The 144,179-nt window shown below is 39.8% G+C and overlaps 3 protein-coding genes across 4 annotated transcripts; 2 read left to right on the top strand and 1 right to left on the bottom strand.

Annotated features, from left to right (window-relative positions):
* Nucleotides 1-23,045: 23,045 nt before the first annotated feature.
* On the top strand, nt 23,046-52,182 carry rgs17 (regulator of G protein signaling 17). Its single transcript, XM_055018734.1, has 6 exons — nt 23,046-23,244; nt 30,272-30,656; nt 34,475-34,605; nt 41,179-41,253; nt 41,338-41,569; nt 44,491-52,182. The coding sequence occupies exons 2-6, from the start codon at nt 30,654-30,656 to the stop codon at nt 44,677-44,679; spliced, it is 630 nt and encodes a 209-aa protein (XP_054874709.1). The 5' UTR covers nt 23,046-23,244; nt 30,272-30,653; the 3' UTR covers nt 44,680-52,182.
* A 3,062-nt stretch (nt 52,183-55,244) lies between these two features.
* pcnx2 (pecanex 2) lies at nt 55,245-97,253 on the bottom strand. The gene is made up of 40 exons (XM_023276594.3): nt 96,760-97,253; nt 94,413-94,615; nt 93,046-93,163; nt 92,888-92,945; nt 91,490-91,998; nt 91,214-91,408; nt 89,501-89,986; nt 89,223-89,406; nt 87,799-87,949; nt 87,537-87,679; nt 87,061-87,139; nt 86,687-86,822; nt 84,825-84,967; nt 83,697-83,850; nt 83,374-83,406; nt 82,852-83,023; nt 82,604-82,714; nt 81,536-81,627; nt 81,072-81,181; nt 79,741-79,849; nt 79,162-79,254; nt 78,931-79,081; nt 77,110-77,251; nt 76,828-77,005; nt 75,325-75,433; nt 75,104-75,233; nt 73,625-73,683; nt 72,094-72,309; nt 71,768-72,021; nt 69,947-70,180; nt 68,823-68,926; nt 67,537-67,681; nt 66,620-66,850; nt 65,525-65,682; nt 65,332-65,448; nt 60,935-61,113; nt 60,390-60,556; nt 60,226-60,300; nt 59,068-59,244; nt 55,245-55,650 (listed from the first exon to the last, which is right to left on the bottom strand). Exons 1-40 carry the CDS (start codon nt 96,910-96,912, stop codon nt 55,477-55,479), a joined length of 6,432 nt encoding a protein of 2,143 aa, XP_023132362.2. The 5' UTR covers nt 96,913-97,253; the 3' UTR covers nt 55,245-55,476.
* A 1,336-nt stretch (nt 97,254-98,589) lies between these two features.
* map3k21 (mitogen-activated protein kinase kinase kinase 21) lies at nt 98,590-134,528 on the top strand. 2 transcript variants are annotated; one of them, XM_055018723.1, is made up of 11 exons: nt 98,590-100,328; nt 112,662-112,842; nt 112,982-113,130; nt 114,336-114,511; nt 118,102-118,342; nt 119,603-119,725; nt 120,559-120,654; nt 121,352-121,502; nt 128,643-128,737; nt 128,821-129,648; nt 130,635-134,528. In XM_055018723.1, exons 1-11 carry the CDS (start codon nt 99,536-99,538, stop codon nt 131,003-131,005), a joined length of 3,204 nt encoding a protein of 1,067 aa, XP_054874698.1. In that variant the 5' UTR covers nt 98,590-99,535; the 3' UTR covers nt 131,006-134,528. The 2 variants fall into 2 exon arrangements, with proteins under 2 accessions (XP_054874698.1, XP_054874699.1); XM_055018724.1 differs by lacking the exon at nt 120,559-120,654 and having other exon boundaries at nt 98,591-100,328.
* Nucleotides 134,529-144,179: the final 9,651 nt, after the last annotated feature.

Here is a 144,179-nt window from a genome sequence, read left to right as displayed (position 1 = left end):
CTGAAATGCATGTTTTTGTTTCTATTTATTTGACTTGCTTTCATGCAAATCATACAGCTGCAAAAGACATAAAAGCGGTGTTGGTTTTCTTATATAAATCTACAAAATACTCGTCTATATTATTCCTCCAATGACTTGTTATGGTTGGTGATTTAACCCTCTGAACCCCAAGTACTTTCTAGGCACTTCTTATGAATGTTTTGAATCCTGCATCTTTACAGAAACATCACACCCACAGCTGGAAGTCAACTCAAAAATGTCCTTTTTTGCAGTTTAATCCAATTTGAATGCCCAAGATGATTTAAAAAATTGTTAGTTTTTTAAATTATTATTATTATTATTATTATTATTATTATTATTATTATTATTATTATTATTATTATTATTATTATTATTATTATTATTATTATTATTATTATTATTAATAATAATAATAATAATAATAATAATAATAATAATAATAATAATAAAATTATAAATAGTAATAAATATATATTATAATGAGTTAATAATAAGTATTATTAAAAATAGTTATTACATTATTTTTTAAATTAATTATTAAAACATCATAAAAACTAGACTTACGATAATTATAATAAAATCTGTTATTTTCTAAAATTAAAAAAAAGGCAAAATCCACATGAAAAAGTTCAAGTTTTCAAGTGTACACAGATGGCATCAATACTTGAAAAAATTGATTCTACATGGAACATATTAACCTTTTTAATTTGTTTTCCATAGTGATCGCCTGTCTGCTTTGTGTACACAGCCTGCAGTTCAGTTGAGATCAGCCAAAACGTCTAAGAATTTTTAAGGAGTGCAGAATTACGTCTGCAGGATGGGCAACTGTTTATTTCTGTTGAATTTCCACATGAGACATGTAGAATTAAACTCATTTTTATGAAATATCATGATCTTAAGCTGAACAAATGTGTAGTTAAAGGATTGCCGAAAAGCTGACAATTCTTTCTGTTCTTTCTGGGATTTATTCAAAGCTAGCATGCCTTTCCAGCCTGCTGGTGAATTCTGACGTTCAAAGGGTTAACCTCTCTGCTGTCCTCTTCCAGAAGTTGAGTCTGTCCCCTGTGAGTATTTCTCAGAAGTGTCACTGTGCAGGAAGATGAAACACCGCCAAAGTCATTTTTTCACCATTTGAACATCCAGACATGTTTTCAGTGATCTACAAAGCATTAGAACATTACTTACGTGTAACCTCTAAACAGTTTAGGAATTATATTTTTAAAGACAGCAGGATGGACTCTTATTGACATAATATGTGATGGTATCTGTTGTTAGCCGATGAGCAACAGTAAAAACACAATCGATCCTCCTCTGTCTCTGTTTGGACTGTCTTTCTCTTTCAGCCAAGCAAAAAAACAAAAACACCTGCTGCTCTTTGTCATCTTCATGTTGATGCATTAAGGCCAGGAGTTCTTCAGAGCAGCAGACTGTGAGGTGAGACGAAGACAGACATGGCTGCTCGGTTAGATGATCGGCGGTTTGGACTGATTGGGCCTGTGGGGGTTGAAATGCTGAGGGGCCGCAGATGGCTTCAGGACATGATGAGCTCATTTCCATCGCAGAAGACGTTTCCCACATAGAGAGGCTGATTAGTTAGAATTTAAAGAGCCTCTTGAAGCGAATAAAGAAGCCTTGATGACAGTTTCCAACTCAGTCCCATGTCGGCTCAAACTCCCGGAGGAACGCCGGTCTGTCACATCGCCTCCTCGCCATAAGAGCTTCCTCAAGTCTCGCCTCCTTCTCTGCTCTCCGAGTGGGCAGACAGGACTTCAAGGAAGCTCATCCCTCTGCTTTTAATTAGGCTTTTTAGTTATAGAGTGGAGATGCTCTTCCCAGAGACTCGTGCTGACGTAACACTTGAGCAGAGGCGATGGCGAGAGGAGAGTAAGTGTGTCACTATCAAAGATCTGCCATCCCAATATCCCACTAACTGCTTCCTCTTGATTAAAAGACTTGTGAGGCAAGTACAATAGATTTCCAATTTTCTCAAGGGAGTTTTGTCAAGATTCATCACATTCAGCCTTGAGTGAGTCAGGGTTATTTAAAGTTATCCTTTTCCGTCTCTAAGCAGCCTTTTGTAGAATGAAAATCAAGAATCCTGCCACTGAAGACATTAACCCACCTTTTTCCCCAGCAGTCTCAAAGGCCTTTAATCATGTATGAGTCATACTAGAGCATACAATTTGTTCTAATCACAACGGCATCTGTAAGCGGCAAAGTAGTTGTGTGTCAGTAATTGCAGTAATTACACAAATTTCCCTTCATGAATGGGTTACTGATATTTTTCGCAAATTGCTACATTACGCAGACAAATCCCTCATTTTCACTTAAACATAGACTCGTGATGGTTAACTTTAAAGTAACTTAAAGAAACTCTAAGTATTGTGGTGATAGGATGGTACATCTACTGGTTTTTCAGGAGAAAATGTAACTTCCTCCTATGCAGCTGCAGCAACACATTGCTATGCACAAGTTGAAGCGAAAGTCCAGCTGTTTGGGGCAAACCTTTGCCATGTAACGCTCATTTGAAATAACTGAACTTAAAAAAAGTTTGACCAGTATATGCTTAGAAGCTACAATTTAAATTACAACATCAAATAAATGGACATGACTCGAGGGATGCAATCACATGAAAATATACGCTGCTATATCTACCCTTCAACTCAGCCTTACTTCAAGCGAGGAGTCTTTTCATGACCTTCGCTTGTGCCTCAGTTCCAAGAAAACTAAATGTATGTTATTCAACTGGACAAACGGTGTCTCCAGTCCCCGAAAGATCACCTGTGCAGATGATTCAGATCCAGAATTCATCAACTCCTACAAGTACATTGGTCTCTGGCTGGACTCTTCACTCTCCTTCATTCCTCACACCAATATTCTACAGGCTAAAGTCACATCTAGACTGGGGTTCCTTTAACCCTCGTGTCGTCCTGCGGGTCAAAACTCACCCGTTTTAAAGTTTGAAAATGTGGGAAAAAAATATATATTTTCACAGTGAAACTTCTGATGTACACATTTTCAACATTTTTGGGAAATCTTTGAACATGTCTTGGTGGAAAAAAAATTGTTAAAAATATTTTTAAAAAACATTCACAAAAAAATCAACCAAAATCCAACGAAATTCGCTGGATTTTGGTTGATTTTTTTTTGTGAATGTTCTTAAAGAAAATATGTTTTACTGATATATATGTATTTTTAGGATTTTTTTGGGGAAGATTTTTACTCATTTTTTGAAAATATTTACAAGAATTTTCTTGCCCAAATTTGGGGGATTCTTTTAAAATAAATCTTTCAAGGGAAACCTTTAAGGAATTATTGGAATTTTCTTCCTGAAGGTTTTACAAATTATCAGAAATTTGGGGAATTTTTTTGCTGAATTTTTGGATTTTTTTCAGACAAGGAAATAATATTTTTGGTGCCTGTAAATGAAGACAACAGGAGGGTTAACATAATAAGGCCCCCTTTACATACTCAAAACATGCTACAAAAACACTCGTGAAGATGACCATCGTCCCCATGTCCAACTACGGCGGTGTCATCTATAAAACAGCCCTAAGTGGCCATTAACAGGCTTGATGTCCTTCATCACTCAGCTATCTGCCTTACTACCAGTGCACCTTTCTCCACCCACCACTGTGACCTTTACAAACTGGTGTTCTGGCCTCCCTTTACACCAGATGACTCCAGCACTGGCTTCTACTCATCTACCAGACCCTATCAGGGAAGACGCCTCAGTACCTCTCCAACCTCCTACATCCATCCCATAACAACTACCACCTGAGATCCAGTGATTTCATAACACTCTCTATCCCCAAAGTTCTTACTGTCTTTGGAAGGAATTCCTTTCACTTTGCTGCAGCAATCAATTGGAATTCCCTCCAAAAATCTCTGAAACTGTCATCTCTTCCATCGCTTTACATGTTTAAGCAGAAGCAGCAGCAGACCCTGGCTGACTGCTGCACATGCTGGCTGTTTTCACTGAATTTCTAACATTATTTTAGGCTGTTTTTAATGTGTTTAAACACTTGTGCGTCCTTTTTTGTATGTGTATTGTTTATTTGTTGTCTTTCTTCCTGCTGGTTCCTCTTGCCAGGTAATCATTGTAAATGAGAAATTGTTTTCAACCGATCTTACCTGGTAAAATAAAGAATTTTTAAAAAAAGAAATAATATGCAACAGATTTTAATGCATCATGACGATTGAGACTACGTGGGTGTGATTGTCAGACTATTCTTGGAAGCTGTTGGAAGCGGCTGCAGATCTGGTGATAGAGAACAGGTTCACGCACTGTTGGACATTTGGACAAGCACATTGTTTTGCCTGCTGTTGTTATTACAGATGGTAAACTGTGTGCCAACCTCACTGTCAGAGCAACATTAACAAGAAGAGCCTCCTATTTTACAGTATTTTTGTAAAAGAAAATTCCTTGCTGTGATCTCTGGTTAGACGACGGTTTGTCAGATGAAATGGGGAGCAAAAGACTGCAGAATACGAGGGGGTTTCAGCGGGTATTGAGAGGATAAGATGGAGCTCATTTAACCGAGTGAAAAGGAGATGAAAGGCCGAGTATCTACATGTTGAGAAATGATCGCTAGTTTCAAAGAAAGAGCTGCGAAAGCCACCCTTATGGCTGTAAAAAGCGATAGAGAAAAGGCTGAAATAAAGGGAAATAGACAGAAAAAACAGCGCGGAGACAAGAGAAGATGGAAGAGCTTGTGGTAAAGACAATGAGATGTGTAGGAGGTGGAAGTTATACCAAGAATAAACGCAAACTGGCCTTAAAGACAGTTCTACACAATGTTACACATAAATGCACAGCACTGAGGCTATGTATTGTTTGTGCATTTATTCTTCTTGCTACTACACTGAGGAGAATACACAACAAAGATATCTTGCCTGAAGAATCATTAAAGAAATGCAGAAAAATGTGTTTTACTTGTGTGTTATGTCATTTGAATGTTAAATGTGTTGTGAGTTTAAACCAGAGGACTGTTTTCACATTTACCTGCTGAAAGTTTCTTTGTGCTCGCCTGGATAATCAGTTTAACAGATACAACTGTAGAAACCAACTGTGGTCCAAGATTCAACATACACGTGTGTGAAACTTAAAGCCGCTGGTGTCAATGTATTACACTGAAATTAGAACATTTGTTGAAGTAGGCAATCAAGTATTTTAACAATGAGCAGCATTTGCATGTCTGTTGATTCAATACTTAGGAAGATCGAGTGTTTAATTTTAAGATTTTTTTTAACAAAATAATTTCAGTTATAGGTAGTAAAACTTGTCTGGAGACAGAGGGGATATTTTAATGTGTGATCTCATACATATCAACCACTTTAGATGCCCACCTGTATCACCCAATGGAAAAAAAATCATAAAATCCATACTTCTAAACTATAAATGGCAGCAAAATGTATTAGATATTAACACTTAATTGAGAAAAATACAAAAAGTGATGTCCAGCTGTGTATTCTTCAACAAAAAAAGAAGAATCCGTGCAATCTGTGTCTGACTGCATCAGAAGAAAACACATTAGAGGGAGAATCAGTAAGAGTTTGCCTGGCTCAAATCCAGCGCAGTCTTATATGTTATTTATTTTTTGTATCCGCATAGTTTCATGTATACCTCCATAAGATATCAGGTATTCATAAGGTATATTAATTACAATCAGTCAAAGGTTCACAGGTTCTTTATTGTCTCTGCAGGAAAAACAATGAGAAGGACAGCATCTCCAGCACCACAATAAACAGGCTGTAATAAAGTAAACAAATAGGCTTTCACAAATAAAACGAAGCGCTCAGAAAAATAGAAATCTAAAATGCTGAAAATAACAAAGAAATGCTTTTCACAGAGCACATTGCATACATGAGTCAGTCTCAGTGGAGTGGCAGTGATCAAGTCTGTGTGTCTTGTGGCCGTGGTGGGGGTTGTAAAGGTGGGACGCTGTTATTAAGGAGTCTCATGGACTGTGGAAAGAAGCTATTGACCGTTGTGGAAGTTCCTGCTCGGATGGATCTGAACCTTGTCCCTGATGGTAGCAGTTGGAACAGATGATGGGCAGGTGTGAGGAGTCTCTAATGATTTGGTTGCAGGGAGAGGGAGGTGCACATGATGATGGAGAGGTGATATCTGGTAGTGGAACTCTGATGGTTCTAGCAGCTGCTTTTATGATCCCACACAGCAGGTCAGCACGATCTCAATGGTCCACCTGAGTCAATATATAGTTGAGGGACTTTTGAAGTCCATGGGATATATCCTGCATACATTTTTATTAAAAGTACAAAAAAAATAATCTTTTTTATGTTCATTATGATCATGTCTTTACAAATTCCATAGTTAGTTATTATGGAAACAGTCACTTATTAATAAAAAATGACTGGATGTCACTAAATGTCAACTAAATAACCATCTGAATTCAATAACAACCACCTTCTACTTAGCTAAACAATAATAAAATTAGCTTATTAAAAGTTGTTTTGCTTGTGGGGGGGGGTTGGCAATATATCACATTTTATATGGAAAATAACAAATTGTGTCTGTGTCCAAGAAATCGCTTTCCACTAAGTTCCTCATTACAAAAACACCTCTCAAGGAAGTGTGTTAATTCCAGATCACATGACCTGCTCCACATGATGTCATTTCCTCCTGAAGAAAAGACTGGCCAGACTCCAAGGCTTTCTGAGTTATTTAATATAAAATAATGTGTGAGTCAAGTGTCAACAGGTTTACTACAATATCTTTATAAATAACTTTCAATTTCAACTTTTCTCAGCTGTTTATATAATATTTAGGAGAATCTTTCTGTAAAATGCCATGTGATGTTTGGTTCCAGGCAACCATGTGGATTTTAGGCCTAAAAACAGCAAAAATGTCAGCTATGGTACCTGTCAACTATGTTACAAAAAGTCCCGGCTGTTGTGAAGGGGTTTCTCTTCACCATGGAAATGATTCTGGGATCATCCACCACCGTTGTCTTCTGTGGACGTCTCGGTCTTGTTGCATTGCCGAGTTCACCAGTGCTTTCTTTCTTTCTCAGGATTTACCAAACTGTACATTTTGCCACTCCTGATATTGTAGCAATTTCGCGGATGGGTTTTTTCTGTTTTCGCAGCTTAAGGATGGCTTGTTTCACCTGCATGGAGAGCTCCTTTGACTGCATGTCGCTCTGACTCCCCCAATTGGGGAGATATGCGAAAATCAGAATTTCCCCTCGTGGGATTAATAAGAGATAATAAAATAAAAAAATAAATAAAATAAAAAATGTGTTCACAGAAAATCTTCCAAATGCAAGCACCACACCTCAGATCAGCTCCAGACCTTCTATTTGTTTAATTGGTGTTGACATAACGAAGGAATTGCCCACATCTGCCAATGAAATGACCTTTGAGTCAATTGTCCAATTACTTTTGGTCCCTTTTAAAATAGGGTGGCACATGTTAAGGAGCTGAAACTCCTAAACCCTTCATCCAATTTCAATGTGGATACCCTCAAATGAAAGCTGAGAGTGCACTTTATGTCCATGTCCATAATATAACTATAATTGTAATATGTTTCATTAAACAGGTAAAAAAAAAAAAAAAAACTTGTGTCAGTGTCCAAATATATATGGACGTAACTGTACATTGAAGGGCTGATCATAACTGGGTTCCAGCCTATTAAAGTCCTAAAGGTTCCAACTTTACGCTTCTGTTCATTCCACCATGAGAACATAAATACAGAGAGGTGGAGGGTGGTAAGTGTCTGCAGCACTCATGGCACTTTTGATTTTACTTTTTGTTTACACTAGCTTGTCAAAATTAATTTCCATTTCAAGTCATTAGTTTAGTGTGAAGAGAGGGCAGAGCATGAGAGGAGGTGAAAAGGTAACAGGCAGGAAGATAGCATGGAGAGCAGGAGGAATATACCATTGTTTTTTATTGATGTGTTGTACCCTTGGTGAGATAGACACGAGGGTAACCATGGAAACCAACAAAGGCATGAGTCACGGCGAGCAACATTAGGTTGGGATGTGGGCAAAGACTGAATGAGGTTTAAATTGTTATCAAAGGCTTCATAAAACAAGCCAAAGGGAAATTATTGTAGTTTGACTTAGCCACGCAGGATTTATTCAGGCGCTTTGAATCTGATTGTCTGTAATGAAGTATAATACATTTCTTGTTTTATGGCAAACAGATATGTTTTGGTAGAGATTTGGATTGTTTAAATTAAATTGTGACTGTGAGAACACAGCTGCTCCTGTATTTTACTGTCAGACCTGCTAAGTTGAACTTACAGCTGGGGTCATTCCTGTGTTTTGTATCAGAGACGGTAAAAACACAAAAAGCTCAGCTGAATTCAGTGTAGAGGCAGCATGCAAATTTGCTCCCAGGTTCCCATATGAGAGATTTCGTCCAGGGTATGAACTTGCATCACTAAAATCACAACAGATATTGAGGAGCAGTCTTGTGTGCACAGAGGTAATGTTGAGTGCATGTAGAGGACAGCCCAGCGTACACACAGAACTGCTGAACAATACATTCCTCTAAAATGTGATGCAAATACTCACAGGCACATTAGTATTTCCTGCATTGTCATGTTCTCCTTTGGTGTGCCTGGTTTCCTATGGGAGAATTTCCCCCTGAATATGATGTATGGTGCGATTAATTCAGGCAGAAGTGCTGGCAGGAGAGCACATGATGAATGGCCTGATCCATATTTGCAGAAAAAAAAAGTAAAAACTTAAGTGTTAGCAATTTTCAGTAAGTCACAGGAATGGAGGTGTTGCAGAGGTACAGCAGTGGACAAAGCCATATTATTTTTTTAATTATTTTCATTAATTTAACCAAAAGCACACATATGTCTCAGAGGGATTTACAATCCATGCAACATTTAACCACTTTCTGTAGCTACTCGATTCAAATTGAGAACAAGGCCCTCAAAAACTCTTTAATTGATTTAATGTTTCAGTTTGTGAAGTTTGAATTAAATTATGAAAAAATATGTAGTGAAAAGTAAATGTGAGAGAAACATTTGAGTTAATCATATGAACATTTACAAAGGAATAGCTTGTTTGAAGAGTTTCAGTCAGGCTTCAGAGTACATCATGGCGCAGAAACAGCTCTGGTGAAAGTTACTAATGACATTGTCATAGCGTCAGATAATGGACTGGTCTCTATACTTGTTTTGTTGGACCTTAGTGTGGCATTTGACACCATCAACTACAAACTGTTATTACAATGAGCACGTCAAAAATAACTCTTCTAAGCATACTAAGGTTGATCATGGAGTTCCTCAGGGTTCTGTTCACATTATACATGCTTCCCTTAGGCAATATTATTAGGAAGCACTGTATTAATTTCCATTGTTATGCTGATGACACTTAGTTGTATTTGTCTATGAAGCCAGATAAATCTAATCAGCTAGCCAGACTGCAAGACTGTCTTAAGGACATAAAGACCTGGATGACCTGTAATTTCCTACTACTAAATTCAGACTTAAGTCATTGTATTTGGGCCCAAACATCTTAGAAACTCGCTTTCAAAGCATATAGTTACTCTGGATGACATTACTTTGGCCTCCAGTACTACTGTGAGGAACCTCGGAGTTATCTTTGACCAGGACATGTCCTTTTACTTACACATGAAACAAGTTTGTAGGACTTCCTTCTTTCACCTGAGAAATATTGGAAAAATCAGGAACAACCTCTTCCATCCAAAAGCCTTAGGCAAGTTAAATTTTCGAACTTGCATAGTGCAATCAATTATCACTAAGAAGCTGATTTTAAAGGTTCTGTGTGCAACATTCAGAACAACTGGGTATTGCTTGATTATCAACATCTCGAACCAAAACAAATTGGCTTGCTGACAACGCCTTCCCTCTCTTTTCACTTTCATTTGCAACCAGAAATGCACACAACAATCAACAGAAAATAATCCAGCCACGACCATTAGCCCCCACTAGCACTGTAAAATGCATTGAATGGCTGTAGCAAGTTGATGTTAACTCATCTTCACTTCACCTGGCACTCCTTTATTGTGCCAGAGCACACAGGATGTGTGGAAACATACAAACAAAGACTACTGTGGAACAAATATGAATGGAGGTTTATCAGAGAGGAGCCTCAAAACAGCAGTAGAGATTCTCGAACTGAGCTGAAATTAAAGAAATGCACATAAACTACGTAAAATATAAAAATGCAATACTTTGTTTTTAAATGAGTTGGTTATAATGGAATGCTAGTTGAACGCTAGACTGCGCTTTTGCTTTTTAAATATGTGTGGGAGGTCTCAGTCTGTTTATCAGCTGCAACAGTTTCAATGGGAGGGCCTCACATGCACTCACATACACTAATATGCATGTGCAATGTTCAAAATCTGGATATTGCATCTTTCAAGGAATACGTTGATGTTGACTCAGTTTTACTAACTAAAGGTCTTTCCGGTCTGTCCTTATTATGAGTGTTTATGGTTAAGCTAACGGTCTCTTGGCTGTAGCTTCATTTAATGGAGAAGTTGGCATCTAGCTGTCAGTAGAAAAGGTAATATGAACACATCAGAAAATGTCAGAGTTTAAATTCTCATCAAGAAAAGTTCCCAGAGATATTAAATGTGTCAGACAGATGTGTAGGAAAAGATGCTGTAAGATGGAAAATGGTGAAATATGTTTTATTTATCTGATACTGAAGGAGCCGGTATGTAAAAATTAAGTTCAGGCAGCTCGTCCTTTCCTTTACTAAAGATTCCCAAGAAACTATCATATCTGCCATTTAGCATCAGGAACAGTTAATCAAGATGGCTGAGGTGTTTATCTCGAATGATTGTCTTGTGAATTTGGTAATCAGCCAGCAGAAGATGGGAAGCCTCATTGACTTGAAAAACTGCTGGTGAATATATTCTCAAGTGTCTCTCTGCAGACACAATGAATGATGAATTTCATGCTCAGCTTCGAAGATGAATTATTTAATGTAGTTTTAAGCAGGTTTGACAGAGAGCCCCAGAGAGAAGAGGCCAAACAGAGATAACACATCAATCTGTGTGCATATGTGTGTGTGTGTGTGTGTGTGTGTGTGTGTGTGTGCTGTTTTTTTATGGTAGAGGAAACAGGTTTTGACATTTCAACAATAAATGATGACAGATGAAAGCTCAGAAAACACTGACCTGTAACGCTCTAATGCCAAACTGAACTCGGCTGCTCTGTGGCATGGATGTGTGTCGCTGATGTCAGATAAAAATCTCTCTATCTTCAAAATGTCAAGTTAAAAAAACAAACTTGTACCCCAAGAACAACAGCTAAAATTGTGAGAGAGTTGCGACTTTAGGGGGTAAAAATATCACTAGAGAGTTTGCTCTAATGCCAGCTGCATGAACTCAGAAACATGCCATTTGGTGTGTCTTTACAATCCAGGCTGGCATTTTAGATGACCTTTCTTCTCTCTTTATTAAACATAATGTTTATGTTTTGATACTGGAGTCAGATTTTTTTATAAAGTAGAATACAAAAACAGCATTCCCATTACTTTATGGCACATTTTTCACATTTTACTGAAGAACTAAACTCATTGAGCTCTCTTGACAGAAATCTGGGTTTTTACCATCTCATATTTGGCAGTTTTTTTTATGTGCATAAGCATAATATTAAGTAAGATGTGTAAAATCTGGGGCCATAGGTAACAATTTATAGAGAGGGGTGGAGTCATGGCGATTTTCTTTATACCAATCTGTGGATTAAAGTAACTTCAGAAATAATGTAGCTGGAGTCCTGAAATTTGGGAGTCCCATTGATATGTACTGTCAGGTCTGCTGCTGCAGGCTCCAGATAGTGCTCTCCCTTTTCCCCACTCTTTCTGTTTTGATTAGGTGTGCTTGGCAGAGGTTGCGGCGGCAGGTGTGGGAAATCAGCAATCAGAATCAGCAGAAGCACGAGCTGATGGAATCGAGCCAATCAGAATCACCTCTGCTGCAATAGACTGACTCCACTCATCGCCGCACCGTGAATGACTCTAAGTTAGTACTTTGCACCGTTCTCTCTGGCCTTCTGACTCTTGTGAAACTCTTAGTAATTCTTGTTTGCTCTTTCCTAGTCTGGATGCCTGCCTGCTCGTGCACCACCTGCCCCTCGTCTTCCGCTGGGTACTGACTGTCCTCCGCTGCTCCGAATTCCACCAGCCGACTACCACCTCACTCCCTCCAGCCCTTCTGGAAATCTGTCACCTGGTCCACCACCACACAACCTCCTTCCCTCTGGCTCTCACACCCAGCCTGTCGCCACAGTCTGCAGCCACCGTGTTCATCTCCAGCTGCACACCAGTCCTCTCCGCTGTCCCCAGCTCGTACCACCTCAGTGTGAAGGCTTCTCCGGCTCTCCTGGTTCCATTCCCTCAGTTCTATCGGCTAAGTCCCAGACCTGACATTCCAGACTAGTATAGCTTTGCGTTCTTTGATATCTGTATTCTTAGTATTTGGTATCGCTGTAGTCTCGGGTTAGTATTTCCTTGAAGTCTTGTATTCTTTGTCTAGTGAGTATAGTCACTCTTCAGCACTATTGTCTTGTTTAATCTAGGTTTGTGTAGTTCTGAGTATTTCCTAAAGTCTGTTTTTCATAGTTGGTTCCTAGTTAGTGTAATCGCTCTTCCGCATTAGTTGCTCCTGTTGTTCAGAGTAATTCCTAGAATATGAATTCTTGTCTTAGTGAGTGTTTTCACTCTTCTGAATTTGTCCTGTTGTTCTCGCTCATTAGAGTTCTGTATTGTTTGACTTGCCTGCCTAGGTTGTACGTACAGTGGGTTAGTTTGTTCCTGCATTCTGTTTTTTCCCCACCAGCCCGCTAGGGGTTCTCTTGAGTTATTTAAGTTTAGGAATCTGTTTAGCAAACCACTTCCGGTTGTAGTTTTCCGGTAACATTGTTGTCCTGAGTTCTTGTATTTTGTTTTCATAAAAATAAAAGCCCTTGATATTACTGTGCTGGTCTCTGTCTCTTTTCCTGCACTTGAGCCTCTTGAAAACCGTAACATATATACATGTGGTCTTCACTGGTACAACCCTGCTTTGATAAAACAATACAAACCAGTTATATGATGGAGCAAATTTGGTCAAATGTCAACGTTTCTGTCTAGGGTGATATTCCACCAACCATAAAACCATTATTGCTCACTCTAAGAGACAGATTTGTTTTCCTGTGATTGGCACCAATAGGAGCTTTAAAAATGTAGCTTATGGAGTCAGTCTGCGATTTACTTCATGAGGAAAAAATCATTGAAATTACTTTTTTTTTTTTTTCTTCTGCATTTATGGCTAATATCTGAACATGCACTGAGCAGGAAGTGGTCCCAGATTGACGAGTTTTTTAATACTGTTGCTGGGGAAAAAAGAAGAATCATGATTTTCCAACTCCAAGTGTTCAAATAATTTTATGATAAATGGTACCAGAAGCGGGGCTGCACAGTGGCGTAGTGGTTAGCACTTTCGTCTTGCAGCGAGAAGATCCCTGGTTCGCGTCCCGGCTTTCCCGGGATCTTTCTGCATGGAGTTTGCATGTTCTCCCTGTGCATGCGTGGGTTTTCTCCGGGTACTCCGGCTTCCTCCCACAGTCCAAAAATATGCTGAGGTTAATTGATCATTCTAAATTGCGCGTAGGTGTGAATGTGAGAGTGATTGTTTGTCTCTGTATGTAGCCCTGTGACAGACTGGTGACCTGTCTAGGGTGTCCCCTGCCTTCACCTGAGTCAGCTGGGATAGACTCCAACCCCCCCCATGACCCTAGTGAGGATTAAGCGGTGAATAGATGATGGATGGATGGTACCAGAAGCAATTTAACTTGGTGAATTAAGGCAGAATGACCTGTTTAATGTTCTTCAAATACAGCACAGTGTATGTATGAGCAGTCTGACTCACCAGATGTAGACTTTATGCAGATTTTATTTATATAGGTCCAAGTCCATATCAGATGAAGTCTGGGTCCTGACTTGGACCAGGTCCACCAGTTAGTGACCTGGGGTCTTGTATATAGTGGATTAAACGAAGGCTCGATTCAGAGAATTTTACCTCGAAGAATTTTACTAATCAAATTACTTGAATAACTGGACGAATCCTTTTAGCTCTAGTGTGAATACTTGTTTAACTGTCAGGTGAAGATGACTCAAGGTGTTAAGTGTACTTCACCATTCTGGAGAGAGATCTCAAGACTGCATAATAAGTACCTGATAGATGATGTCATTGACCCCATTCTCTCTTTGGAGATAGATGTTGCTGTTTAACATAGATGGCTTCCTTCACTCCATTTCAAACCATCTGAACATTGTTGTCCTCAAAGGATCCTTTAGATACATGTGGATTGCTGAATCTTGTCCTGAAGAGCTGGCTCTAATTTCAAGGTTGATTTTTGTTGAATCAATCCATAAATCTCTCTTCGTCATCAAATCTTCTCTTGATCATTGACATACATCCCTGAGAGCCTTCCTGCGTGACTTTGCAGTCATTGAAGAATTGTCCTCGCTATGCATACTAAATAACACTCTTCTCTGACAGGCCTCCCTGATAGGTTTTGCTTTTTAGAGCCTCATTAGTATCATACACTTACATGATCACCTTTTTACTCCTCACATTTACAGTCTACATGACAGCTCTCTCTTAACTCTGTGTGAGCTGATTTGTGCAGTAACTAACATTAAAATGACTAAGTGCTGCCCAAGAAATATTTGTCAGCCAAGTCTCCAATTAACTTTGAACTCTTGCAATTTGAAGATGTTGCATTAAAAGAGCTTTATCTCTCATATATGTCTTTTCATACCAAATAAGTCAACTGAAACTCAAGCTAAGAACAGGCACAAGCACAGATTCTGAGCCACAAAACTGTACAACTGTCCAAACACTTAGATTGTGAACTGTATATTAGGGTTTAGATACGTTTGATCAGGTCAATGTTGATTTCGGTCTGGTACCAGTAGACCCAAGAGTTTTACTTTTTGTCATATCTCACAAGTACTTTATTCGATCATTCCAGATCATTTTATTCCTGATGACTTCATGTCATTGTTTTCTGTCTCTATTTCATTGTATTCGAGTCATGAGTCAAAAGCTCCCAATTCTGCCCATGCAGTTTTAATAGATGGAACAGTTTATTGAGTTCATGTTTGCCACACCATCAGGGGAGGCAGGGGCACTCTGCATCATTAGTAACGAGACAAACACAGAATTCATTATTTGCTCCGCTACCCGAGGTACTGCTTGTGCTGAAAGAAGATGATGTTCAAAGACAGAAAAATAAAATGTCATTTCATTAAAAAAATGAGGATCAAATTAATTGTTTATGTTCTATCGTAAAAGATAAGATAAAAATAGAGTGTCATCCCTCTGACATGGAGTCAGATCATGATCAGGACATGTTGTGAGTGAAAGGAAATGCAGAAATGTTGGCATTTTTTAGGCTGCAGATGGCTGAGAAGAAGGACTATGCAAAGAGAAGGGTTTGAGGAGGTTTGCTTTGTTTCTTGGAGCTCAAATAATGTTTATTTGTGGATGACACTTGAAATAAAACCTGCAATTTGCACTAAGAAAAAGTATAGTGTTATGTTCAACACAATATGCAAATTAACTGTAACTTTCCTAAAATATTCCAGATTTTTGTTCAGACGACATTAGTTACATAACTAATAATGTTTTGGCAGGAAATAAGTTTCTATGATGGTTTGTTTCTGACAGGAACTCCCCAGGAACACCAGTCAGTAGACTTTGTATGTTAAATGTACTGGTAGGATGAGCATGTTTTTGTAGTTTTAATGAACCCTTTAGCCTTTACCAACTGGATCTTTATAGTGCTTCCATGCAGTAATGCAGTTTTTATACGCCATATAGTTGTTAATACCTCAACTGAATAGATTCCATTAAATCCAGTTGGTAAAAAGACAACTTATCTGAAGATGTTTTACCTGCTGCAGTCCTTTGTGTGAGTCTCTGAATGCTTTTCCAGCAGGTTTCGTACCTGGTTTTTATAAAGTTATCGGAGTTGAGAACAAAAACACTTAATTCAGGCTGGTTGGGCACAAGCAACAATCTGTTTTAACGGTCGTGCTGACTGGGAGCGGGAACCTTTAGAGAAATGTGTCCAATTAAATGAGAAACACTGCAACACGAAGCACAGTCCAAACAATCAGTGTCTGAGCTGGAGCTTTACAACCACTGAGAACCACAGGAACACATTTCAGACTGTAGCAGTGCTGGTTTTCCTGTTTCCTCTACTTCAGAAACAAGTTGGGTGAAAAATGCTGTAATGTGCCTCAACACCTCTCAGAGTAAAACTAATTCTCCTGTGGGCTGGTTCTCCACGCTTTCATACTCTTTTAATTCAACTTTGCATATTGAAAAGGCTGCAACATTAAAACATGACATATCTTTTGTTTGGAGACTCATTAATCTTTCTACTTGTTGGCTTCAGCCTGAAAAGCTTTTTACCTTTTTATTACTGCATGTTCTGGGAAGTTCTTTGCTGATTAGACCAATTAACCATCTGCTCTAATGTGATTTCTGAACATCGGTATCATAATACGCTTCACTCTGAGCATCATAACAGCATAATAATGGCTCATGATTGTTCCTGAACCAGAGAGTTTTGTTCCTATCAATGCATTTCCTCCTTTATATTTCACACTTTACACTCTTCCAGTGCAGAATGTTTTTGTGAAAGAAAAATTGCTGGTAAAAGACTGGCTGGGTGCCATTCTGTTTCTATTTGAAAAATACCTCAGGGTTGGAGATTACATATTTGTTGATGTGCAAGACTATCCTTTTTTACCTCCTGTGGATATTGGCCTCTAACATACAATAGCTGTAGTGCATCTTTATAGAAGACTTTATATTCCTTATAGCCAGAAAGAATGAAGGCATAATAATACAAGCAGCACATGTTCTTTTATACTCTGATTTTGTGCACGCCATCCTCATGACTCTCACATAAAAACCATGATGGATTCTTTACAATTTAGAATGCCCTTGATTCTAATAGAATGCATGGTGGGTTCAAAGCTGAACTGTAGAATGGAGTAAAGTTGTTCTATATTGCTGCAATATAAATGCAAAGAGATGTTTCTGAACCCAGGCAGACAATTGAGATGCTCGGCAGCAGCAGCAGAGCCACAAGGCCTTTTGATTGAACTACCACCCTTATCATTATTCTCTTCCACAGCAATACCGTACCACATCCATCTGATATCATATAGGAAGTATGAAATACAGCTAACATTGCAGCTATAGCCTTTAAACCATCGGCCCTCAGTAGAGAATCTGTGAGCGTCAGTGGAGAAACCAAAGGGCAATTTCTGACTTGTCATGTCGCCTCTCGTCCATACCAGGTAACTGCAACAATTCTGAATCACAACCTGGAATAGTCATTTCTTTTCCCCTAGCTGTTTTTTTTCATCTGCTTTGAAGAAACCAGAATGCCATGGAAACTATCTTTAAAAAGTCCCGAAATAATTTTTCCATTTCCCCTCAGAAATGAACCTATTAAACTGAACCTCTGACGCAAATGAATGGAACAAATTGTACCTGTGATTTAAACTTAAGATCTGGGATTCCATTTGTAATGCAGCAGTTTTGGAGAAGGTATTAGTGAGGTACAGGATTGTTCGAGGGCCACTGAAAGTTTGACTAAGACTGAGGGTCAAATTTACTAAGATTTTTCTGTTTTTCAAACAGGTACAGATTGTACTTTGAATATCATTTGTACATGTGCCTGTAAAATATGTTTTTCTTGTTGCTGATGCATATAAGGGAAGAACCCACAAATAAGAAGGAGAGAGTGTTGTCAGGTTTTGTATAGGTTATTGCTGGATCTCCCAAAGTCATGCAGTTTGCTGCAGTCAGTTTTGTATACAAAGGCACTTCAAAAAGTTTCACAAGGAAACAAGGGCCATAATTAGATACTATAAAGCCTTATATGAGCATACACAAAAATTCAAATGTGTCAAGCAATCAAACAGCAAAGGAGAACCAGGTGGCAAACCTTACTCACCCATCTGACACCTGTCTGTTTCCTTGAAATCCCATTTGCACGGTCATCATTTTCAAACTGATGATAAGTCATGCATGCTGTTGAGGAGTATCTGGAGGCTCAAGATGTGACCTTTTTCCACAAAGTTATATCGAATCTTGAACATCAGTGAACCAAGTAGATTGAAGTTAAAGCAGACTATGTAAAAAAAATAACACAAAAACGATTTTTGTGCTGTAACATTTTCTGTTGAAGCCAAGAACTGTTTGAAGTCCCCTCTTAATTACATACCGGAGAACCTACTGCTACTGAATCTTAGTGCAGTCCTGTGGTAAACGCACCAAAATACCCCACAAAATACAGCTCAGGAGGAACACGGGGTTCTAGCACTACTAAAAAACCTGTGGCAAAGTACCACAAAGTCTGTGTTAGAAAAGTAGAAAGCAAAAGCAAAATATCATACAAGTCTCTGGGTCACAGAAAAATGTGACAGAATTCTACCACGGGAACATGCAGTACTTGTGTTACTAAAATTACACGGTATCTTACTAAAGGGAATCTTTGTAAAGATGAGATATCCTTATTATCTGTCGCAGTTCAGATGCTGACTGCAAAATGAGCTGTAATTTCAGTGCATCAGGAGCTGCTTACACAGTTTGCTGCCACAGATTTAATGAGAACTGAAGTGCATTTCATTCTCAGACACTATTTCTGTAGTAAACCCTTTGAGTCTTATTAAAACTAAAAGCTCAGATGCTGCACTTTTGGCACAACAGGGTAGCAGAAACACTGAGGGATCACCACAGTTTAACCTGACATCTAATGACAAACCATCCAATAATTATGAAGACAGAGAAGCAACAAGTGACGCATGAATGTCAGCACAAAATGTATTAGTATTTTCTTCGTTTTATAGTTGGTGAGATTTTGGAGCAATGATGGTCTTGTTCACTTTCTGAATGCCCTCACACAGTAAAAATCTAGGTTTTGTGACAGAAATTAACTACTCAGACTGAACAGAAATAGGATAGATGGTTCAAATGGACATTAAGTTACTGCAGGTTTAAAAACCGTAGGGAAAGGGCACATGCACATGTCACAAATGATGGACCGATTTAAGTATTTAAGGAGCAACACGCAGGAGGTAATTTCTGCCTTGTCCTAGTCTTTGTGAGGGAAGCAGGTGAAACTTAGAAGAAAAACTGCAATTTTTCAGCAGGGCAATGGACAGACGGAGCATTAAGTATTATTATCTACCATTTTCATGATGAAAAAAAATCTTTACACTCATCTTAGCAGGCTTTAAATCCATCACTGAGGAAAAGTTCTACTGAATGCATGACCGAACCAAAGCCTTTTAATGTGACAGAGTTGGTGAAAGGTTGTTCTCGTCTTTAAAAGCAATGTAATTCCATTTTCATGCTTTTTTCTGTGTAGTATAAAAAGTTATAATACAGAATATGCTCCTTACTAAGGTGCTGAAGGGGAGGAGGGCCTGTGAACCAGCTGTGAACTGCAAATGCTGAATTTAAATGAGGTGCTAATGATCTCAGACAGCTGTTAAAGCATCATGTAGTTTTTTTAATGTTTTTAAAAAGGACAATATTGCACCATTTGATTTTGTAGCTTTTAGACTGAGCTCTATTCTCCTTTGATGTTTTTTTACAGGCTCAACCAGATAAAATAATTTTTTCCCAAGTGACCTGAGCATACATTTTCTGAAAAAAAAGACACTTACTGCGGTTGTGAACTATTGATTTCCTTCCGTTCCTGTGAGACTTTCAGATGAGGTGTCATAAGTCTGACTGCAGCCGCCACGCCACTCTCTGCACGTCTGTCCGTCTTCACCCTTTTCCTCTCTTTTCCTCCCACACACATATACATGAACAGCAGTCAAACACATTAACTCCAGAGAAGCCCCCAGAAGGCTGTCTGGGCTCAGCTCGATAAATCACAGGAACACAATGACCGCCGGGTCAAAGATAAGTCAGCAGACATGTCTTGGAGTGGAGATGGTATTGAGGTCTCCAGGTTAAAGTCTGACCGAAGGGACATGTAGCCGCTTTCTTTTTTTCCGCCCTGCTGGCAGCATTGATCTATGGAGGGCAAAGCTGTTCTATGCGTTGGTCCACCACTTAGACTGAAATTAGGTCAGGTGAGATTTCAACTTTATTGTATCTGCAGAAGCACTGATAATAATATGAAGCTTGGAATCTGACCGGAAGTCCAAAACAGAGACAATAAAAGACACCATTACAAAATATTAAATGTGTAAATACATGCAAAGTAATATACATATTAAAGTTGGGTAGGATATAGACAGTAGAATGTCTCTAGCAGGTTTATAGCAAAAGTAAGGTGACAAATAGTTACAGATGTGCGTTTTCAGTCCATATATTGTATCTCAATACTTGTTTCAACAGACTTTTGTGATCTTTCATGTGATGAAGTGGAATTTAAGTGAAAAATTATGGGTCAGAGTCTAAGATTTGATTGAAGCTCACATGACAGACTACACCATGTACCAACACTGAGTCCTCACTGCCCCCCTGCTCACCCTTAAACAACCCTAAAGTGTTAATAACTGTTCCAGACAAGCACACAGTAAGGCGGATGAAAAGTCGGTCATCACAGAGAGAGGGAGCCACCATAGCTGTTTAAATATTTTCACACCTGAAAAGTGACAGAAATTGTGGTGTAAAGGCTGAAAAAGCAGGTCTTAAACTTTCAACCCTGACTCCCTTCTTACCTGGACAGTCACCACAGGTGTGAACATCACAGCTACAGAAATGGTCTCTCACTGCTGTCATCCTATTTCTGATGTCAAAACACGAGAGGGGAGGAGGGATTTTCCAGAGCTGCTCAACAATCCGACACACACTTCTGTTGAGTCGCTTCCTTAATCTCACTTCCGTCTCCTCCTGTGGCTCAAAAACACATAAGGATTTCTTCACAAGCACACAGATGCTTGCAGCCTCACGTTCCGTCTGATCAGAATCCACTGCACATACAGTCTGTGAAGTAAGATGCATGGACATGTTTGCATTTGAATGCGAATCTGTAAAAAAAAAAAATACAGACTCATCTCAGTTGTTGGATGCTTCTAAATGTTTCCACTTGTGGAGTATTCACTGTGGCATGTTTTGCAGTCACAATAAAGGCAGTAGTGGTGCTTTTGCAGCTATTGACCTTTCCACATGCAAAGTGCAATCATCCTCAGCATGTGAAGAAAACAGGACTTGATCCAGGCCACTTCAGATGCCAATTAATGAGCCAGCGGTGTCTAGGAGTTTATACATGTTCCATCGCCGCCTCCCTGTCATGACCTTTTCACAATCCCCTCTCCAGAGAGACACACTTCCTCATATCTATGTAAAATTTATGCATCAGATGCAGAAAGATGGAGGACTGGCAGACAGTAAATCAATAAATTAAATATTATCTATTCCGGTGCACATTTCCATTCAAATGCTCACTTAAGTCGCTCTTCTTTATGCTCTCCGGTGTGCTATTTTGGACTTATTTGTCAGTTATACACGTCTAATTGTCACTGTGGCGGCAGTAATGTTCTTGTCATTTTCTTTCACACAACAGTAAGTAGACACACTGCAGCAGCAGAACGTGTGTGTGTGTGTTACAGGGAGAGAAAGTAAGAGTTTTGGTGCCCCCCTGTGTTAACAGTGGGAAAATAGAGTTTTATAGTGGATCCTGTGCTTCAAGTTGCAGATGCACAAAGATTGAGAGAAATATCCAACAAAAAATGTGGGGCAATTGTTCTTCCGTTCAAAATAATAATGGTTTATTCTAGAAATGTGGCTTTGGCTGAATAAATGCTAGTCTGGGTCTCTGATGGATGTAAGGATGGATGAAAACTGAACAATGCGTTTCAAATAAGAAGCGAAATTAATACATTTTCAATCTTAGTTTCTCATTGATTTCAACAGTACTTTCCCACAGCTGTGCAGAATTAAACATCAATTAAAAAATGATTTTCAATTTGAAAATTCTTGCAGAGAACATATTAAGTAATCTGAGGTATTGTCATATTACTGTTGCTGTTGTGGAAAAAGTGGTTTTCTAAATAGGAACCATGCAAGTATGAACAAAGAAAGTCCTTCATCATCTGCTCTATAGTGTGAAATTAATGCATTATATGGCCATTATAAATCTAAATATGTATGCATCATAATGTGTGATATCGTCATTAGAAACTCACTGAACTGTGGCAACATCCAGTGAGGAATAATGCAATGCATCATGTAGACGATCACTTTATTATGACATTCTAAAATCAGGCTCACACATAACTTTTGCTTTAATTTACTCAGTAACTATTTCCATGACACTTGGCCCAGCAATGAGATACTCAAATATACTCAAAGTTTACTCAGAGATGTTTATAATTTCAATACATTTAAAGTATGCCTCCTCTGTATGGATAGAAAAATGTTTTATCACCAAATGCTATCTATAGTCAAAGACACAAATTCAGATAGGCTTCTCAGAGGTTACTCAACATGTTTTATTTTGACAAGTTTCAAAAATAACTGAATAAATGAAATAATGATAGAAATAATGTCTCTTCTGTATTAAAAAAAAAACCCTCTGCTACATTAGCAATCCATCTTTGTCAAAATAGCTCTCACAAACTTACAAAAAGTAACTAATAAAAAAAGAATTGTTTGTTGGTTTTAGTTCAATTTAGTGGCCCAATGAAAAACAATGAAAACCAGGACATTTTCATCACTTCATAAAAAACAACTAAAAACAAGACATGTCCTGGAATAACTGAATATATTTCTTACAGGACTTGCATTTTTACTAGTCTATAACCTGAGGATGCATTTCCTCTATTATGAATGGAGGCTTCCTAACATTCTTACTGAAAGGGCTTTCTGTGGCTGTCTCTCTCTCTCAGTTGTATCTCGGATATGAAATGAACTAAACTCGGTGTTGCTGTCGCTCCTGTCGTGCGTGTGTCTGTGCGGCGGGGACGTGAAGCTCTCAGTCTGAGCGGAGCCTCGGCGGCGCATCTTCTCTCCGACTGCAGCCACGGAGCAGCGGCGGTGGCAACGCGCCTGCGCAGTGCATCCAGGGGGCTCGGCGGCGTTCGGTGCTGAAGTGGGGCGGATGGCAGAAAAAAACAGCGGCGATGGACACAACACCGCGGGATAGCCATTTACGATGCCGTTGAACAAACATCGGGACGTCGCGTTTTCCCACCTATCACCCTAGGACGCTGACAGCTCGACGCAAACGGGGTAAGATGCTGATTATTCCGCGCTAACGCTCCACACGGGCTGGATGCTAGCTGACGTTAGCATCGGAGCTAGCTGCTGCTGCCACCGCCTCCTTTCGCTGCCACAGATAGCGGATCAGTCGGCTAAAGCTAGCGACGAGAAAAGTGGGTGGTGTTTGATTTGTGGAAAATGTCTGTGCGACAGGCAGCACCGTGTATCCCCCCCTGTCTCTCCCCTTCTCTTCCCCTCTCTCTCGCTGCGGTGTCCAGCCGGGAGGGGATCCCCGCTCCCCTATCCGCCGGCCGGCTGCTCGGGACTCTGCAGCGGCTCAGCTTCAGATGGAGGAATCATGCAAAAAAAAAAAAAAAAAAAAAAAAGCAGCCAGCAGTGCTGCTAGCCAGCACAGCTAAGAGAGCAAAAGGTGAGAGCAGGGTCCGATGTGCTTCTTATCTGGAGATATGCACGGGCCTTCAGGCAGATGCAACAGATCCGATCACCTCAGTGCATCCTCCATAATCTATCCTGTCAACTTCACCACTCTGAAGTGCATTTCTCTCTTTTAATGTCATGCACTGGCATTAAAAGAGAGAGATCATGTACAGCTGACAGAGTCTGCCTTGGGTGTATTGTTGAGTCGCAGGAGCCCAGGTTGTGTTGCAACTGCATCCTGGGAGACTTCCTGATTGATCTCGTTAAAATCTTCATTCAGAGAGCTTTAACTGAACACCAGCTGCTCAGAATACATGAGATTGATGTTATGGAGGGTTGTAGGGTGGATGTACTTTACGTACAGCGTCTGTTTAGAAACACTTAAATGATCCCTGAGGCCACTGAGTGATGTTATGTGAGCTCCCCAGCTGCAGTTCCATTTGTTAGAATCACTCACATGATTTATTTATCTAATATATTACTCCCAAAGTTCAGCCTAGGCTTCGTTACTGAGCTATCTGCAACTGTTTTCTTGATTAATCGATCTTAAAATGTCAAGAAGTTGTACTTTTTTATATATCAAGCAGAGAAAAGCAAAAAAAAAAAAATGATAAAATTGGTTGGACAGATGTTGCATCCAAGAAAACTGTCTTTAAGTGTTTGAGGGAACCAACTTTAGAGTCTAAGTTTGTACTTTCAGCAAATGTTGACTTGCTTTTGATAACATTTTGAGTACTGGGTCACACTGAGGATGCGGAAATGTGAACATGATCGCAAAGACCTTAAACTTGTTTATGAGTTTATTGGGATCCAAGTAAGAAGTAATAAACATAAGTGTAATATGAGGCATTTATAAAGAGCAGGATTTTTTTTTTTTCTGTAACTTTGCAAAAAGATGCTTTAGATATATTTAACCCTCCATCGTGCAGGTGACCATAGCTGAGCAGAAAAAGCTCATGTGGATGTCGTTGGAGGGGTTTTAGGTAATGACAGATGTTACATCCAAGAAAGCTGTCTTTAGGTGTTTGAGAGAACCAACTTTAAAGCTAAAGTCTAGACTTTCAGCCAATATTAAAGGCCTCTGACTTGCTCTTGATGACGTTTTGAGTACTGGGTCACACTTAGGGTTTTAAACTGGATTGTGAGTTTATTGGGATCCAAGTAAGAAGTAATAAACATATGTGCAATGTGAGGCTTTTTTAAAGAGCACGACAAAGACATTTTAGTTTTTCTGTAACTTTACAAAAGATGCTTTAGATATCTTTAACTCTCCATCATGCAGGTCACCATGAGCAGGAAAAGCTCATATGGATGTTGTTGAAGAGGTTTTAGGTGATATTAGGTTGTTGCATCCAAGAGTCATGTCTTTTTATATTTATATCCCTCATTTCAGTCGACATTATCCTTCTTGTCTGCTCTCTGCATGCTACAGTTTTCTTCATGAAACAATGGCAGCAATCTCTTGGCAGAAAACTACCACACGGACACACAATTTGAAGTTTTGCAAAGGATTTGGATCATGCAGTAAAGCAGCCCTGCTAGTTTTTTCAGTAGATTGTCCATTTTAATGACTTCCTGCATACAAATATTCTGTCCATTCCTATTTTGAGGAAGCCATATTCTTTGCTTATCTGCACTCAAGATGACTGTTTATTGGGTTAAAGAAATACAATCAAGCTGGATCATTTTTCCCACCTGTAAGTGCATCAGTGCAGTGATCTGCAATTTGTATGAAAGTAAATGATTATTTGCATTGTCGATTATACTCTTGTTTACAAAATGCCAGAAAATTATGAAAAACACCAATCAGTGTTTCCCAAAGTATAATTCGATGTCCTCAAATGTCTTGTTTTGTTCACAACCTAAAGATATTCAGGTTTGACAAGTAAAGAAATTAGAAAATATCAGTTCTAAGAAGCTAAATTCAGGGACTTCAGACTTATTTTCTTTGATTCATCAGAATAGTTGCTGATTTATGAGAATTTAGTAGCTGATAACTAATTGATTAATTGGTTAATCGTCGCAGCTCCTCTTGAAAAGCAGTTTGATTTATTTCAAAATAGTCCCCAGTTGTTTTCCTTTCAGCTGACTAATGAATTAATCAGCTAATTATTTCAGCTCTATTCCAGCCACATGCTGCCTTCCTGCTCTATTAGCTTCTCCAGCCTCAGTATTTCTTCTCTTTTCTTGAGGAAACATGTTGATAAAGTTACTTTGTGGCCGTCTCCCTCCTGGGAATAGAAAAAGTCTCAACGCCAAAGCCTTATCTCTGCACACAGCTATGCAAAATCACTTTTCATAGACTTTTAATGTACAAGGGAAACTTTTGTTTTCAAACCAGTTTAAGCTGGCATGAGCAGATATTGATGCTTCCCTCGCTGAGGCTCTGGTTTTACAGCCGAGCGGCATTCAGGCAGCATGTTGTGTCATATGGGGAGGGATGGTGGCTACATGTGAACTCTCAGATTTGCTTTGTGCTGCGATTTATCTCGCTTGACATCACCAAAGTGTAGATTGTTCCAGTTAAAAGACAGTTTTTTTTTCCTCTCTTCTGCCCACTGTCACCAAGCGCTCACTGAAAGGAAACCATTGGGTTTCTCTCTGTAATTTTCTAAGGTCTTGACCGTAATATGTGAAGTTCCCTGAGATAACTTAAGCTGGGAGTTGACGCTGCTGTATAATAAAATTGAATTGAAATGAGCTAGTTTTAGGCAAAAGGAAACATGCTGCTCACAAGAATAGGATGGATGCAAGGCCACAAGTTGGACAACTAAAGTCTAATCGAGTACAAGTGAACATTTGTGACAAATCTGAAGAAATTCCTTCAATGCAGCCGGACTGTCTTGAGTTTCTGCAAGATGTTTTGCCCCCCGTCTGAGAGGCTTCTTCAGTTAAAACATTATTTCTTTTCTGTGACCTGAGGATCTTCATAGACCAGTCCTTCCAGGATTTCGCGGGCATTTTTTGAGATTGTCGCAGCCCATCATGTTTTAAGTGTATTTGTTGCGATGAAATTGCGGGAGACAGTAACAATTGATAAAAAGTTGCATTTTTTTCAGCTTTTAGAACATGTTTCAACATTTTAATTGACAATATTTAACCATCCATCCATCCATCTTCTACCGCTGGTCCGAGTCGGGTCGCGGGGGCAGCAGCTATAGGAGGGAAACCCAGACCTCCCTCTCCCCGGCCACATCATCTAGCTCCTCCCGGGGGACCCCAAGGTGTTCCCAGGCCAGCTGAGAGACATAGTCTCTCCAGCGTGTCCTGGGTCTTCCCGGGGTCTCCTCCCGGTGGGACGTGCCCTAAACACCTCACCGGGGAGGCGTCCGGGGGGCATCCTAATTAGATGCCCGAGCCACCTCATCTGGCTCCTCTCTACGTGGAGGAGCAGCGGCTCTACTCTGAGATCCTCCCTGTTGGCCGAGCTTCTCACCCTATCTCTAAGGGAGAGCCCAGCCACCCTGCGGAGGAAACTCATTTCAGCCGCTTGTACCCGCGATCTTGTTCTTTCGGTCACTAGACAATATTTATTCCTAAACTAATTCTTTAACACGCTCCAACTAGGGATGTCTGATGATATCGGCCCACCAATATTATCGGCCATTGACATAAAAATGTGATATCGGTCAATATCGTTATCCTTTTTTTTGCCTATCATGAAAACTGATAAAATAATGCCTGGATTTCGCCGGCATTTACAAGCTCATAGAGGGAGAGTGGGAGAGTGTGAACTGTTGTTTAAGAGAGTTTAAAAAAATGGCATAAATATGACATTTTTTCCATAAGTTAAGTTGAAGTAGTTTTCTTTTTTTGCACAGACAATGTTTACATTCGGAAAGCCTTATTGCATTTGAGAATGCATCCAATGGGGCATCCCAATAAAATTAGGCATGATGTGTTAATTCCAAGGCAGGAGATATGTGATGTTACCTAAAATGAGTTAAATAGCCCACGTATATCAGTATCGGTTGATATCGGAATTGGAAATCGAGAGGCGGACAATATCGGCATTTCGGTTATTGGCAAAAAAGCCAATATCGGTCATCCTTAGCTCCAACCCATTTACACAAGTCGGCACACCACGGTGGGAAATTAGCAGCAGCCAGATACTGGTTTAACATGAAGTGTTGGTAGATTAAATGCACAAAATGATCATTTAATACTGAATGAATCATATTTGGACATATCTGTCAGTGGCTTAAAAAGTTCATTTCACATCCTGGCACACACGTATTCACACACACACACTTACGGATTATCACGTCAATTAATTCACCTAACTTACCTTCATTCTTTTAGTGCGCCAACAGATCTGGATGCAAAGAACTGAGTTCTGCTCAAGGTTATTCTTCCTGTTAAAAGGGTGTTTTCCTTGCCACTGCCGCCTTAGTCCTTGCTGTGGGGGTTCAGGCATATGGGTTCAATAAAGCGTCTTGAGACAATTTGACCTGTAATTGGTGCTATACTAAATAAGGATGTTTAATGTACTTTCCATGTAATTCATTCAGAGCTCTGTCCTTCAGTGTCTTTTATTTTGTAATTTTAGTCTCGGCTGTGCCACAGGCTAGTGATAGTTCATGATATAAAGAAGCTCCACTGTTGAGGTCAATATATAGATGCTACTTCCTGTCTTAAAAACTTGCAGCAAGAGGACAACTACTGAGGCTCTGCAGCCTTTAGGTGTCCTTCAGGACCAGAATCCAGCATACAGCGTCTGGCTGTGATTGAGTTTCTGGTTGCAGCACCAATAATGAGCTTCATCCTTTGCATGATGAATGTTTAAGCTAATATAATGATGACGACGGCCTCATCAGTCATTTACTGCATTTGGTTCATTTCCTGATCTGGTTTGTTTGGTTCTGTTTCCCCCCCACATCAATTAGCTTATCACAGATTATTAGTATCAATGTGTGTGTTGGCTCCTAACCTGAAGAAATTACTGATATGTTAGAGATGCTTTACAAGCAGTATGATTGTTTTTATTAGGGTTAGTTACAGCTCTCCACAGCAGATAGAAATGTCTAGAAATAAAAAGTTTCCTGTGGTAAAAAAACAAACAAGAACTTATTCTTTGTACAAGCAGGAAATTAATTAAATACAGGGGGTTCTCGACTTATGTCAGAGTTCCGTTCCTACGGCCCGATGTAAGACGATTTTCGCCTCAAGTCAGAACCCTGGCAAAAATGGAAACAAAGCTGTTGCATGCATCACGATCAGTAACCCGGCAATGTTCGTTGGTCTTTCATTCCAAGCGTTTTATTATACCTAATTTCGCTTCCATGCAGATGGCTTTCCTTTTCTTCAAAGCACTGCCATCAGAAGAGTCTGGCTTACGCTTGGGAGCCATAATGAAGAGCAAAAAGTTAGCGAATGTAGCACAATCCAAGGTGGCGTACAACCGTCAAATGTAAACAAAACCGTCTTATAGCACCGCTTGACAACGTATTCGTCTGCTCTGCTCATCAACTAGTTCCACATAACCAGTTCTGATGTAACAATGAAATGCCGTACGTTGAGGACGTCATAAACCGCGGACCTCCTGTAGTTGAAATAAGTTGTTCATGATTACAGTTTTGTCAGCCAACTGCTCGATTAATGAGCTCATCATTTCAGCTCTCAGACTGTGTGTTTCCCAGTTTGTCCACCGTTGAACTCCTGCTCAGTACACGTACCAATCATATTTCTAGTGTGAAGGTAAATAATAAAAAACAAGAAAGCGATTCTTGTCAGAAATGTTTAAAAAAAAGGTGATTTCTGGTTGTTAGATTATTATTAACTGTTTTGAAACTCCAGAAAAGTACTCTATCTGCTCTGGATATGGAGTTATACAGTATGGTAATGTTTTGAAAATCAGATTCTGCTCTCACTGTAGCATTTGCCAATACATAAATCTACATCATTAAGCCGTTTTCCATGACAGGAACATTAGAAACCTTGTGCATGTTCAAACCATAAGAGCCGCATCTATAGAACCTCTTTCGGGGTCGTATTTAAGGGAACAAAAAGCTCCGGGGAGGGTACTTCTGAATAGGCCTGGGTGATAAAATGGTAGCAGTTTGTACCACCAATATACACTTCATCAATAGCAATTAGAAAATGTATTGACAGAACCTTTGACGGTTAAATACATTAGATATAAACCACCATGAAAACACAGTGTTCAGTTGTAGGAACAAGCCCCAAGCAGGCTTCCTCCCTGGCTCATAAACAGCCTACATACCTAATTACTGGAGCAACTTCGACCTCCTTTACCCAGCTGTGGTTACTGTGCAATATGACATTTCAATCAAAATCGCAAAAACTGCTGTGCTGTTTCCCAATGCTGATTAATTAAACTCATAGAAGACAGCAGTGATTGGTTAAATTCAGAGAGGATAATGAGGCACTATTTTTTCTGCCCTCTTGATGTTCTCATCTCATAGCAGTCTTCCCTTCTCAATCACCATCAATAGCATAAAATTATAGGCTAACATAACAAAACCTCCACTGTATGTGCTCATAGATGTTCTCCCACCTGCCCTGACTTGGGAAATCTGTGTATTATCTTCACAATGAAAGGATTCTGTTGTGATTGTGACCCTAAATCCTGTTTTTGTTCTCCCTGTGTGTTTTCCAGATGCTGTACTTTCACCGCTCCCTGTGCTCGCAAGTCCATAAATGACCCTTTCATCGAGACCCAAGGAAGCCTAGGAGGCGACGGTGAGCGAAGCGAAAAGGAGCGAACGAAACAAGTCAACAAGGGGAGGACGTAGTTACATCTCACCTCATCTTTCGAGTCCATTTCTGCACCAGTCGGTCAGGGATGGTGACACCAGTAACCTCTCTTCCCTGTGGTGAAAAGAACTTCATTGCCGAGCCCAGTATCTCCAGCAAGCCAAACAGACACTCAGACAGTCTACCAGTCAGTCACTCCGTCAACCAGCCTGCTATCATCCAGCAACCTATTACCTCACGCCATGACTGCTCTGTCTGATCTGTGTTTAGGAACTCACTAATTCATGGTAAGTTTGACGCCTGTCCAGTAGGTTTCCTTTTAATGCAGGGGATCCTCGACTTACGTCTGAGTTCGGTTCCTGCAGCCTGACGTAAGTTGATTTTCGCCGCAAGTCGAAACTCTTGAAAATGTAAACAAAGCCGTTACGTACATCACGATATCGATCAGTTTACATATTTGTACAACTACAGTAACGAAAACAGTCATTAGCTCACACTGAAACACAACTTGGTCGGAAAATACTGCCAAAAATTTAAACAAAGCTCTGTGGTCCTGCTCAGTTAAACCTTTTTAATTAACCTGTTGACGTGTATCAAGGACTGTTCACAAGTGGGAGACCTTGAAAAAATGTTGCAGCTAGCGTCTTTTAGAGGAACACTACAATATGAGACAAGATTCTGTGGTTTTGCTCCGAACTGGGTAACTTTTTACACATTTATAAGTCTGATAAAAGGTTCAGTGGGAGGTGTGATAGTTTGGACTCCTTTGAAACAACTATATGCTATTAAATCCATTCCTCTTCTCCTCTCACTTGTTTGATTCCATTGAAATGGGATGTATTGGCAGGGACTAATAACTGTTCAAACCGTCCTAAATCAAATGTCACATGAATTTATTATTTATTAAAGAGGAAGAAACTTTTTTTTCCCTTTTCAACTTATTATTTACTCCTAGCTTTGTGAAAAATGTACAACTTCAGTGTTTACAGAAACATTACTGTATGGTTTTGGTAGAAAACATAATCATTAGATGTGTTTTCAAGAGTGATTTAACTGTGGAAAAAAAAGCGTTACATTTATGATAAATGGATTGGTTCATTGTTCTGAATTGGTTGCTTTTTCTCAGCTCTTTTGACAGTACCAGCAACCCTCGACAGTGCTGAATAATAGTGCAGGATTTTTCACTTTTGTGCACTTGCTCTTCACATTATCTGTGGTTCATTCCTTGGCTGATAACTTGTGGCTCGTTTCATGAAATTTGCAACATAAAGTCATCTTCTCCTGTTTCTTTTGTCACTTTTACCTCCGTACATGTGACCTTTGCACAGAGCTTGAGAGGAAGTCATGAGAAATTATCTGCAGCTTGCAAGTGACAGTCATTTGTGAAACAGGATGTTTGCGCTTTCTGCATTGATTTTGTGCAACAAGTCCCTGATGGTGAAGCAAAGTGGAGACTTCAAACCGGATGATCAGTGATATGACGTGGTAGTTTGAATTCTACGCAACATTTTACGTAAATCAAATGTGCAAAACGTGACACGGGGGTAAATTGAGAACTTATACACCGTAGTTGTCTTTTTCTCAGTCCCTCTTTTTCCTCTCATCTCGGCGTATTTGTATTTACACGCCATATTTGCATGTGCTGTCAATGCGGCCTCCATCTCCGGGTCTGAGACAAAGCTGTGCCCTCGCTGTCATTTGCATCCAGCAGCCTGTTTTTTCCACCGGTGCTGCTTGGGTTGCTGAATAACTGATGGCCGACATTTGCATATCAGGCTGGTCGTCAGCGTTACCTGCATCATCATCATCATCATCATCAGTGTAGTAAATCACATGTGTGCAGGCAGAGCAGAGGGAAAGAAGGGAGGCGGCACTTCTGGACTCCTATGTGAGAATATTATTTTAAACCCTGACTTTCGAGGTAAGAGTTCTTCTTCATTAATTACTCTTAAGATTCCCAGATTGTTTTTTTTTTTTTTTTTTTATTAAAAAAAAAAAAAAAAAAGATTCCCAGATTGTAGTTAATTAGTGTCTTTTTTTCCCGCCACACCAATTGGTAAAGTGAAGCTTAAATGCCCTAAACTGTGACCTGAAATCTGTGGTGACAAAGGAATAATTCAATTTGATGTGGCCCTGTTTTAGCAGATCTTTGTAGTGGATTCTGGTGAATATTTTGGTTAGTTTAAGGTGGCTACTGTGGGATAAGGATTGGTAAGCAGTAAAATCTTTTTTTTTTTAGAGAGTGGTATCTTTCGTTTGAGGAGCCTGAAGACTGTAAAAGCACCGTGTTTGCCTATAAAAGACCATTGTGTTGGTAAAGTGTCTCTTCTCACCCCTTTTACCTACAAGGTGATGCCACATTTACCTTCAAAACCTTTGTTAAAGACACAGGACTGCCTGCAATCTGCAATTCTACAGGGTGGGCATACATCTCCATTCATTGAAAAATATATACTGTATATTTTTTACAAGCATACCTTCAACTGTGCTAATGCAAGTTCATCAACAGTGGACAACACGTATTAATTAATGTGTTTTCAAAACAATGGTAATCATATAGAGCACATTCTATAAATAAAAACAGTTGTCCAACATAAAATGTTTATTTTTCTATATATAGAAACTTAAAGCACACCCTGTATAAGTCAAACTCTTATTTGACTTGCCATTTTCTTGTGGCTAATGGTATAATCATGCTTATGTGTAGCTGCAGCAGTAGAGAAATTGCACATGAAAGTCTTGCTAAACTCACCAAAAAGATAGTTTTGGTCAAACAATGCTCAGCTCAGACACAGTATGTTGAATTTTCAGAGGAGATGGCAGGAATGTTTAATGAGATTATAGTAAATACACTCTTTCTGTGCACCATTTAGAGCAATATTGATCGACTTTATTGGTCATTTCACACACTGTAAAGAGCAAATGTGAGAAATCTGTGGCGACAATGCAATAATTAAATTCACTGTGGCCTCCTTGTTTTAAGTGATCTTTGTAGCTGATCCTGGTGAATATTTTGGCTGTTGTAGTTTATGGTGATTACTGTGGGATAAGGGTTGTGATGTGTTTGATTTTAAGCCATAAAGTAATTTTTTAGGGAGTGGTATGTTTAGTTTGAGGAGTCCGAAGGCTGTAAAAGCACCGTGTTTAGTAGTAAAGTGTCTCTTCTCACCCCCTTTACCTACAAGATGATGCCAGAATTTCCTTCAAAACCTTTGTTCTAGACACAGGACTGCCTGCAATCCACAATTCTGCAAGTTAATATTTAGTGCTCACTACATTTTCTTGTGGCTAATGGTATAATCGTGCGTAGCTGCAGCAGTAGAGAAATTGCACATGAAAGTTGCTAAACCCACCAAAAATGCTCTGGTCAAGCAATGCTCAGCTCAGACACAATATGTTGAGTTTTAGGAGGAGATGTAAGGAATATTTAATGAGATTATAGTAAATACACACTCTCTGTGCACCATTTAGAGCAATATTGGTAAACCTTATTGGTCATTTCACACTCTGTAAAGAGCAAATGTCAGAAATAAACGACATTAGCAGCAAAATGAGCAACGACATGAAGTGATGGTGTAATTAAAAACAAGTCAGACAACAGCTTTAATTCACTCTGTTTAAATCTACATCTCCTGTTGTTCCATGTCGGATGCTGCACATTCGGAGGCCAGACAGAAGATGAATGTAGAAAAAGCTGAATAGGTTGGAGTGAATGTGTGTGAATTTGTGTGTTTATTGCACCCGTGTGTCCGTGTTTGTGTGTGATATGTAGATCTTCTTCTGTGTGCTTCCATTGAAATGCATGTGTGGCGTCCATCAGAGGCGAGCGAAACACTTGGCTTAACGCCAGAAACCCTCGTACCGTACAAGGAAGGGAATCCTCTCCGTCCTGCCCGAGTGCTTTCGCTCTCTCTCTCTTTCTCTTTCATGCTCGCTTCATCTCACACATACTCCCATCACACACTTTCTTTGATTTTTTCCCTCTCTTCTATTATAATATCCTGCTGGTGAGCAAAAAGTAAAGCGCGGGACCAATCTGCTAACTGTGAACATCGAACTGAAGGGTATTTAACTTTTGTTTTATGTCCTTATTTTCCTTGCGAAGCCCCGGAGTGTGAGTGGAGTGGAGATGAGAAAAAGGCAGGCGGCTCATATCGAGGCCCCACCCCAGGCCCCTGGACAGCCCCGACCCAACACCTGCTGCCTCTGCTGGTGCGGCTGCTGCAAGTGTCTCTGGTAAGAAAAGGCTTCACTGTGCTTCACTGGACTATAATGTGACACCCAGATTTTTATTTGGTTTCTAGGTACTCTGTGGGTCATGAAAATAAAGAAAAACCATTAAATGAGAGTGTCTCCCAACATTTGACTGGTAGTGTACATTTATTTACACTTAAGTAACCTGATTACTGATATAAAACTGGTAAGACAACAATCATCTGAGAAGAATACATTTAACCATCCAGCCAAAGCCATGTAGTATGAATTTAATATATTTTTATTCTAGTATTGGGCAGCCTTCCTCATTTTTCCCATTAGTTTTGATTTTTTCATTAATTTATGTGCTGTGCTGTTCTTTTGAGCTGCCATAGGATCTTAGCATTGGATTTACAACAACATGTTTTAACCCTCATGTCATCCTGCGGGTCAAAATTGACCTGTTTTAAAGTTTGAAAATGTGGGGGAAAAAATGTTTTCACAGTGAAACGTCTGATGTCCACATTTTCAACATTTTTGGGAACTCTTTGAACATTTTTGGTGGAAAAAAAGAAATGTTAAAAATGTTTCCTAAGAACATTCACAAAAAATCATTTTTTGTGAATGTTCTTAAAGAAAATATTAGAAATTTTACTGATATATATGTAATCACTTTTGATATTTTTAGGATTTTTTTTGGAAGATTTTTACTCATTTTTTGAAAATATTAACAAGAATTTTCTTGCCAAATTTGAGGGATTTTTTAAAAATAGAACTTTTGAGGGAAATTTTTAAGGAATTATTGGAATTTTCTTCCTGAAGGTTTTTGCAAATTTTCAGAAATTTGGGTAATTTTTTTTGCAGAATTTTTCGATTTTTTCAGACAAGGAAACAATATTTTTTGGTGCCTGTAAATGAGAACAAAAGGAGGGTTAAATGGTGTCAGTATTTGGATCTGAATAATAACCCCAGTGCCTGAAACAACAAACAGTGCTGCCCTTAATCCTCTTATTTAATCTGTGATGTTGCACTAATGTTCAGTTCCCTAATTCATCTGGATAAATAGACTTTACACTGACACAGAGCGACGCCTGATCCAGTGGATAACATTAACCTCTCTCTTCAGAGTCACTCTTTCACTGCTGTTTTTGTAGTTGTTGCTGCCATTTGTTGTGTTTTTGTGTAACCTTATTATAAACGGTGCCGTCTCACTGTCCATCGTGGTAGACTGATTTTTAGAGAATGAGCCAGGGTTAAATACTCGGTAATGAGCCGATTATTTGTAGCACCGTTTGGTAAAAGAAACAGCTTAAAGGTCATTTTGGGACTCTACAAGACAGATTTGTCTGTTTATGTACTAGTTGGGCTTTTTTTTTTTTTTTTTTTTTACCACAAATCAACAATAATGAAGCACATGAGCCTCATGATTTGAATTCAGAAGTGAATAGAAATGTTTTGTACGACACAGGATTGTTATTATATCAAGGATGGCCTGTATCCTTCTTTCTGCAAACCCAGCAGATCACATTGGTGGGGTGGAGGTGAAGGCCAGGGCTTTGAAACCATTTAAAGTATTTAAATATGTTTTGGCAAAGCGGGATGATTGTTAACACACAGGATGTCCAAACTACAGCCGGTATTTATTTAGAATGCAAACGCTGTGGGAAAAAAAAGATTATACAAGGCAGGTATTTCCACTTTTTAAAAACATATCAGCGTTTTAAATGACTAAGGTTCAGTGTTACGTGTTTGAATATTAGGGCAGTGGCACAGTTTTCATTGAGAACATTAGATTTGAAATGAAACTGTGATGAAATTGCTCTGGGAAATGTGTGTATTTGCTTTCTTGATTAGACCCAGATGAGGGGATTTATACCACCCATGTCTGTTTTCTAGGTTTACATCACCACATTTGTTAACTTGTTATATCTTGTTTGTTGAATCTGCTCACAAATAGAAAGGTAGAAACTAGTTTTGGGGGGCATAATACTGGTGTTTGCCACTGGGACGTTGTCAGCAGATTCCTTTAGGTCTTCTAGGTTGTGGGTTTGGGCCTCAGTAAACCAGATTTGGTGGGATCTAGATCTTGGGTTCTGCACTTCGTGTTGTTCCTCCATTCCTTACCAGTTTTTGCAGTGTGGCAGGGAGCACTGGCCTGCTGGGACTGGTGTATTTTTGTTTTTTATGAACTGACTTATTGCTCACAGCTGGGTCATTTAAGGCTTCTTGTTTTGTTTTTTACAGAATTAAGTTAGTGGAAATGCTTCATTTTATTTTACCAATACTGGACAGAACATGGGGACTCCACAACACTGCAGATATTTGACTACTAACCACTTTTGTTTCCACACTTCTCTCCTGTCTACTTTGTGTAAACACAGCCTGTAGTTCAGCCCAGTGCAGCTGAGCCACCAATGGCTTCACGGTGGTACCGAGGAGCACAGAATTTTTAGTTTTTTACAGAATCTGATCAGAGCAAACATTTAATTTTGGAAACATAAAATAAAGAGATTTGGATTAAAAATCAAGATTTCAAGATGACATTTTGTTAAGTTTAGCAGCTGAACGACATGTCACTGGTGAGTAGTTCAACAACTGTTGGAAAGGTCAACATCTGATGGGTCAATATATAATTGCGTGACTTTTTGTAGCATAGTTGACAGGTATCTTAGTTGACATTTTTGCTGTTTTCAGGCCCTAAAATCAACATGGCCGCCTATAACCAAATACCACATGGCATTTTTACAGAAAGATTCTTCTAAATATTATATATAATATTGAGTAAAATTAAAATTAAAAAATATTTATAAAGATATTGTAGTAAACCTGTTGACATGCCATAAATCCACACTTGACTCACACACTACTTTACGTTAAATAACTCAGAAAGCCTTGGAGTCTGGCCAGACTTTTCTTCAGGAGGAAATGACATCATGTGGAGCAGGTCATGTGATCTGGAATTAACACACTTCCTGGAGAGGTGTTTTTGTAATGGGGAACTTAGTGGAAAGTGATGTGTTTATTTTCCATATAAAATTTGATATATTGCCAAAAAAGAAATATCTGTCATGATTATCTCAACTGAATAAAAAGAACACAAAACTATTTCTGAATCAGCTCATTTTATTATTGTTTAGCTAATTAGAAGGTGGTTGTTATTAAATTTGAACAGTTATTGACATTTTAGTGATATCCAGTCATTTTTATAAGTAAGTGATTGTTTCCATAACAAATAATTCTGGAATTTGTAATCACATGATCATAATGAACATAAAAAACATTAGTTTTTTTTAATTTTAATAAAAATGTATCCAAGATATATCCCATGGACTTCAAGTCCCTCAATTATGTATTGATCCTGTTGATTCTTTCTGCTTTTCTCTTTTTTTAAGAGATAGATTTTGAGTCATCCAAAGTCATTTTGATCAAATATCCTGCTTAGACTGAGTTGTTTTTCCCCAAAAAAGTGAAAGTCACTCATCATTGGTTTAAGGATTGGTTCAGAAAGTTGAAACGCTTCAGATTTTTCCTGTTTTTACAGTTTGTGGTTGTGATAGAGTTAAACAGAACCAAACCAAACACCACACAGTTAAATGAGAGTCAGTATCCCAACAGATTGCACAGTAAGTCATAAACTTGCACAAAGACTCGCTGCCCCTGAGCAAGGCAGGGAAGCCAAGAAGCCGGTGTGTCGCTGCTGCAGCTGCCTCGCTGTGGCTCGTCTCTCGCCGGCAGAGAGGAGTGAATGAAACATTGTTTTCAGGCAGTGAATGGTGAATGTGCTGCTTCTTTCACACCACTTCATCTGAAGTGGTGGCAGCTTGTGGACTGTGACTCTGCTGTGTGTTTTTCAATCAAACACTGGTGTCGGATCTCCAGAAAGAGGCTGGAAAATCGTCTTCGCTACCCTGCGTGTTTATTTATTCTAGTGTGAAGGCTGGGAGGGGTAATTTACAAAGTTTGTGACACAGCTGAGACTTTTGAGTGCTATCTCTTTTACTGAGTCGAGTGGCCGAGATGCGAGCGATCCAGAAAAGTATTAAAAGGGCATTTTACATTTTGTTCTCAGTTTTTCTCTACTTTCTGACCCCCCCCAACCCCATACCGTCTCACCCCTCCTCACCCGCCCTCACACGAGGCCTTATCTGGATGGGGTGCCTTCTATTTTCATCCTCACATCACATGCAAAACAGCTGTGAAGAACAGCCTGTATATTTAGCTGTATTGTGAGGTCGCCGGGAGGCTGTGGCTAGCTTAGCCCATTACTGCTACACAATGGGGACTTTGACAAGAGACAGCAAGAGGAAGGAAAGATCCTCCATGGTGGGACAAAAATAGACCGCTCAGTGTGTGTTGCATTGTGCAGCCGGCAAGTGTGACCGAGCTACAATAGACAGAGAGGCTACCGTGTGTGTTTCGAGTGTTTACATAAAGACTTGTGTTGTTTTATCCCAGTGTGATTAACCCTCTGAACCTCAAAACCTGCCGGCGGCTTTGAGAAGGCACGTTGTGTTTAAAAAGTTACCCAAATTACCCCAAGTGTCCTTATATCAGGAAAAATAATCTAATCTAACCTTAAAGTCTCAAAATTATTTTATCCTGCTCATCTCATGTGAAAATGTGCATTTTCTTTAACCAAATTCAGCAAAAAACTAAAAATTCTGCGCTCTTCGGTGCAGCTGAGAAGCCATTAGTGACCTGGCTACAGCCACCAATCACGTGACTGAAATTCAGGAACTTTTCAGCTGAACTGACCTGAACTGCAGGCAGTGTTTGAACAGAAGAGATGTGAGACAAATATGGAAGCAAATTAAAATGTAAATAGTAAAATATGCTGCACATGGTGGTGAATAACCTCAAGAGGAATACCAACAAATGAGTATTTCACTGGATCCTACATTTGCCATAATGCAACCCATTAGTTGTGACTCACAGAAGACATTTTACAACTGATTTCATTATCAGCAGTCCGAAAGCTTAAAATATAAGAAGTTCAGATTACAAAATAGGATTTAAGAAACAGAACATTAATCTAAATGTGGTTTTTTTTAGATAATGTTTGAGACTAAGACATCCAGCGTTACTAGTATAAACGTTGTGCAGATGAGTCCTTAAAATGTGCTGGTAATAGAAACGGACATGTATAAAAATGTCTGCTGCTGCATTTCTTCCCCTCTCTAAGTCCTGATCAGTGTGGGTTCATTTTTTATCTACTGATACTTAAATCCTGCTCCACACTCTTCTTCACTGTGCAGCTGCGCGTGCACATTTAGTGACATATAGGCATGAAACACTAATGTACAGCTGGACAGCTATGCATTAAGTAGACGTGGCCTACAGCTAAGCTTCCTTTGAATAGCTCTGAATCCTGTTTTGTGTGTTGCCCTGTGGTATGGAGAGTGAAGTTAGCTACTGTTCCAGGGTTTGACGCACTAGAATACATAAAGTGTTTTTTTATATGAAGCAGCTGTGTTTAAAGACAGTCACTGGTGCAAACTGTCAGTTGGGATGTAATTGATTTATTTAAACGTCTAACAGAATGGTTTGCCTGCATTACAAAGCAGTTCCAGTGTTGGGGTATTTTGACTGCTGGTGTATCCTCAGAGCAAGCAATAAAGGATTGGACATGAATTAGGTTTTATGTAGCGGATTCCTCAATTAAATTTTAAGAATTTTATGCAATTTGTGTAAACACAGCCTGCAGTTCAACCCAGTGCAGTTGAGCCCCCAGTGGCATGACATAAAATAAAAAGACATTTTTGGCCTGGACAATGGAGAGAGACAGGAAACATAGGTAGAAGAGTTGTGGAATGACATGCAGTAAATGTCCATGAGCTGGATTTGAACACATGACCACTGCGTCAGGGACTATAGCCTCCGCTTATGAGTCACCTGCTCAACCAGCTGAGCTATCTGGGCGCCCAAATAAAGTGATTTTGACATAATACAAGTTTACATTTGGTTAAGTTCAGCAGCTAAATACCACGTCACAGGTGAGTAGTTCAACAACTGTTGGAAAGCATGAAACATGAAAGTCACACATAACTGGTTCAAGGATTGGTTCAGAAAGTTGAAACTCAGATTTTTCCAGTTTTTACAGTTTGTGGTTGGCATAAATGAGGTCATTTTCATCATTTAAAGAATCAGGAAGTCCTGATTTTAGAGAATGAACTCATTTCAAACCAGCCAGTAGGTTTTGGGATTCAGAGAGTTAAACAGCACCAAACTAAACACCACACAGTGAAATAGGAGTCAGTACCTTAACACGTACAAGTCTTATTGATTAGCTCCTTAGTGACGGTAGAAATGGAGTTTTTTGGTTCTAATGCTGACTTTCTTCTTGGATAAAAACGTATCTTTATCCTTCAGAACTCACATACATTGTATTTTTGGAGCTGATGCCATTTTTTTAGAGACACAATTCCAGTGTTAATATATCAGCTACATAAATTAGGATTTTTGTAGTGAATCTATCAATTTAATTTTAAACATTTTTTGCAATTTGTGTAAATTGGAACTTTCTGTGATGTCATTTGAACTCAAATGGTACTATTTTAACAGCAGAAACATACTGGGGTTCAGATAAATAATACTCATTTCTTTCCTGTAACTCAGGAATGAAGACAGAATGGAGAGGAGTGAAAGACAGACCTGCACCAAGATGGACAGTATTGAAGCTGCTGAAGAACAGTAAGTCCAGCCGTCGTCCCTCCAGTGTCACTATGATTGTGAGTTTCTGTCTTTTCACACACAAACATGCATGTTTGACTGCAGACACCCCAGTCTGGACGAGGTGCTGTCGTGGGCTCGGAGCTTTGAGATGATGCTGCGCTCGCTGGAGGGTCGGGAGATCTTCCGGGAGTTCCTGCGCTCCGAGTACAGCGAGGACAACCTGCTCTTCTGGTTGGCCTGCGACGAGCTGAAGAAGGAGACGAATCCCTCAGTGGTGGATGAAAAGGCCAGGATCATATACGAAGACTACGTGTCCATATTGTCACCCAAAGAGGTGAGCCGCCGCAGGAATACAGCCGAAAGGTCATATGTCTTAAAGACCGCTTATGAAATCAAACCTAATTTAGCCTAGTTTGCCTTCTAAAGGACAGGAAAAAAAAGCTCCAAAGACATTTCATCTAAGACTCGACAAGTGACTCTGTGAGGGCACATGACCAGAACACATGAAATCAATTTACTAAACAGCACCCTTGAGCTGGTAATGTCGGTCAGTTTACCACTTTGGTCCGGATTTATGTATCTCAATAATGCAATAACAGGAAATCTGGTTCAGACATTCATAGTCCACAAAGGATGAATCCTCATGACACTGGTGATGCACTGACTTTACTTATAGTTGCTGCCATGAGGACAACATTTTTCCCTATTAGTATGAATTGTGATCACTTTGCTGATCTGCTGAAACAACATCAGGTCAGATTTATCCACTTTATCCAGCATTATTACCTTTAAATACAATGGCCAAAATGCATTTTTTCATCAGAGCCAGAAATTGTTTTTAGAAATGGAGAATCCTTCTTAGTATTAAATAGGTGTAGTGTGTGGTTGTGTGTGTGAAAACTGACCACATGAAAGCTTCACACTGTGATTTCATCAAAATCACTTTTTCCTACACGTCTAATTCAAAAGAATTGCGAAAAATAAATAATCTTGTCGAAAAATCGCTCCCTTGCACAACTGAGAAGCCATGAGTGATTCGGCCACGACTGACAGACATGTAAATGACAAAAACTCGGACTTTCGGTTGAACTGCAGGTTGTGTTTACACAGAGCAGAGAGGGGACAAGTGTAGAAACAAATTAGAGAGCAAAATAAAACACGCTTGTTTGATAAAATAAATACAGCATGGCTAAAAAACAGCGTGCAGTGGAGCAAGTTGTCAGCAAGTTTTAGGAAGATACATACAGCATAGTGAAATATTTTTTCGAAGTCGTGAATAGTACAGGAGGTCCTCGGGTTACGACGTCCTTGACCTACGGCGTTTCGGCGTAACGTCAGAACTGGTTACATGGAACTTGTTGGTGACCAGAGCGGACGAATACGTTGACACACGGCGCTTTGAGACGGCTTTGTTTACATTTACTTGTTGTACGCCACCTTGGATTGTGCTACATTTGCTAACTTTTTGCCCTTCATTATGGCTCCCAAGCACAAGTCAGACTCTTCTGATGGCAGTGCTTCGAAGAAAAGAAAAGGAAAGCCATAATAAAATGCTGGGAACAGGGCGAAACACCAACGAACATCGGTCAAGTTGTAAAAACATGTCAACATATTGTAGCGACTCTCTGTGATGAATGAGTGAGACTTTATCTGGTTCTCTGGTCATTTATTGAACCTTCACACAGGCTACTGTGGGCCGTAACCAATGACAAAATAACTACAAAAACACGATAACTGATAACCACAATTAGCTGCTGTTCCCAGCTCTGTCATTCGACACACTACTGCTGATTCTCAGCCAATCAGAGGTGAGCTAACTGAACATGGCACGTTCACTGACATTAGGTAAATCTGGGACTGAACAATAAACATTGAAACATCAACATCAACAACAATATCAGTCCGTTACAATATTCTGTTATCTTCTTGTAAAATGATTCATACATGCATGAAAGTCGTTTGTATTCATGACTTTTATGAAGAGCTGATCAATATCATGATGCACGCAACGACTTTGTTTATATTTTCGCCGGAGTTCCGACTTATGTCGATCTGTAGGAACGGAACTTCGACGTAAATCAAGGATTCCCTGTATTGTGAAAAAAAAAACATTATGTTGAGATTGGAAAAAAAATGACTCTTTAAAGATCTATAGCGAATAGAGCCACTAGTGTGTTTTTTCCAGTATTTGTTTCACCAGTGGGCAAATGTTATACATGTTGATTCCAGCTTCTTTTTTCCCCAATTTTTGTAAAATGATTAATCCAAGAAATTCGGCTTTTGTTTTTTCCTTCTTATAAAGTATGGCATTATATCCATGTCATGCTGCACAGAAGATGTTTTTGAGTTCTCTCAACTTCTGACCTCAGTTGTGCTGTTTCCATAGAGTCAAAAGACTTTTTCTGGCAGTAAAAAAATGAGACGGCGGTAAGTACAAACATTAGCAAACAAGTGAAGCACTCAGAGAGCACAGTATTCCAGAACGCTGCTCAGTCTTTGTATCATTTCAGACGGATGAAATATTTAATAAAAAATGACCTTGCGCTGAGCACAGGTGTGTGTTATGCATGTGTACGTTATGTACGGATAACAAATCACGTGACCTAAATATGTAGCGGGCGGCGGGAGTTGATGGGACTCAGAAACACCCCCACAATTTAATCACGTGTTCCTTGTATCATTTCCGACTGATAAGTCCACAGAGATGGATTTGTAGTAGAATCACAATCTTGTGATCGTCAGCAGGCATGTGACGTAGTGTTCACTTGTTGTCATGGTTACAGTGATGCCGTGCTGCTATCTCACAATGATACAGAAATCTTTAACAAATCTGTGGATCCAGACTATAAGCTGCATCACTGCCAAAATTAATAATGGTTTAATCTATCTGTCTGTCTATCTATCTGTCTATCTGTCTGTCTGTCTGTCTGTCTGTCTGTCTGTCTGTCTGTCTGTCTGTCTGTCTGTCTATCTATCTATCTATCTATCCATCTATCTATCTATCCCTGAAAATTTCATCCACACCCATTAATCCCTTTTTTGAGTAATGTTGCTAAAAGATGAAAGGATTCATGCCAATCGTCACATAAAACATCAAGAACCTTCTTGGAGTTTAAAACGTTAATGAAATCAACCACAGCTGTACTCTGTCTTTAGTGCTAATGTTAGCACGCTAGCACATCCTTGCCTTTGTTAACATCCCAAACAGGCGAACCACGATTGGATGAATCTGATTTGTCCCGTTTGTCGTCTCAGGTGAGTCTGGACTCGCGGGTCAGAGAAGGAATCAACCAGAGCCTGGCGGAGCCCAGTAACCTCATGTACGAGGAGGCCCAGCTCCAGATCTACACCCTGATGCACCGCGACTCCTACCCCCGTTTCCTCAACTCCTCCGTTTACAGAGACCTCCTGGCCAGCAGGAGGCGCACCTGCCTCGACACCTAGACCCCTTCGCCCTCCGTCATTGCCATCGAACGCCAACAAGACTACTACTTAAACTTCAAATACTACTATGGTGCCAGAAGTCGGGTTTGGAAAATCTCTCCCTCTGTTTCCGATTGAAAAGACTGAATGACATCCGAGATAGCTGGTTGTTTTATTTTTTTTTATTTTTTATTTTTTTTTTAAATTTATATTTTTTAAGCAATTTCTATCCAGTTCTCCACTGGAGCCAGGTCGGCCTTTGCTGGTTGGTTTTTTTGGTCAGTTTGAGACCAATAATGCTGGCCAGTGATTGTTTTGCTAGCAGTTTGTGCTGTTTGTTTCGGTTGACTGGCCAAACCACGTATCGGCTGTCGGTGTGAACCTGACGGCCAGCTGTTGGTTAACTGTGGACAAGGACTCCTCAGGCAGTGGGGACAGAAAGAGAGAGAGAGAGACAAAAAAAAGGACAAGCCCACTGTTCCTGTACTGTAATATTTAGACCTTTTACCCTCACTTTTAATACTGTCTGTCTTTCTCTTTTCCATTTTGATTTTCTATGTCTGTCCCGTTCCTCACGTGTTCAGTTTTGATTTCTTCACTGTCCAAACATGACACCTAGTTGTTGTTGTTGGTGGGAGTTGAGGGCGTCTTTGCCCGTTTTTTTTCCAGTAGAAGCACTGGCTCTGCATGCGACTCTCTCTCTCTCTACAGTAGCTTGACGATAAAAGCCCGGGACTGCAAGCGTTTTTGAATACTGAGAAGTTTTGAGGCGGGGGGAGTCGTCCCTCTGTCCAACTGTCTGTGTTCAGTGAAGGGAAAAAAAAACACTTCTGCCAATTTTAAGCATACTGCAGATTTTTATTGAGGAGATTGGAAGGCTTCTGCAGCATCCATCCATCCACCTGTCCATCCGTCCGTCCGTCTGAGCACTTTCCTTCATTAGGATTCTTTAACTGGGAGAAGTAAGGGCTAGAATTGTGGTTGGGCAGCTACATCTATTATTATTACTCATGAACTTTCAAAAAAAAAAAAATCTCTCCATTGAGAAAATCACAATGCCTTTACTCGTAGGAAAAGGCAGCACAAGCGCTGCTGGAGTTTTTTCTGGAAAGCAACCACAGTTTGTCCAACAATCCCTACCTCCCATCTTCTCTCCCCCTTCCTCCCTCCTCCTCCTCCCTCCAGCTCAGACCATCACAGCCTGACAAGCACAGGTGCCCGATGTGGGGGGAAAAAATCACAGCTGGAGAAAATATTAAAAAGAAACCCACATTGATTCATCTACATTTTCAAATTGTTGAGCAGAAAAAAAGGTGTTTTACAAAGAATGGAGCATTATGGGAGGAGAACAGTAGCAGACGCCGCAGGCACTGACGTAAATTAGAGGGGTTACTGAGCCCTGGCCTTCGTCTGTAAGGCTTTAACTTTAGATGCTGTGGACGGTCCCTGGGGTTGGACGTCCTGTATCAGCACACGCAAAACCGGGTGCCAAACATGATGTCAAAGATGCTGTGAAGAGATATTTGATGTGACTCGTCTCCGTCATTCCGACGTGCGCTTCGGTTAGCTACTGCCTGTTCCAGACGCTCGAAGAGGGCTTGGTTTTCTTAATAATGCTAACATGCTACCATTACCAGGCTAGCAAAAAAAAAAGAAGTTTGCGTAGTCGTGCGACACACTAGCCTTTCCGACAAAAGCCAACTAGGTTTCAGCATGCTGTAGGCAAGCAGTTAGCATGCTTGTGCTAGCCATGCTAACCCTCCATCCCACTGCCGGCCCTCGCACACTCTGCTTGGTTTTTCTAACCTGACTTTGACAGCATGCGATGATAACGGCCATGTGTGTGTGTGTGTGTGTGTGTGTGTGTGTGTGTGTGTGTGTGTGTGTGTGTGTGTGTGTGTGTGTGTGTGTGTGTGTGTGTGTGTGTGTGTGTGTGGTACAGTTACACACTTAACCGAAAAAAGAAAAGTTAGAGGGGATTCTTGCCAAATTTTTTTAATATATAAAAAGGACGTTTTGTTTTTGACGACGTGAACTTTTGTTCCCAGCCTGTGGATGCGCCGTAGAAAGTGCATGAGTGCAGTATATGCTATTTTTTAAATTAACTGAGCCTCTGTTCGTATCCATCACGTCACTTGATGGATATCTGACCTCCTGGTTTGGTCGGTGGTTCGTTAGAGCAGTTTTTAATGAATCGGTGCCACTGATAGATGGAGGCGTCCGTCGTCGCCGCCTCCTTCAACTACCTGAAGTTCACGTGCCAAGAGCAGATGGTGTGGGACGTCTAGCAGGCTACTGAAGTGCAATTGGGTGCAGATTGGAGTGAATTTGAGGCTGTCTCACTTCGTTTGATTGGTTTTTGAATGGTCAGAATGTTCAGCTTTCAGGACAATGTTTTTGACGGTGCCGCTGGATTATTTGAGAGAAACTGGCTGCTTCTAAGTTAGCACTTGCAAGTTTTACTAGAGGAAATAAATGAGATAATTCAGTTTATCTTAAAAAAAACACCTCCAGATGTATTTTTCACTTGCAATCTTTAAAAATGCTAACGAGATGACAACTGCCAGTCGTGATTTATTGATTCTGAATCATCACTGTAAAGTCAGGAAGGTGAAAAACCCAATAATCACCCCGCAGTTTTACAATGTTTCTTATTCTAATATATCTATTTAACCTTTGGCAATACAGTACTCACATGCAGACTGCATTATTATCCATAAGGGCTTTGATTGATGTTGCTTGGCTACTTTAATGAAGAGCTTTGCATGCATGCGCCCAGAGGAACACAGCAGTGATCTCTGATACCGAAGGATCAGTTTTTTTCACAACAGGGTTCCAGATGTTGCATTCGGGCACCTCTGGAGTTTTTTTTTCGACTCGGCAGAGAACACCCGTCACTCATACAGCTCTCCTCCCCCTCCGCTGCACAGTTCCAGCTCCGTTTCCTCGTCCCTGAGTCTATCTAATAATTAACAGGAGAATGTTTCACCAAGAACCAGATAATGAAATCATGGTGCAATCAAACCGAGTTTACATTAATGAATTGTGCGATGTGTTGTTAAATACTCATACCAGTGGGGGGCCAGCAGGTTTAAGGCTGGTGTCTGCCCAGTGCTGGCTGGAGTTTCAAACTGGGAGTGTTTTACTGGGAGGAAGTCCTTTCCTCTTAATTTATTGTGACTTTTACACAGTTTGGGGGGGGGGGGGGTAAAAAAAAGTACACGGTTGTTTATTTTTAATAACTGCATTTCAAAATGTGGATTTTACAAGCAATGACGATGATGTGAAGGGATGTTGGGTCATCGCTGAGTTTTGATTTTTTTGTCTTTAAATTTCCATTGATTCCAAGCGAGTGGGTCTTTTTGAAAAACATGGCTGTGGTTTTTAAGGTACTTGACTAAACATGAAAAAAAAATAATGAAAAAAAGATTGAGAGTCCTGACGGGATGGAGGAGGTTTGCGAAGCTTTGGCCTTACTGACACGTTTTTTATTTTTTTTTTCCTTTGTACAAAAAAAAGAAGAAGAAAAACAAACGTCTCTGTAGGCTTTTCACTACCTCTCATGTTGGTTAATTTATTTCACATCTAGTTGTCAATGTACGAGTTGTTTTTAGATCTACTTGAAGCCTAACACTGTAAACAAAAATGTGCACAGAAAATGACTATATGTATATTACCAGAGGGGTTAAAGAGAGCTTGGCCTAGTCAACATAATTTTTTTTGTTTGTTTGTTTGTTTGTATGTTTGTTTTGAATTGTGTTGAGCTGAACTAGATTTTTGCATCTCTATAAAGAATTCAGGAATCCACTGTCTAAGGGCTAATCCCATTTTTGCCTATGCAAATCTGTTACTGTGGGTGAGCTGGGAAAGGGCGAGCTACCGCACCTTTCACCTGTTGTAGATGGACCATGGTTTACATTGCCCTTTGCTGATATTCTTCAATCTTATTCAGCAAAAATGTACACTTAATTTTGTTTCTATATAAATATAAATACTATATATATCTATATATATTATATATATAAATATATATATATATATAGATATATATATGACAAGTAATTTACACAGAAAATAGTATATGCCTTCATGATGATAAAAAAAAAGAAACCTTGCTGAAAACAAATAAATGTGTTGTCTGACATGTGGCTGTGTGCTGGAGTCTTGGTAACAGACGACTGGAATTCATTCTCAGACCCCATGCAGTATTTCCTAACTGAGGGTGTAAGAAAACCTTTATTTATTGAACCTCATCATGACTTTCTGTGACATTGTTACCCAGCCCCCAAGGTGTTCGGGTCGTTTTCTTTCACTGTAACATTTGGTCATTCTTTTAAAGCAAGATTATGTAACTTTTGCTCAACGAAGGCCGTTGGTTAAAGATTAAACATTACGTAGCACAAGTAGAGTCGTAAAGTCAGCAAACAGACTCAGTAATGTCAGTTGCACAGTGTTTAGCCTCCGATTTGAAGCAAAGGGTCTGTTTTACTGCTTCTGGGTTTTTATTTTTAGTCAAAAGTTACATAGTCTCTGTTTGAAGGGCTGAGCTGGAGCAAACCTGGAAACAAAAAGCAAGCCGAGTCATTAATGGCATATGCCTTTGAGATGCGCACTGTCCATCACGTTCATCATGAAAATTCCACTCGCCATGAAACGTTCGACACTTTAATGTGGTTAATCTTTTCGTTGTCCGTGGACGCCGCACGGCCGTTTGTGAATTTGTAATTTTAATGAGTGCGGCGCCACGTCATCACAAAACTTATTTTTCTATTCATGAACTTCTTCTTTTTGTAGCCACATCCGGTCAGACTATCACTGTGTTACTACAGTAGCATTGATGTGGAGCAGAAGTGGATTTTTTCAGTTTTTTTAAAAACACTCCACTAATGCAAAAGTAATAAGTTACTCACAGGACCACTCGCTCAGCTCTTATGCGCCACTTTTAGCATCGAGCTGAGGTTTGATTTGGGTCTTTTATTTTGAAAATGTATCTCCTGACCTCCTGGAAAAGAGAACAGGATGGTTGATGTATAGATTTTTTTATTTCCCACAGTGCATCATGGCTAAAGAAAGACGGGTTTATCGACTGATGTTGGTTTGTGTTGGATTCGGTGCCTCTTTATGCTTCACAACAGACCTCAAGATCTCTTTCTCTGTCCGTCTCACTTTCCTTCTCTTGGGCTCTCGCTTCCTCTCTGTAACATCACACATGCAATGCTGTTATTAGCAGTTCGAGCAGAGACGGCCCCGTTTTACTGCAAAAATCACACAGATGTTTGATTTATCCTACACCGGTACCGACGCCCTCCTACCGTCTCTTTTTCGTACCTCTCCCGGAGGTGTTTTTGTGCGACTTTAGGAAAAGAGATAACGTTTGTGCAGGTACTTCTTGAAGGTGGCTTTCAACAGTTTTAGGCAATCACTTTTGTCTTTATTGATTTAGATGCCTAAGCCTCTTGGTTTTTTGTCATGCCTTTGTAGATAGATCGCAGTCGTCGAGAAATGATCTGCAGGTGAAAATAAAAAGAATTTTACTGTCACTTTAGGCAATTAAAAGAAGTGACATTTTTTCTATTCAGCATGCTTTGTGCTAAATAAATGAAATAATTCAGTTATTTGCTATAAACGATACTGTATGAGTATGTATTCAAGTACTGCAGTATGCAGACAATTAAAAATATGAGAAACTCTTTTAAGAGGTTCATATTTTTCTTCTAGTATGTTTGACTAATATTGACGGTTATGGGTACTTAATTCTTGTTTTGAGTGTCTCATGTATTACCAGAATGACTAAATGACCCTCTTTTAAATATAGACTATGGTTGGTTATTTCCACGTGCATGATTTGCAGAGAAATTTACCAGGACAGTGCTTTATAACCAAGAGTCTGAGATCAAGTCAAGCTCAACTTTTCACTATTTTTCACTGGTTGCTTGACGACTTTTGGCGAGATCCTGACTGTTTTGTTTACATCGAGGCAGGTGAAAATGTGGTTGTCGTCGTCACAAATGGAGAGTGAAATTAGTCTGTGACCTCCGTTTTTTGGATTTTAAAAAGGCAGAGATGAGAAAATGACCATTGAGCTTTAAAACAGTAGCCAGTATAAGAATGAGGAAACATCTCGGAGCACTTTGTTCCTACCAGAACACTTTTCATCATGAAATTTATCAGAGGATCATCGAAACCCTTAACTGTAGCATTGAGAAGACTTTTCTATCGTCTCAACTGATGAAACGCCACCCTGTGTCGTAAAAGAGCACAGGAGGGACTCATCTCATCCGGAATCGTCTTACATTATTGTGAATCTGTACTTTAAGGCAGAGCGGGAGCAAAATGAAAAGCACGAATGATGACCGAAGCATTAGGGAAATTAGATTTAGTGAGAAATCTTAAATTATGTGGCAATTTTCTGCATAATACAGAGAGCAGAGTAAAGATTAAAGACATATTTGGGCTCATTTTAGACAATGTGGATGCAACTAGATTTAAAAATGAATTCAAATGTAATGGAAAGACAAAGTTAAATATAAGCTTATACAGTTTTTTGCTGAGAGTTACGTAAAAAGATTGACTTTCAGTTCGACGCTACAGCCAGTAGCCGGTTAGCATAGCCTAGCTAGGACTAGCTAGCTAACACTAAAGGTGAAACTGCTAGCCTGGCTCTAAGCTAATTGAGTTACTTATGTTGAAATTTGTTTAATATCTACTAAAACCAGAGGTAAAACAACAATTTCTGGTTTTAATGTCGATAAAGTGTCAAACTATTCTTATACGTAGCTTTGTGTAAGCTAAGCTAAAGGCTACTGGCTTCAGCTTTACATAAATAATCTTGTGTAACTCTCGTCAAGAAAAGGAAATAAGCATATTTGCCAAATTAATCCTTAAAAAATATATTTTAAAAGTAATTTAGGTGGGAAAATGATACAATGTAATGCTTCTTTGGTGGATAAAATATGGCAAAATTGTAATCTACCTTTGGTTTGGAATTGTTTTCGGTATAAAATCTCATGTTCTGTTGGACTCCTGATGAAACACATTTTGTCACCTGTCTTTTCACATTGCTGTCGTGGGTTTGTGTCACCTCTGAATCCTCCACATGTAAACTACAGACCTGTGTAAACAGCCGCTGATGTGAATTACAGGCAAACACATCAGGTCCAACAAAAATTGTAACTGTCACAAAAGAAGCTGATCACTATTTTTTATTTGTTTTCTACTGTTTTAATTTACTCCAGTCAGATGTTTTTTTGGGGTCATTGTTTGTTACTTTTTTTTTAATCTCAAAAGACACAAAACTTCTTGTTCATCAGCCTTTAACTTCACATGAGTGAGCGTTAACAGCGTGCTCGGTTGTGGTACATTTTAATCTGTCTCTGTCTTTGTTTACACGATGACATCTTGCATTAAAAGAAAACTCCAATCTATGGTAACTGCCCTTGAATATCTGTAATTTAAATAGTGCTGCTAGAGAAAGAAATCTAAATGTAACAACTTACAATAAATACTTAATAGATTTTTGCCAAATGTGATTGTGTCTTTCTTTGATGTTTTGGGAGAAAACCACCAGATGCAACCTGCTTGTCACTGTGAGGGTTATTTTTTCGATTTCCCTTAAAGATAGTTTAAACAGTGAATAGGCTGCGGTGTTGATTTATCCAATATAACAAGGTGACATTGATTAAATGATGAATTTCCACCAAAACCATTGTTTTTGATGAGGTTGAATATTCAAGACTAAGTACTACTGAATCTGTGTTGATCAATATTTTTTTATTTCAGTGTCGCACAGAAAAACATTGGGTCAGTGTTGGTTTTATTTTGTTGATTTCTTCCAGTGTTGAAACAATAATTAAACATTGAATTAAAGGAGATTTTTGGTCAGCTGCATTGGTTCCCCAAGCAAAGGAGTTCAAAAATCTTGAGATCTTGTTCACGAGTTATGGGAAAACGGAGCATGAGATGGACAGGTGGATTGGTGTGGCAGCAGCAGTAATGTGGGTGTTGTATCAAACCATTGTGGTGAAGCTCTCAATTTACCATCCATCTACGTTCCAACCCTCACGTATGGTCATGAGCTCTGGGTAGTGACCAAAAGAACAAGATCGCGGATACAAGCGGCTGAAATGAGCTTCCTCTGTCAGGTGGCTGGGCTAAGCCTTAGAGATAGGGTGAGAAGCTAGGACATCCGGAGGGAACTCAGAATAGAGCTGCTGCTCCTTTGCATTGAAAGGAGCCAGTTGAGGTGGTTTGGATGTCTGATTTGAATCAGACATCCAAACCACCAGGGAGGCTTCCTTTGGGTCTTCCAACTAAGGACCAACTAACCTTCAAGGCCCATGTGTCCTCTGTTGCTCGGTCGTGTCGATTCTCCCTGTGCAACATCAGGAAGATCAGACCCTTCCTGTCCGAGCGTGCAGCTCAACTCCTGGTACAGGCTCTCGTAATATAATCAGATAAAGATACTTTATTAATCCCCAGAGGGGAAATTCAGGGATTGACTACTTACTGACAGGTCTCCCTGCATGCACAGTCAAACCTCTGCAGATGATCCAGAATGCAGTTTTCAACCAGCCAAAACCAGCACGTCACCCCGCTGTTCAGATCGCTTCACTGGCTTCCAGTTGCTTCCCGCATAAAATTCAAAACTCTAATACTTGCATTGAAAACTGCAATGAAAACAGCTCCCTCCTACCTGAACTCTCTCATTCAGGTCTACAATCCCTCCCGTTCACTATGCTCAGCCAACAAAAGGCACTTGATACAACCACCACAACAGGGCCGCTTGATAGCTAGACTCTATTCCTCTGTGGTTCCCCGGTGGTGGAACGAGTTACCAAACTTTATTCGATCTGCAGAGTCTCTCTCAGTCTTTAACAAAAGACTAAAAACTAATAGTAAATATAAAATAATAGTAAAAAAAAAAATCCTATTACATCTATTATGGCTCTTCAAGTTGTTTCATGGCTCTTATCCAGGTTGTTTTCTCCAGAATAGATCCTTGCTTGTGTTGTGTCTGCTCTCAGATGTACGTCGCTTTGGATAAAAGCGTCTGCTAAATGAAATTGTAGAATTGTAGGTTTTCCGAACATGTTCATCTGGGAGGAGACCATGGGGTGCTCCTCCAAGGATGAACCATTTTAATTTTGCAACCTCATGACCCTTTCCTGTGGCACCCCCAACACACACTTATGGCATCTATGCGGTATCTCAAAATCTTCTGGATGTGTGGATATATTCCAGACTTGAATATCTTAACAGTTTAAAGACAACCAGGTACCTTTCTACAGACATTCATGGTACTCAGAGGATAACTCCTTTCCACTTTGCTGACCTCCAAAGCTCAGCAAAGTGGGCCAGTGTTCTCACTTATCTATTATTTACACGACCAATTGGCTAATTTTGGTCAGATAATCATTAAATTGACCAAGAAGTTGACATTTGTGGTTCTGAACTGTAATATTTTTGGAGAGTTCATAGTTTTTAACAACAATCAAGACACATGCTGTGTTGTCTCAGGGGTACTTTGTGTTTAGTTCTAATTAGCCTGCTAATATGTCAAAGTAAGACGGTGAGTATAGTAAACCTTACACCTTCTTAACATCATCACTGTGCACCGTTAACTCTTAATAACACACAGGAATGATAATAGGAATGCTAATAAGAAATTTAATCAACAATAGTAGATATGAAGTGACCGAAAGCTTGGATTTTAGAAATATGAGGTTGTGTTTTTCATATTTTGTTCTTTTCAGTTCAGTTATTATGTGAATATACTTTATTTTCCAACAAGATGGTCTAAATGGCATTTCAAAGCTCCCTCAACATTATATTTTTGTAGACAGGAATACTGAAACCTTTGTTTATTATTTTGTTGGGGTGAATAGTCAAACTTGAACAAATTGAAACTAAAAATACCAGAAGCTAGAGCTTAACAATTTGGGGAAATGATCTAATCACAATTGTTCTGATAATCTTTTTAAAATTCACTTCAGTTTTCACTTTATAATAGATTTAAAACATGTGATTGAGCATCACACGAGATACCATTAAAAAGCTTGACTGCCATACAAGAAGGAAGGCATGGATCTGTAAAATCCTGGATTAGATGTGCTGCATGACATATATTCTGAATTGAGATTTTGCTACTTGCATTGTTTCAAATGGTGATTTTGGTTTAAAGTTACAAAAGCTCATAAATTATCCACTATTAAGTTAGCTGAACCTATTTTATAGGCCTTTAAGAGCAGATTTGGGTCTTAAAATCTTCAACAGTAACTTTCTTTTTGCAGTTTCAGTCAGTTTAGTGTCAAACTATTCATCACAAATATGTACTGTCAAGTTTTTCCCAACAGCGTTTCCTTTTTCTTTGGGGAAAATGTTTGACTGAAGGCCAAAGGGTCAGAAATCACATGCCGGCCTCAAACAACATGCATTTGTTTTTGTGTCTTCCGCACAATATACGGTAATTTAAAGTTAAATGTTCAGACCTTACAAATAACCTGAGAAAAGAGGACATTTGGCGTTTTTGCAGACGTGTTCTTCTTGGTGAACTCAAAGCAACAGTTTTAAATGAAACCTTTCAACCATTCATTTAAAAACATCTTTATTTCATCAACCAGATCCGAGATCATGTTTTCAGACTTTACATTCAGACAACAGGGTGAGACCACATGCTGAGGACATGAGAGGAGGCAGGTTGGTGTGCATGGGTGCCCTCTCATACAATCCTTTGTATGTACGTGGATATGAAGAACTTTTCATACAGTCCTCTCTGTATATAGGCAGAAAGTAGGGGCACTCTCGTGTGTTTTCTCCTTCTCAGACAGTCTTTTGATCGGTCGGCTCTGGAGCTGTCGAGGCAGATGCTGAGTCCTCCTGGGTGTTGTCTAATCCCTGGCTGCAGCCTCGGTCGCTCGAATGCGTTTCTTCTTTCACTGTGGTGACGCCGTTGGAATTGGTGGCGTCTATACTCTCATATGGCTCTGATGTCCACTGAGGAGGGAAGAAAGAAGACGTCAACAGCCGGCACAGCAGGGTTTTCTCAACTTGAAATAATAATTTTGCCTCGCTGGCAGCTTATTCTGTCAGTTTTATAACAAGTTTTACTGATTAAATTGTAAAAATGATATGAACAACAAATAACTTGACTAACTTTTCCTAGACATTTTGTCTTCCCTTTCAATGTGATTATGAGCTTATGTAATGTGTGCTGCGTTCACATTTTGGCCTCAAGACGATGACAAGAGAAGCATCCAGAAAGAACTCTTTCTCTTGAGAGCATTAAAGTGCTTATAGTGCACATTATGGTTAATTATAGTGAAGTTTCAGGAATTGTGCTTATTTGTTTTCTTGCTGAAGCTCAGATGAGATGATCGATAGTGCTGAAAGGACCCAAAGGTAGACACATTAAATCAAAGCCCAAAAGATAAATTTGAAAGTTTTGCCGATTAAACACCGATATATTCTGAATTTCTCATAAAACAGTAAATGCTGTTAAGTGTCGGAGCAGAATGATGTCCTTGCGCCGTTTAAGCTACAGGAGTGGTCGGAGCCAACAGGTAAGTTTAGAACGACACTGTGAAATTAACAATGACTCAACATGTCTCCCGTTTCAGTTAAGAGAAAAAGTTAAAGATCAAATGATGAACATTACTGTCTGTCTTCAGCAATTGTCATGATGTCACTCTTAGTTTTACTTTGTCAGAAAATACTAGAACGTGACCCAGACTGGAGCAGCAACTCACTGTGTTGTTATGGAGGAACATTAGTGTTGGATTATTTGTGACCATTATATATTTAAAATGCAACTCTGTCAAAGATGACATGTTTTACATCTGAGAAAGGGTCTGGTTTTTCATTTTGGTTCATGAGTCCTGACTTCATGGCAAAGAAACTAATGGAGTAGAGAAAATGTGATTTAACGTTAAAAGGCATCAGAGGGCTGCAGAAATAATGTTTTACAGTAACTTCATTCATTATGTTGCTTATATACAGCATATATATGTATGTATGCATGTATATGTAGCCCCATTGAAAATAGGGCACTTAACTATATTGATGACCTAAAAAGTTATTAGGTTTTTATGTAAAAAAAAAAAAAAAAACAAACAAAACTGTTAAACTAAAGGTAATTGAGTTAACTAAGATATTAAAATAGTTAATTCATGTTAATTTTTTCTATAAACAAAATGGTTATTTACATAGTTGAAATAAACTCTGTAAGGGGGGGTGATCTAAATAATTACATTTAGCGGATGAGAAAATGAAAAAACACAGACTACTCCTTTTAATTTCAATTAACTGTTTATTGGTCAAGGGTTAAAGGTCAAGTTGTTTTCCTGTGTGGGGATTGGTCGGAGATGAGGAAGAGAATGTTAGGGGGCGGGAGAAAAAAACGTTAGTTGTATGTTAGGAGAGAAGACAGTGAGGTGCTCTAGAAGTTCAACAAGGTTTTTAGAGTCCAAGTTAAATCTTATTTTTGCCTTGTTAGCTGTGTGTAGTTGAGGACTGAAGATGCACAGATGTTGTTTTATCGGAGCTGATAAAAACGGAGATTCCGTGCGAGCGGGCTCAAGCTAACCGCTAAAGCTAACGGCTAAGCTAACCGCTAAAGCTAACGGCTAAGCTAACAGCTAGGCTACCAGCATCGTCAGGACCTAAGTGGACTTTGGACTGGACAGACTGAGGTGCTCCTGGATGAGGACTTACCTGGCACACCTCTGACCTGCATTTCTTTTCCTGAGACATTGATTGTTTGTCGGCTGGCTGCTGACTTTCAGACACCGAGCTGTGAATGCCACTACATGGATTCTGTAAGTTGCTAACTGTGAGTTTGCTGACCGCAGAGATGAACGCCGCTGCGGGGATTTCGTGGACTGCTTGCTGTGATCATCGTGGGTTTTCTACTCTGCACCGGGACTACAGCGATCAGCTGGAGATCGACACACAGGCCTGCAACGTTTTGGGGTTGGTGTGTATGTGTGGGCCCACAAATTACTGAATAATACTCGTTATTTAGTATAAGGTGTTGGTTTTGTGTTACCATGTACGAACATTTCAGTGACATTTTTGGAATATTCCTTTGTGACCACATTTAAGGTACCCTTAAATATTTTAAGGGGAATGTTTTGTGTTAGTTATTTATTTAATTTCAAGGGAAGGTATTCCATTCAGTTTTAAAAGATACTATTTTGAATTATTTTGTGTCTAAGAAATTATAAAATTGAAGGGAATATATTTTTTGCCATTTCATTTAAAACATTTAATTAAAGTGCATATATTTTAACTACAACCAAGTTCAAATTAGCATGTATTAAATGTGGATAGATCTAAAGGTTTAAAGTTTTGTAAGTAAGGTAAGTCTAATCCACATCAGGTAATCCTTAGGGTAGCTACCTTTAGTAGTACGAACCCAAACACCCCAGTATCCTAAATTACCACTACTCCGTAACCCTGTGATGCGTGGACCACAGCAGGAGATACCCATTTTCCATTGGATTTGGGTCACTTTTGACCCAGGTTATGCATCAAAGGGTTAAAAGTCATCATAGGGTGCTATATAAACTTCCAAAAATTCCTTAAAAGTTTCCCTTAAAAGTTGGATTTTAAAAAAACCAAATTGGGCAAGAAATAAAATGTTAAATAATTTTTAAAAATGTAAATATTTTCAATAAATGGATAAAAATCTTCATGCATATATATCAGTAAAAGTTCTGATATTTTCTTTAAGAACATTTGCGAAAAAAACAACCAAAATCCAGCGAAATTTGCTGGATTTTGGTTGATTGTTTTGTGAATGTTCTTAAAGAAACTTTTTTTAACATTTCTTTTTTCCCACCAAAAAATGTTCAAAAATTTCCCAAAAATGTTGGAAATGTAGAAGTTTTCACTGAAAATTTATTTTTTTCCACATTTTCAAACTTTAAAACGGGTCAATTTGACCCGCAGGACAACACTAGGGTTAATGAACACCTTAAGTGTTAAGTCTGTTCTCTTCTTTCTTCAGTCTGTTTGCTCATGCAAAATGAAATGCGATAAATTTGGATTGAAAATGATTTTTAATTGTGATTAATCCAAATTAATCCACACAACCATGTGATTAATCTGATTTTTTTTTTTTTTTAATGTCATCATTTGACAGCACTGCTTTGTAGAAAACTTGTCTTGACACAAATGTGTGGTCGCTCCAACAAGCAGGAGGTGCAAGAAGAAAGTCCAGTGAGAAACTAAAATCAGAATTAATTAGACATTTCACGGGCTGCTACATGTTTATGGTAAAAGTGAAAGTAACAGTCAAAGTTTTCATATGATGTCAAATGCAAATTCGAGAAGACATTTGTATCACTGTATAATGTACAGTGTATAAATCGACAAGCACTTTGCGTGTCGCGTCGTTGATTTGTTTCCTACCTGTGTGGCTCTGCTGCTGGACCTGTGCGAAGGCCCCATGGCAATGTTGACGCTGGACGAGGATTGTGTATCGGTGGTGTTTCCGCCTTCAGCAGCGGACAGACCAGAGATGACCAGGCCGCTGGAGAAACTGCGCTTCCCAAACAGCAGGCTGAGCGTGGATGAAGACGAGGAGACCTGGAGCCACAACAGAAAGAATGCAGCTCTAGCAAGTAGAAATATAAACACTGCAATGGCACATGAAAGCACAAATACGGCATGTTTATAAACTATTCACCCCAATTGGAAGTTTTCCTCTTTTATTGCTTTTTAACATTGAATCATTGCAAATTTGACGAGAATTTACACACTGGAAAAAATGCCCCTCTCAAAACAAGAAAAAAAATCTAATTTCAAGGAACTTTTACTTTGAAATAAGTGGAAAAAATCTGCCAATAGAACAAGTGAAAAATGGCTTGGTAAGATTTCTTGAAATAAGATATGATATTTAGAATATTCAGATCTTAAAATTAACTGGGAAAACTTATTTTAAGCTATATTTTACCAGGATTGTCAAGCTTAAAATGAGCCAGACATGCTAAAAAAAAAAAAAAAAATAGCAGTTTTTTACTCAAAAATAGATTTTTGCTTTCATGTAACCTCCTAATTTGAGATGTATTAAACTTATTTTGAGTTTTCTAGTAAAATACAACTCAAAACAAGATAATTTTAAGATTGTTTAACTTAACAAGATATTTAAGATGCATTGTCTTAAAACAAGTCCCTCCATCTTGCTGAATTTATCTGAAATCAAGTGAGATGAGACTTTTTGACTAAAAATAAGAGAAATAGACTTGGTAAGATTTTGAGTTTTTGCAGTGCAGTAAAGACTCTTTTATGTCAAAGTGAAAACAGAGTTCTACAAAGTGATACCGTATCTACTAAATACTGAATCAAGACGTTGAGTACTTTGTATTCTTAATTAAATGGCATCACTTTGTAGAAATCTGCTTTCACTTTGACATGATATAGTCTTTTTTGTAAATTCTTGTCAAAAAAGCCAGATTAAATTGACCACGATTCAGAGTTGAAAAGCAATAAATGAGAAAAACTTCCAAGGTTGGGTGAGAACTTTTATAGGTAGTGCACATCTTCTGTCAGTCTACTTTGTGTTGGTACCTGGCTGGATCGCTGCTGATGCTGCGCCGCCTGGAGCTGCGAGCTGATCCCACCTGCTCCTGAGAGGCGAGGAACCTGAAGAAAGAGGAAAACCATCTTTAGTCTCACGCTAAAATGAGCAAAACAACTGAGCATTTAGGCAGCTTCACAAAGTTAGCATGTACCTGGGAGAAAATAGAGGCTATGGACGTGTTAAAGGACAGCTGACTGTTGGACAGACGCTGGACGAGGCCATGGGTTGAGCCTGAGTCCAGGATGGGCCCTGATTGGCTGCTGACGGGGGGACGCTGACTCTGAGGCTGCACCGACCGACTCCGATACTCTCTTCTGGCTGAAATAACACAAAAACGGCAACACTTAAGCAGAGAAATGCATACTTTTACAATGTAATGTACAAATAAAAAACAATGAAACCAAAAATGAAAAAAGAACTGAAACGTTATATAACAAAATAACAGCTTTCGTAATCAATATTTGGCAGATTTGGCAAAGAATAATAGATTAATAATAGTAAAAAAAACAAAACAATAATCTTTATTTCTGAGATAAAAAAAATATGAGTTGTGGTGTTGGTGGCTGTGTGTTGTTGTGTACCTGAGTTGTGGTGTTGGTGGCTGTGTGTGTTGTGTAACTGAGTTGTGGTGTCGGTGGCTCTGTGTGCTGTTGTGTACCTGAGTTGTGGTGTCGGTGGCTCTGTGTTGTTGTGTACCTGAGTTGTGGTGTCTATGGCTGTGTGTAGTTCTGGCTCGGTGCTGGTAGAGACTCAGGCTGTTGGACGTGACGGAGGACGGGCGGTGGTGGCTCAGCGACGACGAACCGCCGGCGCCACAGTCCACGTCCTCCATGTTGACGCCGCTGTTACAGCTGGTCAGGTTGTCCTTACGCACCCTGAAGAACACAAAACACACAACTCGGGTTTATGACTGTGTCAAGGAATGGCGGAGTTATGTGATGATCGACGTCTGTCTTGTGAAACATTACTCAAAAACGGACTACCGGATTTGGATGAAATTTTCAGGGGAAGTCAGAAATGACACAAAGACCAACTGATTAGATTTTGGCAGTGATGCGGCTTATAGACTGGATCCACGGCTTTGTTAAGGATTTCCCATTTCCAGATAAAGCTGCCGGCACGGTGTCGCTGTAACCATGACAACAAGTGAACACTGTCAGTTGCCTGCTGACGATCACATGATTGCAATCCTACTACAAAATGAATGCAAGGTCATTTTTTATTATATATTTCATCCGTCGGAAATGATACGTCAACTGAGCAGTCTTGGGAGAGTACTGCGCTCTCTGAGTGCTTTTCTAGTTTGATTTTGTACCAAGATGAAAAATTAGTCTGATACTCTGCTTAAACAACGTGTCAGTTTTTACCTGGTCTTTGCATGTAGAAACATTTTGCCTGCCAATGTTACTGTTACTCTGCTTGGCAGTTATACAATCGCAAGGTGGTAATTCAAGTCCCTGTTATTGTCCTGTGTTTGATTTGCATCCAGATGTCTGTATGCTTTTGCCAGTTGTGTGAAGAAAAGTACAATACACAGTGTAAATGAAGCTCCACTGGACTCTTTGATGAATGAAACTATGAGACAATAACACTGCCATGCACTTTACTGGGGTATACGCTTACAGAGTACATCATCTTGCGTATGTCCTTGTTGTATTTTTTTTTTCTTCCACAAAACTGTCTCTGCAGCAGTAACAATGACATGCTGATTATGTGTTCATGTTTCTCATGCATGGACTAACTTTTATAGATGTGTTTTAGAAAACTGTCGTGTGAAAGTTAGTATTTTTGTAGAATGGGTTTCTTAAACTGGGTCCATGAAGCAGTTTTCCTTGTTTATTCATGTCCTCATCAGGGTGCAATCGGGGGAAAAGGTGCATCAAAAATTCAGCAAGCCTTGACTATCCCAGTCGGTGAACTGCGATACACTTCTGCTCAGAGATGTTATGTAACCGTGCTGACATATGTGACACACACTAGCGCTTTTTTCTTCCTCTTAAATTAGTTAAATGTGTTCTAGCTAACGAGGTTCCATCCTCGGCTCCTTTGCTACTTAGTGAAATTAAGAAAACACCTTCAGCTGGAGGCCGATGAAACAGGATTAACAATCTCATCTAATCAGAAAGGAAAACTCAGCCCCTAAGAGGCTTAAGAGAACCACACGGTCATGAAGTCACACCATTAGCTGACCTGCAGAGGTTAATGCCGGGCCCGTGTGATAAGCTACGCTGAAGCTAATGTGTAAATTAGGGAGTGAGAAACAAAAAGGGGGAATGAAAGTGCAGAGGAAAAGAGGGATGGAAGGAGCAACGATGCTGCACCAGCAGAAAGTCAATGGTTTTGGCTTCGCTCCCGCTCAATAATCCAGCCGTCTCTTTCTGTCTACAGCACTCCCATAGTCCCTGTACATGTATTTAACCCTCCTGTTGTCTTCATGTACAGGCACCAAAAAATATTGTTTCCTTGTCTGAAAAAATACAAAAATTCTGCAAAAAAATTTCCCAAACTTTTGAAAATTTGCAAAACCGTCAGAAAATTCCAATAATTCCTTAAAAGTTTCCCTTAAAAGTTTTATTTAAAAAAAAAAATCACCCAAATTTGGCAAGAAAATTCTTGTAAATATTTTCAAAAAATGAGTAAAAATCTTCCAAAAGAATCCTAAAAATATCTAAAGTGATTACATCTATATCAGTAAAACTTCTAGTATTTTCTTTAAGAACATTAACATAAAAATCAACCAAAATCCAGCGAATTTCGCTGGATTTTGGTTGATTTTTATGTGAATGTTCCTAAAGAAACTTTTTTTTTTTTTTTTTTAAATTTCCACCAAAAAATGTTCAAAAATTTCCCAAAAATGTGGAAAATGTGGACATCAGAAGTTTCACTGTGAAAATGTACTTTTTCCCACATTTTTAAACTTTAAAACTAGTCAATCTGACCCACAGGACAACAAACTACACTGAGTTGGCAGCCGAGTGTCTCCCAGCAGCAAAGTCAATATCTGTAAATCCACAGAGGAGCTCTCACTCAACGAACAGCTGGAGCATCATGCTGCATCTGATCCACTGTGATATATCCGAGTACAACCAGCTGAACATTAGAACCTTATTATGATCTGTTGCCTTCTGCAGAGTTTGTGCTAAAAGGAAGTATCTGTATTTTTGGTTTTAACAAGGAAAAATTTAAAAGCCAAATTTTGAGTCAAATTATTCTGAATATAGCATTGGGGGAGGACCTTAACCCTCAAAAACTCATGCAGTTTCTCCGCATTTTTACTCACTGTGGGCTCATTTTTCACCTCTGGAAACAGCATAACTACTGCTAGAACTATAGAGAACTCAAAAAAGCCATAAATCACAAAAAAATGTATATATAGAAAAGGGTCAATATATAATTACGGGACTTTTTGTATCATAGTTGACATTTTTGCGGTTTTCCGGCCTAAAATCAACATGGACACCTATAACCAAACAACACATGGCATTTTTACAGAAAGATTCTTCTAAAATATTATATACACACTTGAGTAAAATTGAAATTGAAAGTTATGTAGTAAACCTGTTGACATGCCATAAATCCACACTTGACTCACACACTACTTTATATTAAATAACTCAGAAAGCCTTGGAGTCTGGCCAGTCTTTTCTTCAGGAGGAAATGACATCAATTTGCTATTTTCCATATAAAATTTGATATATTGCCAAGAAAGAAATATGTCATGATTATCTCAGCTTAATAGAAATCAACACAAAACAATTCTAGAATAAGCTTATTTTAGTATTTAGCTAATTAGAAGGTAGTTGTTAAATTCGGATGGTTATTTAGTTGACATTTTAGTGATATCCAGTCATTTTTTATTAATAAGTGATTGTGTCCATAATAAATAATTCTGAAATTCGTAAAGACATGATCAATAATAAACATAAAAACATTTTTTAACTTTTAATAAAAATGTATGCAAGATATATCCCATGGACTTCAAAAGTCCCACAATTATATATTGACCCAAAACATGATAGTTGAATTATTTGTTTGGCAATTTAAATAGAATAAAATGGAATCGACGTGTCCACAAGTATTATCAATACTGCAAAAAACATGGTGGCTCCCCAAGCCATAGATATTTTACTGTTTAGATGTTTCATTTGTTTCTACATTATACTATACAGCTTGCAGTTCAGTCAAAAAGCCCCTAAATTTTTCTCTTATGACTCCAGATTGCAGCCAAGTCACTCGTTGATTCATAGTTGTGCCAAGGAACGCAAAATCTTTAGTTTTTTAGAGTCTTATTAGTGTAAACACTTTACTTTTTGGCCATTTTTTTAAAAATGAAAAATGTAGAATAAAGTGATTTTCATTCTGCTACTACAGTTTCTTGCTCTAAAAATGATGTAATTTGATGGATTTTTTTTAAGGTAACGTGCTTTTTGAGCCTGCTGTCTGCATATGATGTTCAGGGATAAACAATGAGGATTTGCACCTACAAATGCTGCTTTTGCCAGTTAATTTCAATGCACTTTTAGGTTTTTTTCATCATTCAAAAATGTATATTTTGAGGGGGGAAGTTCTCAACAATATCTGCCGCTAACCACATGAAGAGACGACATCCAGTTTCAGAACCAGTCGTCATAAACTGAACACTGTGGTGGAAAATGCTGCACCTAAACCAAAGTATCCTGCAGGAGCGCTTCAATATTTATTGAACAAAGTGAAGTCCTCTCATGAGAAGATATTTTGTCCGAGTCTCAGGGCTGAAATCAACCATATGTAACCTCTAAGGCTAGATGATTGAAATAAGTATGAAGGTTTTTACTCTGCATGGCTCTCTGAGTAATTCCAAATAAATTAAACTGAGCCTCTTATCCAATTTCTTATTTTTGGACCCTCAGAGGCTGATGGTTGATCCAGAGAGTGAACCAATGACCTTTCAGCTACAGGGAAGACTTCTTATCCAACACACTCAACTAAATTACGTCTGTTTTCTGTTGAATTGAGGATCCTACTAACAGGGAGAGTTTAGGGGGAAGTTTGAGCCTTGAAGGCCAGAAAAAAAAAAAAAAAAAAAATCAGAGCAGAAAAACAGAAGTACTGACCGTAACCACTTAGAGCAGAGCCAGGAACGAATAGCATCCAAGCTTAAAGCTCCTCCTCCGATGCTGCGGAGTGTTCGGTGCGTTCCAGCGTACGATGTCGTCAGCGGTGACACATACCTGGAAGATAAGGAAGGAAGTGAGCCTGGGTGTCCATCAACAGTCTTGGTCTTCAGCAGATCAGTGAGATACCTACATGGGGTAACCCAGCGGCTGGTCGCAGGACGAGTTCACCATGTTCCTCAGCGCCTGCTTTGAGTTCTGGATGCTGCCACGTTCTGGGTTTCGGTTCCGTAAAAACACCAACTCCTGCTGCTGGCCGGCCCACAGACCTCGCACACACTCCTTATTGATCTGCAACATTCAAGAGTTTTTGTTTGTGACGTACTCATACAGTATTCAGTAAAAGGCAAAGTGACCGCTCCTCAACAATAGATTATAGGAACATTCTTAAAAAAACTATAGAAAAATAAAAAAGTCTGTTTCGGCCACAGGTAATTGTGGGCCGTCTTGTTTCTGGGGTGGATTCCTTTTGGACCTTTGTCTGGTTAGATGGCCTGTGTGGGTTCAGCTGTAGCTGGTTTCAGAGACTCTCTGGAACCCCAGCAGCTAATCATCTCAACTGATGAGTCCAGAGCAGACGACCTGCACTCCAGCCTTGTTCTCGCTGCCTCCCGACCGGTCTGATTGGGCCACCACCCAGTTCCCTCCATCTTCAGCCAATCGGGCGCAGCCATTACCACACTTGAAGAGTATTTATCTGCAACCTAAAGTCTCAGTCGTGGCGGCTGGGATTTGATCTGACCAGTTCACCCTGGTGCCGCTTTGTGTTTTGTTTGTGGTTGTATGTGGTCCATCGGTTCATTTAGAGTGTCTGTTGGTGGCTGCTAGTTCGGTGTGGAGACTGTGACTCCTGTTAGCAGTACACCAACGTCGGAAAGAAGTTCATTTGTGACTTGAGTCTTTGTGTATTGTGTTTTAAATGTGTGTGTTCTGAGGCACCAGTTTTGTTTAGTTAGTTCTGCACTATTTGTATTAGTTTCTGTTACTTGTGGTGGGTGTCGCTACTGTGATTTGGTCTAACTAGGTTAGATACTCTGTTATTTGGCAACACCCACCAGCCTTGTTTTGCTTCATTTGATCACTTTTAAGTTGAATTTGCTACTGAGCAACAAATTCCTTTTTTTTGAACCAATATAACATCTGGTTATTTTGTTACTCCCAGCTGACTCTAGAGGTTGGATCGTACCACACATCCAAAACAACCCCTTTTGGCTCTTGTCTCTTTTACCTTGATGACCTTGAAGCTGAGGTGGCGTTTGTACAGCATGATGATCTTGTACTCGTCGGTGCCGTCGTCGATCATGTGCCTCAGGGTCAGCAGCGTGTCGCGGCTGGACAGCACCGCCTTACGCCAGGCCGGGTCGCTCTCGTGGCAGATGACCAGGCTGCTGCGGTAGTTGGTGATGGCTTCGTACAAGATGGACGCCTCCTCGGTCTCCTCCAGACAGGTGAAGTGATCCTAAAGGGCAGGAGAGTCGTTATGAAGCGCTAGAACTTCATCAAAGTGTCTTAACGGGATGATGAAGACATAATTAACCCTTGTGTTGTCCTGTGGGTCAAAATTGACCCGTTTTGAAGTTTGAAAATGTGAAGAAAAAAAAAATTGCAGTGAAACTTCTGATGTCCACATTTTCAACATCTTTGGGACATTTTTAACATTTTTTGGCGAAAAAAGATGTTAAAATTTTTTCTTAAGAACATTCACAAAAAAAAAATCAACCAAAATCCAGCGAATTTCGCTGGATTTTGGTTGATTTTTTTTGTGAATGTTCTTACAGAAAATATTAGAAGTTTTACAGATATATATGTAATCACTTTAGATATTTTTAGGATTTTTTGGGAAAATTTTTACTCAGTTTTTGAAAATATTTACAAGAATTTTCTTGCCAAATTTGGGTGTTTTTTTTTTCAAATAAAACTTTTAAGGGAAACTTTTAAGGAATTATTTGAATTTTCTTCCTGACAGTTTTGCAAATTTTCAGAAATTTGGGGAATTTTTTAGCTGAAATTTTGGATTTTTTTCAGACAAGGAAACAATATTTTTTTGGCACTGATAAGTGAAGACAACAGGAGGGTTAAGGACTGATGATGCATAAGTGTCTGTGCATCTGGAGGAGAATTAGTGGAAATTCCAGTCGTCTTTACCTGATGCAGCTTGAGGCTCATTCTGACTGCAGGAGCAACAATCTTTTGCAGGAGGTCCAGATCAGCGAAAACCCACTCGTCTTTGGTGGCGATGCGGAAATCGCCTTTAAACAGGGTGTTGAAACCGTACAGGAAGGATTCCAGGCTTTAAGATGGGAGGTCAGAGTTCATAGGGAAGAAGAATAACAGAGGTGGAGAAATAGAAGTGAAACATTTTAATAAAGACAAAGTCACCTGATTGTAAAGACAGAAGTCTGTTTGAATGTTGAGGATCTTTAAAGATTTAGCTGCTAATGCCCCCTTCTGGTGCATCTGTCCAGCTGCAGGTAAATATCCGGTTTATTACTACTAATTTATAGATATTTTAATATAAATGGCACTAAACAGGTCCAAAACTCATTGTACATACCAACCTGCGTACGGAAAACAGAATTTTACAACTTTTATAGACAATTTAACTTTCCCAGTGTGTTTTTTATTATATTTTCACATCTTATGTCTTGTTTTTGTCACTTTATGTCTTGTTTTTGTAATATTTTGTTTTGTTTTTGTTGTTTTTTTGTCTTTTTTAGACTTGTCGTTTCTCATGTTTTTGTCGTTTTGTGTTTTTTAGTCTTGCTTGTGTTGTTTGTCTATTTTCTGTTGCTTGCTTTTGTAATTTTTTGTCTCATTTGTGTCGTTTGTCTCAATTTTTGTCGCTATGTAACTTTTGTCTAATTTTTTTGTCTTTTTTTGTTGTTTCGTGTCATTTGTCGCATTTTTTGTCCTTTTGTTTCGCACCTCTGTCGTTTTGTGTCTCATTTTTGTAATATTTTGTCTTGATTTTGTTGTCTTTTTATCTGACTTTTGCCATTTTGATCATAAAGTAAAATACTATTTTGTTCAGTTCCAGATAGACACTCTGTGATCAGTAAGTTGTAATGTGTAAATGATAAACTGAGGCATAATGTTGTTGAAATTGAATTTATTTTTCTTAAGAAATTTCAGGGTGTTCATAATGTTTTGTAAAAAATTAATTCCTTAAATGTAACATTTTCAGAAGGTATGTTTTTGCACTAAAGCAAAGGAAAATATTTGGAGTTTATAGGCTTTTATGCTGTGATTTTACTGCTCCGACCCACTTGAGATCAAATTGGGCTGAATGTGGCCCCTGAGCTAAGATGAATTTGACACTAGTGTGACAGAGGCTCAATGTAGTGTTTGGTTCAACTAAATTGTGTGCATTCTCTTCTGAAAACTCCCTCTGAACCTTCATGTGTCTGCTCTGCAGTCTGAAGCAGGTTTACCTGTTGGACATGTTGTGTGACGCCGTGCCGAGCGATCGTCTGCCGAGGACGGACAGAGCGTAAGACAGAGTGACCAGAGGAGAGTCTTCATCGCTGTCCACCGGCTGCACAAAAAAACACAGAAGATGAAGACATGAGGTACAGATAGAAGCGAGCAGAGATTATTTGTTCTGACAAAAAGTGAAAATTTGACATTATTTTTACTGTAATGCAACTTCTCTTTACTAATTTCACTCAGTTGAATAAATTAAAAGTAAAAACAAAACGGTCAGCTAAATTTGAAGTCTTGATTGCATTTTTTTAAACTAAAGTTTTCAGTTTCTTAGGTGTGAATCATTTACTGATCTTACATCATTATAAAATTCACTTAGAGAAGTCAAACATGTCTTCTGCACAGAATGACACAATTTTAATGCCATAAATTGCATAAAAAGAAAAAAAAGTTTAATTTCTTCTTTAATTATTTATTTTGCAAAAAATTGAAAAAACCTAGAAACCACATGTACCACACATCTACAAGAGCCCACACGTTTAAACATTACTGGAAAAAAGTGTCTCCACATACTGTAGATATATTTGTTGAGAGGATTTATACTCTATATTTAGTTGTACTTATAGACTTTTTTGTTCTTTGCAGGACTTTAATTTCATCATTCATTGTATATTTTTTATTGTTAGCACCTGACATTTTTATGGTGCAGTTTTCAATTTAGTACATTTTTATTCATATTGTGCATTTTGTGTCTTAGCATGTTTTTCTATTATATTTATGTAATGTTTTATATTTTTCTTATCTTTCTGCTACTGTAACAACAGAATTTCCCTTTTCTTTAGCATCTTAAATCATCCCTGACCTGTTCCCAGTCATTCACACCTCAATTTATGCGAGTGTTGGGTTGTTAGTGATTGTTTATTGATGTATTTTATGGGTGACAAATATATATCTGAGTCAGTTAGAACTGAAGAAAGAGAGTTGAAATGTCTTCAAAAAGAGACATCTAGCTGCCTTTCACTGAAGCTTTAAGGAAAATTCTATTCTATACACTTTTAATTTGTTTCCATATGTGTCTCCTTTCTGCTTCAACCTAAATAATTTCAACAAATGATGAAGTTTAGTCGGGTACCGTCTCCATCTTGCCAGCACAGTACTGGATCCATTCCAGGTAGACGTTGCAGAAGCTGGCCCTGGTCACGCCCTGCAGACAGTGAACGTAGTCTTCATCGATCTTCACGCTGAACACCTGAGGGTCGCGCTCGATGTGGTGCCACTTGGTGTAGGACTGCAGAGCCTCCTGGATGGCGGCGTCCTTTAGCCACGTGGACAGTTTGGGAGAGTGGACCAGGTAGTAGATGATACTCTGAGGAAGAAACGGAGATGAAGTAAAACACAGAGAAAGAGTGTTAAAGCTCACAGCTGCACCTGGAGTCACCTATTGGCATGCTTCCTCTTGTAATTATGATTAATGCATAAGACCCTGACTTATCTGCCAATTAGACTGTTTAACCTTCTGGCAGGGAAGTTTTTAAGAGCCTGAGACAAGTGGAATATTCAATTTTCTGTCAGCCACTGAAGAGAGGCTTATTGAACATGTCAGGACCGGATGCATTATTAAAACTGCACCAGGTTTCCTTCATTAGGAGTGTTTTAACTTTTTAAAATAACAGAATCTGTTTTGTGAAAGTCCAGTAAAAAAAAAGGTGAGATAAAAAGCTGCCATCCCATTAACACAAATAGTCCTAGAAGCTCCAGTGTATGGTAATATTTACTGGAGCATCTATTTTTTTCTCTTGTTGCATTAACATACATGTGTTTGCTGTTTTGCCAGATTACAGCTTACAAATGTGGCAGAAAAAATTCATTAAAAAATTCATGAACCACCCTGAGAGATGGTAACTGAGAAATTAGCAGTTTTGGAGTCAATTTAATCAAAAAAGATTTGAAAAGTAAAAAAAATAAGATGACAAACTTCCTACTTGTGGATCTATAACTGCACAAGTAAGAAAATTTTTAAAAAGAGCCTTTAATAAATCCATTCAAATAAAAGAAAATCATACATTTATGAAGGAAAAAAAAATTTATCTGTCCCAGATTTTTAAATTCCAAAGCAGCTTTAACTGTTGAAAAATATTACAAAATAAGTTGGACAAGTTGGATAATAGACCTAAAAATTTATTATATATATTGATTTATTATTTTTAGATTTATTTTTATAGTTTTAATTCCCATTTTTGCAAGTTATTCAGATTTTTGTCTTATTATTTTTTGGCTTTATTTTAATTATTCACATTTTTACATATTATTCAGATTTTTGTCTTATTCTCAGATTAAGTTTTATTATTTTTATTTCACATTTTTTGTCTTATTATTTTTAGATTTAGTTTTATTATTTTAATTCACAGTTTTGCAAGTTATTCAGATTTTTGTCTTATTTTTTAGATTTATTTTAATTATTCACATTTTTACATATTATTCAGATTTTTTGTCTTATTCTTAGATTGTTTTATTATTTTAAATTCACATTTTTACAAGTTATTCAGATTATCTGTCTAATTATTTTTACATTTACTTTTATATTTTTTCATTCAAATTTTTTAACTAATTATTCCAATTTTATTTGTCATACTATTTTTAGACTTAGTTTTATTATTATTATTATTATTGTTCAGATTTTTATTTATTTTGTACCTATTATTCCTCCTTCAAAGGGCAGGATGGCTTTGAAAGCAGCTAAAATTTAGAATAAACCACAAATAAAACATTTCAAATGCAAGAGACAGTTCTAAATACTGTATGAACTGACTGGGCTGTGCAGACAAACTACATAAAAGAAAGAATAGCCATAGGAAGTTGGTCCTGAATTTAAAGAATAAACAAATGGTAAATGTCCATGATTTTGCTGCACCATAGTTTACACGCAACACATTTTCCCTTGTTTTAAACGGACCTTCAGGTAGTAGGTGATGAGCAGCTTTCGGAGGTCGTACACCTGCAGCATGGTGGCAGCGTTGTTCTCGCTAATGCTGTAACCTTCCAGCAAGTATTTGGTTGCCATCACCTCCCAGGCCAGCCAGCGCAGGTTGAACGCGGCGTTGCAGGACAACATGTGAGGCAGGTGACCCGGCTCGCAGCAGCAGCAAGCGTCATCCTCCTCCACGCCCTCTGTGATGGCCTCCACCTCCCGCTGCTGACAGTACGTCCCTGGTATGGAGAGATGGGGAGGTTAGCAGCCAGTTATCTCGTTATTTAATTACACAGGAAGAGAAACTGTACCTCTGAACTCCAGACCCCTCAGCTGGAACGTCACCAACCCGTTGCCGATCTCGATGAGGTGGACCAGGGCGTTGAGGTAGTCGGAAGCCAGAATGAAACAGTCCCCGGCGCTGTAGTTGCCCCATCGGCCCAGCATCAGGTCGCCGCAAAGAGAATGCTGCAGCGAGCGAGTCAGGTACTCGTAAAAGATGGAGTTTAGGTTGTTGTCATCGCAGCCTATAAGATAAGATAGGGTGAGATAAGAAAAGATAAAGATAAGAAAGATGAGATACAGTACAGTATGGTAAGGTACAATACGAGACGATACGATAAACTCTATTGATTCCTCACTGAGAAAATCCATATGTTACAGCAGCTGGATACAGACAGGACATGAAAGAAGCAGGATAAGAATTACAAAAGTACAATAGGACTACAAAGATGGAGTAAATAGTAAAGCACTCAGAGAGCGCAGTGGTCCACCAAGACTGCTCAGTCGTTTTATGATTTCCAACGGATAAGTCATGATAAGTCCTTAGCGGTGGATTTATGGTAGGATTGCAATCGTGATCATCAGCAGGCAGTTGAGGTAGTGTTCACTTGTTGTCATGGTTACAGTGATGCTATGCCGCTATCTTGCAATGATACAGAAATCTTTAACAAATCCATGGATCCGGACTATAAGCCGCATCACTGCCAAAATCTAATCACTTGGTCCTTGTGTCATTTCTGACCTTTCCTGAAAATTTCATTCAAATCTGTCAGTCCATTTTTGAGTAATGTTGCTAACAGACAGACAAACAAACGTACGCCGATCGGCACATAACTTTGTCGCATTCCTTGGCAGAGTAATAATAATAAAGGTCTCCTACAGACAATATACCAGGCATGATATAGAATCTATATATGGATATGTACATATATGACTTGTCTATGTACAGGTTTGACATGGAGGACAATGTACCCACAGTTCTGCTATTGCAGTTTTGGGGGAACTACATTGTTAAACATGATGCTATTACACATGAAGAACTGTAAGAGAACAGTGTTATATCTCATTGATCGATCTGGAGGAGATTAAAGAGAGAACACAGTTTAACATTTTGTTGGGTTGTCTGGGGGAAAGCTTTGATTAATTATGAAGAGCTACAGGGTTTAGAAAACAGTGTTAGATGATGCTGTTGCAAACTGGAGAAGCTGTGGTGGGAAAAAACAGTGATTAAGCAACATTGATGCAAAAGAGCTATAGGAAAAACACTGTTAACAATGTAGTTGCACTGGAAGAAATAAAGCATAAATGAGAGAAGACAAGCAGAAAAACTCACTGTCAGCTGGATGCACAAAGACGGTGAAAAACTGTATCTGCTGTATATCTGATTGTGATGTTAATTTTCCCTATTAGGTGGATAAAATGCCACATTGAATTTATCCAAGAGAATTAAACCAAATAATAATCCAAAATTATTTAGAGCTTCACAAGCAGTCTTTCATATATGAGATTAAAGAACGATTCAGCATGTAAATGATGTAATCATAGTTAGAAAGGACTCACCGGTCTCCTTGTCCACCTGAGACACCAGTCTGCTGTTGGAGTTGTCAATACGCTTTGTGCTGCAAGGAACAGAACATGAAAAGAGTGAAAGCTATGCAGCCCAATAAGAAACCAAATGGCACCGTTAATGCAATGACGACAAAGTGTTACCACGTAACAGCTAATGCAACATGTCTGTTTAAATATATCTTATTTGATGCAGTCTGAGATCAATCTACAGCCTCCACAGCAATCCAGCTCACTTCATACTAAATATTTCATGTTGTTCTGTTGTGTTAAAACGTCTTGTTGTCGTGTTCTCTTCTTGTGTTTGAAGGTCCATAATGACAACTTCCTAATCTGCAGCGTAAAGTGACTTTAATGTCACGAGTTTCGGTTCCGACAGCGTCTAAATATAATCACAGGCAGAGTTTGCACAACAAAGCTCTGGGAGTATTTTTGGAGAGCTTTCAGCGAGCCGAAAGACACACAGTCTCTCACATCAATAAGTAAGGAGGAGCAGAGAGGTTACGTTGTGTAAGTGTGAGTGAGATGGAGAAGGAAGGGATTGATCGCGCCTTCAGTACATAAAAAACATGAAAAACACAAATTTAGTTTTCTCCATCAAATGTTTGATAGCGACTGTGTAGATTTTAAGTAATCCGGGTCATTATTTTCCTAAAAGCTTCAGTAAAAGGCAACTGGATGTGTCTTTTTAGTTCTTCAACTCTCATCCAAGAAGCTTATTCAGTTCTAACTGACTCAGATATATACTTGCATCTCTAAAATACATGAATAAACAACCATTAACAGCTCAAGACTCAGTCAAATCAAGGTGTGAATGGTTGGGAACAGGCCAGGGACGATTTAAGATTGCTAATGAATAGAATAGAATTTCTTTATTGTAATTGCAAATTTGCAAAGAAATTATCTAATAATCTCTGATTGCAAACTTAAAAAATACAAAGTGCATAAATAGGTAAGGAATTGCTACCCATTGGCTGCCACTGGATCACTGTTTGAAGCCTCAAGTTTGGAATTTGGAGTTTTTTGGAGCCAGAAGTAACACAACTATACAACTATATGATGGGTAGACCCGCCCTATAGCATACTCTGCTTCATAGTCTATTTCCCTTCAAATGGAACCTAAACTTACAAAATAATCATATTGCTGTGTTAAAAGAGACTCGAAAGAAGCAATTGAGACCATAAACTCAGGAAAATGTTCACTGAAGTAGAAGATTAAGTTAGAAGTAGGGTCATTTTCCCCATTTACTTTTATGCAATCAGATGTCTTTTGGCAACCAGAGGAGCTACATTCTATTTGGAAGTTTAAGGCACTTCCTTCTGCACTGACTTTTATTTTCAGGCCCAGATGCTGCATCCATTTTTTATATGCAGCCATTCCTATTAAAGATTTCTTCAGTTTGAGCTCACAGTGCAACAGAATGTTTGAGAAACTGACTCCACAATCACCCACTGGCTTCATCCGTGTCTTACTTGTAGTTTCGTTCCCAGAACTTGATGGGCCGCGGATAAGAGGAAATGAAGATGGCACTGCCGAGGAAAGGAGCCAGCGGAGTGTAGAAGACGGTGGTGAGCAGAGTCTGGAGCAGCAGCATGGCTGAGTCTGAACACACGCTCCAGTTAAGGAAGGAAAAGCAGGTGATGATGCACTTTAACGCAAACAGACACATACAGACGTCTTAGTGAAAGGATACGAGGCACAGCAAATGGCTGAGCAAAGGCATGGAAAGCGCTGCCCCAGGCGATCTGCCAGGGAGCGATGTAAACCAGGATAAAGTGGAGCTTCAGCAACAACTCACGCATCTGGACAGAAAGACAAACACACAGTCAGTGCTCCATTAACAGAGCTCAAAACAACAGTAGCTGCATTAAACAGATGCTAAAATGTTTGACTTTATTTAACCCTGAGCCTCAAGCAGTTTCTGCACATTTTGTGGGCTCATTTTTTCACTGCAATTTAAAGTCCTCCACCTTTATGGAAACAGCACATGGCTAGAAGTAGAGCGAACTCACAAATGTCATCTGCACAGTATAATAAAGTTCAAACAGCATAAATCACATAACCAAAAAAAATCTAAATTTAATTTCCCTAATTACTTATTTTACAAAAATAGAAGAAAACTGGAATCAACATGTACAACTTTTTCCAAGTGCCAACAGGTGTTACCAATACTGAAAAAACATACTGTAGATATTTTACAATTTACATTTTTAATTTGCTTCCTTACTCGTCTGCAGCCTGTTCAGATGAATTTTTGTCATGTAATTATTGGTTGCATCTGAGTCATCAGTAGCTTCACAGTTAACCCGAGGAGAACAGAATTTTTTTTTTTTTTTTTTTTACAGAATCTATTTAGAGTAAATGGTATATTTTTGGCATTTTTTAAAAACTAAATTTGTAAAATTAAGAGGTTTTTATTAAATATTACAGTTTTAACCTTAGATTTGGCTTCCTAGCAAAATGGCATGCCACAGATGCATAGTTCAGGACCCTCAGAAAGTTGAAAACCCAATGATTATTTCAGTTTTTACAGTTTCTGGATGGGACAATGTGTTTTTCATAGTGGTTGGTGTGTTTTTTAGGTTTAAAGAGTTAACTAACTGAGCCCAATGTGATGAACTGTGTATAAAATGTCCATATTCAGCTGGGTCTATGAGTATAAAAAAACAGGTCCTGAGCTTGGCGTCACATAAAATCTAATTGTAAACTTTTCAAAGTAAAACTAAAATATGTGTCTGTTGCTTTTAAGCACCTCAAAATGACCGACAGTTTTGATTAAGAGTCCTTTTTAAAGTGGCTTTAGAGAATTACGACTAGCAGAGCCGCAGAAACTGAGATGCTCACACTTGTCATCATGGATATTTCCTGAGACATGATGGAGCTTCTACATGCTGAGTAGCACTTCCTGTGGTGAGAGAAGTGACCTTTGGTGTAAAGTTGGTGGAGTTTCCCTTCAAACGAAATGAGTCAAGCACTAGATATCATGACTAACTCAGAAACACATCAGAGGTGAAATCTGTCCCGGACATTTGCTGGAGTGTTGCTGTGTTCGCCCTGATATCATGTTCTTACTTTGCAAACTTTGATTTTGTTTCTGTTAATCTTCAGAGACTCCTTTGTTCTATATTCAGTTGCCACTATGTGTGAGATAACTGTGTGTTACTAAAAGCATCTACGGCATACTCTTTCTATTTACCTTATGAAAGACAATCGACATGATGAAGAAGTCCAGCAGGAAGCTCTCGGAGGCGTGCGGACAGTCAAAGTGGAAAAAAACAAGCGTGAAGAGCAGAGTGAGGAACTGGAAGCTCGGGTTGCAGAAGGACGAACGCAGGAGTTTCAGTCCGGCAACCGTCGTCAGGAGAACGTCACAGCTGGAAACGAGAGTTCAGACGGCAGGTTAAACATGTGGGTCGCCGTCTTCACACTCGGATGAAGACGTCTAGAAATGATATGTGTTTTTGTGGCGTCCACTCACTGGATTCCCAGCTTCTTGCGGTGACTGAGGGCAAAGCCGTCGTTGGTGAGCGCGCTCAGAATGATGGCAGGATAAACCACGTACTTCTCAAAGCACAGCAGCCCCACGTACAGACGCTCAAACCACATGAGCACAGCGTCCTCTGTGATGAAAGGAAGAATTAATAATAAAATCAGAACCATGACTTTGTGGAGCACAGAGAAAAGGTGTACAGGTTTCTAAAACATATCATCGAATACATCTGATACATCTTCTGGGATCATGAATGCGTTGTACTGATCCATACTGTGGATGTCCAGATGGTCTACTGGCTTAAAGAAAACTGTGACCTGCTGGAAACATCTTAGAGTCGCCGTGTCAGTCGGATTTATCCTCTGGACACCTCAAAGATTTACTGGAATTTAACAGCAAACCAATCAGTTGTTTAAATGTGGAAAACGTTCCATTGATCGGACGGCACCTTTTGAAAAATGTCAATCGGACCTGGAATCGCTTTAAACATGGCACTAATCTGAACTACATGCCTTTACATTGATGGATAGACTTCCAGTTGTGTAAAGTGAGTTGGAGAAGGCTTTTTCCACATTTGAGCTCTAATATTTGTACAAAGAAAGACACAGCTTGCTGCAAAAGTTATAAAACGTCTTTCTCATCTACTCTGCTCTATAAATTTTAAATCTTGAAGGCTGAAACACCTCAGATTAATGGTAATCACCAGTAATTACTGTAATCCAGGTTGTGACTAAACGTAAGCAGGAGCTGAAGTTTAGGTTGTTGCTTCCAGCTGTTTGTAGGAGTCTTTCCTTTGAGTTTAATACATGTGAGCAGCATCAAACAGCAGCTGGATCTATATGAGAATTTCAAAAGCAACATAAAACAGCAGTAACTTAATTATCCATCCATCCATCCATCCATTTTCTTTTACTTATCCGGGGTCAGGTTGCGGAGGCAGCAGACGAAGCAGGTCATTGCAGATGTCCCTTCCACTGACAACACGTTCCAGCTCTTCCTGGGGGATCCTGAGGTGTTCCCAGATCAGACAAGATACATAATCCCTCCAGCGAGTTCTGGGTCTACACTGGGGTCTCCTCCCAAGTGGATGTGTTTGGACAACCTCCAAAGGAAGTCTCCCTGGAGGCATTCGAATCAGACATCTAAACCACCTCAACTGGCTCCTTTAAACACGAAGGAGCAGCGGCTGTACTCCAGGCTCCCTCTGGATGTCCGAGCTTTTCACCCTATTTCTAAGGCTGAGCCCAGCCACCCTGCGGAGGAAGCTAATTTCGGTCACTTGTATCCGCGATGCCAGAGCTCATGACTAGAGGTGAGGGTTGGAATGTACATGGACTGGTAAATCGAGAGCTTCACCTTACGGCTCAGCTCCCTCTTCAACACGACGGTTCGATACAACGCCTGCATTTCTGCTGCCGCTGCACCAATCCGCCTGTCCGTCTCTCGCTCCATTTTCCCATCACTCATGAACAAGATCCAGAGATACTTGAACTTCTTCGCTTGGGGAAGAAACTCCCTCCCAAACCAGATGGAGCAATCCACCGGTTTCCGACAGAGAATCATGGCCTCGGACTTGGAGGTGCCGATCCACATCCTAACTTAATTACTTGTAGTTATATAGCAGCAGTGTTACTTATCCCATGTTTGAAAATCTTTTAGTCACAAAACCACACGGCCCACATAATAATGGTCAGCTCCTCGTCAACCTGACCGTCTGTCACAATGTAGTTTGTTGAACATTCTCTGTCTCTCTAGCTGTATGACCTGCACAGTGTTTGTGTGTGCAGATTAGATGTTAGGAATGCTGACCTCTTGGTTCAAACTGGTGGTACTCCTTGGTCTTGAGGACCGGATGGGAGATCCATAACCAGGGGTGATGCTTCCTCAGCTGTGGGATCAGGTAGTGGGTGACGAATCCCACCGTCCCGGCCAGAGCGTACAGCACGATGGTCACAAAGGGCTGCAGTAGGAAACATTATGACGATCAGATAAATGTTTCAACATGAAAAGAAAACGCGGGTTTTATAATAAGAATCTCACCTTGAGAGACAGAAAGACGGTACTCGCTGTGATGGCGAAGGTCAGTATGTAGGCGATGGAGCACACGACAACATCCGACAGCAGAATCTCCTTCTGCAGAGCACAAGAGGGAGGCACAATCCACATGAAAACGCACACATTCGTCATTTAAGGTGTGTAATTATTTCCATCTAATGGTTCTGAGCCTTGAGTTTTTGGAGATCAAAGATTTGGCAGCCAGAGAAGCGTTAAGAAGCTTCACAATCCCCATTAATACTCTAAAAGGCAACGGGAGGCTGGTGTTCTCTGATGCATAATTCCCTGTAATCACACACAGTGATCGACAGCAAACGTTGCTTCATTATCTCGCTTGCCGTCTCACAAACACTACGTACGAATTCACAGGTGTACAGTGTTAATGAGTATTGATTGCGTGATAGTAATTATTGTGAGCTGACATGAGCTAATATGGCTCTGGGCTGGACGGTTTAATTAATGCTCAGAAAGTGTGTTTACGAACCTCATCATCCTCCATGAACATTATTGATGAAACAAAACTACATTCCGTCTGTTTATTTGCAAATATGAAGCTTCAGTTACCATGGAGTTCTGCAGTTTCTCTGGCAGCGGGTCTTTAATGTCCGTATCTTCCTCCTCCTCTTCCTCACTCTCCACCAGGGCAGGCATTACCTTTGACTTGATCAGAGATCTGCCAATAAAATGTTACATGTGCAGGAAGAGACGTTACTAATATTTTATCTTTTGTCACAAACAGCCAAAAGCAGAAAAACTTGCAAAATTCACGTGCCTTATTTACTGTTCGAATATTATTTTTATTCAGCTTTTAACAACTTAGATTATAGCTACTTCTACAGAGTAAAAGTCTAGATCTGAGTTTGTTTTCACTTTATGTTCAGCTTTAGTGAAAATTACTAAACAAATACAGTTGTAAACCAAAGTTTACCTACACTTGTAGAGACCATGAATAGACTCTGCCACAAACACCACAATGGGAAAGTCTAAGCAGCTGAGTACAGAGAGCAAATTACTGACTTGAACAAGTCAAGAAAGTCACTTGGAACCAAAAGTATCAACATTTGGGTCTATATATAACTGCAGGACTTTTTGTATCATAGTTGACATTTTTGCTGTTTTCAGGCCTAAAATCAACATGGCCGCCTATAACCAAACACCACATGGTATTTTTAAAGAAAGATTCTTCTAAAATATATATACAATTGAGTAACATTGAAATTGAAAGTTATTTCTAAAGATATTATAGTAAACCTGTTGACATGCCATAAATCCACACCTGACTCACACACTACTTTATATTAAATAACTCAGAAAGTCTTGGAGTCTGGCCAGTCTTTTCTTCAGGAGGAAATGACATCATGTGGAGCAGGTCATGTGATCTGGAATTAACACACTTCCTTGAGAGGTGTTTTTGTAATGGGGAACTTAGTGGAAAGTGATTTCTCGTACACAGATACAATCTTTTATTTTCCATATAAAATTTGATGTATTGCCAAAAAAGAAATATCTGTCATGATTATTTCAACTTAATAAAAAGAACACAATCAAAACATTTTTTGAATCAGCTCATTTTATTATTGTTAAGCTAATTAGAAGGTGGTTGCTATAAAATTGGGATGGTTATTTAGTTGACATTTTAGTGATATCCAGTCATTTTTTTATTAAGTGATTGTTTCCATACTAAATAATTCTAGAATTTGTAAAGACATGATCATAATGAACATAAAAACATTATTTTTTTTACTTTTAATAAAAATGTATGCAAGATATATCCCATAGACTTCAAAAGTCCCTCAATTATCTACTGATCCATTTTTCACCATATTCTTTCCCTCACTGTAAAGATTTCAACTCTATTTTCCAGGGACAAACATCCCAAAAACCATTCTACTTACAGCAGGACAGACGGGTCGCTGCTCTGTCGGCTCAGGTGGTAGGAGAAAACCACCAGAAGGCCACAGAAACCAGAGAACAGGGCTGGAGTGTGCTGTTCGTCCCACGGCTCCTGTAATACACACAAACACACTTAGACCAGCGTGAAGCATCATGCACTGTTTTAGTAAAAGCTGCTGCTTTTAGATCTTCACAGTAAAAGCTTTTCCCCTCAGCTGCAAACCCTGCAGTCACTTCTGACGGATGACCAGCAACACTTTGTGTTTTACTGCAGCTCATCCTAGTTCCATCAGTGAAACTCCCCTGCTGCAGGCTATTTATAACTGAACTCTATTCCTTTAACCAAGGGTACGACAGTGCACACAAATTCAGCTCAATACCAAAGAAAAAAAAGGAGGAAAGAGATGACTAAATAACTATATTTACACCTCCCTACCTGGTCTTTCTGTTTCATTTTGTTTCCTACCTTGAGGGCTCCGAAGCAGAAACCGTAGAGCAGAGACAGAGCGATCAGACTGCGTAGGATGCTGTAGATGGCAGAGATGAGACTCGTAGCAGCTGAGAGACACAAATTAGAACAAGGATGAAAATATGACACACGAAAAAAATATACCTCAGTAGATTTACTTAAATACCCTTAAACAAAATCAAATTCATAATCAGCTTTATTTGCCAAGTATGTGAATACATACAAGGCATTTGGCATTTTCTTTCCCCTAAAAGTACAAAATAAAACACAATTGCATTTAAACAAGAGAAACAGGTTACTATGTACAATGATAAATACGTGTAAAAACGCAAATCAGAGTTTTTATGTAAAATTGAAGTAAAAACTTATTGACAAGCTGACAATGTAAACAGATACACAGAATATATAATGGGTCAAAACTTATTTTTAAATCCTGCTTTTTACTATGAATAATGGTTTGGTATATAAATGCAAAACACTCAGTTGAGCAATGTCTGTGCACCAATCAGGATTAAGCAACAGGGGAGCTCTAATCTGATGACAACTGGTGGGTTGTTTAGTCAGTCGGATCCAAATAAATCACACCTACATCGTATTAATGAAGCAGTTTAGCTGAGGTTTACGGGTTAAACTTTTCCTATAAACCACCTAAAGATATTTTACATATCGTTAACCTCCTAAAATAAGGACGTAAGTAATTTTTTTTGGTCTTTTGTTGGCTTTATTTGACAGATTATGTTGAGAGGCAGACAGGAAAGTAGGAAGAAGAATGAGGGGAAGACCTGCAGTAAAGGACCGTGAGCTGGAATCAAACCCAGGCATCGGGGACTATAGCCCCTGTTTATAGGTCACCCACTCAACCAGTTAAGCTATCTGGGCGCCCACTGACATATTTTTAAGATATAAAGTCAGTTAGATATGAAGATATAAGATATAAAGCTGCAAAGGCGTAACAAGCATCAGGCCAGGACCGCAAAGCAGCCAAAACGAGCATTTACAGTAAAACTCAATGTAGGATCCAGATTCATTACTACATGGGATGCTGAAATCAAAAGTTTTATCAACCTGTTCCTCCAAAAAAGTGCATGTCAATCTGCTCCAGCAAGTAGATGGTGAAGGTGTTGATCTGAGGGAAAAGGCCCACCAGGAAGGTGATTGGGAAGCAGTAGGTAAAACCTGTTTAATGCATAAAACAAAAGGCATTTCTTAGTATGTAGAATAAATGATGATCACATAAATGGGAGGTGCAGAACAAAGCTGTGTGTCTGCTCGTACATGTTACTGCAGGTCTCTCCTGTGATATTTATCCCTACCTACTAGCAGGTCCCGTAGGAAGCGCAGGACATCGTAGCAGACGATGGTGACTCCATACAGGCTGGAGACAGGCAGGTCCTTTATCCTCAGCAGCTGCTCCAGAAGCCAGATCAGAGCACACAAAATACAGAAGTAGGCTGCTCGGCTGTACGCCACCAGCTGGTTGTGACCCTGCAGACATGAACACTCCCTGATTAGGCTGCTAGATACAGAAGTTCACCCTCATTTCCATCACAGCGAGATAACAAATGGTGCAAGGATAATTAAAAACACTGCAGTAATATTAGGCTGATATGCTTTCACATTAACAGGTCAGATCTTCTGTAGCCACACTACATCAGATAAGAGATGAAAATGATTCATATAGAAAAAGGAACTGCCTTGAAATCATGGCATCATATGTCAAACACTGACAAAGAGGAAACAGGGACATACTGGGTGTACACCTGTATCTGAAATATTGCTAAATATAGTGCAACCCGACAGTTTGTAATATTTCTGTAACAAAGAAACAGACTCACGTGTGTTGGTGATGCTGCATCCGGTTGGACACTCTGGAAAACAAACCCACAGAGGCCAGAGTTGAAGGAACATTTTGAATTAACACAAAAACTATTTACAGCAGCAGTGATAGCATTAAGTTCAGCAGAGGGGAAGTGAGTGGGAGCAAAGGGGAAGTAACAAGTCGGAGGTCATCTTTACTTTCAGTCTCACGTCACACTTCATTCCTAAAATACAAAGATATCTCTTCGCTTTGGTTGTCCTTCACTGCTCATTATCACATGTTCACTCAGACTCAAACCCTGCCTCCACTGCCTGATAGTCTCCACAGAGACCGTTTTACCTTCAATAATGAATACTGGCAGCTGGCGATCACCAGGCAGAACTGGAAAACCCAGAAGTCTTTGAAGCAGCCGTGGTTGAGAAGCACAAAACCCAAAAAGGAAACCAGAAATGCCATGAAGACCGCAACTAGATTCTCCAGAACATCCTGGTTTCTATAAAAAAAAAAAAAGAAAACAGGACAAGCAAAGGCAGAGTCAGGTCACAGCAGTGCATCCAAGTAGCTTAACAGGAGCATAACTCTGCTGGAGAAGAGCATCGAGCACAGAATGGACTCACTGGCTAAAAGGCACAGACATTAGGGCACTGAACTGCTTCTCTGTTGACGATTGTAATGAAAAACATGGCACTGATTGTCACAAATCAGTGGTTAAATTGATCAAAACATAGTGATGTTAATGGAGGGGACAGTGCAGCCTCACTTATTAATAAAAAATGACTGGATATCACTAAAATGTCAACTAAATAACTATCCAAATTTAATAAAAATCACCTTCTGATTAGCTAAACAATAATAAAATGAGCTGATTTAAAAATAGTTTTGATTGTGTTCTTTTTATTGAGATAATCATGACAGCTATTTTTTTGGCAACATATCAAATTCTATATGGAAAATAACAAATTGTGTCCGAGAAATCACTTTCAACTAAGTTCCCCATTACAAAAACACCTCTCAAGGAAGTGTGTTAATTCCAGATCACATGACCTGCTCCACATGATGTCATTTCCTCCTGAAGAAAAGACTGGCCAGACTCCAAGGCTTTCTGAGTTATTTAATATAAAGTAATGTGTGAGTCAAGTGTGGATTTATGGCATGTAAACAGGTTTACTATAATATCTTAATGAATAAATTTCTATTTCAATTTTACTCAGTTGTATATATAATATTTGAAGGAATCTTTCTGTAAAAATGCCATGTGGTGCTTGGTTATGGTGGACGTGGATTTTAGGCCTGAAAACAGCAAAAATGTCAACTATGTTACAAAAAGTCCCACAATTATATATCGACCCAAACAACAACATAAACATAAAACTGTTTGTCATGATACAAAATCTCTAATATTTTAAGCTAGTTTTTATGTTTAAAGTATGAATTTCAATAGTAGAAAGTGCAGTTTTTGTCCAATACCTGTCCAAAAGGGCAAGCAGGGTGAGTCTGTCGTATAAAATGTTGATCCACTTTCCAGGAAACAGTTTGAGTTTGTAATAAATTTTCCTGGTCGGCTTCTCCTGAGTGGAAGTCTCCGAGGAGTCATCCAGAGAGTCTTCTTCCTGACAAAAACAAGCACACGAGCAGTTTATATCAACTGCAACAACAGAGGAAACGAACACAGCCTGCTGTTTGAAACACATTACTCCTCACGTAAAACTAGTCAGAACACAGTCGGAGTCATCACAGGTGCACGGAGCAACACCATGTACAACACACAAAGTGGTGCATTAATGATTCAGCAGAGAGTCTGTGATGTTTGAGCTCCAACAGCTAAACCAGACAGGTTATGTCAGACTGATTCAGGACTGAAGTTATGGCCACTGTTTCATCAGTGACTCATGTTCATGTCAAGTCAGTTCATCACAGTTTGACAGAGAGAAAACGCCTAATTGGATGTACCAGCTGGCTGATTAATTAGTATGTAAGCAGAACCATGGACTGAAAAAGGAGTCAGTATTCTAATCTAACTGGTTTCGTATTTATGTAAAGTTGTTATTCATGAATCCTCATTTAATCTGACCTATTTATTGATGGGTTCATTTATTCATCTGTTGAGTCTTTCAATTATTTAGTTATGTGTTTGTTTGTTTTTTTTTGGATAAGTAGCATTTGCTTTTAATTAGCATGTTAGTGAAAGTAATTTTTTGAACAATTTGTTGTTTACACTCAAGGTTTGCTTTCTAGCAGTTTCCTTACTCACTCCCTTTAAGAAATTTACTTTCCACATTACCACCATCAAATGCATTTAATAGCATGAAAACATTACCCCTGCTTGAAATGTGACATGTGGTATTGAGAGCACACAATTCAGCAGCCACACAGTAATGAAGTACATCAAAGTATTGTCCATCATCTCAACACCGCATAAGAAAAGCAACCCTTCAATGAATATATTGTCTTTCTTCTCAGAGGTGGATTGTCATGTGTCACAGATTAAACCTTGAGCAAAGGATTAACATCAAGTTATTGACTAATCTGGGGGAAAACTCCAGCAGAAACCTCTGCCACGAAGGATGGAGCAAACAATGTCCTATACATGTGTCTTTGAGTGGCACAAGAGGTTAAGACTGGGGCAGAATATTGTGGAAAACAAGGACACAAGAACTGATGCCAACATCCAGAAGGCCAAATAACTAGTAGGAAGTGATCACAGACTGACGATGAGAATGATGGCTGAGCATCTGGGATTGAGCAGGAAGTCCACCAGGACCATCTTATCGGACAATTTATGCATGCAGGCTTTCTTTAGTATGGTGGACACTGGCGTCTTCCACTGGAAGCTCCATCGCTTGGTCTCAGGGTCATACTGAAGGACCCAGGTCTCATCCCTAGTGATGACGATGTCCAAAAAGCCACGGATTTGTTAAGGATTTCCCCTTGTGAGATATAGCGGCTGGATTGGTGCCGGTATAACCATGACAACAAGTGAACGCTGTGTCAGTTACCTGCATCAATTCACTCAACCTGCTTCATATTTTGGTCACGCAATTCGGTATCTGTACATAACGTACGCATACACAAAACATGCCTGTGCTCATGCAAGGCAATTTTTTATTTATTCAGTTAGTTTGTGGGTCGATCTATATTAAATGGCCAGATTCTACGTTGCCGTGATTTCTGAATACACAAATTGAGGAATGAACAGTCTTGGTAGAGTACTGTGCTCTCTGAGTGCTTTTCTTGTTCATCCTGTGTTTAGTCCTAACAAACCAAGTCCAGTAGATCATAGAAGTTATTGGTTTGCACAATAAAAAGAGAAAGTGAAAGGTGACGGATACCTGAAAGATCTCGGGGTGCGTCCTCCGGGGCCGAAGCCTGTGTGCAGGGATGATGCGTCGCTGGAAAGGGCAGTCGGCGTGACCGCCCGCCAGGCCATCCTGACACTCTGAGTTGGATGAAGTTGACAGCAGGTCACTGAAGACACACAGAGCAGAAAGATGTTAACATGTTGAATAAAAACGACGATGATAGCTTAGGAGAAGATGGGAGGCAGAAAGGTTTATAAATGTGCACATAAAAGTGCTTGAAGAGAGCATGCAGGCAGAAAAAGCAGGGAAAATAACATCAGTCAAGAAATAAAACTGGTGGGAAAAGACAAGTAGCTACAGAGTTGATGAAAAGTGTGAGGAAAATGGGGCTTTGACAGCAGTACCACATGTTGCCGGTGATGAGCTCTGCTCCGAGCGGCAGGTTGAGAGCTCTCTCTGCATACAGCTTACGAGGTCTGTCTCCTGGTGGCACACAGACACATGAAACATGTCAGACTTTTTCTGTTTGAATAAGTGACACACAATAGCTGATATGTGGGATTCATTTAGCCATGCAGACAGACTGAACTGACACTGAACAGCTGAGCATCTTGGAGCCGTTCCAGAAAAATGTCATTTAATCTACCAGCTTTTTTGGGCTGTTTCTAAAGCGAAGCCATCAGCTGCTGGCAGTGCTTCTCATACACACTGTGTGTTTGTGCAAAAGATCAAAATATTAGTCAGTGTGCAGACTGTCCCTGCAGACTGAGTGCTTCTGAATACACGTGACTGTCAGTTTATCTGCTGCACAGAAATCACACCGCTAAGAACTCGTAGAAGGAAAAAACAGCAGAAATACTCCACAAGACGAGCTGCTTACTGTGTACGGTGTGGAAGGTGTAGGCTTCTTCTTTGTTGGTAGCCTCTGGTCTGCAGATGACCTGCAGCATGGAGCTCTCAGACTGAGATGTTTGCGATGGCAGAGAGTCGTAGTCTGGATCCTTTTCTCTGTCTGTCTGTGGGCTACAGACAGGAAACACAATCTAATGGAGATCCTGGGCGCTACAGTCTTAAATCTAATTGAGTGTATACGTTGTGCAAATGTGTTTATGAGTGAATTCAGCTGAATATTTTCGACCTACCTGTCAGGAGAGACTATCGGGATGTGTGTGGGTAGAATAGCCTGCAGCGTGTTGGTAGGCAGACTGGTGGGTGGTTTGGGTCTCTCTGGCTTGTTGTCAGAGTTGGTCTCTGTGATCGTTTCATCTGGTCTGGAAGCTGCATTCTGACTCTCTGCACACAGACAGAACAGGATTGTGTACAGGAATGGAAAACACAAATCCCCTGCTGATGGTGAGGCATTTCAAAATTACTTTATAAATTTAAATATAACCCCGTCCACATTGTTAAGTCTGCATGAATCAATATTTTTGTTAGAAATAAATCAGATGTCTAGGTGTAATGTGCTGCTCTGCTCTGACAAACCCACTGGGAATGGCAGATTCACAGCATTTTTAGCATCTTTCAGCTCAATCTTATTGTACTACAGGCATAGTTAGCAGCAAGCTGGTAAACATAGCACAGCATTTAGTTTTAACTGTCAAATATTATCCCCCTGGAGGTGGTGGAGACCAAAACAGAGCTTAAAGGAGAGTAAATATTGGAATTACCTCCAAATTAGTGGTAATGTTGATCAGTTGCTTCCACAGATTATATATAAAAGTTGGACAAAGCAACTGTTCTGAAGCCTTCAGCTTGGAATTTGGCTCTCTTAGTTTTTAAAACTGTTGTAACAACATTTCACACATCAATACAGTAGTGGACTGTCAATTACAGCATAACATACCCAGCTTGATCATCTGTTTTACTTCTAATGGGATCATAATTTAGAAACTGAAAAGCATTCTGCATACAAAAAGTCTTGAAACTAGCAATTGAGACCATAAACTCATTAGGAAAATGCATTTTGAGGTGACGAATGAATTGATGGCTGGCTGTTAGAAAGAAGGCAGGTTTAAGGCACATCTGTGTTGGCTTTTGTATAGAGCCTATAATTGCTTTGGCTGCCCCAAGTGGTCAGAATCACTTCCATTTTGAATATTACCAAAGGAGTCACTATTTTAACTTGATTAAAAGTTACCACAAGCTGGGCAGCTTTGAAATGAGTCACTGACAGAACAACATTAGCATCCTGGGAGTCTACTAGTCCTAAAAAAAGACACCCTTAATGCTTTGAGATTAACAGGGTTTATGTAGTTAGGATCAATATATATGTGTGTGTGTATATGTATATACACTACCAGTCAAAAGTTTGGACACACCGTCTCATTCAATGCTTTTTTTAATTTGAATTGTTTTCTACATTGTAGATTAATACTGAAGACATCAAAACTATAAAAGAATACACATGGAATTGTGTTGTAAACAAAAAAGTGTTAATCTTCAGTGTTAATCTACAATATAGACAATAATACAAATAAATAAAAAGCACTGAATGAGAAGGTGTGTCCAGACTTTTGGTGTATATGCATCACTTTCAACATGTGGATAAAGGAGGTAAATTCACCTTCCTCTGCAGCTTCCACTTCCTCTTTCCGCTCTGGCTCCTCCTCTTCCTGTCTACTGGCACCTCCTCCTCCTCCTCTCGTACTGAGGGACCCCAGCAAGGAAACAAACTCCAAGAAGTTGGATTCATTGGGAATCTGGCCCTCTTTTGCCTCTAGGTCTGACTTGGAACTAGTCATGGTGGTCTGACAGGAAGACAAATGTTTTTGTTGATCAGATGGACGGTGACTACGAGCACAGAGACACAGAAATAGAAACAGAGTGAGACTCCCAACATACTGTGTTATGTGAGCGGTCTGACAGCAGAACTGCATCCTTCCCGCTGTCCATGCTCAGTCCTCGGATGTGAGTCCTTCCACCGGGCCCGTAGCGGCACAAAGTTTGCGGCAAGCGCAGGAACCCTCGTGAGTCCACGTTAGGTTCCAGAGGGTCCGTGTCGTCCGGGTGGGAGTGGACATCGATACCCGACGAGCTGTTATCGTTGGTCAGCTGTGGGCTCGGTGTGCTGCCACCGGTCATCTGCACAACAACATGTTCCTGGTCTGGATCTGGGCACTCCAGGGTGGTGGAGTCAGAGCTGGTTGTTTCTCTACATAAGTGAAACTCTTCACTCTGGCTCGTGGTCTGCTGCTGTTTGGGCGTGGTGTCGTCCTCCGAGCCGGTCGCTTCCTCCTCGCCCTCCTCCGACTCCTGCTTCTCCTCCTCGGGGGAGTCGAAGGTGATGACGGGGATCTTGATGTGACATTCTCCTGCATCCTTCTGGGCCTTGAAGGACACAAACATGTCAAACGCACCATCTGTTAAATGTAACAACACCTCAGACATAAATCTGTGCATTATTTAAGAACAATCTGTCACCAGCAGCATCAGAGAGGCAGAGGCTCAGTCTGGAATCCACAAATATTTGAAGACTTCCCAAGTGTACTACAAACACGCGCTATCAAATTCTGCTATTCTCCAAGTCTCGTGTGGACAGTTTGTTTGGTATTTGTTGTCCCCACGGTAAGGAGAGAGGATTAAATTCCTTCCTCAATGCACATTTTAACTCTTATCAGACTATGCCTCAGATATTTACGCATGAGAAAAGTTGAGCTTTGATGTTTGGATTCAGCAGCAATCCAGTACATGTATATGTGTGTATAAATACAGCAGGAAACGGTGACCTGCTGTTGGATCAGTCATTAAAAAATTTGTTAAAACCACAAGAAATATGCTTTTTAGTTTGAGCAGAGATCAAAATGTTTCCATTCTTCAGCTATACCCACTTCATCCTATCCCAGCTGACAGTGGGCCAGAGGCGATCGGTACAGCCAGTCCATCGGAGGGCCGACACAAAAACACAGACAATGATGCACATTTACACCCACGGCCAATTTAAAACCACCAATTTGCCCAATATGCATGTGCTCAGACTGTATAGGCACCCTGAGAAAACACTGGACAACATGCAAACTCCACAAATAAAGGTCAAACCGATCAGCAGGTTTGAAAGTAGAACTATGGTTTTAAAATGTGTTTTAAAAATGCTACTCAAGACATTTAGAATACTTTCACTTGATGAGAATAAAGCATAGAGCCTTGACTTTGAATATTTCAAAGCTGGAAACAACCATAGGAGAAAATTTGGGCTTCACAATGGACTTAATAAAAGATTGCACACAGCATTACTAAAGTAAACTTGAGCAAAACAATTAGTGTAAAAATGCATCTTAAAAGAGCATTCTCTATGTCAGTGACAGAAATATTGCACAAATATTGACCAAACTGTCAAAAATAAATGCTGTTTAAGGAGGTTATCCCTCACATTTTAATTTCGTTGGCAACCCAGATTCTTCCTTTCTGCAACACAGAAAACCTACCCAGGAATTAGCCTGATTCCTGCTTGAACAAACCTGAATGTAAATCTGTGAGATTTTAACAGCTTAAAAGCTATTTGAAGAAGAAGAAATAAATGGGAAAATGTAGATATTGAGGTGAAAAGTGTGCACTGACCTTTGCATTCTCCAGCAGACTCTGTTTGACGCTCTCCTCCAGCTGAGCGGCCATCTGAGGGTCGCAGCTCATGGTGATGATGATCTTGACGGTGTCGCTGTCGTCCAGGTGAGCAGAAACAGGCCCGGCGCCGGAGTTATCCACCAGAACCACCTCGATCTCATCAGAGCAGTACGTCTCCTCCACCGCCTCCACCTGAGAGATGAGAAGAGTTTTACCCAAGGTGTACAAGATAGTCAGAATGCAATGTTAGTTCGAGTGATTTCTGTTTCCTACCAGTGCAGGAGGCTCTGGGATGTCAATAAAGTCATCCTGCTCGTCCTGCAGAGTCTCCAGTGAGTTATTGTTGGCATCTGCGGGCTCTTTTTGCCCCTCACTCTCCTCCTCACTCTCATCTTCACTTCCTTTAGAAGGAGGCAGCCCTTCATCCACCGCTTCCCTGTCTGCATCCTCTTTATCCTCGCAGTCTTTTTCCTCTAGTCTCTCCTGCTCTGAGTCTTTCTCTGCCGTCCTTTCCTGCTCTGATTGTTCTCCCTCAGCTGCTGGACTCGCATCCGTTCCTTCTTTCGCAGCTTCAGCTTCAATTATTTCTGCATCCACTTTCCCACTCGCAGATCCAGGTCGCATCTCCTCTCTCTCGGCCCTGGACGGGGGCCTCTGCTGGGCCTGCAGCAGGGGGGCGGCCTGGTCTGGGTTGGGGCTGGAGAGATCATCCGGCGAAGGCTCTGGGCTCGGCTGCAGGTCGCCCACCACAGGCCCCTCCTCTGCAGCAGCCTCCCCCTGCCCTGGAATGGAATCAAAATGCAAATTTTAATTGTTGAATAATGAAAGTGCTCTAATCCTAAAATTCCTCCCATGGAAATATTGGAGTCCGTCATTTGGCTGCACACACAATTCACCCGATTAGAGCAGATAAACATCTTCCCATTGCAAGAAAGTGAGCTGCAGAAGGCAGATCAATCCCTCTGCTATTAAAATCAAATACCAACATTTTTGTACAATTATGCAATCATCTGATGCAATGCACCACGCTGTTTATGTCCCTTCTTTCGATCAGCTGACTCTGACTAATCACCAGTGCATTAGGTCATAAACTTACTGGAAGCAGTCAGCTGGTCTCGCTGGCTGGCTGGCTGCTAGTTCTGAGCCTCTCTGAGCATATTTACAACAGTGGCGTGTTCGCAGAAAAGGAAGTTCTCAATCTGGATTGTCTAAGGAGCCATTCGGTGCATTAGGGAAGAGGAACCGAGCTTTGATACCCGCACAGACTGATTTTGACAGAACACTAAACAAGAAGCTCTGAAGCACATGTGTAAAGACTCAGTTGTAGTTAATTGAAAGTAAAGGTTACAAGTTAAACTGCAGATTCTGCTGCCTTTCTACATTCTGTCTTCATTCTGAAAGTGCATCTCTTAGTCATACTGGCAGTGATTTTCTAACATCCCACAGAATCAGTAGAAAGTCATCTTTCTAAAAGCTGCTTTGTGCACCATTCATTTGTGCATTTGTGCAAGACTGATGGAAATATTTCTGCAGATTAACCTCTGATCATTCAGTCTTTTCATGGAGTTTTAGCCTGTTTGGGGATAAAAATTGAAAAGCATATAACAGATGAACTGAAAGACCAAAATGCATGAATGACACTTTATTTGAAAAGTTGTATATGAGTCAAACCTAGAGAGAGATTAGCATCATCTTCCACCGTCTTCACCTCGTCTGACTTGGAACAGTCCTGCAAGGGAAGAGAAAGCCACAAACACTGGATTAAAATAATGTGGGTCGACACTGTGGCCGTCATGTCGGCAGGTGTTAAGCTTTTAACCTTCACTCACCACCCCAATCAGCCCCGAGTCGGTCTCGGTCTGTTTCACTGTCACCTGGATCACTGGACTGGGACGCTTCCGGGCCAGCATCGTCATGGCAACGCTGTCGGGGACCGTGCTGCTCTTCCTGTTAGACAAAGAGACAAGCGGACGGATGAAAGGATGAAGATGCAGAAATAGAACAATGGAGAGTCTATGCAAGTCCATACGTTCATTTAACCCTCCTGTTGTCTTCATTTACGGACACCAAAAAAAGGTTGTTCCCTTGTCTGAAAAAAAATCCAAAAACTCAGCAAAAAATTCCCCAAATTTATATAAAAAATTTTTTGCTAAATCTTCAGGAAGAAAATTCAAAAAATTCCTTAAAAGTTTCCCTTAAAACTTTTTTTTTTTAAATCCCCAAATTTGGCAAGAAATAAAAATTTTTAAAAATTTGAAAAATGTAAATATTTTCAAAAAATGAATAAAAATCTTTCAAAAACAATCCTAAAAATATCTAAAGTGATTCCCATTATATTAGTAAGAGTTCTAATATTTTCTTTAAGAACGTTCACAAATCAACCAAAATCCAGCGAAATTCGCTGGATTTTGGTTGATTTTTTTCCGAATGTTCTTAAACTTTTTTTTTTGGAGCATTTCTTTTTTTGCACGAAAAAATGTTCAAAAATTTCCCAAAAATGTTGAAAATTTAGAAGTTTTCACTGTGAAAATATATTTTTTTCCCCACATATTCAAACTTTAAAATGGGTCAGTTTGACCCGCAGGACGACAGGAGGGTTAAAGAGGAAATAGAAGGTTTGGAATACTAGAATACGCTGATTTACAGAGACGTAGGGAGTCGGAGGAACATTTGTGTCTGGACTTGCTGTTTCATCTCAGCTCAATTAAGAGAAATACGGCCGTGCAGAGAACAGGAAGTGATGGATTTTCTTTTATTAGTCTCGGCGCAGATCAAGTGTGCCACGGCGGAGTGGCCGGCTGAAGATCACCGACCTCCCCTCATTAGCTCGCTCATTCACCAAAGCTGCACTGAGTCTTTGAAATGGAGCAGAAAGAGTCTGTATGCCACTGGAAGACACTTGATTACGAAACCAATCTGATCTCAAAGAAAGAGACGACTGAGAAGAAACACAGACGACTAAAAACGGACACTCGTGTTTAGTTATACTTAGCAATGGCGGCATTATTCTAAAAAGGAGCTCTCAGGCCCAAATGCACAATTAATAATTAAGTCGTATCATTAGGGATTTAGCCCTCTACCCTAGATTTCCCAATGACTAATCTGACATGGAAGCAGCTCAAGGCACAATCTGTCTCTGCTGCTTCAGATTGATCCGGCTGATTGTGTTTTCAGGATTATAAGCGTGTTTTTGTACCTGATGCTGGCGGGCAGGCAGGAGTCAGAGGCGTTGCTTTTCTTCTCCTGAGCCTTGCTGAGGTCGGAGAGGCTGCTGCGGACCACCGCCTCGCCCTCATCGAACATCAGGTGCAGCCGGTAGTTGGCCAGCTTGATGAGGATGAAGAAGACGGTGATGGAGGTGCAGTAGATGCTCAGAGCCATGGTGGTCGGAGGCAGGGCCTGTGGAGACGAGAAAGTAGGAGGGCTTCAGATGTAATATTCAAATCTCCAGAGACTCCTGACTCCATCTGGACAGTTTAACCCTCGTGTCGTCCTGTGGGTCAAAATTGACCCCTTTTAAAGTTTGAAATGTGGAAAAAAAAAAAAACATTTCACAGTGAAACTTGTGATGTCCACATTTTCAACATTTTTGGAAAATCTTTGAACATTTTTTGGTGAAAAAAAGAAATGTTTCTTAAGAACATTCACAAAAAAACATCAACTAAAATCCAGCAAATTTCGCTGGATTTTAGATGATTTTTTTGTGAATGTTCTTAAAGAAAATATTAGAAGTTTTACTGATATATGTAATCACTTTAGATATTTTTAGGATTTTTTGGAAGATTTTTACTCATTTTTTAAAATATTTACAAGAATTTTATTGCCAAATTTGGGAGATTTTTAAAAAAATAAAACTTTAAAGGAATTATTCAAATTTTCTTCCTGAAGGTTTTGCAAATTTTCAGAAATTTGGGGAATTTTTTTTTTTTGCCAATATTTTTTGGTGCCCGTAAATTAGGACAACAGGAGGATTAAAGCTGTAGCACCAATTATCTGTTCTCATTTATCTGCCCACCCGAGTGTATTACAGGCTCAGCGAACCACAAGATCTGATCTGATATATTGGCGGATTAATGGAGTTTGCTGATCCACGAGGAAGGAACGGCCCATAGCATGGAGCAGGAAGATCACGGACAAAAGCATCCGCATCACGTCGACACGACTCATGCAGTTCTTGCAGATTTACAGCCCACATTTACAGCATTTGTGCTCACATTTGAGTGCACTTCAACTTTCTTTTGTCATCTGGCGCCGGGTGCGACCTTCACAGAAAAAAAAATGCTAATAAACTTGAAATTTGACACATCTCTCCCAGAGAGCTTGTGTTGTTTTTGCAGGGGAAGCAGTGGATGTTTTGACACAGACTGGAAACTGTCAGTAGCAACAATTTAATATAGATTTAGTGTCAGAACGTTTAAACATCTGTGGTGTCACTCACACATCCCAATCTGTTACTTTGCATTACTAGCTGTCATTCATGGGCGGCGTATCTTGGAGTTACACAAACACACAGTCACAAGATCTGCACGATCTAATATTTATAAGCGTGTGCCTTCATATTGTATCATCTATTTATACCAACAAGCACCTGCAGCAAAGGTTAAGGTGTTTGACCTTTCAGCACCTCTTTGCTTTATTAGCCCTCGTGTCGTCCTGCAGATTTCACTGGATTTTGGTTGATTTTTATGTGAATGTTCTTAAAGAAAATACTAGAAGTTTTACTGATATATATGTAATCACTAGATATTTTTAGGATTTTTTTGGAAGATTATTACTCATTTTTTGAAAATATTTACAAGAATTTTCTTGCCAGATTTGGGGGATTTTTTTTTTTTTTTAAATGAAACTTTTAAGGGAAACTTTTAAGGAATTATTGGAATTTGTCTTCCTGAAGGTTTTGCAAATTTTCAGAAAATTTGACACAGTCAAAAGAGCTGCACAATCTAATATTTATAAGCATGTACCTTCATATTGCATCATCTATTTATACCAACAAGCACCTGCAGCAAAGGTTAAGGTGTTTGACCTTTCAGCACCTCTTTGCTCTCTTAATGCAACCTTTTGCAGCCAAGTTAAATCTGGCATTCGGCTGAGGTTGTGCAGTAACAATAAGTCAAGATTATTCAGAAACAGGGATTTTCTCACTGCATATCTCCATGGCTTGGTGGTAAATGAGGCGGGACATTATGATTAGTCTGTGTTGCATGTATTCCAAAAGGCCAGGACGTGAAAATATCTGTGCACCGTGGTTTCCTGCCTCCACCAGTCACATCCAGGAGCAGCCATGCGTTCCGTCACTGCATGCAGGGGGAAGATACTGCGACAGTGCCCTTTTTCTAGCCCGTTTCCCTCAGCAGCGACCAGACAGCAGATAATGCTCAGATTCTCGCAGAGCTGCTGCTCGTTTATCCGGATAAACGTGAATTAAACGTCCTAATAGGTACCGTGGGCTCCTCAAACCCCCTCCGCGGCCTTGAACGTCATGCCCCCCCCCCCCCCCCCCCCCCCAAATAATAATCATAATGATAATAATAAAAACTCACCAGATGGAGCGACAGGGGCAACATCAGGAGGAATATCCACAGATAGAGGTGGCAGGAGTTGTTGAATTTGTTCTGGTCCGGGTCGTGGTACCAGCCCCCGGTCAGGGATGCCCAGACTCCCTGACGCAGGGTCTGCACAACCTGGGAGCCCATCTCCGCTCCCCTCTCCTCCTCCTCCTCCTCTCCGCTCAGGTTGGACGGACGGATGATGGTGATGGTGAGGGTGCTGCTAGGCTACAATGAAATGCTCTCCTCTAATGCATGTCGCTACGCCTCCATGTTGGAGCGATGCGGCGCGTCTCCCTAACCTCCTCCTTCATGCCTCGTCGCTGCGCCTCGGCGTCGTCCTCTCGGCTGCCTGCTCCCATCCCAATGTCGAGTCGTGCGTCGCTGCTGCTGCTGCTGCCGCGGTCCTCATCTTGTCCTGTTGGTCTCTCTCCTTCCTCCCTGTCCCTCTCTCTCCTCTCCGGCTGCCTGTACAGATGCGCAGCTCTGACCGCCCCCTCCCTTCCTCCTCCTCTTCCTCCTCCTCTTCCTCAACCCTGCCTATCCATCCATCCCCTCCTATTATGTGAGTCCCACCTTCAGTGTTAAGGATGTGTGCGCACAGCCAAGCGGTTTGCAGGGGAAATCAGACATGCAGTCAAGCCACATTGTGCAGAGATGCTGACAGTAGCCAACGTATGCACAGGCTTGCGTGTAATATAAGATAATACGGCATAAAAATAAGAAACAAAGCTTGTTAATATCCAGAGAATCCTTGGATATGTTGGGTCTTATCTTAGATCTATAATAAATGAGTCAGGTTAATCTCCAGAATTAATAATACTGTACAGTCTCAGCCTTAATATGCACTGTAGTCAGGTGAACTTGTGTTTTATATATTTTTCATTCATATCTCAATATTTAGGTTAATTCTTAATATGAATCTTATTGACTTTGGCTCAATGGCTGTTGCATTAAATGTGCTATTATAAATAACAGTGACTTGTCTTGACTAAGTAGCTAATGCATTGAGCTAATGTGTGCAAGCTGCAGACGACACGGGAACATGCATGAACAGTAGGCTTCTTCTATTATATTATATTATATTATATTATATTATATTATATTATATTATATTATATTATATTATATTATATTATATTATATTATATTATATTATATTATATTATATGGTTTATGCTAAAAGGTAATGTTTAGAAGCCATGTAGGCTGCATATATACAAGCACATAGTAGGCCTGATTATTGATAGACATTAATAAATATATGATATGATATGATATGATGTAGTTTAACAATGTAATGCTTACAAGCTTTGCAAACTTCACTCAGTATATGCATGTACATTGCAGGCACAATATGATATAATACTGACAGTATCCAAGCCAATGCATGCGTGTGATTACAGTACTTATAGGTAATGTAGCTTATGCTTAAAAGTCATGTTTAAGCTAGGATCTATGTAGTCTACACTCAGTATATGCATGCAAATGGTAGGCCTGATAGTTGATAGACATTAATAAATAAATGATATGATGTGATATGATAGCAGAAGTGTGTGTGTGTGTGTGTGCGTATGTGTGACATAAGCAATTTCCCCTCGGTGATCAATAAAGTATTTCTGACTGATTTGTGTGTGTTTGTGTGTTTGCATGTCATTATATGGTCCACTATTCCCATGATTTCCCTGAAGGCGCGCTCTCCTGCTCTCACACATTCCTCCGGTGGCTCCTCCCTCCTCCTCCTCCCCTCCATTGCTGCTGCAGTCACGTGTCACGCCGTCGACCAATCAGCGCGGCCCTCAGCTAGCAGCGGCGCAGCAGCAACGTCCCCAGATCGTCCGTCCAGCCACTGCTGGGTCCGACTCCGTCTGGCGACAACGGCAGTGGGGGACTTGTTTTGATTAAAGTTGACGGATTTTTTTCATGGGTTTTCCTCATGTTATCGTTGCGTCGAAATCCAGGATGTCTGCTGCGCTTTCCGAGTCTTTAGCCGTTGGCTGTTCCTCACATCCCAGACGGAGAAACAAACTTGGGAATTAACCGATCTTAGAGCGGAGAGCAGCAACTTTTCCAACTGCTGTACTAGTAAACGGGCTGACCTATGCTAAGCTAAGCCGTTAGCCAAAAGTCTGGAATGCAGTTGAAATTCCTCTAAAAAATCCACAGACGAGCAGGCAGACTTTCCACTCCGCGACTCGGTGACTGTATGAGATTTCCGAGCGACTTTGGAAGTGAAAGCTGCCCCACGGAGCCGCTGTGTGTCTGGTCCGGGTGGACGGTGCAGGTGCACCTCCTGCGGCACCTGCGAAAACTTGGTAACTTAGCTTCATCGCATTAGCTTGTTGGTTAGCATTAAGCAGCAGAAGAAAGTGTTGCGGGAAAGTTTGTCCTCTCATAGTAGAAATTATTTCAGCCATTCATTTTACAACAACCTTACATTGTTATTTTACCGTCAGCCCCCAAAGTGTAGGTATTAGCTGGACCGTATCTCTGCTAACCGTACCAGCCTCGCTAGCTAGTTATTGACCCTCACTGTTACCGGAGTGGCGACGTGGATTCAGACACGGCTGTGGACGCTCTCTGTCTCCCACAGGACTTTGGACAGTTTGACTTTGCCGTGGGCTGCGCAGAGAAATCCCCTCTGTTCTCGCCGGATAGTCTCGGAGATGTGACAGCATGATTATCTCAAAAAGCTACTTTTTACCGTTTTAAAGTTTTCATTTTGTCCTAAAAGCTCCGCACCCTATGGTGCCGCTACGGCCACCGAGAAATGGATGTCTCGCAGGCCGCTTTCCCAAACGGTGAAGGGCGGCCGGGCGGCGGTGGGACCGGGGAGCATGCCTGGGCAGAGTCCCCCACAGTTCGGGCGTGGGCTCACTCTGCCCCGCTGTGCCCGACTCGATCCCTGTGGACCGCCGCGTATGACTACGAGGCAAGCGGGGAGGACGAGCTCAGTCTCAGGCGGGGGGACGTGGTAGAGGTCCTATCCAAGGACGCTGCGATCTCCGGGGACGAGGGATGGTGGACTGGCAAGATCAACCACCGGGTCGGGATCTTCCCCTCCAACTATGTCACCTACCAGCCCGCTATTTACCGTCTCCCCACTACCAGTGTGTCGGTGGGGGTACGAGAGCGAGTCCCGGGCTCGCCGGTGCAGATCCCCTTCAGTGAACTGGTCTTAGAGGAGATCATCGGCGTGGGTGGATTTGGAAAAGTTTACCGGGGCACATGGAAGGACCAGGAGGTCGCCGTGAAGGCGGCTCGGCAGGACCCAGATGAGGACATAACGGCCACCTCCGGCAGTGTTAAACAGGAGGCGAAGCTTTTCTCCATGCTGCAGCACCCCAACATTATTAAACTGGAAGGGGTGTGCTTGGAGGAGCCCAACCTGTGCCTGGTCATGGAGTATGCCCGAGGCGGGACACTGAACCGGGTGCTGACCGGAAGGCGCATCCCTCCTCACATCCTGGTCAATTGGGCCGTGCAGATTGCACGCGGGATGCACTATCTGCACGAGGAGGCCGTGGTACCCATCATCCATCGTGACCTGAAGTCTAGCAACAGTAAGTTGAAGTGTGCCTCTTTGTGTCCTTAAGATAGAGAAATGGAGATAAAGAACTTTACTAGAGAAGGTCACATGTGGACCATGCACCTGTTGCACATGCAGCACTCCCTCCCTTAGTGCTCTGATGCAGCGTGGCTATCAGGATAGAGGTTTACCACATTTATTCCAGAACTTAAACTATGGAGCAGATTGACAGATTTCTCAAAGAAAAAAATCCTCATTTTGCAAGTATAGTGTCTTGTGTGTGTGTAGATTCTGGTAGTTTGGGCAGTATTTAGCTTTTTCACAGTAGAACCTGAAGGGAGACCTGCTAAAAGCAACATGCAATAGATATAACTATAAAAGATTCTCATGCACCCATGCACATGCAGCACTCTCTCTTGGTTATTTACAGTACTGTGTTAGGGTTAACTAACCACACAGCCACTTTTAAAGCAGTTATTCTATGCCTGTTTGGTGACTCCACATGCATTATCCTGTTGTACACATAATGCATGTTTAATGTAGGGACATGTTTGCTTGTTGTTATGAAAATCTAGTGTAGTGATTACAACATGAACTGAAGTTGCTGCAAACCCGTAGTCCCCATGTACATGTCTCACCACATGACTGGAACAGCGCTGCCCTTTACTCAGGATGGATTTATAACAGTGTAAAAAGTGTGTGGAGTATGGAGTGGTGGGGGGATGCCATCAAGAGGATGTGAAATAAAGTCTGAGTTTGCTCAGCTGGGCTGCTCTCCCTGCACTCACTAACCCCCCTTATCCTTTAGCACACACACACACACACACACACACACACACACCTTCCCAGCCCCCTCGCCACCAAAAGTTGAAATGTTGTTCAAATAAAGTCAGTGATTTACCAAACACATAACGAGACACACTCGGCTCACACTGTCAGGCCATGTGCTTGACCAACCACTGCCAGTACAGAGTTGATAGGATAAGAAGTCAGACAGAGGACCTAACTGAGTCTAATAATAAAGATATCTATTTAATTATGGACTTTCTGTCATGCAGGAATGATCACATATTCAGCAGAGAATGACTACACAGTTTTGCAATTGTCTGCTGCATTCGTGTTTGAAAAATGACACTGGGTAAAGGCTTAGTCTCACTCTGGAGTCTCTAATATAGCAGATTATGCAGCTGAACTTGGTCCAGTGCTGTAGGCCAACTGTGCTAGTTCCTCCATGTACTTGTAATTGACAACAGGCCAGCAAACTTTAGTTTCCCAGGACTGAGTAATGAATGGACAGGACTCGATGAGAAAAGAGGTTTGACTCACGTACCCACTGATACAGGCTACTCACTTCAACTCAAGTGTGTTTATGTGTGTAATATGACTCCAAACACTATTTCTCTCTTTTGTGACCAGAGACTCTTATCAACCTGGGGCCATGTGGGGAGCAGCTCCGGCGTAATGATCTCTGTTTATCTCCAGCTGTGAGAGTCGATGTGTGAATGTAGGGATGAAACATGTGAAATGTGCACAGTCCAGACCCTCCCTGATCACTAGGTGAAGACATGTAGATTAGATTTGAAAAAGCTTGCGCTGCACAGATGTGGTGGGTCTTACGCATGAAATCTGTGCATGCAGGTCAAATACACGTTAGTTATAATGTATCTAACCTGCACCTGCATGACAAAAAGCTCACAGCTTTTCAACACTTACCACTAGTGTTACAATGCAGTTACATTTGGATATTGTGGTAAATTACAAAATGTAAGAGAAAAAATATGTAGCTTTTGCAGTGCATGAATAAACGGATTAACTCTCTACAACAGAATTATCACGTTATTCATACAGTTAATGTGTTTTTGTGCATATAATAGCCCTGATGAAATGTAATGAACAGTGCATAAGGGCTCAACCCTGCAAGTAGTCTTATTTAAGATGAAGATTTGTGTTAATTATAGGGCAGATGGAGAGAAAGGATTTAACTGCTGTTTAGACTGTTTCAGCTAATCGGATGTTTGGTGAACATACACAGACTCCCCCGAACAGGCACAGTGCTGCTAATACAAGTCAGTGTGTTTATCCTGCCACTTCACTGCGACATAGAGACAGCTTAAGCTTTAAGTAAAGAATTTAAAACTAAAATTAGGCGAGATCATTCACAGTGTACTTATTACTGAGCCCTGATGAAACCTGGGAACACAAGATTTACATGAAGATTATTACAGAGTAGCAAAAAGTATGAATTATTTCAACAGCTAGAGCCCAACGCTAAGCTGTTCCCACAAAATGAGACAAAGAAAAAGGCTAAATTCTAGCAGCAGTGGAGTTGCATTTAGCCGATTGTCCCAGGGTCAGAAGTCTGAACATCTGTAGTCAATATACAGTATTTTCTAAATAAAGCAAGAACGAAAGAAGCTGTATGTGTTTGCTTAGAACCAGGGCAGTGAGTTCACAAAAGACTCTCTCCTGCAGACAAATACACAAATGGCACCCTGCCGTGTGTTGGGTTGTTTTCCCACTAAAAAAAACAGGAATAATGCAGCTTAGAGAAGTTGTTGCATCTGCTAGTGTAGGCCTGTTGTCTGTTTGCCTTGGCATCATGTGTGCATCGGTCAGTCTAAAAGGATAAAAGAAGTGAGAATTATCTACACAGGGGGTAAAAATAAAATGGATATACTACAATAATTGGTTTTTAATCAGCAATCTGTCATTTTTAATACGTAATGAGCAGAATATCTGGTGGCGTGGCCACATCTCTTTTCTTTCTGTATCACGTTGTTTCACTACAGGACGTTTCCTCTCGGTGTAAACCAGGACATAAACAGGTAGATGTAAACAGGAGAAGAACAACAAACTTCACCAACTTCACTCAACTAGTCTGCCTGTCATTTATCAACTTGCAGTGTACACATGCTCCAAGCAGACAAACATACAGCTATTTGATCAATGATTAGCCTGTAAAGTAATATGTTGGAAGTCAGCAAGATTTGTCCAATCTCTTTTGTGTTTTTCAACCTAATCTGTAAAATCCCAGCCTGCAGGGAGGAATGTTGCTAATGAGGGATAAAAGCTTAACATACGTTTACACAATGGACTGGTCAAGCAGCGGTTGCTAGGCTACTGTGGCCAGAAGAATGGCTAGGACTCGGAGGGTCTCAAAGCCCTCGTTTTGTTTTGTTCCGTTCATATTTAATCTCCCAGAGAGCAGCGGTACTCTTTTATTGCCACAAACTGAGGGGGTTTCCCTTCTTACTTTGTTATTTCTCTCCTTCCTTTCCTTGGTCCATTCTGCACTCGATTGCAGCTTATTATTTTTCATGTCTGCTTTTTAGCCAACACAACTTTCAGACGAGAAGGATGATGTTTTTAACATCAAGTTCTTAAAGAGATCAAAATAAACAGAGTTTATCCTGCTAACAAGTATTATTTTGCTACATGCAGTATGATATAGCTTACATCTTTATACATTTGAGTTTTGTTGTCATCCAACAGCTGCTGTTTACCAATAGTTGTAGTGACACACGTAGAGTCACTAAAACATGTAAATGATATACTTTGTTCTGAAAGATGCAGTTTTTTACAGAATAGCTCCATGTCAGGCAGATGTCACTGTGTATGCTCTGAGTTTGTAAAATATAATGGTAATGACAGTGTATGGTTCCTTAATGCAGTAACATAGCTCGTCAGTGTTTTGAATTCTTTTGCTTTAATACAGATGGCAAGAAAGCACAAGTTATTTCCCGCTTTAGCAATGCAAGAGACAGTATGTGTTCGGAGAGTGAATTTATTGTGAATTTTTGTCCTGTGAGGGATTTGTTGTTTTTAGTTTCCAGTTCATCCATTTATTGTCCCTTCCTTCTTTCTTATTTCACAATTAAGGCTGGAAGAATCAAAGAGCAGAAGATAGGACTGAGAAATCACACTGAAACCTGGCCCTGAGCGAGCATGCATAACCCACATTAACTTTGGAGTTTCAAATCTTAGTGCGAGCAATAGTATGCCAGGAATGTGTGCTTGAACGCCACTGAAACCGATGGAGTTCCGTTTGGAGCGTGTGCAACAGCATACTCCCATCAATCTTAAGCTATTGTTAGACTTCATCACACTGTCCCTGTGTTCCCCTCCCTCTGCCCATTTCATTCTCCACGCGCCTGCCATTCTGCAGATCTGCAGAGGCAGGAAGGATTTCCTTGCATGTTAATACACCGAAAGTAATGCAGATGTAGTAATAAATGCAGAGGATGTGTAGAGGTCGAAGGCCTGTACAGATGACAAGTGCAGCTTCTATTTCTTTATATGAAGCATTCAGTGTAAAAATAGGCTTAAATTTTCTAAACATTAATAGGAGACTTCTTGTAAATACTTGACAGTGCCAGTCACTTTTATATCACTTTTATTATAAATTTACTGATTAAAATGGCACACCAAAATTATTAGCACAGTCCAGACTAGATTCTTCAAGTAGTAAACTCATATTGTTTTGATAAGTGACAAATTTACTCCAAGCATTTGCCCGATGAAAGTAATATAATAATAAATAGATCTCAATCATGATAAAAATTGATTTCATTGTGCACAGAGGTGGATCAGCCATCACTTTGCTCCAGTTTTAAATAAAATAGATTTGAAAACTGAATTTACAAATTAGTGATCCACCTCAGGATGCATATTGTGCATCCTGATACCAAAATTATGAAAATAGGCTCAGCTTGCTTAAACATAAAGTATGAAAACACCAAATAGTCTGCAATCTTTCCTCTAAACCACCCTATTTCTGCAACAGCACTGAAAAAGAACTTCTGTTCAATCTTGTTTTTCACTACTAGGTCATAACGAGCCACGCAACAGAAGGAAAAACACGACCTGAAGTAGTCAAAATAAGTGTCCTTCAAGAGAATCTCTTTTTCCTTGACTAATTTTTGTTTTGACTCTCCCTACTTCTGGAATAAGTCGAGTCTAACAGGGAAAGTTACCAAAGCTTGACTAGGTGTTGCAGGGCAACTTTTTTCTGGCTTCCCACAATTATCCCTGGTGACACGCAGACAGTTACTGCCTGTCTTTTCTCTGACGAGAGAATGGGCAGAGGGGAGAGAGGAGGAGTTGAGATGCTTTCACTGTGTTTTTTATGACCTCTCCCTGACTGCACCTATTGTTGCAGGACTGGGTGAAAAGGAAAAGGGCCCACAGCTGAGAAGAGCTGCCTTCCAAATCAACCAATCCCCTCCATTCCCCTCTGCAGCTCACTAGCACATTGATAGATGCTAATACAGCGAAGGACACTAGCTGTACACCTTTAACTTTTGATATGTTTTAATTAGCCTAGCCACGGGTTAATTCGGGCCTTTACAGACGCATACTAGGAGAGGAAGAGGGCAGACAAAGAGTAAGTGGCCCGGAGAGATGTGACCATGATAGATGGATTTAGCCAACCATTAGCCCTGATCCTTTTCCCATCAACCAGAATGCCTGGGGGCACTCTCATTTCAGCCGGGAGAGACAGACCGGCCGCTGAATGTTTAGCAGCCTTGTTTCTGCTTACTACAGGAAGCTCTCTTATGCTCATGCTTAGTCAGTTGGCACAGTTAGGAAAATACTGCCACGTCAAGTTAGGAAGGTGCACTCTGAAGTTTTCCAGCAACAAGGGAACACTTTAATCAAAAATGTCTCTGTAATGTAGCCGTATACCCTTCAAAATGCACTTGACATGATGAGAAGCACTATTTCACACACCGCTGTTGCTCGGGAGGCAAAGACATTAAAAATCTGCCTTTGTGCAACTTCTTCTCCCACTACTGCTTGTACTCTTGTTGGCAGTTTATATTGGATGTATTTATAATCTGCATGAAATACTGTAGATGTAGATGTGGCCAAATTGTACTAAGCACATTTAGGCTATGCAGTGTTTATAGATTCTTACTGAAAAGGCACAAAAAAACTGAATGCAGTTCAACTGTATTGCATCATAAAACACTTTGTATTTTTAATTAGAAAATTTCAGCTACTACAGGGTTGCAGAGAGTACGATCTGGGGAATTTTAAGTTTGTTGAAGAGAGAAGAAATGGTCATGTTTGCCCGAAAAGTGTATTTTTTCTTTTTACCTCGAGGGGATAAAGCAATGGGAAGAAGCGTGGGACCTGCTTTGAAGGCAGCAGTTATGCTTCTGATCTTCCTACTGTTCCACCATGAAAGATGGGTCTGCCTCAAGACCCACTGTTGGAAAAGGGAATTAAATGGGGGTTGGACGGAGGGTGGGGTCTGCCTGGGAGGCATATCCATCTCCAATTGCGCTGAGCTGTTGTCCGCTTCACAACATTTTCTTTTCAAAAGAGTAAGAAAATGTAGATGGAGACCAAGCAGCAGAAGCACACAACACAACCAACAATCTCTGTTAAAACCTTTGTAGATGTGAGCAGTTTTAAGGGCAGTGACTGCAGAGGGCATGTGATATCATTTAGGAATATTATCTAATATTATTATTGATTATCTGACCCTTTTACATGATTTTATTGCTCCAAATGGATTTCACACATTTCCTGTTTGCTTACGACTCTGACTTATCTAATAACAGTGAATGATAAGATAGTTAAAAGCTAGACACAATTGCATTTGCAAATCTATAGTTTGTGCTTATAGTTGACAGAAGCACTGGCCTACTTCTAATATTGAATATTCTCACCAAATATTTATTGGTCAGACTTCGATTACTGAATAAAGATGACAAGCATTTGTATCATCATATTTATGAGAAAAACAAACAAAAACACAAGTACAAGTCAGCCAAGATATAACTGTGGCATTCCAGCATATTCAAAGCTGTCAGTTTTCTTGCACTTGTACTTCCCTGGGGCTATTTTTACTAGCATGTAACTGTGTGCAAAGTTTATTGTCATGGCCTATTTAGACAGGAATAAATTCTAAAGGTGCAGAGTATTAATTTGGTTACCATTATTCCACCTGCTCTTGTTAAAAAGTAACTTATCCAGTCAGGCCTTAAATCTTCTCTAGGAAAAACAATACTGAAACTTAACTCACCACAGCTTGATTTATGCAGTAGTTCAGGTGTAAAAGCTTCTCATGTGCTAACTTCACTCTCAACTAACACATAGGTGCAGGATTTATCTCCCAGTACAGGGTGGGGTTTAGCTTGGGGCTTGACTTTTAGCATGACCCTTATTAGAAGTCAACCAAGCATCTTCTTCTTCTTTATTTTTAACCTGTTGTTCCACGTAGTGCCTCAACACCACATTGTTTCTTACTCATTTGAGATTTCCACTTGACTATTTAAATATGCATGTGTAGTACGTGTAGTTGATTGTTTATACATTTCTTCCTGGGTCTGGAAGTAAATAATTTAAAAATATGTCACAAACCAGTGACATGTTAAAATAATATATTTTAACTAAAACATCATAGCGGTTTTGACATGATTTTTTGTTCCCTGTATGCCTGGTTTATATTACAAAGCTTGGCAAAAATATCTTGCTGCTTCTGTGAACCTGCAGAGCTTAACTTTAGAAATTAGAATGGGCTGAAGAGGTTGTTGGAGGTGGACTTCAAAGAAGGGGTGGTGGCATCTGTTGGAGGTGAACCACTGAGAGGATTAATAATCCTGATTTAGTTTCTTTCCTTGTCATTTTTCTCCAATTTTTTTGGAGTGATGCAACCCTGACAAGCTGTTTCATGTTAAATGAAATGAAAAGATGTTCATAGTGATGATGGACAAATGTTTCCCTCAGTATTTTGAGCAATTTGTTGTGCTGCAGAATGGCTTTAAAATGCATGTGGTTTTTGTTGTTTGTTGTTGTTTCAGGTACATCATTGCATCTATTTCTACTTCTATGAAATTCATACAAACATAAACATGTCAATCCGAAATGCAAAATTGTTTAATTAGGGCATAACTATGCCAGTGTTTGATCTCTGCTTGAGTCAAGTTATTAAGGTTTCTATAGTACAATTCATTAATACAACGAGACACAAAGTGGTTGGAATACAAAAACGTTGTGTCAAAGGCTTTAATCCAAGTTTAAACAATTATTTCAGAAAATAAATAATAGTTCCCGCCTTATTAAGCAAGGATTTGTTTAATTTAATGTGCCTTTCAGTCATTCTTTCATAAAATACCAAGCCAAAACAATAAAAGTTTGCACTGTATGCTTTGATTGATTTTTGCAGTGGATGATGACGTGTAGCACTTGATCAATGATACAACGGACTTACAGGTTAAGCAGCAGTGGTTACGTAGCGTGTTTGTGTTATTCGCTTGTCTGCTAAGAGACTCTATTAGTCAAACAAAATGGCTGTGTGAGGTTTTAAAGGTGCTTTTTGTGGCATAACGTCAGCATGGAGTCATGTAGACAGGAGCTAGGTCTTTTATGAGAATATTTCTAGAGGGCTGACACTGAAGTCTCAGCGAGCTCCAAAGAAAGTATTTGGTGTGATACTCTATAGGCCAATCAACGCAGACGGGCTTATCCCAAAACCACTGTTCTTCTGGGTTGTGTAACTAACCCATCATAAGTCATTATAAACCTACAGAGCCTGCTGGGAGGAATCTATGGAATCACTGAGAGAGGACTTGACAACAGGAAGCAGAAGTATATCATTGGTCTAGTGAAACCTGTTTGTAATGGAATTCCTATTGTTAGAACCCGGGTAGAGGATCCCCTCTGTGCCCGAGGCTAGTAATGGCACCAATACCCCTGTTATTAGTGGAGACCCATAAGAGTCTCACTACAGGCTAAAAAAAATTGCTTGAAATCATTTCAGACCAATTACAAATACTTGTGGATGCAGAGAAACATTATTAACCACCACCCTCTGTAACTGTGTCTCCAAAAAAGAGAAAGAAACCCTAAGCAGTTTATTTTTCAGTGGTAGTTCGCGCAAAACATTTTTTTTCCTGTGGGGTTCAGTCAATGCGCTGTGAATGATGCATGAATTAATGCAGGCTTGAAGAATATACAAGCATGAATGAGTACAGGAGAGAAATATGTCTTATTTTGGCAAACATTGATTCTACTTTTATGCTAGTAAACATGTTTATATTTTTCTGAAGAGTAGCAGTGCTGTGACATTATTAAATTAAGCTTTAATTATGCATCGTGAGCCAAAGCATGTGAACAGTGAGAGACTGGTTAGAATACAGTGCAGAACAATGAGTCAGCCTAGTATTAGCTGGATGTGATAGTGCTGCATGGCTTGTTTTATTTCCTTGGCTGCACACCAAAACACAAAAACAAACAAGACATGAGGACAACAAGCCCTCATAGCTGAGAAACTTGTACAAGGAAATGCATTTCAGCTTGAAGTTTTCTGTAGTCACTGATTTATTTTCTGGAAACTCATACCGGTGTATAAAACGTATATGTTAAAATTTTTTCAGGAATAGAATCCCTTCTTGCCTCAAAGTGGCTTAAATGTAACTTTACACTCTTGCTTTCTCCAGAATATGCAGATCTATAAAGTCCCACTTGCTGTAGCTCAAGCACACCAGCTCACCTAATAGCAAATTGTATTATTGGTGTACCTCAGCCACGTATATTCAAACCACAAACTGATACTAAAAAAGAGTAATGATTTGGAAAGTCTCATTCTACAAGTTGACTGAAATGTTCCTTCAGTTTATTTATGAAACCCTGGATTTCTGAATCTAAGCTTTTGAGACTGCTGCAGATATTAATAACCCAGCCATGACATCGACTGTTTATTCTCTCATGACATGTCCTCCAGCGTATAGAAATATAGACTACTGACCAACCAATTAATCGACTAATTCTTTCAACTGTAGTTGCTTGTCAGCCATTGGGACTATAGAATTGTAACAGCACAATCTTGAACAACATAATTATATTCACATTTTTAAAAAAAGAGTGTGTGTATGTGTGTTGTCACTTAAAAGCTAAAAACGATTTACACTTGGACAGAAAAAGTACCCCACATAGTGAGGTGTGCGTATAATATCAGGCCTATATTTGGTATCTGAGTATAGAAAAAAAAAGTGAAAAAGTCGATGCTACACTTTATAATTTATGACTAGTTATGGGAATGTGTGTAGAAGGGAACTCTGCATGTGTTTGTTTCACTTTTAAACATTTAGTCCAAGGTCCCTGAGCTACTTACTTATCACACTATCTGTTCTTCAGGTCAGCAGCTTTTGTCTTTTCCATCCCTCCTACATTTTTTTTTAAGCAGAGCTGGTCCAAGTTTGTCACATTTGCTGATAACAGTAAATTCCCAGCTAGGGTTGAAGAGCTATTAAGTCTCGGTTTGTTACAAAATGAGTGTAGCATTGGTGCGTGTTTGTGCACGACTGTGCTTGAGAAGTGCTGAAAAGGTTTGTGTATTTTGGCAGGGTTTAGTATGATGTGAAGGAGACAAGTCCAAGGTCAGTGAGTGATAATAAAGCACACACAGTACAACTACTTTATTCAACTAATACTTGAACTGAACGGTGTCAATAAACTGACTTTTTTCATTTTACTTATTGCGATAGAAAAGGTCTAGAAACTCTAATGCCTTGACACTTCCACTATTATATCATTACATGCTTTTTTCCCCATGGGAATATTAGCATTAAGTGTATGCGGCAACAATACACTCGTGTGTTTTTTTCAGTCTAGGGTGTTTTCCTTGACTTGTAAACTCCAAACAGCTCTGTCCAACCACCCAACGGGGCATTTAGACTCTTAAATTATAGCCTCTCTGCTGTATTTGCTCTGTAGAATCAACACAACTGATGGGACGTGTTCAGATTGACCTGAAGTGATAGGTCTGTGTGTAAATAATGAAATGGGACAGTTTGTAATGCGAGGAGATTTTGGCAGCGGCAAAAACAAATGTGGAAAATAATACCAAGAGGATCAAAGGATCAAAGAGTCTTTTTTGGCTGTTGTCGCCCCACTTCATGGAAAATGCTGCTTGTTGTTATCAAAGGGATAACAAAAATATTTGGCAGTTGTTCTGTCAGCACACTGAGGAGGTTTATTCTTGTTGAAAGGAAACATTGGACATCAGTAAAAATGTCGCTACTCTCTGGTCGTCACCTGACTGTAGGTGAAACGGATCCAGAAAGCAGGAATTCTCTGAAAGTCTTGTTGTTTCTCTCAACTGTTTGCAGTGTCCTCACTTGGTTTATAGTTGGATTTGTTGGTCAGTGTGCATTTTAATCAGCATATTTAGCATCTACAGTTTTTCCTCTCAGATTTGTATATTTTCCTTTAGCTGAAACAATTGATTAGATGATCAACAGAAAATGAAAAGCTTCTGGTCCTATAATTTTAACATAGTATATGTAAGTTTGATTTTTAAGTTGTTGGTCACTTAAGATCGAAGAAGTTGTACTGGACAACTTTCAGTTTTTTTTTTAAAACATTGTATTTGTCAATAAAATAATTTGCAAATTAATGTGTAGTAAAAATGATTCTTAGCTGGGGCCTTACATTTGACAATTATGTGCCTCTTTCTTATCTCAGTATTACATTTCCCTAGTCGCTTCAGAAATAGTTACTCCTAACTTCCTTTTTCTCTTGCACTGACATTTATTTTTACTTTCTTGCTTTGAATACCAAATAGAGTTGTAGTAACCTGTGGCTGACTGGAAACAGATCTAGAATTTCTCTAAGAGCATATAGGAATGAGACACAATAAACAAAGACTTGAAGCAAATAGGGGGAAAAAAGTAACAGCAACACTTCACAGTATGACCCTAGTCTGTAACACATGAAAGTAACAAACAGGTTGTTATAAAGGTTCTATTGTTTTGTGCTAATATTTGTTATGATGTGTCCCCGAACTGAACAAGTTTTGTTTTTTGTCAGATCAAATTTTGTGGTTGTCTTGGAGTGGTCGGAGAAGACTATGTGCATATAACTTATTCTTTTTTTTTCTTTTCAACACACGATTGGCACAGAAGCTCTGGACTTCACACGTAGTGGGTTGTGGCTTCACTGTGTCCGGGTTCTCAGGCCTGGTTTACTGTTACCGGCAGGTTTGGAGGGTTCCGGCTGTCTTTAATGTGTTAAACAGTTTTAGGACCTGAGGACAGGTGCTTTGTGGCGCTGTCAGCCTTCTGTTTCTACAGTAATAAATGACCTGCATACCGCTGTTGGCCCTCTTGAATATCGACTATCATCTCCTCACCTGCACAGTTGTCTTTTTCTCTGTCCCCCACTCTTTGTATCTCTCTTTCATTCATTCGCCTTTCTCTTCCATCCCCCCTTCCCCCCACATCTGTCACTTTCATACCGATCCTGTCTTTCCACTTTCCTTTTTTCTCTCAGTCACACATTGGTTGCGATTCCCTTTCCCTCATGTATAAAACTTTTTGCTTTACTCTAATGTAACGCCTCTCTGTTTTCTTTTCAGTTTTATTACTTGAAAAGATAGAGAATGACGACATCGGGAGGAAGACCTTGAAGATTACAGATTTCGGCCTGGCCAGGGAGTGGCACAAAACCACAAAGATGTCAGCAGCAGGCACCTACTCCTGGATGGCCCCTGAGGTCATCAAGTCGTCTCTTTTCTCCAAAGGCAGTGACGTCTGGAGGTGTGACAAATAATATATGCAGACTCAGGGCAAAATATCTACCGTACTTTCTCATTTGTCTGACATTATTCCTGATTCGTTTGTTAAATATTTCCTTCACCTCTTCTTTCCCTTTCTTTTTATGTGCTCCATCCACCAGTTACGGTGTCTTGCTGTGGGAGCTGTTAACAGGCGAGGTGCCGTATCGTGGGATTGACGGTCTGGCTGTTGCTTATGGCGTGGCAGTTAATAAGTTAACCCTACCAATCCCCTCCACTTGCCCCGAACCTTTCGCCAAGCTCATGGAAGGTAACTACGACCAAATCCTAGTGGAATTAAATTAGTGAAACTTCTGTCTAATGAGGAAATCTCATTGAGATCAGGATCTGTTTTGCAAGAGTGAACTAAGAACCAATTAATGTCACAAACACACACACATATATATACGATCACACCAGCAGTCACAAATATTACTAAAAATTTAAGCTAGTAAGGCTTTAAAATCTCAGGGAATGAGTTCTGTAGCTAATTATTTTAAATAGTCACACAGTTGTTAGAGGACACTATAGAGACAGACATTTAATGCACAACTAGAAACAGTTTGCTGTTACTTATGAACTGAGAATATTTTAGATGTTTGTGATAGTTATTTATGTCTTGTATTGTTCTTACATGTGCACAAGTGTTAATTTTTTTTTATTAATACTGTAGTAGTTTAACAGTTGTCAGAAAAGAGCCACTTAGATTTTATTCATTCTTACAATTCTGTCTGCAAAAGGATGACAAATTGACTTGTCGAGGCAAACAAAGAGCCACGCCCCCTGTCCCGCCAGATATATTTTTACCATTTTGTGGAACTTCTAATATATAAATAAGAAAAGTTAGTCTTTTCCCTTTCATGAATGGAATTCGGAGTTCCATAGATTATTTCAGAGATTGTTTTTTTGATGCTGAAGTGAGTATGCTGGCAGATAATCCAGACAAGAACATATAATTGCAAACTTGACCATTAAATCTGTCATGAAAGGAACTTAAGTCATTAAAGTCAATTCAAGTTTTTTTTAGACAAAGTTATGAGAAATAAAGATCAGTTTAAAAAACATTTAGCCCATAAATAACTAGATAATTAACAATAAAACACAAAAGGTTTTCTCTGCAGTTTTCCTTGAATGATTTCACAAAACTTTATCTGTTCAAGGAAACCATTAAACCAGATTTTTTTTTAGCTAATTTAATCAGAGTTTTAGTTCTGTGTCATGTGAGGATAGATAGTTTTAACTACAGATTTCGAGGACATCTAGTTAGACTCACATTTTATCTCAAAGTTCTGCTGTCAGCGGCGTTGTTTGGTATTACATATAATTACTGGAACTGAGAGTCAGAATGTTTGTTGTTCATACCGTTTATATTCGGACATTAGCATTTTACACATCTTAATTTTAGAAATGAAGTAAAGACAAAGACACCCCGGTGACAGTGTTTGCTGATCTGCACATTTCCCTGTTTGTGTCCAGAGTGCTGGGACCAGGACCCCCATGTTCGGCCCTCCTTCTCCTGCATCCTGGAGCAGCTGTCGGCCATCGAGGAGGCCGTGATGGCCACAATGCCCCAGGACTCCTTCCACAGCATGCAGGACGACTGGCGAGTGGAGATCCAGGAGATGTTTGATGAGCTCAGGACCAAAGAGAAGGTAGGGAAGACTGATCTGTATGTTTACAGGCCTCTACACACTGTGACATTTTAACAGTCTTCTAAGTTCACAGCTTGCTACGCTATACGACGACATGAATCTAATCATCTTTGGGCATGACGTGAAGTTTGCTCTGTGCAGATTGCAGGATGAAAACGCAGCTGAATCTCAGCCTACGATGTGCGCGAGTTGTCATGAATGCGTAAGAATAAAACATCATAAGCGTGCGCCATCCATCCATGAAAAATAAACAACCGAAGCATTAACGGAGCACCTGCAATCACAGGGAAACTATCGAAACATGAACGGAGCCCTCAGCCTTGTGACATTTGTGTGTTAGCTAGCCGCTAATGGTAGGTTACTAACCTGGGAGCTGCAATTCCACCGCTATATCCTTCCATGCTTCGTCCTTTTTTGTTTGGTTGTGGTATGAGCTGGAGGACACTTCAAAAAGGCTTCTGCTGCCACAACTCTGCTAGACTGTCTTCTTTGTTTAAATCCCACATACTTATTTTGATTTGTTTTGCCATTGTCGCCGCAAATCATCTATTTGGGTTTAGCGCCAGTGTTGCGCTGATCAGCACGTCATTTCATTCTGCATTTCTGTTGGTTAGTTAGTTGTCGTAGGTCACAGCAGCAGTCACACTGTGACATGATCACCTCAAATTTCTAACACTGTCAGAATTTTTGCTCGTCTTCTGTCGCAAGACCATGACAACGGCCGTTCTTGAACCTGTCTCACAGTGTGACGTAGGACCATCGCTTTAGAGCCAAGACCAAAGATATCTCCATGATTCTCTCACGATTGTGATCTTTCATCTGGGACGGCTGAAAATCGCACAGTGTGTAATGGCTTTAAGGCACTGATGCCTTAAAATCAGTGTTTTCTCTCCTCTATACCTCTCAGAGTGGGAAGGTAGAAACTTACTGTTGTGCAGGTGTAGCAGACTGCTCATCCATGTTCTGTTCTTTGGGTTTAGTAATAATACATGTAGAGTAATCTATCATTAAGTCTAAGCATGATGTTTCACTCTGGACATGTTTTAAGGACTAAAAAGTTTAATTGGTTACTCTCAGTGAATAAGCTAATCACACATTTAACAAAACGAGTCATTAATGCCGAGGTGCTTTAGCGTACTTCCCCTTGTTAAGATCTTAATCTGCTTCCTGCATAAGTCTGCCATTGCTGGCTTAAACGGGGGTTAATTAGTGTTTAGAGAAACTGTGGGATCAGCACACACAGCTGGGCCAGTGGATGGGGAGCTGAACAGATACTGAAAACTACACATGTATTGTTGTTTCACGAGATTAAGCTAGAACGTTTGTGTTACATAACTTACAGTCAACCAGATTAAGTATCTTAATGGTCAGCTGATAATCTGTGTTGCCTTGCCGTCCGTAAAGTTTGCTCAGTACATGAAGCTTTAAATAGGTCAGGAGAAGAAAAAAAAACATTTTCACATCGCAAATTTCTTAAGATTCCTTGCAGAATTTCCCCCTGCATCAGCAGATTTCCTGCAAACGTCTCACAGTAATCTGTGTCTGGGTGGGTGGCTGAAGGGGTTTGACTGTAAAGCTGCTTTATGGAAGTCATCCAGTAGGGATTATTATAACTCAGCTGAGAGCAATTAAAGAGAAAATAGAAAGAATGAGGAAAGGGTAAGCCATGGGAAGAGACAAGACTGTGTAGCGATGTAACACAGCCTTAAACAGCGGGCAGTAATCTCCTGAAGCCAACTTGTTATTGATGGAGTTATCTAATAGACTCACTCCTAACTGTCTTATAGATATCTGCCTGTAAGAGCTTTGCTTGTTTGTATTCTCTAAAATGGGTTTCTCCTCTGTCCTCTAATAGAATAATGTCTAAACCGACACATGCATGATAAATTGCAATAAATAATTTTCCAGAACAGGTGAGATAAATACTTTCTGGACCTATAAGGCTCTTTCTACATGTTGACATTATCCTACAGATGGTATCTCTTCAACGGCCCTCTGAATCCCAAGTAGTTTTGCTCTGGTCACGTTTTTTGACTCACTATGGGCTCATTTTTCACAACCATATAACGTCGTACACCTCTATAGAACCAGTATATCCAGGGTGAGAAGTAAACAGACCAAAAAGATGCCCTTTGTGCGGTAGTATAACAAAGTTATAATGCTATAAATCATGAAAGAAGACAAAATTAAAGATTGATTTCTTTGATTATTTTGCAAAAAATTTGAAAAAACTTGGAATCCACATGTACAACATTGGTATTACTAATACTTAGAAAACTGTTGTGACTTTTCTTCCTATAGATATTTTACTGTTTTACCACTTTTCCTACTTTCCTCTAATCTGCTTTGTGTAAACAACATTTCAGCCCAGTTCAGCTGGAAACTCCCTGAATATCTTGTTACGTGGCTGTTGGTCACAGCTGAGTCAGTCATGATTTTAAAGCTTAGATTTAGTTAATTTTCCCAACCAACATTCAAAGACCATCCAAAAGTTCAGAATTTAACCATTCACTCTGCTTTTAAAGTTTCTGGCTCTGAAAAATTGCGTAACTTTGCCATTTTTTTTAAAGACAAACGTGCATTTCAACCCATAGTTGGTCATGGAATAATCTTCAAAAAACTAGAAACATTCATATCCATTCACGAGTTTAAAAGTATCATAAAGAACACAGTGAAGGAGGAATGTCAGTGTTTTTCTTAAGAGGTCATTGTCCTTGAACAGCTGTCAATCTGATTTATTGTTTATTGTTTGTTTTGTTGTTTTTTGTATCATGTATCTGTTTTATATAACTTTTAAATTTTATATGGCTGCTACCTTGGCCAGGTCTCTCTTGTAAAAGAGATATCTAATCTCAATGGGACTTAAAATAAAGGTAAATAAAATAAAATAAAACCCTCATCAGCAGGTTTGGGTTTTCAAACATTTAATAGAGTACAATACGAGTTTCACACTTCTTGTGACACTCACAGTCTGTAGCAGAATGAGATATATTTTCTGTTTTTATTCCATGTGCTCTTGCTCATTTTTAAAACCTGCCATCTGCATTACTTTAATAATAATTCAACTGAACTGCCAACGGTTTAGTAAAAGATTGAGGTGCGTTGTGCTCGTATTAGCCAATATGATTTTGAGCTGCTAGTTTTAGCTCACTTTCTTACAAATCCACACCTTTAGATTTGTTTTTCTCACCAAATTTGTGAATTTGGCAACTAATTTTTGTCAGATGAGCTCTTTCTGGAGCAAAAGAATCTTTATCCACTTTATTATATATGTGTAGTAACACTCCACAACACATGTAAACATAGTTTGATGTGTAAAATTGGTGGCGTTTCCCTTTAGTTTCCAATGTCCAAACATTTTCTTAAGGGTGTCGGCATACTGTAGAGTGTTTTAATGGTGCTACCTATCTAGAGATAGTCAGCTGTAACCTACAACAGGCCTTGCTGACCATGTTGTCTCATCAAATATCTCTGCTTAGCTAATGTAGGTGTTCTAGTTCTAGATAACATAGACCATAAGTCTTTTCTCTGGCCCTGTCGACAACAGAAACCTGCCAGTTAAAGTACATCCTAATATCTGCTTCTTCCAGGAGCTCCGTTCCAGGGAAGAGGAGCTGACTCGAGCCGCCCTCCAGCAGAAGTCCCAGGAGGAGCTGCTGAAGCGTCGGGAGCAGCAGCTGGCAGAGCGAGAGATCAACGTGTTGGAGAGGGAGCTCAACATCCTCATCTTCCAGCTCAACAAAGACAAGCCCAACGTGAAGAAGAGGAAAGGCAAATTCAAACGTTCCCGCCTCAAACTGAAGGACGGAAACCGCATCAGCCTTCCCTCAGGTGAGGAAACAGACCAAACAGATGTCTTGACTTGAGCTTGGCATGCAAATTACAGGGGGTTTGTGCAAGATCTTCAGATTTTCACGTTTCACTAATTTAGCTGGCAGCGCTGTTGACGGGCTACTTTAGCTTCTCAGAGACTGTTTATCGTCTGTCTCCTCTAGATTCAGTTAGTACTTGCAGTAGAGATAGAGCTATAAGTGGTTAAATTGGTGTTTAATTTCATAAAAAGTGGTGAAACAGTGGCTTTGATAGCACCGTTGTAACATCTGGCAGGAATATCCACCCTAAAACTGGACAAATCACCGTTAGATCAGATGGCTCATACTTTAAAAAAGGAATGAATCAGTGAAGCTTTTTTCTGTGTTTTATCTTGTTTTACTAGTTGATTTTGCAAGTTTTTCTTGGTATTTCCACGTTGTTTTTTTTTTTCTTTCTGTCTGACAACATGTACAGCACTTTGGTCAACTCAGGTTGTTTTTAAAATGTTATAAATAAATTTGACTTGATTTTGAAATATACAATGCCATGCATTCATACAAATTATACCCAAAATGCAGAGAACCTTGCCTAACTTGTATAATTCTGACCATTAGACTGTCATACATATGTATCTACAACAAAATGAATAAACTGATGACAACATAGATTTTCAAACTTAAAAAAAGTAGAAGTAGTAAAGTAATATTTAACCCTGTAAGACCCAAATACAGAAAAAAGTAGCAAAAAATTAGATAAATAAATAATAATAATAATTATTATTATTTATAATAATAATAATGATAGAAAAAATGAGCAAAAGAAATGAAATAAAACAAACAAAAAATAATGGTAATTTTTGGCCATTTTTTTTTAAACAAAAAATACACTACATATATAATTTATTTTTTTATTTTATTTTGTTTTTTTTGCTCATTATATATATAGTAGTATAGTAAATGACAATTTAAAAAAACTAAAACTGATATTGTATTTTTGCAACAGTGGGTTTTACAGGGTTAATCCAGAATTAAATAATCTGTATTGCCTCATTTTCTAGGCTTTTGAGAAAACCTTTGTATACGTTAACAAAACAGAATTAAATAACCATTCTAATGTTTATCTGTTTATCAGAGTATTTCAGGGAATTTCATGGAAGATTTACACTCATAAATCATCACAGCGTGTACGACAGTCTGTCATGTTTGCATGTACTTGTACCACTTTACATGTTGGTGTGTAATCACTAACTGATCGTAATGACTGCTTTGCACGTTACAGACTTCCAACATAAGATCACCGTGCAGGCGTCGCCTTCTATGGACAAAAGGCGGAGTCTCCATAGTACCAGCTCTTCTCCTCCCAGCAGTCCCACACTCATCCCCCGGCTACGAGCCATTCAGCGTAAGTTTACTTTGTTTTCCTCATATAAGTCTCTGTTTTTTGTCAGGTATATTTCTTGGTCTATTTTAATCCGCTTCTGCCTCTGAAGCCACATCAGCTCTCTGAGCGTTTCATGGGAACGTGGGGACGGCGTTGTTCACAATGACCCATGTGAACAAAAGCTCCAGAGCGACAAGCAGTTGGCCAGTTGTTTGAACAGTTTGATAAAGATGTTAGTCACGCACCAACGCCCTTGTAATAACTGGAACACATTCCTCTTGTGCATTTATGGTAGATGGTCATATTCAGCAGAAGGCACAGATTGCTGTTCTGATTCTCTCTGTCTTAACAGAAGCGATTGATAAGGGGTCACCCAAAAACATCTTAGCATTTTTAGAATCAATATAAAAACTTTACGGGGCTGTTAATCCACATGGTGAGGGGTTTTCTCCACAGCAGAGGGTGGAAAGAAAACAGAGAAAGCCTTTTAAATTAACATGAGCTCAACTTTCCTGACTAGTTTTGTCTGATTGCTGCTTAGATGTGAGTTACACGATTAGATAGTCGTTACTGACAACTAGGTAGTTTGTTTCCACAGCCTATATACAGCCTGTTTCTTAATATATTTTTTCATTTATACAGATGAATAATGATCATTTATATCCCCACATGCAGCTCCACATATAACTGCATAAACATTTAAAGTAATTTTTTTTTTACAGGGCCCAAAATAGGAAATTTGCTCTTGCTTAACTCGGTTTCTTCAGTTTTAAATGCTCTGTTTCACATCAGTTCTAAGCTAGTAGAACACCTGTGTCATAACGCTCATGTTGGTTGTATGTTTCCGTCCTCAGTGACATCACACATGCGGAGGCACAATTTGTATGTTTACCAGCAGGATGTTGATCTGACCAGCGAGCTCACGGCCTACTCCGGGTTCAGGAGGAAAGGCAAGCTATTGGCTGCAGCGTGGGTGTGGCTGATAGTTTGGCTCACTTTGACAGCAAAAACGGGTTTCATTCCTAACAGCAGGGTTGTATGTGCAGACTGACAAGGTTTCCCTGACCAAGACTTTGGTGGCTGTTTCCTGCTAAAATTGTTTATCTGGTAATCTGAAAATCAAAGGGCAAGTGATACTGATTTGGTTTATGCCAGTTGTTTTTGACTCATCTTATTATTTTGTGGCTTTTGTCACTGGCCTTAGTGTGTTGCCATGACCTCAACTCTCACCTTTCAACTTCAGAATGACTAATAAACGTCTGTAAGCAGCTTTTATAACAGTGTTTTGGGTTTTAGTTTGTGTGTGTGACATTAAGTTGGTGGCTGGTTATATTTTCTAATGTAAATTTTCCTGAATCAAACTCAATAAAATAATTAAAGGCTTACATTTATCCATTATTGACCCTAAAATACCAGGAGTGAGATTGTTCTTTAGACTTTTTAAGCACTCTAACTCCATATCAGGACAAACAATACAAATAATAACCACAACAGAGAGGGATTATTGGTGATTTGACAGACGGCACGATGCCTGTAATAATCCTACTAACATCTCTACTCCAGATTGCCTGTCAGGGCTGCGGTTTCTCCATCAACAGCTTTCTGCAGCAGAGTTAGTTGTAACACTTGTGATCACTGTGTTGTCAGTTACTCAAGATGAGAGCAACCGTACGTGGGGCCGCAGCTCCCTCTTCAGGCCAGAGGAGTTCGATGATGTGAAAAAGGGAATCAAGAAGAAAGGAAGGACCTGGGGCCCCAGTTCAGTACAGAGCAAAGAAAGACCTGCTGCTGCTGAGAGGTATAGTGTATTAACACACACACAGATATAAATAGACACAAAAAAAACAGGCTACTCATTTTTCACACACAACTACACCCTTCTGTTTAGATTTTGCCTTTATTAGGAAAACGCTGTAGGTGTGTTCTGTCTTTCAAAGTCTTAATTCTACATGTGAGTTTGGTGCTTTTTGGTGCTGATAAAAGACACCTGTGATCCTGACTGATTGACTGAGCATTTATACATACCCCTACCTTCCTCCACTCATTTTAACAGTCCAGCTCAAACATGTCAATACCATATTACAATATTGCAATGAGTTGGATTTATTTCTACTCTTCTCTACATCTCATACAGTTGGCTATTGCAATCCTACTACCTGAAAAGTTATAAATGTGTTTCATGGAGCATTGCAAGACATTTTTAAATGCGTAATTCCTTTTGGGAAAAAAAAAATGTATTTTGGATGTTTACCACAGGAATGAAGAAAAAAGGATAAATATCTATTGAGTGTTTTGTTGGTTGCAAGTAAGAAATCTGTAACTAAGAAATGGTTACCACAGGATATTCCCACCATGTCAGCATGGTGGGATATAACACTGGATATTTATAAAATGGAAGAAATGACAGCGTTTGTAATTTAAAAACAAGGTTTGTAGCATGTTGGGAAAAATGGGTTGCATATATAAAAATTAAAAAGTCCAATTTAATTTTGAGACAGAAAATTTAAAGACAGTGTAATGGTCACTCCCTAATGTTATTAAAGATGTTCACGTTTCTCTTTTTGTTTTTTTTATGGGAAATTGTTTTCTGAATGAAGAATAATGATAATATTGTGCACATGCTGGCACATGTGAATTATACCATCACTAAAAATTGTTAAAACTGAAAAAGATTTTTTTTTTTAAAGTTGTAGATGTGTCTCCAAAGTGGCATTAAACAGACACTTTTAAATTCTATTCAACATCTGGTCGCTGAAACCATCAAATTCTTCGGGCTTCCCAATCTCACTGACTTAGAAAACTACTTTCTGTGAAGTTTGGATGAACTGTTAGATGCATTACAAACTAGAAAAGCAGTGGAGTGCAGTACTCCGCTAAGGCTGCTCAGTTCACTAAAACGTCATAGTTCAGACATACTAAACTATTACGTTTTTGTCACAATTTGGACGACATACTAAACTATGACGTTTTTGTCACATTTTGCACGACATACTAAACTATGACGTTTTAATGACATTTGTGTGATATTTTTGACGACATACTGAACTGGATTCGAACCAGCGTCTATGACGCAGTTTTGATTATGAGCCCTGTCAACCACCTGAGCTACCCGGACACCTGTTTTCCACTTCTTGGACAACATACTAAACTATGACGTTTTTGGAAGCGTACTAAATTACGACCTTTTTGTGATATTTTAGACGACATACTAAACTATGACGTTCTGATGAAATTTTGGATGACATACCAAACTATGACTTTTTTTCACATTTTAGACGACATACTAAACTATGACGTTTTTGTGATATTTTGGACGACATACTAAACTATGACGTTTTTTTCAAGTTTTGGACGACATACTAAACTATGACATTTTTGTCACATTTTGGACGACATACTAAACAGTGACGTTTTTGTCACATTTTGGACGTTTACATTATTTCATCATATGGCATGTTTTCACAACATGTTGAAAAATTGCATTTTTTTTCGACATAGTATACTATGGCGTTTTTTTGCGCCAAAATTCATGATGATTTTCTTTTCAAAGAAAACCTTTCTGGAGTGTTTTTCGCAGCCTGCTTTACATTATTTCATCATATGGCACGTTTTTACAACATGTTGAAAAATCGCATTTTTTTTTCGACATGGTATACTATGGCGTTTTTTTTGCGCCAAAATTCCTGATTTTTTTTTCAAAGAAAACCTTTCTGGAGTGTTTTTCGCAGCCTGCTTTACATTATTTCATCATATGGCATGTTTTCACAACATGTTGAAAAATTGCTTTTTTTTTTTCGACATAGTATACTATGGCGTTTTTTTTGTGCCAAAATTCATGATGATTTTTTATTCAAAGAAAACCTTTCTGGAGTGTTTTTCGCAGCCTGCTTTACATTATTTCATCATATGGCATGTTTTCACAACATGTTGAAAAATCGCATTTTTTTTTCGACATAGTATACTATGGCGTTTTTTTGCGCCAAAATTCATGAGGGTTTTTTTTCAAAGAAAACCTTTCTGGAGTGTTTTTCACGGCCTCCTTTACATTATTTCATCATATGGCATGTTTTCACATGTTGAAAAATGACATTTTTTGACATAGTATACTATGGCTTTTTTTTTGCGCCAAAATTCCTGATTTTTTTTTCAAAGAAAACCTTTCTGGGGTGTTTTTCACGGCCTCCTTTACATTATTTCATCATATGGCATGTTTTCACAACATGTTGAAAAATTGCATTTTTTTTTCGACATAGTATACTATGGCATTTTTTTTGCGCCAAAATTCATGAGGATTTTTTATTCAAAGAAAACCTTTCTGGAGTGTTTTTCGCAGCCTGCTTTACATTATTTCATCATATGGCATGTTTTCACAACATGTTTAAAAATCGCATTTTTTTTTCGACATAGTATACTATGGCGTTTTTTTTGTGCCAAAATTCATGATGATTTTTTTTCAAAGAAAACCTTTCTGGAGTGTTTTTCGCAGCCTGCTTTACATTATTTCATCATATGGCATGTTTTCACAGCATGTTGAAAAATTGCATTTTTTTTCGACAGTATACTATGGCGTTTTTTTGCGCCAAAATTCATGAGGATTTTTTTTTCAAAGAAAACCTTTCTGGAGTGTTTTTCACGGCCTCCTTTACATTATTTCATCATATGGCATGTTTTCACATGTTGAAAAATTGCATTTTTTTTTGACATAGTATACTATGGCGTTTTTTTTTTGCGCCAAAATTCCTGATTTTTTTTTTCAAAGAAAACCTTTCTGGAGTGTTTTTCGCAGCCTGCTTTACATTATTTCATCATATGGCATGTTTTCACAACATGTTGAAGAATTGCATTTTTTTTCGACATAGTATACTATGGTGTTTTTTTGCGCCAAAATTCATGAGGATTTTTTTTTTCAAAGAAAACCTTTCTGGAGTGTTTTTCACGGCCTCCTTTACATTATTTCATCATATGGCATGTTTTTACAACATGTTGAAAAATTGCATTTTTTTTTTCGACATAGTATACTATGGCGTTTTTTTTGCGCCAAAATTCATGATGATTTTTTATTCAAAGAAAACCTTTCTGGAGTGTTTTTCGCAGCCTCCTTTACATTATTTCATCATATGGCATGTTTTCACATGTTGAAAAATGACATTTTTGGACATAGTATACTATGGCTTTTTTTTTGCGCCAAAATTCCTGATTTTTTATTCAAAGAAAACCTTTCTGGAGTGTTTTTCGCAGCCTGCTTTACATTATTTCATCATATGGCATGTTTTCACAGCATGTTGAAAAATTGCATTTTTTTTCGACATAGTATACTATGGCGTTTTTTTGCGCCAAAATTCATGATGATTTTTTTATTCAAAGAAAACCTTTCTGGAGTGTTTTTCACGGCCTCCTTTACATTATTTCATCATATGGCATGTTTTCACAACATGTTGAAAAATTGCATTTTTTTTTCGACATAGTATACTATGGCGTTTTTTTTTGCGCCAAAATTCATGATTTTTTTTTTCAAAGAAAACCTTGCTGGAGTGTTTTTCACGGCCTCCTTTACATTATTTCATCATATGGAATGTTTTCACAACATGTTGAAAAATCGCATTTTTTTTCGACATAGTATACTATGGCCTTTTTTTGCGCCAAAATTCATGAGGATTTTTTTTTCAAAGAAAACCTTTCTGGAGTGTTTTTCACGGCCTCCTTTACATTATTTCATCATATGGCATGTTTTCACAACATGTTGAAAAATCGCATTTTTTTTTTCGACAGAGTATGGCGTTTTTTTTGCGCCAAAATTCATGATGATTTTTTATTCAAAGAAAACCTTTCTGGAGTGTTTTTCGCAGCCTGCTTTACATTATTTCATCATATGGCATGTTTTCACAACATGTTGAAAAATCGCATTTTTTTTTCGACATAGTATACTATGGCGTTTTTTTTGCGCCAAAATTCATGAGGATTTTTTTTTCAAAGAAAACCTTTCTGGAGTGTTTTTCATGGCCTCCTTTACATTATTTCATCATATGGCATGTTTTCACAACATGTTGAAAAATCGCATTTTTTTTTCGACATAGTATGGCGTTTTTTTTGCGCCAAAATTCATGATGATTTTTTTTTCAAAGAAAACCTTTCTGGAGTGTTTTTCACGGCCTCCTTTACATTATTTCATCATATGGCACGTTTTTACAACATGTTGAAAAATCGCATTTTTTTTTCGACATAGTATAGTATGGCATTTTTTTTGCGCCAAAAATCATGAGGATTTTTTTTTCAAAGAAAACCTTTCTGGAGTGTTTTTCACAGCCTCCTTTACATTATTTCATCATATAGCATGTTTTCACAACATGTTGAAAAATCGCATTTTTTTTTTCGACATAGTATACTATGGCGTTTTTTTTTGCGCCAAAATTCATGATGATTTTTTTATTCAAAGAAAACCTTTCTGGAGTGTTTTTCGCAGCCTGCTTTAAATTATTTCATCATATGGCATGTTTTCACAACATATTGAAAAATCGCATTTTTTTTTCGACATAGTATAGTATGGCATTTTTTTTGCGCCAAAATTCATGATGATTTTTTTTTCAAAGAAAACCTTTCTGCAGTGATTTTCGCAGCCTGCTTCACATTATTTCATCATATGGCACATTTTCACAACATGTTGAAAAATGACATTTTTCGACAGTATACTATGGCATTTTTTTTCACATTTTGCACGACATACTATACTGTGATGATTTTTTCATATTTTGGACGACCTACTAAACTATGACGTTTTTGTCACATTTTGGATGACATACAAAGCTATGACGTTTTTGTCACATTTTGGACGACATACTAAACTATGACATTTTTTTCTTATTTTGGATGACATACTAAATGATGACGTTGTTTTCCACGATATATAAAATCAAGGCCATGAGCTGGAATCAAACCTGCATCTCTGACACAGTTCTGTCTATAAGTCACCCCCCTCTCAACCAGTTGAGCTACCTGGACACCTTCGTTCTGCTTTTTGGATGACATACTAAACTATAACGCTTTTGTCACATTTTGGACGACATACTAAACTATTTTTCATTTCATTTTAATTTTTTTTCATTCATTCGTTTTTTTGTTTTTTTTTTAAATGGGACATTTCGTATTAATGTACATTTTCATGTAAATACGATAGATTGTAGCCATACGGCTAATTTCCGTCTCAGATTATGATGTCCATGATGTTTTAGTGAAATTTTTAGCGACATACTAAACTATGACGTTTTTGTCATATTTTAGACTACATACTAAACTATGACGTTTTTTTCATTTTGGACGGCATACTAAACTGAGTTTTTTTCCACATTTTAGACGACATACTAAACTATGACTTTTTTGTGACATTTTGGATGACATACTAAACTATGACGTTTTAGTGACATTTTGGACGACATACTAAACTATGACGTTTTAGTGACATTTTGGACAACATATTAAACTACTAGAAAAGCACTCAGAGAGCGCAGTACTCCGCCAAGGCTGTTCAGTTGATGTATCATTTCCGACGGATGAAATATTTAATTAAAAATTACCTTGTGCTGATCACAGGCATGTTCTATACATGCGCATGTTGTGAATGGATACCGAATTGTGTGTAAATCACTCATATAAAGGTCTGTTGATCAGTTCATCACTTTTGGCAAACCTTTGCTTTGATACTGTTAAAATAACCATTCCCTCCATGCTTTTATTTTGAAGGCGTATTTTTAATGTTACAGGCTTTTATTTTGTCACCATTCCAGTGGCACAGGAAATGTTTATCTAAGACGCAGTTTCTTGACATGACGAAGACGCTGCCGAAAAGTCTTAAAATTCACATAAAGATGGAAGAAAACGGTTCCACGCTGTTGCTGTCTAGCAAAGGATGTGTCTAAACTTAGAAGCAGCTGGAATGGAGACAAGCTCTGACAGTGTTTCCTGAAGAAAGGAGTAAAGGACCTAACCTGTCTCCCTGGGGTTTGCTACATTGCGTGACCTAAATATGTAGCAGGCAGCAGGAATTGATGGGACTCAGAAACACCTCACAGTTTAACCATTTGTTCCTTGTATGATTTCCAACTAATAAATCACAGTCAATTTGTAGTAGGATCACAATCATGTGATCATCAGCAGGCAACTGACACAGTGTTCACTTCTTGTCATGGTTACAGCGACACCGTGCCGGCAGCTATATCTGGCAATGGCAAATCCTTAACAAAGCCCTGGATCCAGACTATAAGCCACATCATTGTGAAAATTTAATGAGGTGGTCCTTGTGTCATTTCTGACCTTCCCTGAAAATTTCATCCAAATCCGTTCGTCCATTTTTGACTAATGTTTCACATAGACAGACAGAGTCACAGACAAACGTACGCCGATCGTCACATAACTCCGCCGTTCCTTGGCGGAGTAGTAAATATATTATCATACTTTGTGTTTTGGTTGATTGCTGATATGATGTATGCATACTGGCCGGTGCACACATAGAAAACCATGCTTCTTAAATGTACACATTCAGTGGGAAAAATAAGAAAACTACTTCAACTTGACTGTAAAACTGACATTATTTATTTTGTATAACTTTTTTAAAAACAATCTGTAAGCTGTGCTGTACAAGAGCCATCTGCTTTTTAATGTTCATCCTGAGCCGATGCCAAGATTTCATTTCAGAGTCTGTGTCTGCTGATACCAGCTGCGACGCCAGTAAAATTGTGCATCCTTAATAGAAAAATAACCTGTTTGGAGGAGACTGGACAGTAAAAATGGTTTTAAACTAAATATACGTGCCTAGAGAATTAGGTTTAGTTTTGTCCCCTGAATGTAATCAATTCTGAGTAGCGCAGCTGCATAAAGGATTCTTAATTGACCCACAAAAAAAACACTGCCTTCTTCATGTTGTCATCTGTATGTGTTTTGTTTTCAGAGTGCGTCCTCTGTCAGACGGCAGCAACCCCTGGTCCACCAGCCTGGTGAAGTCCCAGAAGTCTGTCCCTCTTGCTGCCCTGTTTGCTGACCAAGGTGAGCTGAGTTTCTATAGATTTACGTAAAGATCCTGCATTAGGAAAGTCATTTCTTTCTAACATCCACTTCCATGTTGCCAGCTGGGGCCGGTAAAGACGAGGCGTTCCCCCACGAATGTCCTGACAGCAGCTCCAAACCAAAGCAGCTCAAGTTCCCCAACCAGGTGTACATCGATCTACCTCTGTGGAGGGACGAGCAGCAGCCTCAGAGCCCCGCTGGGAACTGTGGGCCGGGAGACGGAGGGGTCGGGGTAGTGGGTCAGGGCGGCCCACCCGAGACACCAGACGACCCCTACACCACCACGTCCACGTCGTCCACCTCCACCACGCCACAGCTCACCCCCACCAACAGCCTGAAAAGGACGTCAGCTCGCAGGAAGACTGACTCGGTGCTGTACGGCTGCGGCTCGTTGCTGGCTTCAGTCGTGCTCGGTTATGACATCAGGGAGGCTCTGAAAAACTCGACCCCCGGAGAAGACTGTGAGCCGCAGAAAGAGGAGAAAGAGAAGAAGAAGAAGGAGGGCCTGTTTCAGCGCGCGACACGTTTCCGCCGCAGCACCTCGCCACCGAGCGGCCGCTCCCGCAAAGACGAGGTGTCCTCCAACCACACCTCCACCCAGCCAGTTAATCTCATCTCCATGTCCGCCATCATGGAATGCAACTCCACCAAGTGCCTGCTGCAGTCTGAGGTGGAGGTGTCAGAGTCCAGCCCTGGGAAGATCGAGCATGTGGTTGTCAATCATCACACAGAGCTGCCCAGACCCGGAACAGCAGCTTCCACCGACACCCAGAGCAACAAGACCGCAGCTAAAACACAGACGCCTGTCCAAACCCAAAGTCAGCCGCCAGAGCAGAACAACCACAACACAGGAACACGTCTCCGCAGGAAGAAATACACCAGCAACCACAGTAAGTAACGAGTAAGGGTTAAGGGAAGTCAGCACGTATCGACAGCAGGTCCTCGACTTTCGTTGGAGTTCTGTTCCTACAGATTGATGTAAGTGGATTTTTGCCGTAAGTCAGAACTCCGGTGAAAATGTAAACAAAGCCATTATGTGCATCTCGATATTGATCCGTTCTTCATAAAAGTCAGGAATACCAACGACTTTCATGCATGTATGAGTCATTTTACAAGAAGATAACAGAATATGTTGCACTGTTTTTACAACTTGATCTAATAATGCCGATGTCCGTCACTTTGTCACCGTTCTGAGTGTTTTATTATATCTAATTTCACTTCCACAGTGTGTTGGCCTTAAGGCAGAATTATTGATGTACTTTTATTTTGAAAAAGCCTTTATTTTGAAGTCTGACAGTAGTCACTTCCTGTCCGCTATTTTGATGTTTGGCTTTTGCACACCTACGTGCTTTTCTGGATGCACGGCTCTACTTTGTGCACACAACAAAGGTAATGTCAGAAGTAATTAGCTTCATTTTTGGAATTACTGGTTAAGTTAAAAGGATTTATTTACATGTATTTATGTTGTTTTATTCTGTTTTTGTTGCAGTTTTCACTCTGTAATGTCTTTCAAGAACCACAGTAAAGAAATTAAGTTTGCTACGACTGACGATTTATTTTGCAAGCACGAGCTTGATTAGTTGGGTGAAGACAGCTTTCCTTTTCTTCGAAGCATCAGAAGAGTCTGACTTATGCTTGGAAGCCATAATGAAGGGCAAAAAGTTAGTGAATGTAGCACAAACGAAGGTGGTATACAACCGAATGTAAACAAAGCCACCTTATAACGCCGCATGATGACTTATTCGTCCGCTCCGCTTGTCAACTAGTTCCACATAACCAGTTTCACGCAACAACAAAAGGCTGTAGGTCGAAGACGTCGTAAACTGAGGCCCTCCTGTATAGGTTTTAAAAATGTGTCTTCCCTGTCTGTTCACAGCCAATGGACCACCCACTCTGCCTCCTCCAACCACACATAAGAAGCAAGAGAAAGAGAAGGATGGAATGTCAGAGAAGCCCTCCGCTGGAGAGGCCTTCTCCAGACCTCGGCCGGTGTCTTTCCGGGCCAAACCCCACACCTGGGCCCTGCTGCGAGGACGCAACAAGAGCTACTCCCTGGGTCACTACTCCGGAGAGAAGGCGGCGCAAAACCTGAACATGGTGCTGTCCTCGGAGGTGGGGGTGGGCTGCTCCCTGCTGGACATGGACACTGAGGGCCAGAAACGAGACTGCACCGTGCCGCTCTGCCGCATCCAGAGCTCCCCGGCTCGGCCCTCTGTCTTCGAGCTAGAGAAAGAGTTCCTCTCTTAGGAGCCTCGACAAGTAATCTGCCGTGGTTGTAGCTCATCAGACAGACAGAATTTTTTTGGCCTAGAACTCCTGGAGGGTTTAGAACCAGGCTGCCTTTGTTTCCATTTTTTTAAAAGTTCTTTTTAGAACTGTAGGACTCAGCTTTGTCTTAGAACATAGTGCTGTCAGTGTTCTAGAGCGTAACAGAGTCTGAGACTTCTAGGAGACGCCGGTGTCACAGCAGGTCTTGAGCGTTCGCCCTCGTCTCACCGGAGAACACATAGCATTCTGAAACCTGAGCAGAACATCCCTGAGTCGCTCATCTCTCTCTCCCTTCGTCACCCCTCCTCCCTTCTGTCGGTGCAGCTAAACGTTGACCGCTGCTGCAGCTTTCGCAACACAGTACCCTCACCTTTTTATTTATATATATATTTTTATAGGTAATTTAATATGAAGAGACTCGACCTGACCTTAGCAGCCTGCAGGACATACATTCCATGTCAGTTTCAAAGCTGTGTGATCACACTTTTAGAGTTTTTTGACTTGAGAATCATGCATGCATGTACCCTTGAAATGTTGAACAAAAAAAAATCATTATGCCTTGTTTGTTAATATTTCTTTTTATTCTTTATTGGCCTAACGCTGGCAGTCATTTTGTATTGCATATACGCTGTTTTATGACTGTTTTAAAAGTCAGCAATGCTGCGGTACAGTTTGTGCTCTGGGGACGGGTTACATACCGGATGGTAGCAGGGATGCTCGTACGTTTCCACCCAGAACACCCTGAAGATTTTTAGAGATGCGGGTAGAAAAACACTGGAAGTCCTTACAGCAGAAGTGGAATCTTTCCATTTAAAAGCTGTGGTCATGTGTTGCTAATATGGATTTTTCTAAGAGTATTTATAGAAAAGTTGGTTAATATGCAGCAGAAAACATGTCAGGAAAACCTGCCCCAAGTTAATGAATTCATGTAATCCCCCTGATAACAGCTGATTGGTTGGAAGAATAATGTCCTGAAGCCCCGGAGAGTTTTTATTTGAAAATACTGTCTCGATGCAGAAAATGGCAAAAGTGTACTGTAAACCTGACAGGTCCTGTGCCTTCATGTCTGATTTCAGCCCCAGTTTAGTTTAATGTAGTTCATTTTGCTGTTACGTTTAACTAATCTGACAACTGCTTCAGTCAGATTTGTAAATTTTTTTATGTAACATTAAGCAAAGGCTTTCCCCAGATCGCCAAACATCCTCCTAAAGGCTAGTTCATGCTTTCCAGGCATCTGCAATGACATGCATGATGTAAACTTCATCATCTGCTGAGTCACAACACGTCTGTAGACGCCCAAAACAAATGCTTGTTTAGTGGAGAAGCTGTGTGAGGAGATCCTCCGTTATCCGCACCTTTTTAAAGTATATTTAAAGAGTTGTAGCTGCTTCCAAACTTTGCAGAATTACCCCAACCCAGGAGGCTCTAAAGTCTCCAGATATCCTATGCTGTGTCTGACAGAACATTTTTGGGAAAATTCAGTTGAAACAGGTTCTTCTCAGTAAAATTTCAAGCACACTGCTAAGTTCACAGCCTTTTACTATGCAAGTAAACCAATGTTTCAACGCTGTTTTGTCTGTTTTTTTTAAAACAGTAGTGTTAAAATATTAGTCTGATTGCATAATAAAAGGTTGTGAATTTAGCAGTCTACTTTTTTTTGTACTATCCACACCTCAGGAATAATCATGTTGACACGGCGCTGCAGCCTAATCTCCAACTTACTGCTACATCCTGTGAAAAGTACAAAGTTCCAGCCTTTTAGAAGCATCTACAAGGAGGTTTTCTGTTTGACCTGAGCAGTAACACAGCCTTCTGTGTTGTTATCTGTTGTACATTAAGGCCAAAACAAAGGCTTGTTTAGTGGAGAAGCTGTGTGAGAAGATCCTCCGTTATCCACACCTTTTTAAAGTAGCATTTAAAGAGTTGTAGCGGCTGCCAGACTTTGCATATGCAGAATTATAGCTACATGTTTTCCATCGATGGTGCCCTAACACAGGAGGCTCTAAAATCTCCAGATAGCCTGTGTTGTGTCTGACAGAAACTGTGTTCTCTGCACATTTTTGACAAAATTCAGTTGAAACAGGTTGTTCTCGGTAAAATTTCAAGCACACTGCTAAGTTCACAGCCTTTTATTATACAAGTAAACCAACATTTGAACATTACTTTGTCTTTTTTAAGACAGTAGTGTTAAAACATTAGTCTGATTGCACGATTAAAGGCTGTGAATTTAGCTGTCCATTTTTTGGGGAATTATTCCTTGCAGCCCAATCTCCAACTTACTGCTACGTCCTGTTAAAAGTACAAACTTCCAGCCTTTTAGAAGCATCTACAAGGAGGTTTTCTGTTTGACCTGAGCAGTAATATCTGTGTTGCTATGTGTTGTCGTACGATTACAACCCTATTTTAGCAGAACCCATGAATTGGCCTTTTATTGAGTTCACGAAGGTCGAGGACAGAAATTGTCTAAACGGAGTCAGTTTGCATTTCATCATTATACTGTAAACTTCCAGCTACTTGAACGGTTTCCTCAGGATTCTCAAAGGGCTCAGTATCCTGATTCAAAAACAGGTTTTTCTCTCTGAACCTGACATCATGCAGCTGATCTAAGGGGCGTAGCTCCAGCTTCACTCCGGGGCTCTAAATCAAAAAATGAACTGATTATTGATCTATAAATGTTTGATTACATTCCCCCAACTCTTCATCATCGCTATCTTCACTAGAAAACCCGCTTTGGGAGGACTTTACTGACAGATCTGAGTTTCCAAATGGTGTAAATATAACTGTGATTCCTGCTGTGTATATCACTGTGGCATTTTGTGATGATTTAGAATGTGAACTTTCCCATGTTCTGTCTTTTCTGACCACTGACTTTCAAACCAGGTCCAACACTGTAAAGGCCTTACTAATCACGGTGCCGTTTACGTTTTTATTATGAATCGAGGGTATCTGGTGCTGTACGTTCCCCTCAATAACCTGCAGTCCCTTTTCCACACTCACAACTCCCTCGGCTGCTGGTTAACTTGAATCAACATTCCCAAACAAACATTCCACTGCTTTCTGACCAACTGCAGCAATAATATTTGTGCAAACCGGTTACCAGTACGGCTCATTCAGGCTTTCTGGCCGCGGGACCAAATTCAACTCGACCAGCACTAAAGGCCTCTTTGTCTTCAGGACCAAAACCACTAAATGAACTAGCTGCTAGTGAGGAGTTGTTACAAAGAAAGCGACTCCGTTCGAAAAAACGTCACAAAGAAACCTCAGAGGCTGAAAAACCCGAAACCTTCTGATCAAATGACGAGAACTTTCTGTTAAGTCCTTTAAAAAAACAACAAACAGAACTGAACACTTGTGTGACGCTGAGTGTGTCTGACTTTAGCTTGGAGTCCATCTGTGTCAGTGAGCGGTGTTCGTTATCATTACAGTATTGGTTGTTTCATGCCTGATTGATCAAGAGTATCAAGTTTATCGACATTTTGAATAAAGTCTAAATCAAGACTAATGTGGCCTTTTTGTTTTTCTTTACTGGCAGAATTACCACAATCACTACTGACTGGGTTTTATTACATTTTAAGCAGTGGTGGAAGAAGCATTCAGATTTACTACTGTTCTGGAAAAAGTATGGGTTTGGTGCCAAGAGGTGGGTCGATATATAATTTTTAAAAATTGCAAAAATGACCACAAAAACATCTAAAAGTATCACAAACAGACTGAAAACAGCCACAAAAATGCACAAAATGACCACAAAAAGAGGTAAAATCACCACAAAACAGACTGACAATGATGAAGAAAGAAACAAATGAAAACAGACACACTAAACAACCACAAAGACACAACATGACCACAAAAGTGAACAAAACGACAAAAAAACCCACAGAAAAACACAAAATGACTCAGTGAGATAAAGACACAAAATGATGAGAGAGGCAAAATAACTACCAAAAAAATTGCAAGAATGACCACAAACAGATTGAAAACGGCCACAAAGCGGTGCCAAATGACCACAAAAAGGCCTAAAATGCCCACAAAACACCGGCTGCCTGTCTGTGGGTGTTTGAGTGCTGAGAGGTTTGTGGATGCATGTGAGAGATGGTGTAATGCTGGGCACATTAGCGTTAAAGAGCAGCTCTGCACTAAGGATGTAGAATTACTGGCGGTCAGTCTGCGTCCGTTCTATCTGCCCCGGGAGTATTCACATGTAATAGCCATTACTGTGTACATCCCTCCCTCGGCTGATGCGGCTGCAGCCTGTGAACTCATCCACAGTGTAGTGTCCCAGCTGCAAACATCTCACCCTCAGTCTCTTATCATCATCTCAGGAGACTTTAATCATGCATCGCTCTCTGCCACTCTCCCCACGTTCACCCAGTACGTGACCTGCCATACCAGAGACAATAAAACCCTGGACCTGCTGTATGCAAACATCAAGGATGCATACAGCTCCTCACCCCTCCCCCCACTGGGCCACTCAGATCACAACCTGGTGAGACTGCAGCCCATTTACATACCTATGGTGAAGAAACAACCCCCCACCACCAGGTATGTGAAGAAGTGGTCTGACGAGGCCACTGAGGCGCTGCAGGACTGCTTTGAGACCACAGACTGGGATGTGCTGTGTGGTCCACACGGGGAGGACATTGATGCACTGACAGACACTGTTACGGACTATATCAACTTCTGTGCAGAGAACATCGTACCGACCAGGAAAGTACGGTGTTTCTCTAACAGCAAACCCTGGGTGTCCCTGGAACTGAAGGCCCTGCTGAAGGAGAAGAGGAGGGTCTTTGGATCTGGGGACAAAGAGGAGCTGAGGAGGGTGCAGAAGGAGATAAAGAAGAAGATCAAGGCGGACAAGGCCAGCTACAGGACCAAGATGGAATCTCACCTGCAGGACAATAACACAAGGGAGGTCTGGAGAGACCTGAGATCCATCTCTGGTTACAGCAGAGGCCATGAGAGGGGAGCTGCAGCAGGAGACCAGGAGTGGGCCAATGAGCTGAATCTGTTCTTTAACAGGTTTGACTCTGCTCCCACTCCTCCCCCCTCTCATCAAAGCACCGACCAGCCAGCTCCTTCTTCACACCTCAGCTCTCTACCACCACCACCACCAACAGCACCCCTCCTCCCATCCCCGTCTTCTACCACCTCCGGACTCCGCATACAGCCCCATCACCCCTCCTCGTCTCACCCCCCACCACCACCATCACCCCTCCTCCTGCCACCCTCCTCCACCACCCCCTGCCTCTCCATAACAGCTGATCAGGTGAGAAGTGAACTTAAAAAGATCAAGACCAGGAAAGCTGCAGGTCCTGATGGAATCAGCTCCAGACTCCTTAGAGACTGTGCAGACCAGCTCTGTCAGGTGCTGCTGCACATCTTTAACCTGAGCCTGAGTCTGGAGAGGGTTCCTCTGTTATGGAAGACTTCCTGCCTGGTTCCTGTCTCTAAGACCAGGAACCCCAGGGAGCCTAACCACTTCAGACCTGTGGCCCTCACTTCTCACCTGATGAAGACCATGGAGAGGATCGTCCTCAAGAACCTCCGTCCCCAGGTGAGCCAGTATCTGGATCCACTGCAGTTCGCCTACCAACCGAACATTGGAGTGGATGATGCAGTGGTCTACCTGCTGCACAGATCACTGACTCACCTGGAGAAACCCAGCAGCACTGTGAGGGTCATGTTCTTTGACTTCTCCAGTGCTTTCAACACCATCCAGCCTTCTCTGCTCAGGGTGAAGCTTGAAGGAGCGGGAGTAGACTGTCACCTGGCTGCTTGGACCATCGACTACCTCACCAACAGACCACAGTACGTGAGGCTTCAGGACTGTGTGTCTGATGTGGTAGTCAGCAGCATGGAGGTCCACAGAGGACAGTCTGTCCCCCTTTCTCTTCACCCTGTACACATCGGACTTCCACTACAACTCTGGGAGCTGTCACCTCCAGAAGTTCTCCGATGATACAGCCATTGTTGGGTGCGTATCTGAAGGGGACGAGCAGGAGTACAGGATGGTCATCTCTGACTTTGTGGACTGGTGTGAGCGAAACCATCTGCAGCTCAACGCCAGTAAGACGAAGGAGATGATCGTGGACTTCCGCAGGAGGAGGACACCCCGGACTGCACCGGTGAACATCCAGGGTTTGGACATTGACATGGTGGACACATACAAATACCTGGGTGTTCACCTCAACAACAAACTGGACTGGACACACAATACAGAGGTCCTGTACAAGAAGGGCCAAAGTCGTCTCCACCTGCTGAGGAGACTGAGGTCCTTTGGAGTGTGCAGGACTCTGCTCAGGACATTTTATGACTCTGTGGTAGCGTCTGCTATTTTCTATGCAGTGGTCTGCTGGGGAGCAGGGAGCACTGAAAGGGACAGAAAGAGACTAAACAGACTGGTCAGGAGGGCTGGTTCTGTCCTGGACTGTTCCCTGGACTCCATAGAGGAGGTGGGTGAGAGGAGGATGTTGGCAAAGCTCACATCCATCATGGACAATCCCTCTCACCCACTGCATGACACTGTGGGGTCTTTAAGCAGCTCCTTCAGCAGCAGACTGAGACATCCACCCTGCAAGAAAGAGCGCTATCGCAGGTCCTTCATCCCATCTGCTATAAGACTTTACAACATCAGCATCACTGGCTGATGTTAACATAAACTGGACTATATCATTACCACCCCAAACCATAAAATTTGCACTGACATTCTTGCACTGCACATCTCTGCACTTTTAAACTTTATTTTTATTTTTTCTGTTAAAAAATTTTGCCACCCTTGTATATATTGTAAATAAAACTGCTGTAACAATGTAAATTTCCCCTGGAGTGGGGAGAAATAAAGAACTTTATCTTATCTTTATCTTATCGAACGTTCTGTGTTCAAACAGCAGCTTTTGACTCAGTAACGCCGGGAAAAACCAAGAGCTCCTTTATTTGTGACTTCCACTAAAAAAACTGAAGAAAATAAGTTTGCCAGGGTTCTGACTGATAACAGATTATTAAATAATGAACATAATAGTTTAAATATTCCTTTAAACAATCCTTTTAGGTCTACATTTCCTTTACACTGACTTCTTGGTATATTTACAAGTATTTTGAGTGGAATATACCAATAAGCCCAATGTTCAAGGGTTAGTCTGGGAATATACCATTAAACCAACCTTTTAGGTAAATGTTCCAGGATGTTGGGTAGAATATACCATCAGATAAACCTTTTAGGTCTACATTGGAAGATTTTAGAGTAGAATATTACTCCAAACCAACCTTTAGGTCTACATTTAAGGTGGAATACTCCTTTACACCAAGATTTTTTGGTCTACATTAAAGGATTTCAGGTGGAATACTCCTTTGAACCAACTTTTTAAGTTTATGTTCAAGGATGTTGGGTGGAATATACCATCAGACCAACCTCCAAGGTCTACAGTAGTGAATTTTAGGTGGAATATACCATTAAACTCACTTTTTAAGTCTACATTGGAGGATTTTAGGTGGAATTTTCTTCCAAACCGTCTTTTAGTCTACATTTAAGGATGTTTAGGATGGTATATTCTTCCAAACCAACTTCTCAGGTCTACATTACAGGTGGAATATTCCTCCATACTAACTTTTTTGGTCTACATTGAAGGATTTTTTCTAAACCACCCTTTCGGGTCTATATTTGAGGTTTTAGGTGGAATATTCCTTTTAACCAGCCCTCAGGTCTCTATGAGGATTTTGGATGGAATACTCGGTTAAACCAACATTTTAGGTGCATGTCCAAGGATTTTTGGTGGAATCAGTGCTTTAAGTGGGCCGGTACGGGCCGGTACTCAGTTCCGGGACTTCTAAAAATATCCTTCGGGCGTCCTGGCACTTTTCCAAGTGTCAAGAACGTACTTTCAGCGTACCGGTACGCTGATCATCGCATTTTAATCCACCAGAAGCTCGACCGCTACTTCATTTTACTAAAACTTCATTTCCCATAGACCACTGCGCTCTACGAGAGAGGCGCGCATGCGTATTCCTCCTTTGCTTTAAAGCAGCGCGAGATGAGAGCGCGGTAAACAAACATGACATGCTAGCCCGAGCTTCGCCCAACATCGTGTGTTTAACCGCAGCTCCAAAGTTGACAATATGCAGTAAAACACGCTACCATGCTGTCTTGGCTCAAAGGTTCAAAAAGAACACGGTCAGAATCAGAGGCGGACTCGCAAACCGACACGATACCAAGCCAGTCTAATCTTGCAGGAGCAGGACAGAGTCAGACGCGAGGTAATGCTGGCAGTACTATTGACACTGAGGACATTGTCACGAGTAATGAGGAGGAGGCAATCAACACTCCTGGCCCCTCCGAGCATGAAAGCGGAGTTCGTGAGGATAATTGGCCAGAATGTTAGTCCGAAGCACAAGTTCTTTATTTTTCTGAAAACTACACGTGGCTCAAGAGCAAAAATAAAAAGTTGGGTTGTAGGGTGTGCAGCCAAATAAATGTTCGTGTGGACATGCAGCAAGGGCAGAAAGCATCACAGGAGTGGTGTGGATTCTTAGTCTCACCATTTGGAAGGGATAAATCTACACAACAGGCTTCACTGCGAAAGAAAATTAAAGAGCACAAAGACTCTATTTACCACAAAAAAGCAGTTGAGATAAAGAACAAGGCAACACACAATGTTATGCAAAAACACATTGAAGATATGCAGAAGGCTGACTTCACATCAACCTGTAATGTTTTCAGAACAGCTTACAAGATTGGCAAACATGATGTATCAAATGCTCAACAGATCAAGGAACATTGTCCCATCTTTTCTTTTTCTGTCATAAATTACAACCATTCTGGAGTTGTATGTTTGAATTCCTCACTAAAGCTATTGGTAGGAGTGTACCATGTACTCCCCTCACTGTTTTGTTTGGTGTGACTGACTTGGACTGGGGAAGAAATAAGAATGAAGTACTAGTTATATCACTGTGTACATTATTGGCCAGGAAGATGATATTGCTGTGTTGGAAGTCTGACAAACCTCCTTCTTTTGAAATGTGGCTAAAAGAATTGGGAAATGTATTGCACTTAGAGAAAATTAGATACTTGTTAGCTAATCGATTAAGTTTATTTCTCAAAATTTGGCAACCAGTCATTAGTATGTTGGACAATCTTAAGTAACTCAGACTCTTGTTATTCTTGTTTTTATTTTTAATTTCTGATCCTCCCTCAACAATATAGATGTGCACCTGTGATATCACCACCTGTTTTTGTTGTTCTGTTAAATTAAAATAATAAAAATATATTTAAAAAAAAAAAAAAAGATTGGCAAACATGGTCGTCCCTTCACAGATATGCCAATAGATGTCCAGTTGCAAAAAGTAAATGGTGTGAACATGGGCAGAGTTTTGCATTCGAACAACACGTGCAAACATACTGGATCACATTTCAGTAGAAATGAAGAAGAAAGTAGTAAATGACATTGTGATGAATCAAAGAAAATTGTGTGTGCTCATTGATGAGTCCACCACAATAAGTGGAAAGTCAGTGCTAGTCATATACCTACGGTCTGCTATCTGCAGCGAAGAACCAGACACCATATTTTTTGAACTAATTGAGCTTGAGTCAACAACAGCTAAGGACATTACAGATGCTTTGTTAGACAGTCTTCATAAAAATGGATTCGACATAAACTACCTGCAGAACCATTTTTTGGCCTTTGCTTGTGATGGTGCTTCAGTCATGCTGGGAAGAAAAGCAGGAGTTGCAACACAGTTGGTTTCCAAATTCCCTAGCTTGTTTGTCTGGCATTGTTCAAACCACAGACTAGAGCTGGCAGTGTGTGATGTATTGAAGGAGGTTGGAGGAATCAACCATTTCAAGATATTTCTGGATCAACTCTACACTCTCTGTCATGCATCCCCGAAAAACCAAAGAGAGTTAACTGAGAGTGCTCACAGTCTTGGACAGCGTCTTCTTGTGATTGGACGTGTTTTATCAGTGCGTTGGGTTGCTTCAAGTGAGAGAACTGTGAAAGCTGTGTGGGAAAACTTTCAGGCTCTGCATATACATTTTACAAAAGCTGCAGTTGACGTCAACAGGGATTCTAGAGAGAGAGCAAAATACAAAGGTTTAAATGACATTCTCACTTCTGTTTCATTTGTGGTCAATCTTGGTGTCATGTTTGATGCTCTTACGGAACTGAGTGATCTATCAAGAATGCTCCAAAGACGGGACATGACTCTCGATCATGCAGACAGGCTGCTGGCCCGGCAAATTCGTGTTTTTGAGTCCATGATAAAGACACCAGGACCACATACACAAACTGCAACTGAAGCTAATGAGGAGAAGGTTTTCAAAAATGTAACTCTACATGACAATCAGAGGGTTTTGAAGATCAATCCTGGCCAATTTTTTCGAAGTTTGGCAGAAAATATAAAGAGCAGAATGACTCCAACTACCTCATCACATGTCAGCAGAACCTCTTCTGAAACAAGTGACTGTCTCCTGACAGATCTCAAGGTGCTGCAGTCTGACTCCTGGCCTCCAAATGTTGATATCCTGTTCGGGGATGCAGAAGTCAGGCGCTTATGCCTGAGACTGAGAGTCAAGGAAAGAGAAAGTGTCAATGGGTTTAGGGAATACTTGGACTTAAAAGCATCCAAGACACCAGCTACCCTTGAGCCCCTTCTGAAAGCCGTTCACACAATCGCAGTGTCAACAAGTGAGTGTGAGCGAGCTTTCAGTTCAATGAATGACACCCTCACTGACAAAAGGAACTCAATGGACATCAGAAGACTGTCAAATTTGATGTTCCTCAAGTGCAACGGACCCCCATTGCACCAGTTCAATGCCCAAACATATGTGAGGTCGTGGCTGGGAAAAGGAAGGCGTAGTGCATCATGTACAGCCTGTGAATCTCCAACTATGAGCCAAGCTGAGCCCAAAACCTGCTGGAGCCTATTCTAGATAAATTTTAAAGTCATTTGTTTTTGGATAATGTATCTATTGGTGGTGTTCTGTGATTTTTTTTTGTTTAATAATTTATATTGTTATCTTTTGCAGGCATTCAAGCTCTGCTCCTCCCCAACCTCACAATTCACCGCTACCTCACCCATCATAGGTCTCCTTCTCACCGAACAAGCACACGTGCACACAAGGTCCAAATATATTTTCAAGCGACAGAAGTCAGCTGCTGACACGGTTGGCATAATGGAAAAGTTTACTAAAGACTTTAATCGGGAGAAAACCTTTTGTCCTTCCTGATAGGCTGCTGTTGAAATACTCATAAAATACCCATGTTGTCCTGTAATTAAGCATTCAATTCAGAAAGTGTCCAGAGACGGTCAGTAACAAAGTCAATTTACTGAAGTACTGTACTAACACATCTTAGACATAGTTTTGGAGTGTCTATACTTTACTTGAGTAGTATTTTGGTGGAGAAGTTTTTACTTTTACTCCACGATATTTACAATTCAAATACTGTAATTTCCGCTCCACTACATTTCTAAAAAGGTAAAGAGTAGAGAATGCCCGCAATATCACTCCAATTTAACAGCTTTTGCTGAACACTACAGAAAATTAGAGTGTTGTGCAGATTTACTGTCAATACCAGAAACTTTTAACAGGAATGAAGAATAAGAATAAGAAAAGAAAGAATAAGATAAGAAAGTACTTAAAACAATTACATATTTTTACCTAATTTTCCCTCAAGTAAAATTTGGCATAACTACTTGTACCCACTTTTATTAGAGTGCATTTCACCTTTGTGTATGATTTTTGTCAAGTAATGAAATAATTTTTACCACCTCTGGAAGTGTCACATAATTTTGTCTTGGTTTACAACTGCTAGAGCCACATAATCACACAACTGTATAATATCAAAGATTTGGTAATATGGGCATTTGCTTTAAATAATTTTTTATGTTCTGAAAAAACAGACTTAAGAAGCAATCAGTTATTTTTAAAAGCTAATATTTAAAGTACATATTACTCAGCCAACAAGTAAAGGTTGTTTCAGATCAAAGTTCTACTCAAGTTATAAAATGCAGTTGAATGAGAATGAGTTCACAAAGAGTCCGCTGTAAATATAAACCACTGACCATCGTACTTTTGAAAAGATAGTGAAATGAAAAGCACTTTTTTCAGTAAAGGAAAAGAACCTTAAATTTGTATTTATTTTCAGTGTTATTTTTCAGAAGTGAATGTTCTTTGTTCCAAACAAAAAAATTTGAATGTAAGTTAAACTATTGGTGCATTTTATTTGTTGTCTTATTTTGTTCCTTTTGCACATTTGTTTGTGTTATATTTGTATTTATTTGATGGATATGTTCAGCACTTTGTTTTTTTTATTTCAAGAGCAGAAAAAATGCAGTTTTATTGACAGTTTGAAATTTTTTCACTTGCTGTTAACTTACAGTTTGTTAATAAAAAAGTGAAGGAAATTTAATTGTGTTTAAATTTATATTTAATGTCTTTGTTGGTTTACAAGTTCAACAAACATTGTTGTAACAGTAAAATAAGTTGCCACAACTTATTTGGCCACAATCGATTAGGTACAAGTATAGCGCAAGCTTTAGTACCGATTTTGTTTTTGTTTTTTTGTTTTGTTTTTTTAATGGTTGATATAGGAAAATAGAGTACCTGCACTTTTTTGGACCCACTTAAAGCACTGGGTGGAATGTTCCTTTAAGGTGGATGTGTGAGGACCTTGTAGGTGGAATACTTCCTGAAACCAACCTTTTAGGTCAACATTCAAAGATTTAAGGTGGAATATTCATTTAAACCAACCTAAATTTCTTGTTTTGATCATTATCAAGTGAGAAACCTCAATCCAGACTCCTCATAATGACGTTTGTGATTTATGCTGCTGTTATTTGTTTAGTCCAGACGAAATGACAGAAATCCACAACTGTAATTTTATTTCAGGACTCAGTTATTAAATGTCAAAACAATCCATGTGACTAAAAACTCAACAGCTTTACAAACTCTAAGATTAAACTCTCCACAAGGATCCAAAATAAGTTGGACTTCTACATGAGAGCTTTAATTATTCTTCATCTACTTCCTGAAAAGTTTGGTCAATAAAAAAGACAAAAACTAATATTTTCAGCTGAACTAAAGACAGACTTTGTGATTTTTCTGCTCACATGTTGTGTTGTTGTAAACTTCCTCTTTCAAATAAATATCCTCCTAACCTCC

The sequence above is a fragment of the Amphiprion ocellaris genome, chromosome 16 (assembly GCF_022539595.1).
Source record: "Amphiprion ocellaris isolate individual 3 ecotype Okinawa chromosome 16, ASM2253959v1, whole genome shotgun sequence".
In the NCBI taxonomy this organism is placed as follows: domain Eukaryota; kingdom Metazoa; phylum Chordata; class Actinopteri; family Pomacentridae; genus Amphiprion; species Amphiprion ocellaris.
The sequence above is the reverse complement of the archived record's forward strand: the minus strand, read 5'-3'. Positions and strand labels throughout refer to the sequence as shown.

Bases quoted from the DNA above. Each gene is read 5' to 3' on its own strand.
- pcnx2 (XM_023276594.3), bottom strand. From the start codon at position 96,912: ATGGGCTCCCAGGTTGTGCAGACCCTGCGTCAGGGAGTCTGGGCATCC. The intron at 83,851-84,824 runs GTATTGGACAAA...TTTTTTTTATAG, and splicing joins CTGCTTGCCCTTTTGGACAG to AAACCAGGATGTTCTGGAGA. The intron at 83,024-83,373 runs GTGAGTCTGTTT...TCATGTCTGCAG, and splicing joins ATGCAGCATCACCAACACAC to GGTCACAACCAGCTGGTGGC.
- map3k21 (XM_055018723.1), top strand. From the start codon at position 99,536: ATGGATGTCTCGCAGGCCGCTTTCCCAAACGGTGAAGGGCGGCCGGGC. The intron at 119,726-120,558 runs GTAAGTTTACTT...TTCCGTCCTCAG, and splicing joins CCGGCTACGAGCCATTCAGC to TGACATCACACATGCGGAGG. The intron at 129,649-130,634 runs GTAAGTAACGAG...GTCTGTTCACAG, and splicing joins GAAATACACCAGCAACCACA to CCAATGGACCACCCACTCTG.
- rgs17 (XM_055018734.1), top strand. The intron at 34,606-41,178 runs GTAAGAAAAGGC...CCTGTAACTCAG, and splicing joins GGCTGCTGCAAGTGTCTCTG to GAATGAAGACAGAATGGAGA. The intron at 41,254-41,337 runs GTAAGTCCAGCC...GTTTGACTGCAG, and splicing joins ATTGAAGCTGCTGAAGAACA to ACACCCCAGTCTGGACGAGG.